This window comes from Bos taurus, chromosome 1, assembly GCF_002263795.3.
Source record: "Bos taurus isolate L1 Dominette 01449 registration number 42190680 breed Hereford chromosome 1, ARS-UCD2.0, whole genome shotgun sequence".
NCBI lineage: Eukaryota > Metazoa > Chordata > Mammalia > Artiodactyla > Bovidae > Bos > Bos taurus.
The window spans coordinates 8,356,113-8,500,291 of NC_037328.1; the positions used below are offsets into that span (position 1 = coordinate 8,356,113).

Sequence of the window (144,179 nt, forward strand, 5' to 3'; positions counted from 1 at the left end):
GAAATGATTGAAGGCAGGAGGAGAAGGGGAGGGCAGAGGATGAGATGGTTGGATGGCATCACCGACTCAATGGACATGAGGCTGTGTAAACCCCGGGAATAGGTGATGGACAGGAAAGCCTGGCATACTGCAGTCCATGGGGTTGCAAAGAGTCAGACATGACTGAGCAACTCAACTGAATTGACTGAATTCAGAGGATAGAAGTACCAGTAAAAGAGATACTCTCAAGTAATTGCTGAAAAATGTTAATACTCATACATACTGAAAAGAATAAGTAGGCTTTTTAATGGAATAGGATTCTTAATATTCTACATAGTTTTGTATTTTCATTAGGTCTTTTACTTTAATACTTTTTGGATTAATTTTCTTTCTCCCAGGTCTCTGCTCTAGTAAGTGTAATGAGAAAAAATGCAAGCCTGTGGCAAAAATGGACTCTGGGAAATTATAGAAATGCTGGTATGCCTTCATTTCTTACGAAGGATAGTGTCCTCAAATGATCAAGTAAGCCACGTAGAAGCAGAAAAAAAAATGTTTATTGGAATGTGAAATATAAAATGCTTTACAGAAACAGCAAATGTAATCCCAGTTTAGTTCCAGTGTACTATATCTCAGTTCCAAAAGGTTTTCTCTTATGAATAAAGAAATAGTACTTTAGATATGTTGTAGAAATAAAATCTCCAATAACTAGTGACTTTGCAATGGCCAGGGTAGTAAACAGTAGAGTCTATTTTTCTCTATGTATTTTTCCATACTGAAATAGTTTATTTTTTCTTTATTTAGTGAAGGAAGTAAAAGAAGCAATATAATGCAAATTCAGGAAAACAGAGCTTGCTGAAGAGATTAGATTTGCATAAAATTAAAATAAAGTGTTGACTGATATTTGTGCAATGGTTTAATATAAATTGTCATTCTTGTGACTATATGAAGATGAGTAATTTTTTAAAATAAAAAGATAATTTTATATCAGAGCATTAGATTCTTGTCTGCTTGTGGGTTCTATAATTTTACTTCAATTTTAATTTGACTGAGAGAATAAAATATAACCCTTTATAGCAGGTTGTATGCGTGTGCATGCATGCTCAGTCATGTCTGAATCTTTGTGACACCATGGACTGTAGTTCACCAGGCTCCTCTGTCCATGGAATTTTCCAGGCATTAATACTGGAGCAGATTGCCCTTTCCTTCTCTAGGGGATCTTCCTGACCCAGGAATCAAACCCTTGTTTCTTGCATCTCCTGCATCGGCAGGGGTTCTTTACCAGCTGAGGCACCAGGATTAAGACTAATTAAATCAAATGTGGAATCAAAAGTTGTTTTTATTTTGGGGTATTAAGAAGGAAATGAAAATTATGCTAAATAGCTGAAAATTGTCCTAACTGATTAGCCCAAAGTTTTCATTCAGCTCTTACTTTGCTATGTGTACATTCACTCTCCTGAATAACTGGATGCTTCTGAAACACGAAGCCAAAGATGGCTAGTACGTTAGGCTAGAGAGTGTGCATCTAACACCAAGACAGTTTCCCTTGAGGACTGTTGTTTCCCTGTTTATTCTTAAATATTGTGTTTATATGTATAAGAAAGCAGAATCTCTCAAGAGCCACCCGCCATCACATCTAGTTCTTGTCCAGTGTTACTCAGCAGCTTTGGAGAGACTTTGAGACATTGTCTTTTTCAAACTATCACCTCAGTTCAGTTCAGTTGCTCAGTTGTGTCTGACTGCGACTCCTGGACTGTCACACGCCAGGCCTCCTTGTCCATCACCAACTCCCGGAGTTTACTCAAACTCATGTCCATTGAGTCAGAGCTGCCTAGGTGTCACCTATAACTGGTAAAATAATAAATATCATTATTTTTACTGCCTAATGATTTACTCCATTTCTCTTCTTTCTTTCCTTCTTTCTTTTTCTCTTCCTTCCTTCCTTTTTCCTTTCTTCTTTTTTCTTCTTTGCAAGGCTGTCTGAAAAGCAAAATATAGACAAGCAAACAAATATTTTGTGATATCATTGAGTCTGCTTTGGAGTCATGAAAAAATTAATACCATTATAAATCATTATACATAGCAAATCAAACATGTGGCTATACAGTTGTGTTACAGCAAAATCAATAAAGCATTTTGAATTTTTATGGGCTTTTCAAATCTTTGGAACTAAAACTGAAACAGGAGACAATATTATTAAATGACATATATTTACACCATTATTTTATAGCATCACAAAATTTAACTTCCTCAAATAAAGGTTGATAGTAAATGTAGTCTGCATTTTAGTTCATAACATTAGCAGTGAATTAAATTATTTCTACACATGATAAAATGGTTGAATAATTTATAATGAAAAAATTAAAACACCTGATTTCTACCCTTTATAACACTACATGGCACCTCCATAAAATAATTTAAATAGTAAGTTTTAGGAAGCTAATCTGGTAGGAATTTTTCTCTTTCTTCCTTTTATAAGAATACTTGAGTCTAGTTTCTTTACTGTCTTATTTTGCTTTTACTTTTCTCTCTAAAATCACAAATAGCCTCTATATTGTGTAGTTTATGCAAAAAAAAAAAAAAAAAAAAGAGTGAAGCATACACTTCCCTTGAAGTGGGAAAATGAACTTTTCTTCCTCTTAGAGAATACTGTAATATCCAAATTTAATAGTTTCTCCAAGAAACCTTTTGTTTCTCAATGTACAAGAAAGAATGTGTCTATGTCAAGATGTCTTTAATAATCAGGACCTGCTTCTTGCTCACTTTATGTGTACTAGAGTCAAGGGTTCATGAGGTTTGATCATAGCACGCCTCATGTTTTCCTGGGGGACCAAAGTCATGAAAAGGAAAATCTATGTTTAAAGTAAGTTTGAAAATATCTTGTCTTTTTTCTATCAATCAGAGCTAATATGGAAACTCATACAGACTTTACTTGACTTACACACACTCCAAGGAAGAATATCATATTTCACTTTATTTTCCTTTTGAAAACTCATGTGTACATTCCTAAATATACCTATTATGCAAAGCAACCACTGAAAAATTTAGCAAAGGGATTAAAATAGGGGAAAAAAATCACTGCAAGAATTACAGTAATAAAAATTAAACAGTATTGAAGTTATTTGCTAATTAAACATTAAACTTATCTCAGATTTCCCCATGTAGTATATGAATTAACTTCAATGAAATCTTTAAGATGTATAAGAGTTGCCCATGTTCCTAAAACTTATCTGATGGCCTTAGCCTCATAGGAAAGTGCAAGACACAATAGCAGTGTCAATCACACCTAGATCAAGGGAGAGTCAACTAACAGTTGATGTATTGCCTAAGATGCTACTCCATGAAGACAGCAACATTTCTACTTAACATATCTGACTAGAGAAAATTTTTAAACTTTTTGCTTGGAAATTCCAAATATCTAGCTCTATTTGTGCATGTTCTTTAGGCTTCAAAATCTGGAGATGGAGTATCCTCTTTGAAATCATGTGGTATTAAACCACATAATAGGGACTCTACCTTTGTAGGTATAACCCCAATAGGGACTCTACATTTTTTCTGCTGAAACACTTTGTTTAAGGCCCTGGTTATCCCCACTCACCTCCCGACCATTTAGGAGTGGAGTTAACAGCAGCACAGTGCAAGTATAGACACGGTTGTTCTGAGCTTGTTAAATGGGCTATCCAGACGGACCTTCTTCCTGTTTACTCCAGTTTTAGGCTTTGTTCCTAAATAAAACCACAATTAGGGGGAAAAATCCTCTCCTTGTCTTTAAAGAGGTTGAGGGTGTCAAAAGCTTTTGGGTATAAAAGCCAGTGGATTTCAGTGCCTTATTTAGTACCCATACATTCCTGCCACTCACTCACACTCCTTCATCATATGGGGTTCCCTTAACTTACCAATACCTGGATGCTTTCTGCTCATGTAGCCCTCATCAGATTTCAGTTTATTGTGAAAATTTATAGACAGAACACTGTGTTGTGCTACTTGTGGCAATCCCTCAAGCTAAATTCTTAAAGTTTTTTGTAAATCTTATTTTTCTATTATTTCAGATGCTCTGTTGTGAAGTGATAACTTTATAAAAATGCTACTTATAATATATAACATACTATATATGATATACACTGTATTTTAAGATATACTATATCATATGTAATAAAATAATAATTGCTACCATTGATTGGATATATACATATACATCGGAGAAGGCAATGGCACCCCATTCCAGTACTTTCGCCTGGAAAATCCCATGGACGGAGGAGCCTGGTAGGCTGCAGTCCATGAGGTCACTAAGAGTCAGACACGACTGAGCGACTTCACTTTCACTTTTCACTTTCATGCATTGGAGAAGGAAATGGCAACCCACTCCAGTGTTCTTGCCTGGAGAATCCCAGGGATGGCGGAGCCTGGTGGGCTGCCATCTATGGGGTCGCACAGAGTCGGACATGACTGAAGCGACTTAGCAGCAGCAGCATACATATACATTTAGATACATATATACACATATGTATGCATATATATATGTATGTGAAGATACCCTGAATATTCATTGGAAGGACTCATGCTGAAGCAGAAGCTCTAATACTTTGGCCACCTGACACAAAGAGCCAACTTATTGGAAAAAATTTGTGTCAATGGACATGAATCTTAGCAAATTCTGGGAGATAGTGATGGACAGGGGAGCCTGGAGTGCTGCAGTTCATGGACTGCAAAGAGTTGGATGTGACAGCATCTGAATATCAACAAAAATATATTCATATATGCCATGTACTTTTAAAGATATGTAGGTACTCTTTAATTAATCTTTAGAGCAACTGTATGAAGAAATTGTTGTCTGCAGGCAGTGCTCCATGCATCATGGATGACTAGTGAATGTTTATAGCCGTTGTAGATGCTATGATATGCTTTCCAGTTCTTTTTCTGAAGGACTTACTCCCCCAGCTGAGAATGTTGCCCAGTGGAAAAGCCTCAAGTGTCAGCTTTCTCAAGAAATTGTCCTTGAGTAATGAATACTCTCTTGTCAAGACCACTCAAATCTTGGGGCCAGACCTGGTGCAATGAGTGGGTTGATGTAGTAGCATAAGGACCCAAACATAACAACTCCAAAGGGTCATTCCCATGTCGGAGCTCCCCATGGGATTGGTTGGAGTTCTTGTTCCTCCCTTTGCCCTATCTCACTTTCTTTCCTCCCACCTTTGGTAGAGGTCCAGAGAGCATATCTCAGTAAATGTCCAGCAAGCTCATCTCTGACTTAAAATCAGCTTGGTCACTGCAACAGTGATCATGCAATTTATTGTCCAATCTAAGTCTGTTTTGTGAATGAAAGTGAAAATGTTAGCTGCTCAGTCGTGTCCAACTTTTTGTGACCCCAGGGACTGTAGCCCACCAGGCTCCTCTGACTATAGAATTTCCCAGGCAAGAATATTAGAGTGGGTTGTCATTTTTCTTCTCCAGGGCATCTTCCTGACCTAGGGATGGGACTTGGATCTCCTGCATTGCAGGTGGATTCTTTAGTGAAAGAGTATGCTAATCAGATGGAATGCAGGTACATCAAGCATAGACTAAAATCGTCCAAGTGAACTGAGACTTAAAGTCACTCTAGGTTTGGGGTAAAATAACCATGTGCTCAATACCATCTGAGTAATTGTAGACTGTTGGGCTGATTATTAACATCTCTAAATCTCACTCTCCTCATGAAACAAATGATACCTTTTACAGTGGTGAATGCAAGATTTGATTAAGATAAAGTAAGTGAAACACTGGTGTAATGCATGGGGCATAATACACAGTACCTCTTGTGATCATTATATCCAATCTACAGATGAAAATGTGAAAATCAGAGAGACTAAATAAATCTAAATGTTACCCATCTTGTTAAGTGGGATAGTCAGAATTCAAATTCAGTTTCCTGACTCCAAAACACATCCTAATAACCAAGTTACTCACTTATCTTTTTTAATGTACTTTTTTGATCATTATAAGAGTTCATTCTTTGAAACCTCATAAACTACTTCCCAGTGATCTGATGCATCGAGTACTCTTTTGACTGCAAGTGAAAAAGCAAAACAACAAAAACAAACCTTAAATAACCAAAAGAGGAATGTGTTTACTCTAGTAGAAGAAAAGTTCAGGGAGAGTTCTGTGTTCAATTCTCATTTCTTCCATGTACATGACAATTGCACGTTTCTCCTTTCATATCTGGGATGCTTTTTTTCAGTTCTGGTTTTATTTGCACTCACACTTTCCCACATGTTTGGAAAGACAGCTACTAACAGCTTCAGGCCAGTGTAGCATGTAATTCCTGAGTTAAGAAAAGGAAAATCCTTTCCTAATCCCTTACAAGACTGTTTTGGTCCCCTTTGGCATCTATGCCCATCAGAATTTTATATTTTCCATTCTCTCTTTAAAGCTCCACTATTTCTTCCCCTTCTTCAGCTGATGGCCTAATTATTTATTTCACTGAGAAAACTAAAGCAAAAGAGAAAATGTCCTGATGGTTCCACCATCAAACTTGTCAGCGTATCTACAACTGAAATCGTGTATCTTGCTTTCCTTTCTTTGAGAGTGGTTGGTCTGTTCATGCTCCTACCAAAGACCAAACCACATCCCATCCTCTTACTAGAGAACTTTTCTTGAAGATTATCCTTTCTGGCTTCTCCTGCTACTGAATCATCCCCGTCAGCATTTGTATTATAGGAAGTACTATGATTCAAACATCTCTTTTAATTCAATAAGTGAAAGAAAATTGATGCTTACTGTTAGCCTTAAAGATTGACTCAGAATGTGAAAATAGCTTTTATACTGAGTTTGAGTCTACTGAAATACTGTTTCAAAGATATAACTGTCCAAAGATGCATTTCATTGCTCCTCATTTTTTTTTCTCTTCCTTCCTCTAAATGAAAATACCTGCTACTGCCCTATTTTCTATTCCCCAGATCTTCATTTTTCACTGATTGAGAGTGAACAGCAATGATAATTAAACAATTGGGTGAAAACCAACTCCTCTGATTGTGCTAGCTATTTATCAGGTAACACCTCCTACTCAAGTTACTGAGAAGCAACCTACTTTAAAACTGTTGTTTAGTTGCTAAGTCTTGTCTGTATCTTTGCAATACCATGGACAGTAGCTTACCAGGCTCCTCTGCCATGGGATTTTCTAGTCAAGAATACTGGAATGGGGTGCCAGGGTATCTTCCTGACCCAGTGATTGAACCCATGTCTCTTGCATTGGGAGGTGGAGTCTTTAACACTGAACTCCCTGGGAAGCCCACTTTAAAACCACTGACTCCAAAAGAAGTTTAAGTAATAATTATGAAGGAGATGATTTTAGCTAATACCTGTGAGTCTATGAAATAATGTGTCCAAGCAAGGTTCTAGACCCTTATGTTTTACCAGATTTGAGACATGGTCAGTGTAGAGAAGCTGGGGGTAGTTAGAGATATCTGCTGTGGAAAGTGAATTGAATATAGAAGCTTTTTCTTGAGTACACATAATCATGACATAAAATGATGATGGTGCAGGATGAATAGCTCATATGATGAAGTTTAACCTACAATTTATATTTTATTAAGATGGAGAAGGTATCAGTGAAGAAATGATTGGTTTTCAAAGAGAAGATAATGCTCTATGCTAATATTAATAACAAATGATATTATACTTTAGAGTATGCAAAGTTCACTCATGTTGGTTACCTACTCAAAATTGACACAACCTTGTGAGGAGAAATTTGATATAAAGGTGTAGAAATTAGGAACAAGTGAAGTAAAGCAACTTTATTAAAGTCATCCAATATATGAAACAAACCTATGTTATGAGTGAAAAAAATGTACGAGACTTTAGATGTAGGGTCCCATCATGATAGCATGCTGTGATTAATCTAGATGTGACTATTAATGAAACTGGATATAAAGCCTGGCTCTCTTCAGAGTTTCAGGTAAGAAAATTTAGTATTTTAATTTTTTTTTTTTTGTAAATAGCAAAATTTTACTGATACATATAGTATTACTGGGAAGCCTGGTATGCTGCAGTCCATGGGATTGCAAAGAGTTGGACACAGCTGAGCAATTGAACAAAAACAACAGTATTATTATGGGTAAAAATACAGGAATGGGAGAATGTAGTCCTATACACAAAAGCAAATTATGTTTGAATTACTGAGTAGAATTTGAGTGTGACTCATTCACCATATGTCATTTTGCATCTATTATGCATGAAGATTGTTCTCAGGTGTGGGGATCTGGGGCTGAGTAAAATTTGCAACTACTGTCTACATGGGGCTTATCATTAATGTTTATCAAATGAATGATGTCTATTTAAGTAGCTTTTACTGGCATAAATGGAATCAATATTTTCACTCTGATTATTAATAGTCATCATGATAATGCTTGTGGTAGCAAGAATTTCATATATTGTGGGTTTAGTGGCAAAGAATTTCTATTTGGGTAAAATCATAGCATAAAGAGTCATTTGCTGATTCCTGTGATTAAAGTTGAAAATTCTATTATATTATTTGATTAAGGAGAAAGGGAGAAATAGCTAGCTTGCTCTTACAAGATAACAAGTACCTAAGTTGACCCTTATTGCCAACATCTGTTGAATCATCAAAAATCAAGAGTTCCAGAAAAACATCTACTTCTGCTTTATTGACTATGCCAAAGCCTTTGACTGTGTGGATGACAACAAACTGTGGAAAATTCTTCAAGAGATGGGAATACCAGACCACCTGATCTGCCTCTCAATAAATCTGTATGCAGGTCAGGAAGCAATAGTTAGAACTGGACATGGAACAACAGACTGGTTCCAAATAGGAAAAGTAGTATGTCAAGGCTGTATATTGTCACCCTGTTTATTTAACTTCTATGCAGAGTATATCATGAGAAACGCTGGGCTGGAGGAAGCACAAGCTGGAATCAAGATTGCTGGGACAAATATCAATAGCCTTAGATATGCAGATGATACCACCCTTATGGCAAAAAATGAAGAAGAATTAAATAGCCTCTTGATGAAAGTGAAAGAGAAGAGTGAAAAAGTTGGCTTAAGGCTCAACATTCAGAAAACGAAGATCATGTTATCCGATCCCATCACTTCATGGAAAATAGATGGGGAAACAGTAGCTGACTTTATTTTTTTGAGCTCCAAAATCACTGCAGATTGTAACTGTAGCCATGAAATTAAAAGATGCTTGCTCCTTGGCAGAAAAGTTATGACCAACCTAGCCAGACTGTTAAAAAGCAGAGATATTACTTTGCCAACAAAGGTCCATCTAGTCAAGGCTATGGTTTTTCCAGTAGTCATATATGGTTGTGAGAGTTGGACTATAAAGAAAGCTAAACGCTGAAGAATTGATGCTTTTGAACTGTGGTGTTGAAGAAGACTCTTGAGAGTCCCTTGGACTGCAAGGAGATCCAACCAGTCCATCCTAAAAGAAATTAGTCCTGAATATTCATTGAAAGGACCGATGCTAAAGCTGAAACTCCCATCTTTGGCCACCTGATGTGAAGAAATTACTCATTTGAAAAGACCCTGATGCTGGGCAAGATTGAAGGCAGGAGGAGAAGGGGACGCCAGAGGATGAGATGGTTGGATGGCATCAGTGACTCAATGGACATGAGTTTGAGTAAACTCTGGGAGTTGGTGATGGACAGGGAGCCCTGGTGTGTTGCAGTCCACGGGATCGTAAAGAATTGGACATGATTGAGTGACTGAACTGAACTAAACTGAAGTTGACCCTAGATTAAGAGTGGTGAAATATCAAATATGATGGTACTTAGGGGAAAAAAAATGAAACAGACACTCATCTGCACTGATTACTTTCTTCTTATTGTTGTTGCTGTTGTTAGTTGCTAAGTTGTGTCTTACTCTGTGGTGATCCCATGGACTGTAGCCTGCCAGGCTCTTTTGTCCATGGGATTTCTCAGGCAAGAATACTGGAGTGGGTTGCCATTTCCTTAGGGAATTAAATATGAATTGGTTTTCCATGAAAATAATTTGCTTTACTTTCTTGACAATATGTGAAAGGAAATAAAGATATTAGTAAAATGAGTTTATCAAGTTAAAACATATATAAACACAGAATCCACCTTATGAGAATATGAGTACTGCCTTTTCAGCATGAGAGGCTGAAATTTCAGAAATTATACCATTAAAAAGCAACTTGAAGGAAATATGGTGTGGTGTAGCCAAACCAAACAACAACCCTTAAATAAAAACCAAAAACCTATAGTTTGAGAGAAAGGAAAGAATCTTTTTTCAGCTCCACAGAATAATGTGTGGCCACAGTATATCATATGTAGGAAGTTTACATCTAATTACTCATATGCTTGTAACTCAGTCCATGAGTGTTAAATCTCTGAAAGGAGAGAATCATGAGAGTCAGATAATTCTAAAGTATCAGAGAATTTACAGGAAAGATGTGTTGAAGGAAAATCATAAGGAAATAAACTGTATGCAATTGTTTACAGCTAAATTGGGTTATGAATATTGAAGAGTATTTCCTAAGATGCCAAGTTTAAGACTGAGTCTTGATTATAAATTAGACTTAAATCATATATATGTATATGTGCTTGGTTGTACCCAACTCTTTGTGACCCATAAACTGTAGCTCTCCAGGAATTCTCCTGAATTTTCCAGACAAAAATACTGGAGTGAGTTGCCATTTGCTACTCCAGGTGTTCTTCCGGACCCAGGGATTGAATTCTCCTCTCTTGCATTTCCTGCATTGGCAGGTGGACTGTTTACCGCTATGCCACCTGGGAAACCTATATATATATAATTTTATCTTATACATAATACTTATTTGCAAGTCAATGAAAATATTTTCATTTCATAATAAATTTCTTATAAAATGAAAGGGAAGTGATATTAGTGAAAATGGTAAAGAGAGGGCATCTGAAAATGATTTCCTTGGTAAAAACAATGAAAAAACTGGCAAAAATAATCAGAACTGACTTTTATAGAACTGTGAAAATGAATCAAATGCTTTCAGGAGTCTAGACAGGGTTTATTATTATTATTTTTTAGTTTATAAAGGTTTAATTTGGGGGAGAAACAGTGAGATTTTTTTATGTTTTTAACGTGCCTTATTCCTATTCTTCTGTCTATCGTGCCCTGGTAGCCCTAAAAACAAATATCTCTCAATCACTGGACACTAACGGTCAGGCAGCCACCAGTCTTATTCCCAGAGAATTATCACTTTTTGACATGGTGACTACTCACTGGCAGACCTGACTTACTCCTTTCTTTCTGTGACATAACTTGGGCCTTGTCCCACATGTGAAGCCTTTTCCCCCGGACATTTGTTGAAAATATTAAGAGGCAATTTTAAAATTTCATGGTAGCCAGAGGTGGCAGATAACAGCAATAATAACAAAATAATAATAGACAGTCATGAAGTTTAAAAGAAAAAGTTATTGAATGAGAAGTCCTTTGGGATTTTGAAAAGTCCTAACATGTTACTGGGAATCAAATAAAGTAAGCTCACTCACAGGTGTGTGGTGGTGCCCATTCCAAGCTCAGTGCCTGTGTTTAAGAAAGGTGTGAGAAGACTAGCTCTCACCGCTGGCTGACCTGGAGGCTCTGGGACAGCTGGAAGTGAAGGACAAGACATTTTCAGCTGCCAGGCTGGGTGTTGGAAGTGTGACTCAAAATGGGCACAGAGCGTCTCAGCAAAAACTGGCAGAATGATTGGATCCAAGCACTTAATGAAATCTCCATCCAGTTATTCACTGACCACTAATCTAATAGAGCAGAGACATCAGTGTCCAAACATGGCAAAGAATAAAGCTTTTGGAGAATTGATTCAAGAAAGATACTACACAAACATCCTACAATAACAACAAACTGCAAACCCATCAGACTCTAGGTCTTGGGAAAGATATAATTTTCAGGGCTCGGAAATTTTATTATTTAAAATGTTTTAACATTTTTTATTTAAATGCAACAAGCACATATAAGACATACAAAGAAAAAAAAGTATGGCCCATAAATAAGGGAAATAAAGCGATCAATAAAACTGTCCATGAGATACCTTAGATTTTGCTTATTAGACAAAGATTTAAAATTAGCTATAAAGAACTAAAATAAACCATGTCTAAAAGAACTAAAAAAATGAGATTAATATCTCACCAAGCAACTACCTATACACAGATAGAACTTATTAAAAAGGAACAGTGCAAGAGGGTTCCCTTTCCTCAAATCCTCTCCATAGTTTATACATTATAGATTTATAAATAGTTTATAGATTATAGATTTATAAATAGTTTATAGATTATAGATTTATAAATAGTTTATAGATTACAGATTATAGTTTATAGATTATATAATGATGACCATTCTGACCATACCTCATTGTAGTTTTGATTTGCATTTCTCTAATATTGAGCCATGTTGAGTGTCTTTTCATGTGCTTTTTGACCATCTGTATGTCTTCTTTGAAGAAATGTCTGTTTAGATCTTCCTCCCATTTTTTGATTAACTTGGTTGCTTTTCTGGTATTGAGCTGTATGAACTCCTTGCATATTTTGGAGATTTTTTTTTGTCAGTTGTTTCATTTACAATTATTTTCTCCCATTCTGAGTGTTGTCTTTTAATGTTATTATTTTCTTTGCTATCAGCTCAGTTCAGTTCAGTCACTCAGTCGTGTCCTACTCTTGGCAACCCCATGAATCACAGCACACCAGGCCTCCCTGTCCATCACCGACTCCCGCAGTTCACCCAGACTCACGTCCGTTGGTCAGTGATGCCATCCAGCCATCTCATCCTCTGTCGTCCCCTTCTCCTCCTGCCCCCAATCCCTCCCAGCATCAGAGTCTGTTCCAATGAGTCAACTCTTCGCATGAGGTGGCCAAAGTACTGGAGTTTCAGCTTTAGCATCATTCCTTACAAAGAAATCCCAGGGTTGATATCCTTCAGAATGGACTGGTTGGATCTTCTTGCAGTCCAAGGGACTCTCAAGAGTCTTCTCCAACACCACAGTTCAAAAGCATCAATTCTTCGGTGCTCAGCCTTCTTCACAGTCCAACTCTCACATCCATACATGACCACTGGAAAAACCATAGCCTTGACTAGATGGACCTTTGTTGGCAAAGTAATGTCTCTGCTTTTGAATATGCTCTCTAGGTTGGTCATAACTTTCCTTCCAAGGAGTAAGCGTCTTTTAATTTCATGGCTGCAGTCACCATCTGCAGTGATTTTGAAGCCCAGAAAAATAAAGTCTGACACTGATTCCACTGTTCCCCCATCTATTTCCCATGAAGTGATGGGACCAGATTCCATGATCTTCGTTTTCTGAATGTTGAGCTTTAAGCCAACTTTTTCACTCTCTACTTTCACTTTCATTAAGAGGCTTTTTAGTTCCTCTTCACTTTTTGCGTTAAGGGTGGTGTCATCTGCGTATCTGAGGTTATTGATATTTCTCCTGGCAATCTTGATTCCAGCTTGTGCTTCTTCCAGTCCAGCATTCCTCATGATGTACTCTGCATAGAAGTTAAATAAGCAGGGTGACAATATACAGCTTTGATGTACTCCTTTTCCTATTTGGAACCAGTCTGTTGTTCCATATCCAGTTCTAACTGTTGCTTCCTGACCTGCATACAGATTTCTCAAGAGGCGGATCAGGTGGTCTGGTATTCCCATCTCTTTCAGAATTTTCCACACTTTATTGTGATCCACACAGTCAAAGGCTTTAGCATAGTCAATAAAGCAGAAATAGATGTTTTTCTGGAACTCTCTTGCTTTTTCCATGATCCAGCGGATGTTGGCAATTTGATCTCTGGTTCCTCTGTCTTTTCTAAAACCAGCTTGAACATCTGGAACTTCACGGTTCACGTATTGCTGAAGCCTAGCTTGGAGAATTTTGAGCATTACTTTACTAGCATGTGAGATGCGTGCAATTGTGTGGTAGTTTGAGCATTCTTTGGCATTGCCTTTCTCTGGGATTGGAATGAAAACTGACCTTTTCCAGTCCTGTGGCCACTGCTGAGCTTTCCAAATTTGCTGGCATATTGAGTGCAGCACTTTCACAGCATCATCTTTCAGGATTTGAAATAGCTCAACTGGAATTCCGTCACCTCCACTGGCTTTGTTCATAGTGATGCTTTCTAAGGTCCACTTGACTTCACATTCCAGGATGTCTGGCTCTGGGTGAGTGATCACACCATGGTGATTATCTGGGTTCTGAAGATCTTTTTTGTACAGTTCTTCTGTGTATTCTTGCCACCTCCTCTTAATGTCTTCTGCTTCTGTTAGGTCCCTACCATTTCTGTCCTTTACTGTGCCCATCTTTGCATGAAATGTTCCCTTGGTATCTCTAAGTTTCTTGAAGAGATCTCTAGTCTTTCCCATTCTGTTGTTTTCCTCTATTTCTTTGCCTTGATTGCTGAGGAGACTTTCTTATCTCTTCTTGCTATTCTTTGGAACTCTGCATTCAGATGCTTATATCTTTCCTTTTCTTCTTTGCTTTTCACTTCTCTTCTTTTCACAGCTATTTGTAAGGTCTCCAGAGAATTAAGCCTCATTTGCATACTTTTGTTTTTATTTCCATTACTCTAGGAAGTGGGTAAAAGAGGACCTTGCTGTGATGTATGTCAAAGAGGGAGGGAGACTGGAGGGGGTTCAGCAGGGGGAGGACACATGCTTACCTGTCACTGATTCATGTTGATGTATGGCAGAAACCAACACAATACTGTAAAGCAATTATTCTCTAATAAACATAAAAAAATAAAATGAAATTAAAAAACTATAATAACAATAAAAATTTTTTGAGAAAAGCTTGACAGTAGATTTGGACAGACAGAAAAAAATGAATCATCTAACTTGCAGAAAGGTCAATGAGATTTTCCATTCTAAGGAATAGAAAGAAAAAAAAAAAGAATGAAAAAAAAAATAGAGTCTCAGAGACTGTGAGACACCATCAAGAATATAAAGATATATGCAAAGTGGGAGTCCTGAAAAGAGAGGAGAGAGAGAGAGAGAGAGAGAGAGAGAGATGGGCATAAAATATATTTGAAGAAATGATGGTTGAAAGCCTATAACTGGATGAAAGACATTACCTAAACACCCAAGAAGCTCAATGAATTCCAAGTCAGAAAGACTCAAAGAGACTCACAGTTAAATCATAATTAAACTGGTGGAAGTCAAAAACAAAGATAAACTCTTGAAAAAAACACAAGAGAAATGATTCATGATGTACAAGAGAGTGCATGAGATTTTTCACTGATTTTCCAACAGAGATTATGAAAACTAGATGAGTCTCAGATGACACAGTATTCAAAGTTCTGAAAGAAAATGACAACCACCAACAAAATAAAAAGACAACCTATTACATGGAAGAAAATATTTGCAAATCATTTATCTGATGAGGTTAATATTCAAAACATATAAAGAACTCATGCAACTCAGTAGCATAAAAACAAATAATCTGATTAAAAAATGAACAGGGGATCTGAACTGACATTTTTTCAGAGAAGTTATGCAGATGGTCAACAGATACATGAAAAGGCGCTCAATATCACTAATCAACAGAAAAATCAAAGCTACAATGAGATGTCTCCTCACACCTGTTAGATGGCTATTATCAAAAAGATAAGAATTAAATGTAGCTAGCCATGTGATGACAGAGGATGAGATGGCTGGATGGCATCACTCACTCAATGGACATGAGTCTGAGTGAACTCCGGGAGTTGGTGATGGACAGGGAGGCCTGGCGTGCTGCGATTCATGGGATCACAAAGAGTAGGACACGACTGAGCAACTGAACTGAACTGAACTGAGCCATGTGAAGGAAAGGAAATCCTTATGCACTGTTGATAGAAATCTAGGTTGATGCAGCCACTAAGGAGAGTAGTGTGGAATTTCCTCAGAAAATTAAAACAGATCTACCATACAGATCCAGCAGTTCCACCTCTAGATATTTACCTAAAGGAAATATAAACACTAATGTGAAAGGATATATTCACCCCCATATTGACTGCAGCACTATTTATAACAGCCAAGATATGGAAGCAACCTGAGTGCTTGCCAACAGGTAAATGGAAAAGACGTGACACACACATATATGCACAATGGAATGTTGTCCAGCCATAGGAATCTTGCCATGCATTGTGACAACATGGAAAAATCTTGGAGGGTGTTATACTAAACAAAGTCAGAGATAGAAAAACACCATAACAAAGCTCTTATATGTGAAATTTAAAGAACAAAAACAAAACCAAAAAAAAAAAAAAATGAACTCATAGATACAGAAAATAGATTGGTGGACCTCAGAGATAGGGGGTGAAGGTGGACAAAATGAGTAGAGGTATTAGATACAGTTGACTCAATGTGTAATAAGATCTTTCTTAAGCAGGAATAAATTAATAAAATGAAGGCTCTTTCTACAAGTCTAGAAATTTTTATCAATTGATTTGCAGACAGGATAAAAAGAGAATACTTACTTTGGATAAGTGATAAGTATTTAATAAAGAAACTAATTACACAGTTGTGGCAGGATTTAGTGAAGTTGATGAGGGATGACCCAGTAATCTTGGGCAAGAAAGACAAGGGGATCCTTACTGCTCCTCGGCCTGACAAAGTTAGAGGAAGGAACCAGAACCATGTGAGAAAGTAACTGTACCAATAGGGCTGTATAACATGAACTGTGGCCTTTAATAAAGTGACTAATCAGTTCAGTTCAGTTGCTCAGTCGCATCTGACCACTTGCGACCCCATGGACCACAGCACACCAGGCTTCCCCGTCCATCACCAACTCCCAGAGTTTACTCAAACTCATGTCCATCACATTGGTGATGCCATACAACTGTCTCATCCTCTATTGTCCCCTTCTCCTCCTGCCTTCAATCTTTCCCAGAATCAGGGTCTTTTAAAATGAGTCAGTTCTTCACATCAGGTGGCCAAAGTATTGGAGTTTCAGCTTAAGCTAATAGTTGACAGGTATTTAGTTTTATGGTAGAAATTCTCTTAATGGCTGGAAAAATAAATCACCCTTTACCTAAGGAAGATGGTAATATCTGCTCTAGGTTGTATGTAAAGGCCACACAGCCTGAAAAAGGACTATTGGGTCTTGCTTCAGCATCTGCTCTCCTACCTCCATGCCAGATCACACAGCTGTCTTGATACCATGCCCATTGCTACAGATATTACATTAATGATTGAGTTAATTGTTGGGCTTATCCTTCTCTCATGCATGAAACTACCTGGGTGGATATTCTGTGTACTTTGTGTATTAAAGCACTTTGACTTTACAATTAATTTCCAAGGTGACAGCAGTTATGTTGCTAGAGGAAAATAAAAGAACGACAACAAAAGTCAGCAGTGTGGATTAATACAAGAAGAGCTATGATGCCAGGAATGGAGATGCAGATTGATGGACTATATAGCATCAATCAAAGGTGGGTTGCCATAGAAATTATGCAAAAATGGAACTTTGGGCATTCAGCACAATTAAGGGTTATTACCAGCCATAACCAGCTAAAGAACATGTTTTTTAAAACAGAAAAAGAGGAAAAGGAATTAAGAAAATAAACTGGGAGGACTAATATGACAAAACATGTTTCTGATAATAACAATAGTGAGGGAACATCTTGTGTTCTCTGAGACAAGCATTTAGAATGTTTAAATGGCAGTGATGGGCTTGGTTTAAATGACTAGATTAGCAGTAAAACCCATTAGCATTCATTCTTAGTCTTCTGATGATATTTTTTGGCACTGTGTCTACATCTTAAAGTCAGAAAAAAAACTTACTTGGAATTCTCATGACTAAGCTAATTTCACTGACTGGGACACAAGTGTGCTTTCCAATATTACTGTACAGCACAATCTTTGATAAAGAATGGCTCCGAAGGCTTAATATTTTATCCTAATTCAAATCATACAGTCCATAATTTCCTGTTATCCAAACAAACCCAGTGGGCAGGCATGAACACAATTTGGCCACAAACACTAGTAATCACTATTTTTTCCCCAAGCTTTAATAAGACGCCTGTGGCTACAATGCCATTTGCCAATGGACAAAAGCTCTCATATTGACCGCAGGCATGAGTTAGATTTATTTTAAAAAGGAGCCATCTGGGTAAAATCCACTGCCTGTGGTATGAACCTTGACCAACCCAGCAAAGCCACCATCTCACACCAAAATCCCTGAGTAAAGAAAAAAAATTGGACTGAATAATAAAGAAAATGTGGGTAAAAAGAAATAAAGTAACTGTGTTTGAATATTTGTGTCAGAGTCAATGCTTCTAGACAATAACAATTCTTTTGTCTTGAGAAGTAGAAAATTAGTCCTTCCACTTTGCTTTGTTCAGAAGTCCATCAGCTCAGTCGTACCAACATGCTACACATCTTAAACTTGCATCTGAGGAATAGAGGTGATCATTTCAGAGCGTCTACCAGATGCTAGACTATTATATGAATTTCAGCATAACTTACCTCATTGAATCAAATAAAAATAATATAGTTTTAAGCAATACATAACTGCTGTCACCTTGGAAGTTGATTGCAAGGTCAAAGTGCTTTAATACACAAAATATTTCTCCTATTTCCCATGAAGAATTATTACTGTCAGAGTTAACCTTCCTTTGTGAACATGTAGAAATCCAGAAAAAGTCTATCCACAGGGTTGTAACACAGTAAGCAAATACATTAGATGTTTTCATCCATTAAACAACAGACAACACAAGACTGTGATCTATAAGAAGGGAAGGAAATTTTGCCCTGGATTGCACCAGTTTCTCACTGAAATCAGCTGCCAGCCTGCTACACAAGGAGGGGAAATCCAAAAGACAACAGCATGATTTGCAACATGTGTCAGACATCAAGGTCTAGGGAGGCCAAGGCAGCCCAAATCAGCAGAACAGACCAACAGAGGGAAGTGGCTTCCAAAAGAAACAATCGTGTATGTCTTCAGAGAGATACCCTGGAGTCCTTGGATAAGTAGAGATGTGTGCTTGCATGATATAAAACTATGTGAGAAGGGGAAAAAAAAGTACCACTACAAGTTATAGGTCAAAAGAGTTCCTGGAGCTCATATGGACCTGTGAAGAGCTTACATTTGCTCCAGTCAGGGGAAAAGACATACAATACACAGAGTATCAGGTGGAGTTGCCAGAAGAATCACCTGGTAGTAGTGGGCTAATTTACCTCTGGAGTCAAGGCTGCTCTGAACTCACCATAACCAAGCTTACATGTGAGACACACAATCATGCAACTCATCCCATGTACATTGGTTGCATACCAGAACAAAACCTATCTCTCTTTGAAGAAATAGGAGGAACTCTTTCACTCAATAGCATTAAAATTCAAAACATCCAGTGTACATTAAATGTAAAGAAGCTGGACAGCTTGACCCATAACAAGAAGAAAAATCAGTTGATAAAAACCAGACTAAGAGAACACAGACACGACTGAGTTAGCAAAAAAATAGAAATAAATATCTTGTCAGATAGTATGTGCACTATAAAGTACTCAAGTTATAAAGGAAAGCATAAATACGATGAAGAGGGAACTAAGAGATAGAAAACTGATTCAACTGACACACTTTGAGACAAAATGTATAATACCTGAAAATTAAAGACAATAACAATGAAGCAGATGAGATACTGTAGAAAAAAATTTAATGAACAGATAACACTAATAGCCACCAAAATATAGCACAGAGAAAGACAGAAAAACTTAGAAAATCAGTGACCTTATAATATCAAGCAGTTTAACAATGTTTGTAATTGGAATCCCAGAAAATGGGGGGGGAAGGCTAACAGTGTTTGTTCAACTACTGATTATGAGATAATTGTCAAATATGATAAAACTGTAAACAAGAAATAAAAGAAGCACAGTTCCCTCAAAGCAGAATAAATATAATAAGCAAATTGAAGAAACATAGTTATAGATAGAAAACAAAAATAGACAACAACAGACACATATATTTTGGCAAAGGATCTAATATAATAAATATTTCTCAGTGTAAACATTCTTGTCATTAGACAATGGAGAAATATTTTAGTATTCAAAGTAAAACAAGCAAACAAAAGTTAATCTACAAAGTTATTCAAAAACAAAATTTTAAAAATCAAAAAGAAAAATTAAATAAAGCCATTTCAAAAATGCAAAGCCAATAGATTTTACCATGAGCAGACATGTACTACAAAAAATGATAAACAAAGAGAAAGTGACATGAGATGAAAGTGTAGATCTTTATAAAGCAATAATGAATGTTGGAAATGAAAAATACAATGCACATTTTCATTTTTACACAATGCTAAAACATACTCAACTATTACAACATAAATAATAATATATACATAATATATATTATATATATATTTATAATATACAAAAGGGAACAATATATGACAAGATATGACAAGAACTGTAATGAGGGTTGTAGAGGAAAAAAATGGAAGAATTTTAAAACTATATTTAAATACTGTACAAATTATTGGAAGGTTGACTGTAGTGAATAAAAATATGTATCAGAGATCAGATCAGTCGCTCAGTTGTGTCCGACTTTTTGTGACCCCATGAATTGCAGCACGCCAGGCCTCCCTGTCCATTACCAACTCCCGGAGTTCACTCAGACTCACGTCCATTGAGTCAGCGATGCCATCCAGCCATCTCATCCTCTGTCATCCTTTCTCCCCTTGCCCCCAATCTCTCCCAGCATCAGAGTCTTTTCCAATGAGTCAACTCTTCGCATAAGGTGGCCAAAGTATTGGAGTTTCAGCTTTAGCATCATTCCTTCCAAAGAAATCCCAGGGCTGATCTCCTTCAGAATAGACTGGTTGGATCTTCTTGCAGTCCAAGGGACTCTCAAGAGTCTTCTCTAACACCACAGTTCAAAAGCATCAATTCTTTGGTGCTCAGCCTTCTTCACAGTCTAACTCTCCCATCCATACATGACCACAGGAAAAACCATAGCCTTGACTAGACGGACCTTTGTTGGTAAAGTAATGTCCCCGCTTTTGAATATGCTATCTATGTTGGTCATAACTTTCCTTCCAAGGAGTAAGCGTCTTTTAATTTCATGGCTGCAGTCACCATCTGTAGTGATTTTGGAGCCCAGAAAAATAAAGTCTGACACTGTTTCCACTGTTTCCTCATCTATTTCCCATGAAGTGATGGGACCGGATGCCATGATCTTCATTTTCTGAATGTTGAGCTTTAAGCCAACTTTTTCACTCTCCACTTTCACTTTCATCAAGAGGCTTTTTAGTTTCTCTTCACTTTCTGCCATAAGGATAGTGTCATCTGCATATCTGAGGTTATTAATATTTCTCCCGGCAATCTTGATTCCACCTTGTGTTTCTTCCAGTCCAGTGTTTCTCGTGATGTACTCTGCATATAAGTTAAATAAGCAGGGTGACAATATACAGCCTTGACGTACTCCTTTTCCCATTTGGAAGCAGTCTGTTGTTCCATGTCCAGTTCTAACTGTTGCTTCCTGACCTGCATACAAATTTCTCAAGAGGCAGATCAGGTGGTCTGGTATTCCCATCGCTTTCAGAATTTTCGACAGTTTATTGTGATCCACACAGTCAAAGGCTTTGGCATAGTCAACAAAGCAGAAATAGATGTTTTTCTAGAACTCTCTTGCTTTTCCATGATCTAGCGGATGTTGTCAACTTGATCTCTGGTTCCTCTGTCTTTTCTAAAACCAGCCTGAACATCAGGAAGTTCACGGTTCACGTATTTCTGAAGCCTAGCTTGGAGAATTTTGAGCATTACTTTACTAGCGTGTGAGATGAGTGCAATTGTGCAGTAGTTTGAGCATTCTTTGGCATTGCCTTTCTCTGGGATTGGAATGAAAACTGACCTTTTCCAGTCCTGTGGCCACTGCTGAGTTTTCCAAATTTGCTGGCATATTGAGTGCAGCACTTTCACAGCATCATCTTTCAGGATTTGGAATAGCTCAACTGGAATTCCATCACCTCCACTAGCTTTGTTCGTAGTGATGCTTTCTAAGGCCCACTTGACTTCACATTCCAGGATGTCTGGCTCTAGGTGAGTGATCACACCATGGTGATTATCTGAGTTGTGAAGATCTTTTTTGTACAGTTCTTCTGTGTATTCTTGCCATCTCTTCTTAATGTCTTCTGCTTCTGTTAGGTCCCTACCATTTCTGTCCTTTACTGTGCCCATCTTTGCATGAAATATTCCTTTGGTATCTCTGATTTTCTTGAAGAGATCTCTAGTCTTTCCCATTCTGTTATTTTCCTCTATTTCTTTGCATTGATCGCTGAAGAAGGCTTTCTTATCTCTTCTTGCTGTTCTTTGGAACTCTGCATTCAGATGTTTATATCTTTCCTTTTCTCCTTTGCTTTTTGCTTCTCTACTTTTCACAGCTATTGTTAAGGCCTCCCCAGACAGCCATTTTGCTCTTTTGCATTTCTTTTCCATGGGGATGGTCTTGATACAGATACATAAGACACAAAAGACATAATTCATAACAGAAAAATTTGACAACTAGACTTCATTAAAATAAAAAACTTCTGCTCTATGAAGGACAGGATCAAGAGAATTAGGGCTTCTTTATCTCCAGATGATAAAGAATCTACCCATACTGCAGGAGACCTGGGTTCAATCCCTGGGTTGGGAAGATCCCCTGGAGGAAGTCCTGGCACCCCACTCCAGTATTCTAAGAGAATTCCATGGACAGAAGAATTTCTGGAGAATTCCATGGACAGAAGCAGGGCTACAGTCCATGGGGTGGCAAAGAGTTGGATATGACTGAGCACAATACAACATATGACTTTATGGAAAAGGAAAAAGAAGACAGTAAACAGAATAGTGGTTGCTAGTTGGAGGGATAAATATTTGGCCAACAGAGTATTTTTAGGACATAAAAATGCTATGTGATACTAGAGTGATGGATGTGTGTCATTTCATGATTTTCCAAACCCACAGGCTGTACAACACCAAGAAAGACCCTAAGGTAAGCTATGGACTTTGGATGATAGTGAAGGGTCAATGTAGGATCATTAGTTTGAACAAAGGTACCACCATGGCATGGAATGTTGATAATGAGGAAGTTACGCATGCTTGGGGACAGGGGTATGTGGGAAATCTCTGTACCTCCCTCTCAATTTTGTTTTAAATCTGCATTTGGCATATAGGCAATAGCAACAGAAACATATTGATCAAAATATGTAAAGGGTCCACCTTCCTTCAGGGTAATTAAAAGTATAAATTATATAATGCAAATAGAGACCCCACTGAAAGAGTGGGTTTCCTTGGCCTTCATGACTGCACCAAGATTGGTACCCGTCTTATGAAAAAAGAGTCCCTCCTCACCCTCGTTGCAAAATTTCCATTGCTGTTGTGGGATAAAGTCTTTTGGACAGGTAATTTATTCACAAATTAATCTCAGAAAGCATTAGTTAGGGTGGAAAAAGTGAGACAGGATATGGAAAAAAGCCAGTATGAATGAGTGGTTATTACTATGTGATCAGTCTTACTAGGGACATCTAGAACATGCTTCCAAATTATTTCATAAGGAGACAGGAAGACTGGAGCATTTTCAAACCTACTCTAACCTTACATTGGTTGAGGGATTCCTAGGAGGCATTAACACTCCATTCCTAACTCCCTCTTTGATTCTGTTCAGTTGCTCAGTCATGTCTGATTCTGTGTGACCCCGTGACTGTAGCCTAACAGGCTCCTTTGTCCATGGAGTTTCTCCAGGGAAGAGTATTGGAGCAGATTGCTATTTCCTACTCCAGGGGATCTTCTGGATCCAAGGATCAAAACTGCAACTCTTGCATCTCCTGAATTGGCAGGAAGATTCTTTACCACAGTGCCACCCAGGAAGCCCTACTTGAAGCTGAGCAGCACTGATTAGCTGGAAGGAACTCACAAGCCTGTAATAAAAAAAATAATAATAAAAAAATAAAAAACGGGCATGAAATGGGAAGCTGTGAGTAAGCTGGAAATAGGTGAAATTCAGGTAAAAGCAGTGGGCTTAGGAGATAGCATGCAAGGGTCAACAGTGTCTATTGGACTCAATTGTTTTTTTTTTTTTTTTTTTGCTTGTTTGTTTTTAATTTTTTCAAACATTTACACTCTGTTTGAAAGTGTTAGTCACTCATTCACGTCCGACTTTTTGCAACCCCATAGACTGTAGCTCACCAGGCTCCTCTGTCCATGGCATTCTCCAGGCAAGAATACTGGAGTGGGTTGCCATTCTCTTCTCCAGGGGGTCTTCTTGACCCATGAATCAAACCTGGGTCTCCCACAATGAAGGTAGATTCTTTACCATGGGAGCCACCAAGGAAGCCCAAGAATACTGGAGTGGGTACCCTATCCCTTCTGCAGGGGAACTTCCCAACTCAGGAATTAAACCAGGATCTCCTGCAATGCAGGCAGATTCTTACCAGCTGAGCTACCAGGGAGGCCCATATAGAAACATATATTCACTGTAAAACACATTGTTAGAATAAACTACCTTTTGTGGCCTATAGTTTCAAGTATTCAAAGACTTTTATCCAGTAGAATATTCCTAGGCTCACAGGTTATCCCCCAAGTGTTGATGAAGAGATAGTCCTGAAGATCTTTAGAAGGTGCTGTGTGTGGGCAACCTAGGTATACTGCATTGAAACTTTAGTGCATGCCTTCCAGGACACTCATGACCTTTTCATACCATTGATAACTTGCTAACCAAGGTTAAGTTAACTAGTAACAACAGTGAACTCCAAATTTGAGTCAAAGACTAGTCTTCCTTATCTATCTTTCCTTTGCACCTTTAAAAAAAATACTTTGTTTGATGTAGACCATTTTTAGTTTTTATTGGATTTGTTACAATATTGCTTCTGTTTTATGTTTGGGTTTTTGGCCACAAGTCACGTGGTATATCAGCTCCTAGACCAGGGATACAACCCACACTCCAGGCTTTGTAAGATGAAATATTAACCACTGGACCAGAGAAGTACCTCATTTGTAACTTGCAAGTTACATGTGGTCTGTGAACCAGCAGTAGTGGCTTTGAAGAGGAGCTTGTTAGAAAAGCACAATCTCAGGCCACCTTACAGAACTTACCAAAGCAGAATCTGCTTTTGAACAAGATCCAGGTTAATATACCTAAGTCGAGATTTGAGAAGCAAAGTCCTAGCAGGCCTATTTGCTAAGCTACTGTGAGTTACATTGCAGTAGCTTTTTGATAATGTTATCTTAAGCAAATTGTTTATCTCTCTGATCACATTATCTCATCTAAAATGTATGTATATTTTACACACACTCAGACTCACAGGTACACACACACACACATATATTACATATATGTGTAGTATATGTGTATATGAATCTTGCAGAGACATGTCAAAGATCAATTTTAACATATATATAAAGTGTCTAGAACAATGACTGATTCTTTTGTGGTAGATATGACAATCACAATCATGATAGTACCCATGAATATAGACAGTTGGAGGAGGATATAGGAATACATACAGAAATTACTGCTGTGAAAGAGGTACATAGAGAAAAAGACAAAAGTGTAAAAAAAAATCAAAGCGTAGAGTTTTAAGAAGGAAGAGTAGTTGTGTCATGAACCAGTTCAGTTCAAAATAGAAAAAAAAGTGCCAATGGGTTTTTATAAGACACTGGAGCTAGTTTTAAAGACTTAGTTCAATATACACCTTTCAATATAGTAGAGCCTTCTCTAAAAAAATTTGCCCCTCTTTTTTAAAATATTTTTTTTGGCTTCAATCGAAATAAACACGTGTACCCCAGTGTTCATCGCAGCACTGTTTACAATAGCTAGGGCATAGAAGCAACCTAGATGTTCTTAGGCAGACGAATGGATAAGAAAGCTGTGATACATATACACAATGGAATATTACTCAGCCATTAAAAAGAATGTATTTGAATCAGTTCTAATGAGGTAGATGAAATTGGAGCCTATTATACAGAAGGCAATGGCACCCCACTCCAGTACTCTTGCCTGGAAAATCCCATGGACGGAGGAGCCTGGTAGGCTGCAGTCCATGGAGTCGCTAAGAGTCGGACGCGACTGAGTGACTTCACTTTCACTTTTCACTTTCATACATTGGAGAAGGAAATGGCAACCCACTCCAGTGTTGTTGCCTGGAGAATCCCAGGGACAGGGGAGCCTGGTGGGCTGCTGTCTATGGGGTGGCACAGAGTCGGACACGACTGAAGCGACTGAGCAGCAGCAGCAGCATACAGAGTGAAGTAAGTCAGAAAGAAAAACACCAATGCAGTATATTAACACATATATATGGAATTTAGAAAGATGGTAATGATGACCCTATATGCGAGACAGCAAAAGAGACACAGATATAAAGAATAGACTTTTGGACTCTGTGGGAGAAGGCGAGGGTGGGATGATTTGAGAAGATAGCATTGAAACATGTATATTACCATATGTGAAATGGATCCCAGTCCAGGCCCGATGCATGAGACAGGGTGCTCAGGGCCAGTGTACTGGGACAACCCAGAGGGATGGGATGGGTAGGGAGGGGGAAAGGGGTTCAGGATGGGGGACACATGTACATTCATGGCTGATTCATGTCAATGTATGGCAAAAACCACTACAATATTGTAATTAGCCTCCAATTAAAATAAATAAATAAATTTTAAAAAAGAAACTATAAAAAAATGAGAAAACAACAAAAAAGAAAAGATTATGTAATAGAAAAAGATGAAAACATTAATAGATTTCCTATTTCATTGATCCTAGGATGCACATTTTCTATATTTTAACACCTCTAAAGTCAGAGTATCTACTTTTCAGATTTTAGCAGTGGGACATGGGATCTTTGTTACATTATGTAGGACCTTTTGTTGCAGCACACAGACTCTCTAGCTGCGGCAAGCAGGCTTATGCCAATCAGGGGTCAAACAGATGTTCCCTGCATTACAAGGCAGAATCTTAACCACTGGACCACCAGGGAAGTTCCCCAAATGAGGTCCTTTTCATCCCCAAATGTGTCATGTCATAAACCACCTGGAATCTGCATCACTTTTCTATTTCTGATGAAGCAGAGCTGTGGATTTTTGACATAATATTTTTTGTTTTATTTTAGCATTCTTCCTTTAGACATGTATAAGTGAATATTAGTTACCAAGTAGAATTGCAAGAGTCTTTCCTCATCTCTTTGACTTCAAAGTCTACTTTTTATATAAAAATAATAAATTTTTATTGACAATGTGCTTGAAATACATGTAAAATAATATACTTTTACACATAGAACTAAAGTGCTTTCACCAATATGTTAACAAAGAACTGATTAATAGAGCAAATCCTTTTGAATGCCCATGTTTAACACATTTTAACTTCTGAGAACTGTCCTTTTCATTTTTACATAGTTTATAAACAATGTCTATATGTTTTGCCAAAGTATAGTTTTAAAAAGTTAAAGCATGGTTCACATTGACATGTAGAAGGCACATGTGTCAAAATGCCTTCAACTGATCAATAACAGAGCCAACATGTTGATAATGGTGGGATAAAGAGATTTGGAGGAAAAGGTATCAATAGGCAATTTGAGAAAGGAATATTAGAAGACTGCAATGGGAGATAAGAACTGGTTAATGTCTTAAAGAGCAATAATACATAGTCTTTAGAAACATACACTCTCCTGGGCAGAAGTCTCTCAGTTCATATGCAATTTCACAATGTCTGATCTCTGACCAAAGAACAAATCATAAGGTCAAAAGCAGAAAACATTTCCTAAGAAATTAAATAATCCTGTTAAGCAATGCACTAGTATGATATCAAAAGGCCATGTTACTCAATCTTGGTCTAATTCTCAAGTTATAAATACTTTTTTGCTATATGCATTTGAATTTTCAAACTGTGGTATTGGAGAAGACTCTTGAGAGTCCCTTGGACTGCAAGGAGATCAAACCAGTCAATCCCAAAGGAAATCAACCCTGAATATTCATTGGAAGGACTGATGCTAAAGCTGAAGCTCCAATACTTTGGCTACCTGAGGTGAAGAGCCAACTTATTGGAAAATACCCTGATACTGGGAAATATTGAAGGCAGGAGGAGAAGTGGGCAGCAGAGGATGAGATGGTGGGATGGCATCACTGACTCAATGGACATGAGTTTGAGCAAACTCAGGGAGATGGTGAAGGACAGGGAAGCCTGGCATGCTTCAGTCCATAAAGTCACAAATAGTCAGACAGGACTGAGTGACTGAATAACAAGAACAAATGGACTCAAGGATTTAAATTTCATCTGTATTATTTTATCCTCCCCCACTTTTTTTTTTTTTTTTTTACTATAGAAGTAAATTTTAAAACTGCTTACTAATCATTAATTCACAGAAGTGTGTATTGATCACGCAGTCGTGTCCAATTCTTTGGGGTCGCATGAACTGTAGCCCTTTGTCCATGGCATTTCCCAGGCAAGAACACTGGACTGGGTTGCCATTTCCTTCTCTGGGGATCCTCCTGATCCAAGGATTAAACTCATGCCTACTGTGTCTCTTACATTGGCAGGTGAATTCTTTACCATCTGAAACACTAGGGAAACGTCAAAGAAGTATAGACCCTTAACTAGCATCTTCCAAGTGTCATATTTCTTAATGAATTTAAGAGAAATTATCAGAAACTTTGAAGATAGAACTCAACATCAGGAAACATTAAAAGCTTCTTAGGTTATTTCGGTTCACAGCTAAGACTGCAATCCACTATCTGTTCATCATACTCCTTCACATTCTTTGCTGAGAAGGAGTAAATAATTGGCTTTGGGCAGCTCCACCCTTCCCCAACAGCACAGACCTCTGAACCCTTAAAAGTCTACACATTTGGGATGCCTGATATCCTTTCTGTAAAGGCCCAGTATCAGTGGTTCATACTCACTTAGTGAGGCAGAAATTATTATCTGATAATTCAAACATGATTTAAATGATGTTTAACTCTAGTATATGTTTCTCAATTTACGTCTTACTGATCTGTGCATAAAATAAATTGATATAAAGATAAATTAAACACTAGCAAGTTCTATATAGTAATGGAATTTTCTTTGAAGGAGAAAATAAAATGAGGTTAAGCATATATAGAGAAAGTAGAAAGTAAAAATGAAATGCTGAAAGTTCAGGCATTTAGCATTAACTTTTCTCATTGCTACCATGACTAAGGAAAAATCTCAGAATACACACTACATAAAATAATCATTTAATAATGCATACTGCTGGAAGAAGAACTTATTATCCTCTGAATTTGCAAGCAGAGAATTACCAAAAAACTAGGCTATTTAAGTACAATGCTTTAAATTTTAGTCATTTTACCTAGTTATTTCTCTTGCTCCTTTTCTTTTCTTGTGATTTTAAAGACAAAACAACCTCTCAAGTATATAAAAAAAGTTAAAATTTTTTTTTTATTTTAGAAAAATTTGAATTAAAAATCTGAGGTTTAGTTAACATGAAAGACTATGTTAAATTATTAATAAAGAAAAAACAGTGCGTCTGCTTATTATAACACATATCCTGAAGTGGGCAGAGCCAGATCATATAAAAGCCAAGATTCTGCCTGTATTGGCTTAGAAGTTTATTGTAAAACATTTCTGAGCCAAGGACATTTAGAGGAGCAATGCCAAGTTAATATGAAGGTGCCAATGTAGAATAATCTTTGAAAGATGGAGGCTCCAACACTGGAGTAGCTGAAAGTACTATTCATGTCACGTCAATTTAACTGGAGACAGCTGTTAGCAAGATACAGAGCATATCTGTCTATTAATTTCTAAGCTGAACTGTTCAGGTTGTGCTCACTCACTTAATTTTAATAAAGGCTCTATAAAAACTTCTTTTCAAATGCTGTTTTTTATGAAGCCAAGTTTCAGTCTCTGATAGTCTTGGTCATTATGTCAGTTTAAAGTATAGGTAGAAAGAAGATTAAACTAAGTTACTAACAATCAAGCATCTTTTCCTTGGTAGTCCTGACCAGATGCATGTCTTCCATTTCCTTTTAAGACCCACAATTTGTTGTTGCTGTTTAGTCACTAAGTTGTATCCAACTCTTTGTGACCCCATGGACAGGCTCCTTTGTCCATGGGATTTCTCAAGCAAGAATACTGGAGTGGGTTACCATTTCCTTCTCCAGGGGATCTTCCTCACCCAGGGATTGAAACTGCATCTCCTGCATTGGCAGATGGATTCTTTATCACTTATCCACCAGGGAAGCCCCAGAAAAAGATAAGGGGGTTCAAAAAGAAAACCCTCACCCCCACTGGAAACTTGTTTTTTCTCAAAAGATGCTGTTTTATTCAATATTTTACCACAGTGAGACCTTGTATCCTCCTTGTTACCAGATGCCTATGCATTCCTCGCTTGTCTATTTTGTTCATTTTGGATATCCTTTGAACTGGTTCAAAATATGAGTTTTCAATAAGTGTTTGCTCAGTGAGTATCAGTGAAAACCCCGGGCTTTTTATAAGAGTAGAAATAATGGGTAGGTTAATGATAGACTTCCTGAAAAATCAAAGTCTTGCTAAATAAGATAATGAATTTGTTGATGAAGAGACACATTAACAGTAACAAATGCAGTGTTTGGACAGATAATTATTGGAGACCCATCAGTGGGTAGAATCTCACATCTTAAGCTATAAATAGCTCATTCAATTTTTTTCTTCAACAATTGATTCATCATAATTCAACTAAGCTCCCCAACTGTTACAAATCACACTTAAAATAATCTATCTTCTCACCATACAATGTGCTCTGATGTGTTCTGAAACTTCCAGAACAAGCAACAAATCTAATATCCGTCATGAAACACATCAGCCCATCCCCCAAAACACAAAGGCAGCGATCAGTCAGGAGGTCCCTAGCATCTCATATCGTTCAGAGCTAGTAAGTATTTTCAGTCACTGCTTCAGGCAAGTTCTTTTGTGAAGGGACTGGCATTGGCATTGAATAGGCAGCTCATAATGTATGATTCTGTTCTGGTGTCCAATATCAGTAAAAATCTTCACAAATTGTGCATATATAGGTTACATCCATGCAGGATTGATTTTAAAATAAGTCAACCTGACTTAGAAGAGTTCTATTGGCCCTCTATAAGGTCTAATGTTGAACAGAGAATTACCTATTTAATTTATTGCAGGTGTTTCCATGGTGGCTCAGGAGTAAAGAATCCACCTGCAATTCAGGAGATGCAGGTTCAATCCCTGGATCTGGAAGATCCCCTGGAGAAGGAAACATAAACCCACTCCAGTATTCTTGCCTGGAAAATCCCACGGACAGAGGAGCTTGGTGGGCTACAGTCCACAGGGTCTCAAAGGGTTGAACATGATTTAGTGACCAAACAACAACAAAAATAAACCATAAAATAATGCAGGCTTTTCTCTGGCTCTACAGCAGGCTTTTTAAACCTAGTATTTCAATTGCATAGCATTATTTTAAAGTATCAATTAAAGCATTAAATTATCATCACTTGCTCATTAGGTCTGTGTGGATTTTATATATTTTTGTCTGTTAATATGAAGTTTTTCAGTTAAATATGGAACATAGTATTAAGTGACTGTCAAAATCCAGGTTCTCTCAAACAAGGATATTACTGGATATTGATTAAAATATCTTAAGTAGAAACCTGTTTTTATTCTTTCTGGCTTTAAGCAGTGATGTTAAGGCCAATTGTTTGGTAAGTTAATATTTAGTGTTAGATGACTGAAAACTCTGCTGTATATTTAGGTAGTAACAGTTAAATACAGGTTTGTACATTAAATTTAGTTAGTTGGACTGAAAAGTGACCTCAGATTTAGGGGAAAATAAAGTGTACACTTCCAACTACTTATGCAAACCCCTGCATGAGGACAAGGCTAACTCAACAGAACAGACATGATTTTTGTATTTCACTAGAATTTGCCTGTTTCTAGGCCAAGGGTAAGCTTATATAGTAAAGTAAAAACTATATTTTCATTGTAATTTTAAAATTTTATTCTTAACTAGAAAACAAATTTGAAATAAGTTTAACTGTTCTTTAATATCAAGTTTTCATCTAATCCCCCTATGTAGTCTTTGAAATTATATTTTAAAAGCTGAGACTACATATTCACCAAATCAAAGTAGTCATCAATCTCCATTTTTCAGCAGGAGCCTCTTAAGTTCACTGGGGAGATACATAAATTAAATAATAAAATACTTTTAGTGTGCTTTAAAAGAAAACACTTTAGAGAATTATGTGGAAAACAATCCTTTGGAAAATACCAATATCAAGATCAAGCTGTGAAAATAATTTTAACTTCAGGCCCATTTTATTATTAATAGGTGAATTATTTTATTGTAACTGTATTTAAAAGTGTAAATGAGCTGTGTTTTTAACTTGCGACCATTTCTCTCTCTTAGGCTGTAATTGCCAAAACCACCGATGTCAGGAACAACAGCCTAACTGTTCTCCAGGTGCCCTCTTTGACTTGGGACACAGAAATGAATCATTACTTACTACTCAGTATGCAGATTTTGAATCAGAAGTTGCCTTAAAGTCACCCCACCACTAAGGTGACAGGAAGTGCTCCAAGTTAACCCTAAGTTCTGGTTTAACCTCCAGCATAAACACACAGGTGTTGACATTAAAAATAACCTATTAGAAAAAACATGAAAAACTACTTCTGTTAAATCACATATTTAGGGGTAAAGAGGACAAGGGAAAGTAAAAGACAGCATAAAACCTTATATCATTATGAAGTTAAAAGAAAAGATCACCTTAGAACCATGATTTTGGTTCCAGCCCCTACCTCCTGCTCAGTTTTATATACCATTGAAGAAAATGAATAATGAAATCCTAACTCTATAATAATTTTCAAGGATATAAACCTTTTGTATCAAATCACACAAGAAGTGAAGGTCATATATAAATCAATGAATTAATGTTAGAAATAAATCTATTTTTTAGCTAGTAAAGAAGAGAAGTTAGCAGTTATATATAGTGAGAGGTGGAGAGGTAAATAAAATACTGCCCTCCTTTGGGGGATCTTCCCAGCCCAGAGATGGAACATGTGTCTCTTATGTCTCCTGCCCTGGCTGGTGGGTTCTTTACTACTATCACCACCTGGGAAGCTTTGTAATGTTACGAGATGGTTAATTTTCAAAAGTAAGAGCTTTTAAAAAAGTGTTTCATTAAGCAATGGATGCTTTGTGTAACAAGTGAAATGTCTCTTGATGGTCACATAAATGCAACCATTAAGCTGGGCGATAGTGGCAGATTTCTGCCGGTACCCAGGGCCACATTCCCTCGGTCCACCAGCTTCAGTGTAGCGGTGTTGTTTATTTGCAGGCAGTTTTCCAAGGTTCTACCCTCAGTGAGTATTGTGAAGACTTTCTAGGTTTCTCTGCCTCAGGCCTCTTTTTTGAAATACAAAAGTCTCCTCAGCCTGTACATAGACACAGCCAAGAAGTTCTAGGAAGTTAGAGCCTCTGACAGTGGCTTCCTTGGTGGCTCAGATGGTAAAGAATCTGCCTGGCATTCAGGAGGTCCAGGTTCCATCCCTGGATTTGGAAGATCCCCTGGAAAAAAGAATGACAACCTACTCTGGTGTTCTTGCCTAGAGAATTCCATGGATAGAGGAGCTGGCTGGCCTCAGTCCATGGGTTGCAAAGATTTGGACTCAAACAAGTGACTAACACTTTGACTTCAGAGCCTCTGAGAGGAAATTTCAACTAATGTGAGGCCCCATATCAAGAAATAGAAAGTCACCCTTTCCGTTCTCCAGGGGAATAATTGTAAGATATGTTCTAGAGAGTTCTTAAGAGGGTCAGTTGCAGGATGGATCCCATTTGCCCACATTGGTAATCAACTCAGTAATTCCTCCTTTGTTGACTTTTCTCTATGTGTTGTCTTACTTCACCTACTATTTTATTTATACTTCAAAGAATACATAGATAAAATACCCATGCTCTGATCCTTTTGCAGCTTCTAAGGAACCCAAGTTATGACAATTATGTAGCCTTATACCATCCCACAACATTTTACTTAGAGAAACTGAACCACTAATAACACTCTGCTTGGTAAATGGAAGCTCACTATTACTGAACCATTAATTTTGTGGCTTTGATAAGACATCTGCTATGAAACTGTCATCACTAAGGTGATGTTACAGTCACGAATTCACCCACATAAAAGTCCCCTCACATGTCGAATACATGTCTTCACCATACAGATCATGTCTTATTAAAGACTGTATTCTTACTAGTTAACATCAGCCTTGGTGTATAATAGCCATCATGGAATGATTTATAAATGAGATGATTAATTTGGTTACATTTTATTTTGTGTTTATAAGATTAGTTGTCACTAGGTGGATAATGGCAGTGATTAAGAATCAATTCAGTAAACCCAGATATGGACAAATATTAAAAATGGTTACCTATTTATCTATCTAGAGCCAGCTTAAAACTAAATAGTAATAAAAAACAAAACTAAGATCATGGCCACTGACCCCATTGAAAGTGAAAGTGAAAGTCACTCAGTCGTGTCCAACTCTTTGCCACCCCGTGGACTGACTATGCAGTCCATGGAATTCTCCAGGCCGGAATACTGGAGTGGGTAGCCTTTCCCTTCTCCAGGGGATCTTCCCAACCCAGGGATCAAACCCAGGTCTCTTGCATTGCAGGCAGATTATTTACCAGGTGAGCCACCAGGGAAGCCCAAGAATAATGGAGTGGGTAGCCTGTCCCTTCTCCAGTGGATCTTCTTGACTGAGGAATTGAACCAGGGTCTCCATTACTTCATGGCAAGTAGAAGGGGAAAAGGTGGAAATAGTGACAGATTTCCTCTTCTTGGACTCCAAAATCACTGCAGGTGGTGACTGTAGCCACAAAATCAGAAGATGATTGCTTCTTTTTTTTTAAAAATTTTATTTAACTTTACAATATTGTATTGGTTTTGCCATATATCAAAATGAATCTGCCACAGGTATACATGTGTTCCCCATCCTGAACCCTCCTCCCTCCTCCCTCCCCATACCATACCTCTGGGTCGTCCCAGTGCACCAGCCCCAAGCATCCAGTATCGTGCATCGAACCTGGACTGGCGACTCGTTTCATATATGATATTATACATATTTCAATGCCATTCTCCCAAATCATCCCACCCTGTCCCTCTCTCACAGAGTCCAAAAGACTGTTCTATACATCAGTGTCTCTTTTGCTGTCTCGTATACAGGGTTATTGTTACCATCTTTCTAAATTCTATATATATGCGTTAGTATACTGTATTGGTGTTTTTCTTTCTGGCTTACTTCACTCTGTATAATAGGCTCCAGTTTCATCCACCTCATTAGAACTGATTCAAACGTATTTTTTTTTAATGGCTGAGTCATACTCCGTTGTGTATATGTACCACAGCTTTCTTATCCATTCATCTGCTGATGGACATCTAGGTTGCTTCCATGTCCTGGCTATTACAAACAGTGCTGCGGTGAACATTGGGGTACATGTGTCTCTTTCAATTCTGATTGCTTCTTGAGAGGAAAGCTGTGACAAATCTAGACAGTGTAGTGAAAAGTAGAGACATTACTCTGCTGACAAAGGTTGTATAGTCAAGACTATGGTCTTCCCAGTGGTCACATATGATTGTAAGAGTTGGACCATAAAAAAGGCAAAGTGCCCCCAAATTGATACTTTTAAATTGTGGTGCTGGAGAAGACTCCTGAATGTCCCTTGGACAGCAGGGACACCAAACCAGTAAATCTTAAAGGAAATCTACCCTGAATACTCATTGGAAGGACTGATGCTAAAGCTGAAGTTCCAGTATTTTGATCATCTGATAGAAACAGATGACTCATTGGAAAAATCCCTGACGCTTGAAAGATTGAGGGTAGGAGGAGAAGAGGACATCAGAAGAAGAGATGGCTGGATGGCATCACCGATGCACTGGACATGAACTTGGCAAATTTCGGCAGGAGATGGTGAGGGACAGGGAGCCCTGGTGTGCTGCAGTCCATGGGGTTGCAAAGAGCTGGACACAAAGGGCGGCCAAACAACAACAGCAATTGTCTGAAATATAGCATATAATCAGACCACTTATGCTTTTTTTGTAAAAAAACCTTCATTACTAAATAAAGTACATAAGCCCAGTCTGATTTCAAATACCTAAAGCATAGTGTTATTCCTGGTTTGTGCTCAGTTGCTAAGTTGTGTTCAACTCTTTATGACTCCAAGGACTGGAGCCCACCAGGATCCTCTGTCCAGGGTATTTCCCAGGCAAGAATACTGGAATGTGTTGCCATTTCCTTCTCCAGTGAATTTTCCCTACCCACGGATCAAAACTGTATCTCCTGCACTGCAAGTGGATCCTTTGGAATATTTACTGCTTGAGCCCTTGGGGAAATCCCATGTAGATAGTGGTAAGATGCAAAATGATGAAGCTGCCTGTGAAAATACTGGTCTTGCAGATTCTCACTTAATTTCTATGACCCAAGTGTACAATATACTCCACAAAATATAGTAAGTGCTTAATAAATATTTGGTACTTTATCTTTGATTCATATATAGGATATTGTAATTTTTTTTTTTTTTTTTTGCTGATTGCTAATCATTCTTCAGAACATTTTTTTAGTTTTTTATTTTCAGTTTTTTTCCTCTCTAGATTTTGGAAGATATACTACATATCTTATTAATTTAATTTTAGAGAAAATTTTTTAATTAAAAAAAATGAAGAAAATGACATTTGTTAACATTCTAATATTGTTTACAGGAGTAGATTATGTAGGTCATTTAAGTTGAGCTGACATTTTAGTATTAGCTCCCAGTTGTCATACTTCATGGCCAGACAGTGCAGCTGTTCATTTTATTGGAACTCCTTTCAATTTCAGTTAATGTACTTAAGAATGGTCCAAGAATTATCTGCCAAGGTTTTTTATTTTTTTCTTTTTCAGTTTGTTGTCAGGTTCTTTTCTTTTGTGTAAAATGCTACAACATACCTATTAAAGTCTATTGAGATTTAATTATTAAAAGTTATACATTGATTGTAGATACAACTGACAGTGGAGTAGTCAGTAGTTTAGTGAAAATCATCTGAGAATTTATAGAAAATGACAAAGCAATGATGCTCATGTGTGCACATAAAACCAGGAAATACAATCAGTGAGGAAGATGAGCTCTTCATCTCCTGCATAGTTTTACATTTCCCTAGATGATTAAACAAGTTATAATCAAATAGGGTGTAGGCCTAAGAAATATTTATTAAAAGAAGTGGTTGGTCATTTTACTAAGTTCTTATAATTCTTGTGATTTAGGCAAATAAGACATGAAAGATCTAAAATTTCATATGAGATAAAGATTTAACTGTGTGTGTGTGTGTGTGTATTTGTGTGTGTGCATGCTCAGTTGTATCTGTCTCTTTGCAACACTTTGGACTATAGCCTGCCAGGCTTCTCTGTCAATGAGATTTTCCCTGACATGAATGGCAAAAATACTGGAGTGGTTGTCATTACCTCCTCCAGAGGATCTTCCTGACCCAGGGTCTGAACCTGAGTCTCCTGTGTCTCCAGGAGTTCAGGCAGATTCTTTAACTGCTGAGCCATCATGGGTATGAGTATAGTATATATGTGTCAGTTATATCCAAAAAATAAGAAAATATTTGATCTGTTTTTATTCACATTTTATTGACCTTAAGTTTGACATATGAAGGAGTCCATTGTAAGAGAATCAGTATAGAAGACAGACTTTTTCACATTTAATACACCTAACTCTGAATAAAGCTAATTCTTAAGAAAAGTGCTCCATTCCAAATCCTAAATATATTTTGAAAGATATTGGAAGAATTTATAAACTTTTCTTATCCTCTCAGTGGATTTTATTACTTCTTTCTTTTCTCTTACAGTGTGTATTTCCTTAATTTGCACTAGTCTTGAAGATTCCAAAATTCATTTCATGGGAAGTAAGCAGATAACGTCTCATGACACCAAAATGCAAATTTTTTTATCTCTTCTTTCTGCCCCAAAGTGACACAGATGGCTCAAACCATGTAGGTTTTTTTTTTTTTTTTCCCCCTCATAACAAAATCAGTCACTTAGATCTTAGGATCTTAGAAGGAGCTTTACAATTTTACTATCAATTAGGACATGTCTTCAAATCCTTTGTACCTTTTAAAAAACTGTTATTTTATCTCAGTTCTACAGTAAAAAGGTACTTGTTAGACTAGTCAAGCCAATCTTATATCATCTTCATTTTTTAAAATATTTTGATCATTTCAGATTTCCACAATCTAACTTCTTCTGGAAAAGTTACATTCTTCCTAGTCAATAACATCTTCTTTTCCTTAATGGTATAGCAAGTTGCCCAAACATTTCCTTCGGGGTATTTGGATTGTTTCTATTGATATTTTTCCTTTCATTCAATAGCTGAGAATTAATTTGCATATTCAGTTAGTTCTTGCTTTCTCTGCCATAAACCAGCTTTTCATCTCTCACCTAGTACTCTTAGTCATTTTCTAATTAGTGTTTTCCTCATCTAGGTTCTCCACATTCAATACTTTCTTCACTCTGTCTGGGACCGTCTTTCTAAATTATAGAACAGTCTATAGATTTAAGTTATGCTTTCATAGCATGGAATATAAGTCATTCACAATCCCACCTCAAAACAGGGCTGAATCCTCATTTCCCATTGCTCCTCATTTGTTCCTTTCTCATTTTCTGAAAATACAACTAGATTACAGAGACCTGGGGTTATTAATAATAATTCTGGGACTCTATGTGCCTATACCTCCATACTTTTGCATAGGTTCATCCCTATGTTGAAACTGAATGTTCTTTCTGAATCTTTCACATGTGGCCCATTTCTAAGTAATGCTTGAAAGTTCAATGCAAAATCCATTGTTCCACAGACTCTTTTCTTAATATCTAAACATAATTGGCTCTTTTCTCTGCATTTTGAAGTTTGAAGTATACCTGTAGTACACACATTTTTAAAATAAATACTAGAATATCTTAAATATGTGGACTACATTATTATAAGCTTCTGTTCCATTAAATGATGGTGCTTAAGCAGTATCATTTTATTCTTTTCTAAATGTATTAAACAAGCAGCCAAGATTTTCTACTAAAAAAGAATAACATCATTTTCATATGCATTCATATGTATTTATATGTTAAGAATATTTTATCAATAAAATTAAGAACATTGGAGGAAAAATGTATACATATAATTCTTTAATGCATTTGAATAAAATATAACAAAATGTTTGGCTTCAATATCATTTTCAATGTCATTCTGTAAGAATTTCAATCATTAATTGGATTCTAGCCCTTCAACTTCTAGGAAATCTAATTCCATGTGAGCGAAGAGAAGAAAATCTGATACTCAAAAAACTTAAAAGCTTGTTTATTCCAAAAATGAGTCAGATAATATTAACTGTTAAAATGTCAATTTTTGCCCATTCAACAGCTTCACTTTACCTCACTTCCGTACATAAATGACTATAAATATATAATAAAACTCCAATAAATGGGATAGTTTTGTGAGAGTTGTTAGTATTATTCTAAAAATGTGAATATATCTGGAACTTCATTTTCTGTTAGCGTGATATATGTTAATGTGTTTAACTAAATACTGTGCTTTCTTTAAATCTGTGCTAGAAATCAATGTGTTCACCTACTTTTTTGTATAGGCAAGAATAAGAAAGCAAAGAGGTGGATGTGTTTGAGGTAAAAATCAAGTAGAGGACTAACACTGCTTAGGAACTGAACAATCTACAGATAGATAGAGTTATAGAGCATTCTCCCCGCCCTCACACTGTAAGGTCTACAGATAGAGTTACAGAACCTTCTCATTGCATTCACACTGCAAGGTCTACAGATAGATAGAGTTATAGAGCTTTCTCACTGCATTCACACTGTAAGGTCTACAGACAGAGTTATAAAATGTTCTCACCGCCCTCACACCGTTTATAGCTTTATCTACAATGTAATCTTCATAAAAGGAACTGACTGTAGTTATTTGGGGCTAAATAAAATGTTAGTTTCATATAATTTAGCTTTTATTTCAATAATGATGAGGGAACTTTTAATTAAAGTATGCTATGGCTATTGGTTAGTCAATTTTTGTTTACTTTTTTCTTTCTATATATAAACTATTAAGTGCTTTTATTTGCTTCATATGAAATGTTTTAGCTTATTGCACAGGAGAAATATTATACTATGACCTTATAAATTTCACAATTATTACAAAAAATTCAAGTAAAAGATCAGGCTGGGTAGATTGGCTGTAGAAACTGTAAAATGACCCTCAATGGACCACACCTTAATTAGTAAAAGATCAGGCTAGGTAGATTGGCTGTAGAAATCGTAAAATGACCCTCAATGGCCCACACCTTTCTGTATGAATGAGGACAGAACCTCTAATTCTTTTGTAACTATTAAAATGGTTATAATAGCATCTATATAATAATAACCTCTGACTATTTTAACATTAAATTGCAAAGGTGAAGAGATTGTGCAGATGTAATTAAGGTTCCTAATCAGTTGACTGTAAGGTGATCAAAAGGGCAGTTACTGTAAGTGTGCTGATAATAATTGGTTGAATTTGTTAAGCAGTTGAATTTGTTACAAAGGTTGTGGGGCATGGATATTAGAAACAAAAGAATTCGGAGATTTTCTCTCTTCTGTGTCTTTACAGAGGCAAATGGTTATTAAGGATAGAGCTATATGTAAGGAATGGCAGGAGGTCTCTAGGAGCTAAAGGCTTTCAGTTCCATAACCACAAGAAATAAGTTCTTCCAATGACCATATAAGTTAAAGAGTACTCAGAGCCTCAAATAAGATCCAACTATAGCTGATATATTGATTACAACCTGTGAGATCCTAAGCAGAGGACCCAGCCAAGCCATCCCGAATCATGGGAACTGTAAGGTATTAAGTAGGAATTGTTTTAAGCTGCTATGTTTATAATAATTTTTATGCAATATAAAAAAGTAACATCTACAGGAGGTTCTAATCTAGGAATTAACAACCTTTATAGATACATTATATGAGAATTTAAAATACAAAGTAAAATTAGGTATGCATGACGGAACAGATAAAAACACTTTGATGGGAATTTAGAAAAAGGAGTGAGAAGTTCTTCCTGAAAGAATTAAGACACTTCATTAACAGGCAGTTCTATGTTCATTTAAAAATGAAGGTAAATGTAGGAAGGCCATTCAAGCTGAGGATTTACATAAATGAAGGCATCTTGGCTGTTGTGTGCAGATTTGTATTTATATACGAAGTATGTGAAGGAGAATAGTGAGGATTCAGGTTAAAAAGTAGTTTGGAGACTTCTAAATATTTTACTTCCTAGGTGTTATTACTGAAGACAGTTTTGATGGGGAGGAAACTGAGATGGTTTTCCACTTCTTAACTTTTGTGACCTGGCACAAATTACTTCCCTAGGCCTCACTCTTTTCATCTATGAAATGGGTAAAAAAAGACCTGCTGGGTAGAGTGGTTTATGCAATGACAAAGGCAGTAGTTGCTCAATGCTGAGAAGAACAGGAGGTTGTTACCTGCAGAGAAGAACACAGAGGATAAATTGGAGGGAAGAGGATGATAAAGGGAAATTAGAAGGTGCTGTTCTGGTTGTGGACCAACCTCTGTTAGCAACAGTAGGAATAACATGAGAGAGAGAGATATGAGATACTGGAAAGATACAAACAACCAAACATACTTTCTACTTCTAAAAGTAACAAGAAAGCATCACAAAATATTAAAAGCTCAAAATTAAAAAAAATGAAATTGTAAAACAGTTTTGCTTTAATTTCTGGGTCCAATATATTGTTTGCTGTCATCTAGCAGAGTTGAGTTTTGTTTTGTTTTTGCTAATGGAAGTGATTAAATATTAAGCATTTTGAAACATGTAATGATGTGATCACATGTGTTCTTAGAGAATATGAACATCATGACACATGAAGGGTAGATAGGAGCCAAGTGTGGCATCAGTGGGTAGAGCATTAAGTGCTCCTGTCTAATCTGGTAAAGAGACCATGAGGAGAGCTATGATGGTGAGAATAGAAAGGGGATAGTAAGTTCTAGACATAATCCAAAGGTAGAATTTCAGAAGGTTGCTGAATGAGTGAATATGGCATACAAATATGGAAGAAAAAGAGGTGATAACCCTGGGGAGTAACTTTATTGACTCCGAAGAGCAGAATTTTCATATCTGTCCCCAGTTTCCTACCCAGAGATATCAAATTGTTACATCAATGAGCCCCAGCATTACACACATCACAGATTTGGACTATTTTATAGGAAACTGGCTGTGAAACAAACAATTCTGAGTTTTCAAGTGAAAACTGAGCAGCTAGGAAGATGATAGTTCTATGAATTTAGAAAGGTTAAATCAAGAGAAGAAAAATTTGAGTTGAAAAGGGTAAGTTGAAGTAAAAGAAACATGGCTTTCTGGTGGAGGAAGGGGAAATAGGTCAGTTTATTTGAGGATGTCTTGGATTGAGATTCTAGAGGTTAGCACTGCACTTGATACTTGGTTCTATACTCTCTTACTGTGTACTGAAAGCTGGAGAAGTGGAATCTGGAATTAGAACTGCATACACATCTACACAGATGTGAACACAGAGCCTGCCTGCTAATGCAGGAGACCTTAAAAGACATGGATGGATGCAGGTTCCATCCCTGGGTTGGAAAGATGCCCTGGAGAAGGGCATGGAAACCCACTCCAGTATTGTTGCCTAGAGAATCCCATAGACAGAGGAGCCTGGCGGGCTATAATCCATAGAGTCACAAAGAGTTGGACATGACTGAAGCAACTTCGCACACACACACACACTCAGACACACAATATAGAATCATCTATATGAGTGTTACTTGAAGTAATAGCAAGAAAGGATTTCATGAAAAAAAGTGTGGAATTTAAATAAGAAGATAAAAGGCAGAAGTCTGAGCAATTTATGACCAAAGGCATATGAGAAGAAGGAGGTGAAAGGGTATTGCCACAAATGTAGTGAGGGAGGCAGGAGCTGGGATGAAATATAGATCAGACAAGGGGTGAAATCTGAGAATCTGCCAGAGGGCCAGACAAATCGTGGTCTGTGGGATGCAAAGTTTTTCAGACAGTGGGAGCAGAATCGACAAAGTTTCTCAAGATGTAGTCATTTATAAGAATTACCTGGAGGGTTTGTTAATGCAGATTTTGAGGCTCCATCCATAGAGATTTTGATCCAGGAGTGGGTTCAGGCAGGAAGTCTGCAGTCTATTGTTTCAGAAACATTGTAAAGGGGATTGAGAAATAATAGGAAATAAAATAATGGAACTGCAAGTTTAGGAGCACAACTTTCTCTTTTTTCATCTTGGCAGTCACTAGAAAAGAGGGAGTTTGGAATTTTGATTGGAAGTGGATTCATGAGGTATATTTTCAGGTTCGGAGTGAACTGAATGTGTTGATTAAAAGTGTGCAGATTAGGGAAGAGAAAAAGACCAATGTTGGGCAAAAAAGAGGAGAAATAAGTGGAGAGAAGCTATAGAGGGGGGAAGAAGTGGTTACATACTTTTTGAGATGGCAAGGGAGAGGAAAAATGATGACATTAAGTAAAGAAACTTTTGTTAAAGGAAACACTTAAGTGTGGAGCACACTGTACCTTATTCAGTTAATAAAAGTAACATTTGTCATTGAATATGTCTATCTTAATACCAAATAAAAATATATTTGACAGGAAAATGAGGTTTTCCTTTTGAAACTTAAATTGATTAGTTTTCCACGAAGGTTTAAGATTCCATTCATACCTGAAGGCTTTATAATACTTTTACTTTCCCCCAAAGGATTACAGCTATAAGCAAAGATCTACTCTTTCCCTAAAAATGGCTGCATAATTAGGAAAACACCATTTCATTTATACCACTCTGAAGATTTCAAAGAGAAAGATATTTTGAGTAGAGAATTGTTTAGAAAGGTGTTAGAAAGTCTGGAGGAGGAAGGAGCAGAAGGAGTTTTACCCAGAGTTTAGGAAGGATGGAGGCCATCTGCCTGCCCTGGGCACTGAGCTAATGGAAGCTGCTGATGGCACTGTGATTGGCACCAAACTGGAGCCACCCTGCTGCCCCTCTCCCAGGAACTGCTGATGGTCCTGGTACCCACAGATCCATCTACTGCATCTGCTCACACTAGAAGCATGATAATGTCTCCTTTCTTCTTGCTTCTAATCCACAGGTCAAATCCAGCTAACTTCCACTTTTGCAAGGGAGTCTTGGTAATACAGTTTGCACGTTTCTGAACACTTTGATACTGAGAAAAGCACAGGAAGGTAGGATGAGACTCAATGCCCAACAAAAGACAATATATGGCATACTCACATATACCTTCCCAAAAGGAAAAAATAGGGTGCTTGAAAATATAAAAAGACAGTTTGTATAATACAAGAAATGCTATAAATACACAATGTTAGAAGAGACTGGCTGTGTCATAAGAGAAGTCTCTTTCTGCCTTTTTTCATTACATTTTTATCGGTGCCTTAATTCAGAGCTTTTTTGTGACCATTGACATGCACATACACGTACACACACACACGCACACATACATAAACATTTGTATATATGTCTGCTATCTATTTATTTCTTCATATTTGTGAGGCAATATATTTTTAAAATTTATTTTATTGAAGTATAGTTGGTTTAAAATGCTGTGTTAATTTCTGCTGTACAGCAAAGTGATTCAATTATGCTTATATATACATTCATTTTCATATTCTTTTTCATTCTGATTTATCACAGGACATTGAATGTAGTTCCCTGTACTATACTGTAAAACCTTGTTATTTATCCTTTCTATATGTAATAGTTTGCATCTGCTAATCTGAGGCAAAGAGTTTTTTGAGGAACTTTTTAAGAAGCAGTTTATTTACACAAGAGTCACAACATAGATTTGATAGCTCACTGAGTTATTTAGGAACCATTTATGGATAGTTTTCTAGGTCCGATGGGAAATAAAGTTATTGATAATGCCAGCTAACACAGAGAACTGATTTGTGCTTAGAACTTTTTTAGGCAGATGATATGTAGTATCCCAAGACTTTCATGCAGCTACTCTATGAGGTAAGTACTCTGATTGTTCCCATGCCCCAGATAACAGCAAAGAAAAAAATATACAGCAGCCAAAGGGGAAGAATAGAGAGACGTTGCAGCTTGCTTAGCATCACATTTCACAAGTGGTACAGTAGTCAGGGCAATAAGGATTTTACAGTATTTTAAGGAAAATATATTACACATAAAAACATTTTAAGAGAAAGTATTAATAAATGTTTCGATGTACCATAATAATTAAACAGAATGGGTTGAGATAGTACTTATTTAGAAACAACTTTTTTCCATGTCGGTATGAATTCCAGCTGTGTAGTCAATATCCAAAAACCCTAGTTTATATTGTATGCCTTTTATGAAATATTATTAAAGCCACCTAAAAGATCGGTGACTGTGTGCGTGTGTGTGTGCGTGTGTATGGCGAAATATAAATAAGTTTTCAGGACATCTTTTCTGAAGTATTTACTTCAGAAGTGGTTGAAAAAGTTGCAATATACTTTTAGGAAGACAGTGATATGAAATTTAATGTTGACACTACTATAGAATTTCTGAATTTAGTAAAAAATAAATGTTTTTGTATACTTTAGGGTATGTTGAATTTTTGCAATGTGGCGGGGAGACCAGCCCCAGGAGAGAACAGGGTACCACTCCACTCGCATAAGATCATACTATTCTCTTTAAGTTCCTTCGTGTTGACCTTAGAATGCTAACCAGATCCCAAATCACACCCTGAGAAAGAAGGAAGCTGTTTGGTTTAATTATTTCTGACAGTTTGTACAAACATCTGGTCTGGATGTCTCAGACAAACTAACCAGAAATATAATAGTTTTAATTCAATTTCAGTGTTTAGACAATCAGACCCATTCCCACCAATAGAGTACATTTTTCTACAGTTTTAAAATTGTGATTATCTACATAACTCATACACCAATTCATGGAGGTATTTTTTAATGTGTTTTTTTCTTCTTTCTTGTGATGTGAACAAGCAAAATGAAAACATAAGCAATTATTTAATAGATTGGCCCCATAGCGTCAGATAACTTTTGGTTAAGAATTAGATTTGATAGTGGAACGTAGAGAAATTATGGAAGAGAAAAATATATTAAAATGGAGGAGAGAATGATAGCTCTAGATTTTTGAGAGAAGTGGAGACTGATGTCTGTCCCTCTAAGTGTGGGGCTAAGAGTATGTGCCATGCAACATTCAAGTGTGTATATTTGTTTAAAGCTTAAAAAAAAAAATGAGTAGGCTTGAAAATGAGAGAGGAAGGGAAAGTGAGAAATTTCCTCTGAAATTTTGATCAAAAGTAACTGGTGTTTTGTTTTTTCCATTATCTCAAACCTTGGGTTACATCTTATGTATAATACCTAAGAATGAATCATTAACTTGGAGGGTTTCTAATCTTCAAAGAAAGGAGCTCTTCCTTTTAAGGTAACAAGATGGGGGCTGAAAAATTTTTGATCCATGTGAGGGCCAAGCAGAATCAGTGTTCGTGTCTGTTCTATTTTATATATTTCTCTGGGGAAACTTCACATCTGTTTTTCTATTTTATCCTCACCATAACTCTGTGAAGTGGGAAAGACAAATATTACACTCCTCATTTTATAGATGGGAATCTGGGGTGCATTAAGGTCAAATGACTTGGCCAAAGTTGAACAATCAAGATTAGAACCCAGGCCTCCTAAGCTTCAGCTAAGACTCTTTCTAGCACACCCCAATACCTTCTATTTAGGCTTCTTGAAAGCAGCTTTGTGACATAAGTGTAAAACAAGTTTTCTTCTTTCCTACAAGTTCTTTTCATTTGCTTTATTTTCCTGAATTAGGAATTTTGAGAGAGCTAACACCTTAGTGTATGTACAATGGATTTTTCCTATTAGGTAACTCTGCCCTTTGCTTCACCCACCACACAGCTGGGCTAAGTAATTCTAAAGGAATGTTGTCATGCCAGAGACTCAAGGAAAAGTAGGTTGAGTTAAAATCAATTTATTAAAACAAATCCAGGCTTTTTCATTGGTTATACTTTTTAAGAGTCCCTTGGTTAAACATTAAGGTGTTCTTACCACAGAAATAAATAATAATTTTATGTGTTTGGATATATAGCAAAAAAAGTAAAAAAGATTACACTTTCTGAAAATGTGACTGTTTACAAAGCCCTAGAATGTGTACTTTCAAAAAGCTTAGAAACCAAACTCACGAAGACACAAACAACTGTGCTTTGACACATAAGAGTATTAGACTGTAGAGGCGTTATTTAGACTATTAAATTACAATGCCATCATTTTTTTCTCTCAATGATTGACTTAGTTGATTTGCTTGGGAAGTGTCTACCCATCTCAGAGATGGATTTGTTCCAAGTGCTCATGAAAAAAAAACAAAAGCTGCTCATCAAGCAAAGATTAAGTCTGGTTTTGTTTTCCTCTGGCCTAGAACTTGGCTTGTTTTGCTGCACATGAGGTGAAACTCGTGATTTTTTTTTTCTCCTTGCAATCTAATCTGTTCCTGTACAGAGGATTCATACAAGTTGGTTCAAAAGATCTGCTCCTCTCAAAAGTGTGTTCCCTTTAAATAGAAGGCACTTGAAATGACATTAGGGTTTATATTTCACTCATGGCAGATAAACATTGCCAGTTTTGAATTAGAGTACTTGATTTTCTTCAAGGGGTTTCAGTGACTTACATCGTTGAGTCAACTGAAACTTGAAAGAGAATGATATTGCTGCTCTAGTAAGCACTGAGGAATAACGTGGGTCCCTTTAATGATCCAGGGACAGATGATAATATATAACAGTTTCTACACATTAAATGTGACTCTAGCAGCAAACTGTCTACTGGTGATTTAGTCGCTAAGTCGTGTCCAACTCTTTGCGCCCCCATGAACTGTAGCCCACCAGGCTCCTCTGTCCATGGGAATTCTCCAGGCAACAACACTGGAGTGGGTTGCCAGTTCCTTCTCCAGGGGATCTTCCCAACCCAGGCACTGATCCTGGGTCTCCTGCATTGCAGGCAGATTCTTTATCAACTGAACTATGAGGGAAATCTTTAGTATACTAGATAGTACACAAAGCTTTAGTACATGGACAACTAAGTAAGCAGACAGCTTTCACCAGGATGCTCAAAGAAGGGGCTGATAGACTGTCAGAACAGAATGTAGACAAAACAAAACCTCAGCAAACTGGGAAAAACTGCCTTGGTCTGTGTGTTTGTTTTGATTTGCTTGATAAATATGGTTATATTCTTGAGTAAAAGGAAAATAGTGAATTGGGGCACTAGTGAAGAGTAATCTGATCTACTTGTTTGCATGAAAGTGAGAGTCGCTCAGTCCTGTCCAGCTCTTTGAGACCACATGGACTGTAGACCACCAGGCTCTTTTGTCCATGGAATTCTCCAGACAAGAATACTGGAGTAGATTGCCATGCCCTTTTCCAAGGGATCTTCCCAACCCAGGGATTGAATCTGGGTCTCTTGCATTGGGGGGCTTCCTCAATGGCTCAAGCCTTAAAGAATCTGCCTGCAATGCAGGAGACACAGGAAGTGAGGTGCAAATTCTATCTCTGGGTTGGGAAAATCCCCTGGAGGAGAAAATGGCAACCCACTCCAGTATTCTTGCCTGGAAAATCCCATAGACAGAGGACCCTGATGAGCTAAAGTGTGTGCAGTCACAAGGAGGTGGAAAGGACTATGCATTATCTTCTGCAATGTGGGTGGAGTCATTATCATCTGAGCCATGAGGGAAGCCTGGTTTGTTTGAATGGGTAATTTCCCAATTTGCTGAGTTACTGACTACACCAAAGCCTTTGACTATGTGGGTCACAACAAACTATGGAAAATTCTTAAAGAGATAGGAATACCAGACCACCTTCCCTGCCTCCTAAGAAATCTGTATGCAGGTCAAGAAGCAATTGGACCTGGACATGAAACAAAGGACTGGTTCCAAACTGGGAAAGGAGTACATCAAGGCTGTATACCATCACCTGCTTATTTAACTTCTATGCAGAGTACATCATGTGAAATACTGGGCTGGATGAAGCACAAGCTGGAATCAACATTGCCAGGAGAAATATCAATAACCTCAGATATGCAAATGATATCACCCTTTTGGCAGAAAGCGAAGAGGAACTAAAGAGACTTTTGATAAAAGTGAAAGAGGAGAGTGAAAACATTGGCTTAAAACTCAACATTCAAAAAACTAAGATCATGGCATTCAGTCCCATCACTTCATGGCAAATAGATGAGAAACAATGGAAACATTTTCTTGGGCTCCAAAACCACTGCAGATGGCTACTGAAGTCATGAAATTAAAAGTTACTTGTTCTTTGGAAGAAAAGCTATGACCAACCTAGACAGCATATTAAAAAGCAGAGACATTACTTTGCCAGCAAAGGTCTGTCTAGTCAAAGCTATGGTTTTTCCAGTAGTCATGTATGCATATGAGAGCTGGACCATAAAGAAAGCTGAGCACCAAAGAATTGATGCTTTTGAACTGTGGTGTTAGAGAAGACCTTTTAAAATCTCTTGAACTGCAAGGAGATCAAACCAGTCAATCATAAAAGAAATCAGTCCTGAATATTCAATGGAAGGACTGATGCTGAAGCTGAAACTCAAGTGTTTGGCCACCTGATGCATCGAACTGACCCATTGGTAAAGACCCTAATGCTGGGGAAGATTGAAGGCAGGCAGAGAAGGGGATGACAGAGGATGAGATGGTTGGATGTCATTATCGACTTGATGGACATGAGTTTGAGCAAGCTTCAGGTGTTGGACAGGGAAGCCTGGAGTGTGGAAGTCTGTGATCTCACAAAGAGTCGGACATGACTGAACGACTGCACTGAACTGAATAGCTAAATGGAGAATTTTAAAGTTTTATATTACAAAGTAGGTTTGGAAGTCCAATAAACATCCCTTGAGGGTAACACACTACTAGAAAACACTACAGCCCACTCAATAAATACAAAAGACATTTCTATTAAAAAAATACTAGGAAAAAAATCCCCAGCTCTCTTCATTCTCAGGAGTCATAACTGGGCATGGATTTCCAAGAAATCTCCATGTTCACCTGATAAAGAATCTTAGTTAGAGGTTTTCAAATCACCCTGCTCCTTGAGTCAACCTAGAAACTCTGAGATGAAAGTAATGTATTTCTCTGGTGGAATAAAGGCAGTTTCTCCATTGCTGGCTCATCTTCAGATTCCTGGTAGTCATTTCTACTCCTTTATATGTATCTTTTAAGTTAATTAATTAATTTACTTACCTGGCTGCCTTGGGTCTTAGTCGTGGCACAGGTCTTAGTTGCATTATGCACAATCTTTCATTATGGCGCATGGATTCTCCATGTGTGGTACACTGACTTAGTGAAGGCTCTAGTTTTTCCAGTGGTCATGTATGGATGTGAGTTGGACTATAAAGAGAGCTGAGCACTGAAGAATTGGTGCTTTTGAACTGTGGTGTTGGAGAAGACTCTTGAGAGTCCCTTGGACTACAAGAAAATCCAACCAGCGCATCCTAAAGGAGGTTAGTCCTGGATGTTCATTGGAAGGACTGATGTTGAAGCTGAAACTCCAATCCTTTGGCCACCTCATGTGAAGAGTTGACTCATTGGAAAAGACCCTGATGCTGGGAGGGATTGCGGGCAGGAAGAAAAGGGGGCGACAGAGGATGAGATGGCTGGATGGCATCACTGACTCGATGGACATGAGTTTGGGTAGACTCCGGGAGTTGGTGATGGACAGGGAGGCCTGACATGCTGCAATTCATGGGGTCGCAAAGAGTCGGACACGACTGAGCGACTGAACTGAACTGAATTGAACTGACTCTGTAGTTGTTGCACACAGGCTTAGTTGCTCTGAGACAGGTGGACCAGGAATCGAATCCATGTTCCCCTACATTGAAAGGTAGATTCTTAACCACTGGAGCACCAGGGAAGCCCCTATTTCTACTCTTGAAAGAATATCTGCATAATATACAGGGAGATTATGGGGGCTTGAGTAACAGGCACTTCTGTTGAATCATTGCATAGAGATCAGGAAAATAATAATATCTGAAGTCATTCAGTCATGTCTGACTCTTTGCGACCCCATGGAATGTAGCCTGTCAGGCTCCTCTGTTCCTGAGATTTTCCAGGCAAGAATACTGGAGTGGGTTGCCATGCCTTCCTCCAGGGGATCTTCCTAACGAAGGGATCAAACCCACATCTCTTGCACCTCTTGCATTGGCAGACAGGTTCTTTACTATTTTAGTGCCACCTGGAAAACTCAAAAATGATCTTAGCTTATACATAATTTACATACAATAACTCACCCTCAGTATGACCCCATATTATAGAGACGGCAACTGAGACACAGAGAAGGTGGGGAGTTCCCTCAAGGTCTGACAATTATTAAATGGCAGAGCTGGGACTTCTCTCCAGTCTGGTGCCCTCGGTTGTGTTTATCCCCAGGATTCTGAAGCCTTGTGGGAAGTGTGGAGGAGAGCTCCAGTGTGTTTTATTGTGCCTTCCTACCTCTGTGATGCAGTTGCAACACTTCCTCAAACACCTCCAACCTGGAGATTCTATACTAAATCTGCTGTTTTGTCTATGCAACTTACAAATATTGTCTCATTTAAAGGTTTCCATTCCTCAAGTGTTCATTCTCCAGAAATACAAAACATAGGAAAACTTTATTCCTTCAGTAAAATGGAACCCAGTTGTAGGGAGTAAAAGCCTTTTGACTAAATGAATTCTTCCTGAAAGATACTGGCAAGCTTGTATTTGAATTATCAAAAGGAGAAGAGCTATTCAGTTAATCTCGAATAGATGGAATTTCAGGGAAGCTCTGCAAGGTTTAAAATGTATAGGTATATTAGGTTAAATGGGTGGCTTAATGGTAAAAAAATCCAACTGCAAAGCAGGAGACCCAGGTTTGATCTCTGGGTGGGGAAGATTCCCTGGAGAAGAGAATGGCTGCCCACTTCAGTATTCTTACCTGGAGAATTCCACGGACATAGGAGTCTGGTGGGCTACAGTCCATGGGATCATGAAAGAGTCAGACATGACTTAGGAATTGAGCAAAGCACATATACATATGTATGCCCCCCTACACACAGACACAATATTGTCTTTGAAATGGTCCCCAAACCAAGAGGTAAACATCCAAGTGTCCAGATGTTCCATATCCAAACCAGATTGTTCTGTATGTACAATGTATGGACAATGATAATCCAACTTCATAAGGCTACAAAGGTACTTTTAAAACCCTGTTGAATCAGTGAAGAAAAGCTAAATTGAATTCCATAAGATTTAAGTGTTAATTCTGTTTTGAGCAACAGTATTCAGGGCTTTGAGAGGATTACATTTTCAGCTACTTTTCATACCTCAAGAAAGTTTTGACTTTGAATCATTCTTGATCAAAGAGCTTTTTGTTCTTTCTCCACAGGTAAACAGGCTGCTGCTGAATATAGAAAGTATGGTCCCTCAAAGTGCTGTTTTGATCTCAAGAAGACTGACCATGTTTTATCTTATGGGATATGTTTGATTTTGTCTATAGACCCCAGTAAGGAACACATCAAATACTAGGAATAGCAGCATAACCTTAGAATAAACTAATATCCAACTAGCTGAACTTGTAGGCACAACTCACAGGCACAGAGTCAAGTAAATAATTGTAAGAGTTGTATTTTTTTGTATATATATTTTTTCTGGTCAGTCACTCTCTCTTTATTTTGGTTCCTGTTAGCATTTACTAGATGGTGCAGTGGTAAAAAAAAAAAAAAAAAAAATTGCCTGCCAATGCAGGTGACACAGGAGACATGGATTCAATTCTTGGATCAGGACAATCCCCTGGAGGAGGAAATGGCAACCCACTCCAGTATTCTTGCCTGGAAGATTCTATGGACAGAGGAGCCTGGTGGGCTACAGTCCCCGAGGTTGCAGAGTCAGACACAATTGGGCATGCACAGAAAACACAGGTGATTTCTCATGAAAAATCGCTCCAGTGCTATTCAGCTGTCATTATCTACTGAGGTATCTTTGGGGATCATGCAATTAAAAAAGAATAAATCAAGAAAGAAATCATTTCAATCATGTAATATCTCTAGGCTCATTCAAAGTGGGGGAAGCGTTCACTTTAGAAGAAAGTAAGAAAAAAATCTATGACCCTGACTTTTTTTTTCCCTCCCTGACCTGCTTTCTCTACCAAAAGAAGCATGTGGTAAAGTGCTTGTGCCACAAACACTGGCCTTTTCTTTTTGTGGAAAAAGGCACTGCTGTTTTACAGTGGCCTGGAGGCCAGGAGGAACTTGCTGCCAGGGGCTGCTGCCCTAATGGCTTCACCAAGCAGGCAACACCAGCTGGGGAGCCCAGGGAGCTGGGTCTGCTCACCGTTTGTTTGCCCAGTAACCTGGAGCTCAGGCTCTCTGTTCTCCAGAACCTTCCCCTCTCTTTCCAGTTGCCTTCTTTCTTTTCCTGCAGTGCCACTTAATCAGAAACTTCACAAAAAGTTTATCAGAGGTTTCCCACTGCAGTTGGAGAAGGCAGCTTTCTTGCATTTTTATTTGACTTGATATGCCTAGGATGTAATATAGATGCATCAGGTTATTATATTCAAACCCTTAGGTTTTAGCTACATACAGACCTTTGATTTCTCTGCTATTGCTGCAATTTTATTTTTAATATTAGCCACAAGATTTAGTGAGAAAAGTGTGTGCAGGAGTGTCAGGCTCTGAAATATATCTTGGTTCAGGGCCTTGTCAACTTTCCTGGGCCACTATTACTACATCTGCAAAATGCAGGCCTGAGATAAATATGAAAAGATTATGGACGGAAGAGCCCAGTTTAAATATGGCACTCATGCCTCTTTGTTTTTTATGTTATTAGAAAATGAATTGTATGGCATGCTGAAGAAAACTGGAGCTATCTTGTGGCTCTTATAAAATATTAACAAAATACATAAAATATTTACCCCATTTAAACTCACTTCATTTTATTATGTTAAAGTACTAAATGAGAATATATTTTTTCAATACTGGAAAAATAAAGGTTATTTTAAATCAGATTAAATTTAGAGATACATTTTCAAATAAATCTAAAGTGGGTTTTTTCAGCCCTAACTCCAAGTAATTTATATCTATAATTTGCAAACAGATTTTCAAATTTGGAAATGTATTTTAAAAATCTCTGAAACTTATAAGGAGAGGGTGGAATGAATTGAGACAGTGACATTGTAGCATTGATACCTGGAGAAGGGAAAGGCTATCCACTCCAGTGTTCTGGCCTGGAGAATTCCATGGACTGTTACAGTGCATGGCGTCTTAAAGAGCTGGACACGACTGAGCAACTTTCACATATATATCACCATGTGTAAAACAGATGGCTAGTGGGATGTTAGTCTATAAACCAGGGAGCTCAGTCTGGGGTTCTATGATGACCTGGAGGAGTGGATTGAGGGTGATGGAGGGAGGCTCAAGAAGGAGGGGACATATATATATACTTATGGCTGATTCAAGGTATTGTATGGCAGAAACCAACCTAACATTGTAAAGCAATTATCCTCCAATTAAAAATTTAAAAAAGAATGGATTTTATATATGTGTTTTATATTACTTGATCCTTGCTCTTCAGGATGTGACTCCCAAACTAGCAACATTGGCATTACCTGGGAGCTTGTTAGAAATACAGTATTTCAGGCCCAGATCAAGACCCAGGTGGCAGACTCTGCCTTTCAGCAAGGTGATCACCCCTAGTGCTTCTTATGCCCACTATTTAGCCTTATGTATAAGAGTACGTCTGTAGACAGGACACTCATTCAGCATTGTCTGACATACCAAGTGCAGAGAAAGACATTGTGTCCTGAGGCAGCTCATAGCACTAGCAGATAATCTAGTTATTAGAAATTTCTTTCATGTTTGTCAAAATGACTACTTTTCTGTAACTTCCAGTAATTTAGTTGTCTTCTTATTGCTAAACAAAGCAGTCACAATTCAGAAAAGTGGCACTAAAACATTTTAAGAGGAAAAAAAGATCACATTTTCAACTAGTCTTTTTGCTTTAGATTAGGGATGGACAAACTACTGCCCAGGGCCAAATCTGGCTGGCTGCCTACTTTTGTAAATAAAGTTTTATAGAAACACAGCAATATTCCTTTGTTTATACATTGACTCTGGCTGCTTTCATGCTACCAGTGTTACCAAAAAAAAGTCAAGTTGCAGCAGAGACACTATGGCCTGCTGCTGCATCACTTCAGTCGTGTCCGACTCTGTGCAACCCCATAGACGGCAGCCCACCAGGCTCCCCCGTCCCTGGGATTCTCCAGGCAAGAACACTGGAGTGGGTTGCCATTTCCTTCTCCAATGCATGAAAGTGAAAAGTGAAAGTGAAGCCGCTCAGTCGTGTCTGACTCTTAGCGACCCCATGGACTGCAGCCTACCAGGCTCCTCCGTCCATGGGATTTTCCAGGCAAGAGTATGGCCTAGAATGTCTAAAATATTTACCATATGTCTTTTTACAGAAAAAAGAAAAGGGTTTCTGGATTCTGGTCTACATGAAGCATTCCTATTTCTCCAAAAACAGCTTTTTTTTTTTTTTTTTTAAATCAAACCTCATGTTTATCAGGCACTGTGCTAGAGGTTGAAGTTTCAAAAATAGAATGAAACCTTGCCTTCAAACATACCATCCTCAGCATAGTCTTCCTTTTGTACTATTACTTGTAAATATCCTCTTAAATATGATGCCTAGATCTAAACTCCAAATGAGATTTAATGAGTATATAATAGCAATATCTTTACTGAAACAGGGTATGTACAGGAACAAATATTCATTCTGATATAAATTTGCAACTTCTTTTGCTGACACATCTAGTATCACTTTGTATATTTAGCTTGTATCCAAATTTTTGAAGAACAGACATTTCCAATTAGTAGGTATGCGAGAATATGTGTGCACATATATGCTTGCGAAGTTCTTTTTAAGCCAGTTCTCTTTCATCTTGTCTCTGTGGAATCATGTACACCTGTGGCAGATTCATGTCAATGTATGGCAAAACCAATACAATATTGTAAAGTAATTAGCCTCCAATTAAAATAAATAAATTTATATTAAAAAAATAAATGCAACATAATGAAATAGAAGCAACCTGTGGAGTTAGGCAGACCTAAACCTTTGATGAGGGTTAACTGTGCCTTTTAGTATTTTTGTTTTGGGGGACAATACTTTTTAAGAACTCTGTTTCCTAATTTACATAAAAGGAATAAAATTAATAACTTTCTCACAGGATTTTGGGAAATAGTAATAGAGATGGTGTTCAGTTGTACAGAATTATTGTCTGGCCCTAGGAAGGCCTCAATAAATAGAAGCTCTCTTAACACATTCAGGCACTTTTTCTATTCTGTGTACTCATAGTAAATCTTGAGTGCTAATTCTGTTAGCTATGCATGCAAAACTGGATGAGTTTGCTGTCTAAATGGTCAATCAATTTATCTATAAATGTTCACGGAAAGAAAGCCCAACAGCAGAACCTTGAAGTATATCAACTATTTCTTTCTTCTAGGCAGTGATTTTTCTCAACCTTTCATTTTGACATAATTGTGGATTCTCATCTTACTGTAAAAAATAATAGAGGTCTCTAAATTGGTTCTCCAGCTTTATGCAATGGTAACTAAGTATAGCTCAATATTACAACAAGGAAATTGTCATCCATTGACTTATTCACATCACCAGTTTTACATGCATTTATTTCAGTGTGTGTTTGCACCTATGTTTAGTCCTTTTGTTCTTTTATCATATGTGTAGATTCCTGTGATTACCCTCATGTCACGATACAGGATATTTCCATCCTGTGCCCCTTTTTTGAAGTCACATTTACTTCTCTACCACCCTACTTCCTTTTTAACTCTTGAAAACCACTAATTAATTCTTCATTTCAATAAGGTTGTCATTTCAAGAAAGTTGCATAAATGAAGTCATACAGTATGTAACTTCTTGGGGCTGCCTTTGAAATCTATTTAAGATGTTATATGTATCAATGATATATTTTTAGTGGCTGAGTTGAAGAAATGTTTCTCTTATTTAGAAACTCCAATTATCAGTGGTGCTTCTCTGGGTGCTGCTGGATAAAGGGTTCTGAGCCCAGTTTCATCATCTACCTGGCCCCTACCCAGGAGTCTAGCACTTCTGGACAAAATGAGATAAAATCAACTCCTCTAAGTTAATTAGGATGTATTTCAGTTTGAAATTAAGAAATACAGTGCCTCTGGTATTCCCTGTTTTATAAATTTAATAACTCTCTTAAAAAAGTAGAAAAGGTTAGTTTGTCCTGACTTTTTCTTAGTTAACTCACCCTGGATCTAGTGACCTTCTCTTCTTTCTTTCTGAGGAAGGAGGGTGCAAGGGATCATGAGAGAAGAGATACTTTTAACAACATTCAGCAACTTGTCCAGCATGCGGCTTATGATTCTGACTCCACCACCAAGCAAATCTCTGATACCAACTGGAAGTCCTACAGTTCAACCCAGTTCTGACATTATCTGCCTGGAGACAGCATCGTATTCTACAAAGTGAATGCTCAGTCCCGTAAACTGACCTCCCCTTCAGATGCAAGTTGAGATGTTACTGTGCTTTTCTTCAATTGTTATAAGTCAAAATTTTTCATGACCTTCTCCTTGGGTTCAATTAATTTGATAGAGCAGCTTGCAGAAGACAGGAAACAAGCTTACTCATTATATTATCAGTTTATTACAAACGTGATCAAAGGATACAGAATCAAGAGTGTAGGATGAAGAGATACCATGGGCTGAAGTCTGGAACAATGGAGCATCCATTCTCGTGAAATCTGGGACCTGCCATGTGGCTTGCAGAAGTGTTCAAGTTCACCAACCTGGAAACTCTCCAAACCCATCCTTCGTTTTTTTTTTTTTTTTCTGAATTCTCTGTTAGATAACCCTGATATAACCTTGCTGAACTGATATAATACGATTATTACCAAAGGCAGAGCAAGGTAATCAGACACAGAGAGTGATGAAACACTAAGGGTGGGATTTCTGTCTATGCTAACTTAGCATGCTGCTGCTGCTGCTAAGTCGCTTCAGTCGTGTCCAACTCTGTGTGACCCCATAGATGGCAGCCCACCAGACTCCTCCAACCATGAGATTTTCCAGGCAAGAGTACCGAAGTGAGGTGCCATTGCCTTCTCAACTTAGCATGATTCTTGCTAAAAACTGGGCTATGCTAGCCAGACAAGGATGCAGATCAAGGTGGAAACTTAGTGAAAAAGTTGGCCAAATATATATTCATTTATTATCTCATGAATTTTTATAGGAACCAAATTAGATGGATTCCACCTCCATTTTTCAACTGATAATAATGAACAAATCTGTTACTCAAATCTACGTGCACAAACTCTGAGGATGGTGATCTTATTCTGTATCCCTGTCATAAGTAAGCTGTATCCCTGTCATAGATTGGGCAATTGCACCAGCATCTCCTTCCATCCCCTATGCTCATAAAGTAGCCTTATTGTGGCAGAACATGTTTGTTCTTTTTTTTTCTCATGACTTTGAACATAATCATATGACTGGCTTTGACCAATGGCATGAGGATATTAAGTACAGTATTAAGACATTTTAAAAGACCTTGTGTGATTGTGCTTGCTTTATTTTATCTTTATCAGCCTGGCTATTCTTTTGATCCAAGAAGGCTGAGAAACCCAGCTAACCCATAGACCTACAGAGGAAAGCATAGGCACTTACTGCCTCAGGCTGAAGCAGAGACAAGCCTAGACAAGAGCATTCAAACTCAACCTGGATGGATGGGTGAGAAATAAAAACTCACTATCATATGCCACTGAGATTTTGTGGATGTCTGTTGTAAAGTATTGAGAAGAACAACTAAGTAATACATAGGCATTTGTATTAGTGTTAGTTTTATTACTATGATATATATAGTATTTTATATATATATATAATGGCACCCTACTCCAGTACTCTTGCCTGGAAAATCCCATGGATGGAGGAGCCTGGTGGGCTGCAGTCCATGGGGTCGCTAAGAGTTGGACACGACTGAGCGACTTTACTTTCACTTTGCACTTTAATGCATTGAAGAAGGAAATGGCAACCCACTCCAGTGTTCTTGCCTGGAGAATCCCAGGGATGGCGGAGCCTGATGGGCTGCTGTCTATGGGGTTGCACAGAGTTGGACACGACTGAAGTGACTTAGCATAGCATAGCATTAGCATAGCATATAATAAAAAGCCAATGTTCCCCAGAGAAACAGAACAAATTGTGGTATATGCATATATGTATACATATATGTATGTCTGCATGTATGCATGCTAACTTTCCTCAGTCATGTCTGGCTCTTTGCTGCCTTATGGACTGTGGCCTCTGTCCATAGAATTTCCCAGGCAAGAATACTGGAGTGGGTTGCCATTTTCTCCTCCAGGGGATCTTCCCCACCCAAGGATCAAAACTATGTCTCTTATGTTTCCTGCATTGACAGGCAGGTTGTTTACCATTAGCGTCACGTAGGAAGCCCCATATACATATTATATATATACCCTAATTGATTCTGTTTCTCTGGAGAACACTGACTTTTTATTATAAAAGACTTTTCTTCACACCATATGATATGTACTTGCTCCTAATTTTGAACAAGGAAGTTCTAATAAATATTAGTTCAATAAAAGTGTATTTATTATACTCACTAAAATCCATGAAAACCCCCCAAAATAGACAAACTAAGGATAAAAATACCAAATCAATAAATCTTGGAAAATTTCAAATGCCCTAACATTTGAGTGTAATTAACTTCAATAGAGAAAAATTTGGACCAAATTTAGGGAGGTTGCCTAGAGCTGATCCAGGCTCAACTGTAAAACACTAGAAGCATTATGAATTGAACATAATTTATATGTCATTTTAGCATTTGGAACCTTCTGACACGGGTGTGTTCCTCACTTTATGTATCACAGTGGATGCTAAAGATTGACTTTCACTGTAGAAGCCAAATCCAAAACAAAATCAAACAAGAAAACAAAAGAGACACTCATTTCTGCATATACACACACCTACTTCTTGCAGTCAAACATGGCCAGTTAAACAAAACTTGCTCAGATTTAGATTACAGACCTGGGAATACGCAGAACTCCTGCCCTGGCAATGATGACAGGGTAGCAACAACTCCCAGAGCATCAGGACCACCATGACCATGATGCCAATGATGGAATTTAGTGGTCAGTAATCAGGGCCAGGGTCAAAGGATGGACAATACTGTCTCCAGTATCTGGGTTTTGTCAATGGTATCATAGTGTCCCCACCGAATTTTCTTCCTGGCACCATTTTGCCTAACCTCTTTGGTTTCTGCCTGTTTTCTCAGTTTGATTACCATTGTGCTAAGTTGCTGCAGTTGTGTCCAACTCTTTGCAACCCTCCTGACTGTAGCCTGACAGGCTCCTCTGTTCATGGGATTCTCCAGGCAAACATACTGCAGTGGTTTGCTATGCCTTCCTTATTCAGTCATTGAACCTGTGTCTCTTCTGTCTCCTGCACTGGCAGAAGTGCTTTAGTACTTTAGCACTAGTGCTACCTGGGAAGACCACTAGACCCAGCAATACTGCGAGCCCGTCAATATCCTTTCAATAAGCCCCTTGTCTGTCAAAATTAGTTTTACTACTTACAGCTAATAATGTATTCTCATTAACGGTGGCAAAAAGATAAAAAGATTCTCTCTGTAACAGCTAATATTTGATGTAATTATTGAAGTATGGTCAATACGCTAAAACAAAACAAAACAATCCAAGTATTACCAAAAGTTTGAAAGGCAGGTGGTTGCTGGTCTATAGATGATGGGTAATGGGAATTTGTTTTTTTAACAGGTATAGAGTTTTGTTTTGCAAGAAGAAAAGACCTGGAAACTGGCTGTACAGCAATGTGAATCCACTTGACACTACTAAACTGTACACTTAAAAGTGGTTGATGGTAAATTTTATATTATGTGAATTTTGCCAACATTTAAAAATGCAAATTAGAAAAAAATTTGAAAGGTCAAAATATTGTTATTTATAAAATATATACTTTTCTTCTGAAACTAATCAGTCAACCAAAAATATGAACAACACATTATATAGGACAATAGGTAAATGATCTAATACTTTAAAATAGCTACTTTATACAAATAGTGTTTTAATAGATACTATAATAAAAAAACTTATTTTCATTAATACTCAAAAGTTTAAATATCTATTAAATATGGTGAATTTATAAAGTAAAACTTGAGTGAAGCAGAAAAGAGACCTTATTCTTGTTTACTTAGATTCATTCTTGGTAGATGATTCACTACAGTAGGGATAGAAGTTCGTAAATTATACTGTAATTCAGTGCAATTGCAGGTAAATAACCAACACATTTCCCTTTTAGAATTTGAAAAAATACTAACATTTATTAAGAAAAATAAACATGCAAGATAAATAAGAAATTTTTTTTTTTTTAAAGAAGAAAATGACCTGTGAATAGGCAATATGTTTACTACAAAGCTGTAAGAATTAAAATGTGTTAACACTTGTGATCCACTGGAGGAGAGAATGGTAAACCACCCCAGTATATGTGCCATGAGAACCTCATGAACTGTATAAAAGACCAAAAATATATGACACAAAAACATGAGTCCCCCAGGTCTGAAGTTGTCCGATATGCTACTGGGGAAGAGAAGAGGAGAATCACCAATAGCCCCAGAATGAATGAAGTGACTGATCCAAACCAGATACGCCCCTCAGTTGTTGATGTGTCTGGTGAAGACAGTAAAATTTGATGCTGCATAGAATAGTATTGTACAGGAACCTGGAATGTTAGGTCCATGGATCAAGGAAAATTGGATGTGGTCAAGCAGGAGATGGTAAGAATAAACATTGGCATTTTAGGAATCAGCAAACTAAAATAGACAGGAATGGGTGAATTTAATTCAGATGACCATTAAAACTACTACTGTGGGCCAGAATCTCGTAGCAAAAATGAAGTAGCCCTCATCATCAACAAGAGTCTGACATTCAGTGTCAGACTTTTGAGGTGCAACCTCAAAAATGACATAATGATCTTGGTTTGTTTCCAAGGCAAGCCATTCAACATCACGGTAAGTGATGTGCCAAGTCTATGCCCCTACCACCAATGCCAAAGAAACTGATCAGTTCTATGAAGATCTGGAAGACCTAGAACTAACACCTAAAAAGGATGTTCTATTCATCATTGGGGATTGGAATGCAAAAGTAGGAAATCAAGATATACCTGGAGTAACAGGCAAGTTTGGCCCTGGAGAACTAAATGAAGCAGGGCAAATGTTAACTGAATTCTGCCAAGAGAATGAACTAGTCATAGCAAATACTCTTTTTCAACAGCAAAAGAAATGACTTTACATATGGACATCACCAAATGGTCAATCTCAAAATCAAACTGATTACATTGTTTGTAACAGAAGAGGGTTTCCCTGATAGTTCAGTTGGTAAAGAATCTGCCTGCAATGGAGGAGACCCCCAGTTTGATTCCTGTGTTGGGAAGATCCGCTGGAGAAGGGATAGGGTACCCACTCCAGTATTCTTGGACTTCCATTGTGGCTCAGCAGGTAAATAACTTGCTTGCAATGAGGGAGACATGGGTTTGATCCCTGGGTTGGGAAGATCCCCTGGAGAAAAGAAAAGCTACCCACTCCAGTATGAAAAGGCAAAAAGATAGGACACTGAAAGATGAACTTCCCAGGTCAGTAGGTGCCCAATATGCTACTGGAGATCAGTGTAGAAATAACTCCAGAAAGAATGAAGGGGTGGAGCCAAAGCAAAACAACACCCAGTTGTGGGTGTTACTGGTGATAGAAGCAAGGTCTGACGCTATAAAGAGCAATATTGTGCAGGAACCTGGAATGTTAGGTCCATGAATCAAGGAAAATTGGAAGTGGTCAAACAAGAAATAACAAGAGTGAACGTCGACATTCTAGGAATCAACGAACTAAGATGGACTGGAATGGGTGAATTTAGCTCAGATGACCATTATATCTACTACTGTGGGCAGGAATACCTTAGAAGAAATGGAGTAGCCATCATAGTCAACAAAAGACTCTGAAATGCAGTACTTGGAGGCAATCTCAAAAATGACAGAAAGATCTCTATTCATTTCCAAGGCAAACCATTCAATATCACAGTAATCCAAGTCTATGCCCCAACCAGTAACTCTGGAGACGCTGAAGTTGAACAGTTCTATGAAGACCTACAAGACCTTTTAGAACTAATACCCCAAAAAGATGTATTTTTCATTATAGGGGACTGGAATGCAAAAGTAGGAAGTCAAGAAACATCTGGAGTAACAGGCAAATTTGGCCTTAGAGTACAGAATGAAGCAGGGCAAAGGCTAATAGACTCTTGCCAAGAGAACGCACTGGTCATAGAAAACACCTTCTTCCAACAATGCAAGAGAAAGACTCTGCACATGGACATCACCAGATGGCCAATACCGAAGTCAGATTGATTATATTCTTTGCAGCCAATGATGGAGAAACTATACAGTCAGCAAAAACAAGACCGGTAGCTGACTGTGGCTGAGATCATGAACTCCTTATTGCCAAATTCAGACTTAAATTGAAGAAAGTGGGGAAAACCACTAGACCATTCAGGTATGACCTAAATCAAATCCCTTATGATTATACAGTGGAAGTGAGAAATAGATTTAAGGGACTAGATCTGATAGACAGAGCACATGATGAACTACGGACAGAGGCTCATGAAATTGTACAGGAGACAGGGATCAAGACCATCCCCAAGAAAAAGAAATGCAAAAAAGCAAAATGGCTGTCTGAGAAGGCCTTACAAATAGCTTTGCGAAGAAGAGAAGCGAAAAGCAAAGCAGAAAAGGAAAGATACACCCATTTGAATGCAGAGTTCCAAGAATAGCAAGAAGAGATAAGAAAGCTTTCCTTAGTGATCAATGCAAAGAAATAGAGGAAAACAACAAAATGGGAAAGACTAGAGATCTCTTCAAGAAAACTAGAGATACCACAGGAACGTTTCATGCAAAGATGGGCTTGATAAAGAAATGGTATGGACCTAACAGAAGCAGAAGATATTAAGAAGAAGTGGCAAGAATACACAGAACTGTACAAAAAAGATCTTCATGATCCAGATAATCATGATGGTGTGGTCACTCACCTAGAGCCAGACATCCTGGAATGTGAAGTCAAGTGGGCCTTAGGAGGCATCACTACAAACAAAGCTAGTGAAGGTAATGGAATTCCAGTTGAGCTATTTCAAATCCTAAAAGATGATGTTGTGAAAGTGCTGCACTCAATATGCCAGCAAATTTGGAAAGCTCAGCAGTGGCCACAGAACTGGAAATGTCAGTTTTCATTCTAATCCAAAAGAAAGGCAATGCCAAAGAAAGCTCAAATGACTGCACAATTGCACTCATCTCACACGCTAGTAAAGTAATGCTCAAAATTCTCCAAGCCAGGCTTCAGCAGTATGTGAACCATGAACTTCCAGATGTTCAAGCTGGTTTTAGAAAAGGCAGAGGAACCAGAGATCAACTTGACAACATCCGCTGGATCATTGAAAAAGCAAGAGAGTTCCAGAAAAAACATCTATTTCTGCTTTATTGACTATGCCAAAGCCTTTGACTGTGTGGATCACAATAAACTGTGGAAAATTCTGAAAGAGATGGGAATACCAGACCACCTGACATGCCTCTTGAGAAACCTGTATGCAGGTCAGGAAGGAACAGTTAGAACTGGACATGGAACAACAGACTGGTTCCAAATAGGAAAAGGAGTATGTCAAGGCTGTATATTGTCACCCTGTTTATTTAACTTACATGCAGAGTATGTCATGTGAAATGCCAGGCTGGATGAAGCACAAGCTGGAATCAAGGTTGTCGGGAGAAATATGAATAATCTCCGATATGCAGATGACACCACCCTTATGGCAGAAAGTGGAGAAGAAGTAAAGAGCCTCTTGATGAAAGTGAAAGAGGAGAGTGAAAAAGTTGACTTAAAGCTCAACATTCAGAAAACTAAGATCATGGCATCTGGTCTCATCACTTCATGACATATTGATGGGGAAACAGTGGAAACAATGTCAGACTATTTTTTGGGCTCCCCAAAATCACTGCATATGGTGACTGCAGCCATGAAATTAAATGATACTTACTCCTTGGAAGGAAAGTTATGACCAACCTAGATAGCATATTGAAAAACAGAGACATTATTTTCTCAACAAAGGTCTGTCTAGTCAAGGTTATGGTTTTTCTAGTAGTCATGTATGGATGTAAGAGTTGGACTATAAAGAAAGCTGAGCACAGAAGAGTTGATGCTTTTGATTTGTAGTGTTGGAGAAGACTCTTGAGAGTCCCTTGGACTGCAAGGAGATCCAACCAGTCCATTCTAAAGGAGATCAGTCCTGGGTGTTAATTGGAAGAACTGATGTTGAAGCTGAAACTCCAATACTTTGGCCACGTCATGTGAAGAACTGACTCATTTGAAAAGACCCTGATTCTGGGACCAACTGAGGTTGGGAGGAGAAGGGCATGACAGAGGATGAGATGGTTGGATGGCATCACCGACTCGATGGACATGAGTTTCGGTAAACTCTGGGAGTTGGTGATGGACAGGGAGGCCTGGCGTTCTGTGGTTCATGCAGTTGCAAAGAGTGGGACATGACTGAGCAACTGAACTGAACTGAACTGAACCCACTCCAGTATTCTGGCCTGGAGAATTCCCTAGACTCTGTAGTCCAAAGAGACAGACACAACTGAGAGATTTTCACTTTTACTTTCCAAGTGAAGATGGAGAAGCTGTATTCAGACAGCAAAAACAAGACCTGGAACTGACTGTGGCTCAGATAATCAGCTTCTCAAAGTAAAATTAAGGCTTAAAGTAAAGAAAACCAGGAAAATACCAGGGCAGCAAGTTATGACTTAAGTCAAATCCCATATGAATTCACAGTAGAGGTAATGAGTATATTCATGGGACTAGGTCTAGATAACAGTGTGTCTGAAGAACTATGGACAGAGGTCTGTAATAATGTACAGGAGGCGGTGAACAAAATTATCCCAAAGAGAAAGCAAGCCAAGAAGGCAAAGTGGTTATCTGAGGAAGCTAAAGAATACAGAAGAACAAAGAGAAGTGAAAAGCAAAGGAGAGAAGGAAAGTTACATCCATTAGTTGCAGAGTTTCAAAGAATAGCTAGAAGAGAAAAGAAGGACTTCTGCATGAACAGAGTTTAACAATAGAAGTAAATAACAAAAGGGGAAAGACTAGAGATCTCTTCAGGAAAATTGGAAACATCAAGGGAGCATTCTGCTCAAAGATGGGCAAAATAACAGATAAAAATGGTAGATAGCTAGTAGTTGCTGAAGTGCTCAAGAAGAGACGGAAATAATACATGGAAGAACTTCATAAAGAAAGATCTTAATGAACTGGATTACTACAATGGTGTGGTTAGTCACCCAGACCCAGACATTCTGGAGTGCAAAGTCAAGTGGGCCTTAAGAGGCACTACTGTTAATAAAGCTAGTGGATGTGATGAAATTCCAGCAGAGCTATTCACATCCCTAAAGGAGGATGTCATCAAGGTTTTGCATTCATTATGTCAGCAAATCTGCAAGACTCAGCAGTGGCCACAAGACTGGAAAAGGTCAATCCTTATTCTAATTTCCAAGAAGGGTAGTACCAAAGAATGTGCTAACCATCAGACCATTGTGCTCATCTCTCATGCTAGTAAGGACATGCATAAAACCTTGTATGCTAGGCTTTAGCACTAGGCAAACCAAGAACTTCCAGATGTCCAAGCTGAGTTTCGAAAAGGAAGAGGAACTAGAGATCAAATTGCCAACATTCGCTGGATTATGGAGAGAGCAAGGGAATTTCAGGAAAACATCTACTTTTGTTTCATGAAATTACAAGATGTCATGAAATTAAAAGATGCTTACTCCTTTGAAGGAAAGCTATGACAAATCTAGACAGCATATTAAGAAGCAGAGACATCACTTGGCCAGCAAGGATCGTCAAAGCTATGTTTCTTCCAGGAGTCATGTATGGATGTAGGAATTGGACTATAAAGAAGGCAACATGTTGAAGAATTGATACTTTTGAATTGTGGTGGTAGAGAAGACTCTTGAGAATCCCTTGTACAGCAAGGCGATAAAACCAATCAATTCTAAAGGAAATAAAGCACAAATATTCATTGGAAGGACTGATTCTGAAGCTGAAGCTTCAATACTTTGACCACCTGATAAAAAGAGCTGACTTATTGGAAAAGACCCTGATATTGGGAAAGATTGAAGGCAAATGGAGAAGAGGGTGGCAGAGGATGAGTTGATTGGATGGCATCACCGACTCATTAGACATGAATTTGAGCAAACTCCAGAGATAGAGGAGGACAGAGCAGCCTGGTGTGCTACAGTCCACGGGGTTGCAAAGAGTCAGACACAACTGAGTGACTGAACAACAACAATACCTTCTTTATCCATTCATCTGTCAATGGACACATAGATTGCTTCCGTGACCTAACTATTGTAAATAGTGCACTGTAATAAACATAGATTTATTTAAATACATAGAAGTGGGATTGCTAAGTTATATGGCAGTTCTATTTAATATTTTGAGGGAAACTCCCTAATATTTTCTGTAGTGGCTGAACCATTTACATTTCCACCAATAGCATACAAGTATTCCACATACTTTTCTCCACATCCTTATCAAAACATGGTTAATAGCCATCCCACAGATGTGAGATGAAATCTCACTGTGGTTTTGATTTGCATTTCCCTGAATATTAGTGATGTTGAACATCTTTTCATGTAACTCTTGGCCATCTCTATATCTTCTTTTGAAAAATGCCTATTTATGTGTTTTATCCATTTTTTAAAATTGGATTATTGAACTCTTTGCTTTTGAGTTGTATGAATTCCTTGTATATTTGGATATTTACCTCTTATCATATATATTTTTTGTAAATATTTTTTCCCATTTTAGGATGCTGCTTATTTTCCTGATAGTTCACCTTGCCCTCCAGAACCTTTTTAGTTAAATGAAATCTCATTTGTCTATTTCTGCTTTTATTTCCTGTGCATTTGGCATAATACAAAAAAAGGACAAAAACAAACAGAATCAAAAAGTAAAATACTGCTGAAAGCAATGTTAAAGAGATTTTCCCTGTTTTCCTTCAGGAGCTGTACAGTTTTAGGACTCAGATTTATGTCTTTAGTCCATTTTGAGTTCAATTATATAGTCTTAGATAAGGGTCAAATCTCATCCTTTTTTATGTATTAGATACCCAGTTTTTCCAGCATCATTCCTTGAAAAGAGTATCCTTTCTCTATTGTGTATTCTTGGCAACATTGTTAATGATCAGTTGACAGTGTACAGACAGCGCTGTTTCTGAGCTCTCTAGTCAGTTCCATTGGTCTATATGTATGTTTCTATGTCAGTATATGTAGTTTAGATTACTGGAAATTTACAATGTAATTTTAAAACCAGGAATTGTGGTGATTCTAGCTTTCTTCTTGCTCAATACTGCTTCAGATATTCAAGGCCTTTTGGGGTTACAATGTTATTTTTATTCCTCTTAAAATTCCATTGGGATTTTGAAATATGCAACATCTTGATATCTTCATTTTAAATTATTATTATTATTTTTTTAAATTTAAATTTATTTATTTTAATTGGAAGCTAATTACTTTACAATATTTTATTGGTTTTGCCATACATCATCATGAATCCACCACAGGTGTACATGTGTTCCCCATCCTGAACTCCTCTCCTACCTCTCTCCCCATATCATCCCTCTGGGTCATCCCAGTACACCAGCCCCAAGCATCCTGTATCCTGCATCAAACCTGGACTGGCGATTCATTTCTTATATGATATTATACATGTTTCAATGCCATTCTCCCAAATCACCCACCCTTTCCTTCTCCCACAGAGTCCAAAAGACTGTTCTATACATCTGTGTCTCTTTTGCTGTCTCGCATACAGGGTTATCATTACCATCTTTCTAAATTGCATATATATGCATTCAGTTCAGTTCAGTTCAGTTCAGTCTCTCAGTCATGTCCGACTCTTTGCGACCCCATGAAACTCAGCACGCCAGGGCTCCCTGTCCATCACCAACTCCCGGAGTTCACTCAAATTCATGTCCATTGAGTTGGTGATGCCAACCAGCCATCTCATCCTCTGTCGTCCCCTTCTCCTCCTGCCCCCAATCCCTCCCAGCATCAGAGTCTTTTCCAATGAGTCAACACCTCTCATGATGTGGCCAAAGTATTGGAGTTTCAGCTTTAGCATCATTCCTTCCAAAGAAATCCCAGGGCTGATCTCCTTCAGAATGGACTGGTTGGATCTCCTTGCAGTCCAAGGGACTCTCAAGAGTCTTCTCCAACACCACAGTTCAAAAGCATCAATTCTTTGACGCTCAGCCTTCTTCACAGTCCAACTCTCACATCCATATATGACCACTGGAAAAACCATAGCCTTGACAAAACGGACCTTTGTTGACAAAGTAATGTCTCTGTTTTTCAATATGCTATGTAAGTTGGTCATAACTTTTCTTCCAAGGAGTAACTATCTTTTAATTTCATGGCTGAAGTCACCATATGCAGTGATTTTGGAGCCCAAAAAATAAAGTCTCACAGTTTCCACTGTTTCCCCATCTATTTCCCATGAGGTGATGGGACTGGATGCCATGATCTTAGTTTTCTGAATGTTGAGCTTTAAGTCAACTTTTTCACTCTCCTCTTTCACTTTCATCAAGAGGCTCTTTACTTCTTCTCCACTTTCTGCCATAAGGGTGGTGTCATCTGCATATCTGAGGTTATTCATATTTCTCCTGGAAATCTTGATTCCAGCTTGTGATTCATCCAGCCTGGCATTTCGCATGATGTACTCTGCATGTAAGTTAAATAAACAGGGTGACAATATACAGCCTTGACATACTCCTTTTCCTATTTGGAACCAGTCTGTTGTTCCATGTCCAGTTCTAACTGTTCCTTCCTGACCTGCATACAGGTTTCTCAAGAGGCACATCAGGTGGTCTGGTATTCCCATCTCTTTCAGAATTTTCCACAGTTTTTTGTGATCTACACAGTCAAAGGCTTTGGCATTGTCAATAAAGCAGAAATAGATGTTTTTTCTGGAACTCTCTTGCTTTTTTGATGATCCAGTGGATGTTGGCAATTTGATCTCTGGCTCCTCTGCCTTTTCTAAAACTGGCTTGAACATCTGGAAGTTCACGGTTCACATCCTGCTGAAGCCTGGCTTGGAGAATTTTGAGCATTACTTTACTAGCGTGTGAGATGAGTGCAATTATGTGGTAGTTTGAGCATTCTTTGGCATTTCCTTTCTTTGGGATTGGAATGAAAAGTGACCTTTTCCAGTCCTGTGGCCACTGCTGAGTTTTCCAAATTTGCTGGCATACTGAGTGCAGCACTTTCACAGCATCATCTTTCAGGGTTTGAAATAACTGGGATTCTGTCACCTCTACTAGCTTTGTTTGTAGTGATTTTTTCTAAGACCCACTTGACTTCACGTTCCAGGATGTCTGGCTCTAGGTGAGTGATCATACCATCGTGATTATCTTGGTAAGGAGATCTTTTTTTGTACAGTTTTGTGTATTCTTGCCACCTCTTCTTAATATCTTCTGCTTCTGTTAGGTCCATACCATTTCTGTCCTTTATTGAGCCCATCTTTGCATGAAATGTTCCCTTGGTATCTCTAATTTTCTTAAAGAGATCTCTAGTCTTTCCCATTGTGTTGTTTTCCTCTATATCTTTGCATTGACCACTGAGGAAGGCTTTCTTATCTCTTCTTGCTATTCTTTGGAACTCTGCATTCAGATGCTTATATCTTTCCTTTTCTCCTTTGCTTTTTGCTTCTCTTCTTTTCATACTGTATTGGTGTTTTTCTTTCTGGCTTACTTCACTCTGCATAATAGGCTCCAGTTTCATCCACCTTATTAGAACTGATTCAAATGTATTCTTTTTAATGGCTGAGTAATACTCCATTGTGTATATGTACCGCAGCTTTCTTATCCATTCATCTGCTGATAGACATTTAGGTTGCTTCCATGTCCTGGCTATTATAAACAGTCATGCAATGAACATTGGGGTACACCATGACCAACTGGGCTTTATCCCAGGGATGCAAGGATTCTTCAATATCCGTAAGTCAGTCAATGTAATACACCACATTAACAAATTGAAAAATTAAAACCATATGATTATCTCAATAGATGCAGAAAAATCCTTTGACAAAATTCCACATCCAGTTATGATAAAACCTCTCCAGAAAGCAGGAATAGAAGGAACATACCTCAACATAATAAAAGCTATATATGACAAACCCACAGCAAACATTATCCTCAATGGTGAAAAATTGAAAGCATTTCCCCTTAAGTCAGGAACAAGACAAGGGTGCCCACTCTCACCACTACTATTCAACATAATTCTGGCAGTTTTGGCCACAGCAATAAGAGCAGAAAAAGAAATAAAAGGAATTCAAATTGGAAAAAAAGAAGTAAAACTCTCACTGTTTGCAGATGACATGATCCTCTACATAGAAAACCCTAAAGACTCCACCAGAAAATTGCTAGAGTTAATCAATGAATATAGTAAAGTTGCAGGATATAAAATCAACACACAGAAATCCCTTACATTCTTATACACTAATAATAAGAAAATAGAAAGAGAAATTAAGGAAACAATTCCATTCATCATTGCAATGAAAAGAATAAAATACTTAGGAATACATCTACCTAAAGAAACTAAAGAGCTATATATAGAAAACTATAAAACACTGGTGAAAGAAATCAAAGAGGACACTAATAGATGGAGAAATATACCGTGTTCATGGATCAGAAGAATCAATATAGTGAAAATGAGTATACTACCCAAAGTAATCTATAGATTCAATGCAATCCCTATCAAGCTACCAACGGTATTTTTCACAGAGCTAGAACAAATAATTTCACAATTTGTATGGAAATACAAAAAACCTCGAATAGCCAAAGCAATCTTGAGAAAGAAGAATGGAACTGGAGGAATCAACCTACCTGACTTCAGGCTCTACTACAAAGCCACAGTCATCAAGACAGTATGGTACTGGCATAAAGACAGAAATATAGGTCAATGGAACAAAATAGAAAGCCCAGAGATAAATCCACGCACCTATGGACACCTTATCATTTTAAATTATTTACTTCTGAGTGTAGGAGTTGAGGAGAAAGCATTGATGTAATATTGGTATATTCTGGACTTTATCATCAATTGTCTAAACTACCTGTTGGTACAGTTTGCTTATGTCTCTTCAGGCTTTGGTTGTGTCTGATCCTGACAGGATCACTTTCATCCTATGATGGATGGTGGCTGGACCATTCAATCTTTGGACATAGTCTGATAGAACATATCTCCTTTTGGGCAGTTTTGAATGCATGGTCACTCGCTGTCCATGGTCAATTTGTCCTTATGTGCCCCAACAGCAGAAGAAAAGTTACTTTTCAAATGAAATTTAAGTTTCTACTGGTAGCTCATATGGTAAAGAATCTGCTCAGATGATAAGGAATCTGCCTGCAGTGTGGGAGACCTGGGTTTGATTCGTGGGTTGGGAAGATTCCCCTGGAGAAAAGCATGGCAACCCAGTCCAGTATTCCTGCCTGGAGAATCCCATGGGCAAAGGAGCCTGATGGGCTATAGTCCACGGGGTCACAAAGAATCAGACACAAGTGACTAACACTTCCACTTCACTTCCTTATGTTTCTACTGAATATGGCCTTATTATAGATAGGGTTCTATATTTTTATTAGAACCTTATTTTCTTATTCTGGTTCACTCAGAGCTGTAAGCCTTCCAATGCTATCCAAAAAAGATATCATAGAAGCAATGCTTTCAATAGTAGCACATGGTGCTTTTGAATGCTAAGGTATGTAGTCAGTTCTGGTCTTCTTTCCTAGTGCTGGGATGTGCAAGATGCAATACTCAGTTTGGAAGGTATGTTTTGGAATACGCAAGATCACTGAACCTAAAAAGTTTACTAATATGACAAGCAGTAGGAATGTGTACCTCTTTCCTAAAAGTAGGATCTGGGTGACATACTAGAGCATCCACTAGAGTCTTACTACTTCCAATGTTGTATTATAGACTCTTGTATGCATCTTGTGTCCTCTGTTAGATTAAAGAAAGATTTGGTGATTTACTAGGGTATTTACCAAAGTATCTAATGATAATATACTTTCTTACACATGGTAGGTGTTCAATGAAAATTGCTGAATTAGTATTAAACATCTGTCCAGCCATACTTAACTTTGTAGCCTTGAGTTGTTCTGTAATGAGTATACATGGAATGAGAGATTGTGTCATAAATATATTTCCACAATGAGATGACTTCTTAAATGGGTCCATAATAATGCTCCACGGGCTTCCCTTGTGGCTCATCTAGTAAAGAATCCACCTGCAATGCAGGAGATCTGGGTTCGATTCCTGGGTTGAAAAGATCCTTTGGAGAAGGCAAAGACTATCCACTCCAGTATTCTAGCCTAGAGAATTCCATGGACTGGATAGTCCAAGGGGTCGCATGAGTCGGACATGACTGAACGACTTTCACTTCACTAATAATGTATTGCTCAGTGGTAAAGAATCTTTCTGCAATGCAGGAGACAGAAGATGTGGGTTCAATCACCGGGTTAGGAAAATCCCCTGGAGGAGGACATGGCCGTCCACTCCAGCATTCTTGCCTGAAAAATTCCATAGACAGAAGAGCCTGGAAGGCTCCAGTTCGTGGGGTCACTCAGAAGAGTTGGGTGTGACTAAGCAACTAAACAACAACTTAAAAATGCTATAGAAATTGTTGTGCAGCTAACTTAACTTTGTTTTCAGTGAATATATTAGCTTAACTATTATTGCAGACTAACATTATTTTAGAGTTGACTTAGATTTACAGAAAAATTGTGAAATAGTACAGAGAATTCCAATTCATCCCACACCCAGATTACCCTTTATTAATATCTCACATTAGTATGATGCATTTATCATGATTAATGAGTGAATAATGATACATTATTATTAACTATAATTCACATTGATTCAGATTGATTTCTGTAATTTTTACCTAAGTCATTTTTTTTTTTTCTGTTCCAGGAGCCCATCTAAAATAGGACATTTTATTTAGTCATGTCTCTGTAGTCTCTTCTTGACTGTGACAACAGATTTTTCCGTGTATTTGATGATCCTAACAGTTTTGGAGAGTGCCAGTCAGATATTTCCTAGAACATCATGTGAATGAGCTTTTGATGTACTGAAGTATAAAAATGGTGACCCAAGTGCCAGTTTCCCATTTGAAGCCTTGTCGTCAATCTTCATGTCCTCTGAGTGGGGTTTTCCTGTTTTATTTTGGCTCTGCTAGCATTTCTGGAAGTGGTCACAGTGAATAATGAAATAAAAGCAAACCAGCTGTTACATGAACTTTGCAGTCAATAAGAGTGTCTAAATTGTAAAGGGAAGAGAAACTTTGAATGTTGTGTTCTCTGTCAGAATTGATGATCAATACATGTCTGCCGATTTCGTTAATAAACATCCCTTTCCTGACTTCTCAATTTTAGAGCCAAAAGCCATTCAGTGTTTCTTTAAAAGTGCCTCCCCTCTTTTTGATGACAGTTATAAAGTGAAAATGTTTTGTGATTCATGCACAACTCTGCCTGCTTGTAAATCCTCTTCCATATAAAATAATTACTTAATATAGTCATATCTTACAAGAACTGTTTCAGTCTTTCTCCTATTTACCCAAATACCTTCTTACAATATTTTTATCAGAATGTTTCTCCTAGACTTTGCTAATATGGTACCTTCAGGGTAGTTAGCTGGGGTTTCCCAGGTGGCACTAATGCTAAAGAACCCACATACCAAGGTAAGTGAGGCACAAAAGATGTGGGTTCAATCCCTGGGTTGGGAAAATCCCCTGCTGTAGGAAATGGCCACCCACTCCAGTATTCTTGCCTAGAAAATCTCATGGACAGAGGAGCCTGGTGTACTACAATCCATGGTGTTGCAACTAGCGGGACATGACTGAGCACACACAGACACACAGGGTATAGTTAGCTACCTTATAAAAATATACCTTGTGTGCTTTTAAATGTTCTAGTTTTTGCTAAATACAGTATGATATGTTTTTAGAGTGCTGGGTATTTATTATCATATGAAATTTCAGGTGAGTTTGGCAGTGGAGGGCTTCCTGGTGACTCAGACATTAAAGAATCTGCCTGTAATGTGGGACACCTGGGTTCATTCCTCCCTGGATTGGGAAGATCCCCTGGAGGGGGAAATGACAACACACTCAAGTATTCTTGCCTGGGAAATCCCATAGTCAGAGGAGCTTGGTGGGCTACAGTCCTTGGGATCACAGAGAGTCAGACACATCTGAACAACTAACACTTTGGTAGTAGAAACCTTCTACTCATATGTCTTTCTCTCCTGGATATAGGACGATGGGGTTTACTGGTAAACTATACTAGTAAACCCATGTCAAATGGGCCTTGTGGTGTAGGATTTATTCACAGTATCCTTAACCTCTATTATGTTGGTCTCTCCAGCAACAAATAGATAGGGATATGACGGAGCTTCATACCTTTCACCCAGAGTTGAGCCTAGGGATTTGCCCATCCAATTATGGTGAGAAGCTGGAGAGGGTGGTCCTGCAAACACACTCTGCTTATTCTGCCTGCTATGGTAAGAAATTAGCAGCCACTTCGACTGGACTTTACTTGTGAGCTTCTTGTGTATGAGTAATAACCTTCATTACCTTCCCACACATTGTAGGTAATTCCACCCCCCTACCCAGGGTGCATAGTGCTCAGCCTTCAAGGATATATGTCAAATCTTAAACTACATGGTAATTGCTTAAGAGTACCCAGGAAGCCAACTAGGAAGTCAACGAGTCTATGTCGAGATGTATTCTACCATAGTTGAAAACGTAATAGGTTTATTAATACCAATAAACTTGTGCCAGTAGCTAGAAATTTTAGGTGAAATAGGCAGATTCTCAGACAAACATGATTTATTAAAGGTGACACAAAGACAAATATAAAGCTGAGTAGTCCTAGATCTATTTTAAAAATTGAGTTCTACATTTAAAGCCTTTGTACTGAAAGAATCCCAAACTCAGATGGCTATATCAATACATTATTTCAAACACTTAAAGAAAAACATAGAATCAATCCATACATACTAAAATCTTCTAAATATTAATAAAATAAAATATATCCCTATTTGTTTTATGAGGCCTATATGTCCCCAAACCAGACAAGGTCATTATAGAAAAGGGAAAATATAGGGCAATTTATTTTTAAAACTTGTATGCAAATATCCTAAACAGATATAAGCAAACCAAATGTAGCAATATAAAATCAGAAAGGACTTTCAATACTATCTAGTGTTTATTCAAAGATTAGTTTAACAGCTGACAGTGCAATTCACTGCATTAACTGAATGAGGGAATAATCATGATTGTTTTAATGTGGCAGAAAAAAAATTGATAAAGTTTTAATCCCATTTATTTTAAACTTATGTAATAAAATTGGAATAAAAGAGAACATCCTTAATCTGACATAGGTATTTAAAAATAGACTGGCACAAATATCAGACTTACTATTGAAATGTTAAATATTAAGCAAATTGGAAATGAATCAAGGATGTCATCTATCACTATATATTTTCAATGTTAAAAGCTTTGTTCAGGCCTGAGAAGAAACACAAATAAGTGAAAGTCATAAAAATGGGAAAGATTAATTTTATTTTTATTTTTTAAAAGGCTTTAGCTTAGAAAATCCAAAATAACTTAGTGGTTAATTACTAGAAGGAGTTTAGCCATCTTCTAGGTACAATTTTAATTAACAGGCATCAATTGCATGAACATAATAAAGGGCTACTATAATTCCATAAAGCAAGTAAACAATTGCTCTATACAGCAAGGATAAATTTCATCAACATAATGAAATCAAAAAATGTCAGAGAGGAAATAGCTGAATATTATATGATTCAATTTGTAAAACATTTAAAAATATGCAAAACTAATATGTGTTGTTAAAGTCAGGAGACCCTGCTTATTTAACTTATATGCAGAGTACATCATGAGAAACGCTGGGCTGTAAGAAGCACAAGCTGGAATCAAGATTGCCGGGAGAAATATCAATAACCTCAGATATGCAGATGACACCACCCTTATGGCAGAAAGTGAAGAGGAACTAAAAAGCCTCTTGATGAAAGTGAAAGAGGAGAGTGAAAATGTTGGCTTAAAGCTCAACATTCAGAAAACAAAGATCATGGCATCCGGTCCCATCACTTCATGGGAAATAGATGGGGAAACAGTGGAAAAAGTGTCAGACTTTACTTTTTTGGGCTCCAAAATCACTGTAGATGGTGACTGCAGCCATGAAATTAAAAGACCCTTACTCCTTGGAAGAAAAGTTATGACTAACCTAGATAGCATATTGAAAAGCAAAGACATTACTTTGCCAACAAAGGTCCGTCCTGTCAAGGCTATGGTTTTTCCAGTGGTCATGTATGGATGTGAGAGTTGGACTGTGAAGAAAACTGAGTGCCGAAGAATTAATGGTTTTGAACTGTGGTGTTGGAGAAGAGTCTTGAGAGTCCCTTGGACTGCAAGGAGATCCAACCAGTCCATTCTAAAGGAGATCAGACCTTGGTGTTCTTTGGAAGGATTGATGCTAAAGCTGAAACTCCAGTACTTTGGCCACTTCATGCAAAGTGTTGACTCATTGGAAAAGACTCTGATGCTGGAAGGGATTGAGGGCAGGAGGAGAAGGGGATGACAGAGGATGAGATGGCTGGATGGCATCACAGACTCGACAGACGTGAATTTGAGTGAACTCCGGGAGTTGGTGATAGACAGGGAGGCCTGGCATGCTGTGATTCATGGGGTCACAAAGAGTCAGACAGGACTGAGCGACTGATCTGATCTGATCTGAAAGTCAGGAGGGTGGTTATACCTGGGTGAAGTATAATCTGGTGGTTATACATGAAACCAAAGGGGTATTTATCAAGGGAATAGAGAAGGCTTTGGAGTTGCTGGTAATACTTATTGGTTCTGGGTGGTTGATATATACACCCATGGGTGAGATTTGGAAATCTGTCCTCACCCCCTCACCCCTAGTTAAGCATTTATGATTTGGGCAGTTTCTTGTGTTTGTGTGAAACTTCAGAAAATTTTTTTCTTTTTAAAACTTGGTATATTCCCATTCTCTCTTTCTCTCCCTCTGCCCTTTTATGGAAAGTGCAAGTCGTTCAGTCGTGTCCAACTCTTTATGACCCCATGGACTGTAGCCTACCAGGCTCCTCCGTCCATGGAATTCTCCAGGCAAGAATACTCTAGTGGGTAGCTCTTTCCTTCTCCAGGGATCTTCCCAACCCAGGGATCAAACCCAGTTCTCCGGCATTATAGGCAGAGTCTTTACTGTCTGAAATGAGACAGCCTTAACTTGGTAGTCCTAAAAGCCCATAACCCTCATTTAACCATGAGAAAAACAGCAGACCAAACCAAACTGGGGGACAGCCTACAAAATCCCTGGCCAATACTCTTCAAAAATGTGAAGAAAAAATAAAAAAATTCCAAGAAGCTGTCACAAGCCTGAGAAAGCTAAGGAGATGTATAAGCTTAGTCGTTCAGTCCTTTCCCACTCTTTGCAACCCCATGGGCTGTAACCCACCAGGCTCCTCTGTCCATGGGGATTCTCCAGGCAAGAATTACTCGAGTGGTTTGCCATGCCCTCCTCCAGGAGATCTTCTCAACCCAGGTATCAAACCCAGGTCTCCCGCCTTGCAGGCGGATTCTTTACCACCTGAATGTATTCCTACCCTTAATTCTTAACTCTTCTTTCTACCTAGGCCCATGGCTACTACTTTCCTATCTCAATATATTGTGCAAACCAGTTCTGCTTCTGCTGCTGCTGCTAAGTCACTGTAGTCGTTTCTGACTCGGTGTGACAAATCAGACCATCTTCTCCATAGTTCAGACAACCTAGTGATTTATTATATCACATAAAATCCAAATTTCTTATTACGAGACAAAAGACCCTCCATAATCTACCTCCATGCTTTCTCTCCTCATCTTTCTGGACTTTGGCCTTATAACTGCTCCTCAAACCCATTTACCATCCCTCTACCTGAGGTCCCTTTCCCCAGATATTATGGCATCCATTCTTCCCCTCTTCTAGTTCTTTAGTTAAATTTTACCCTTTCAATGAGGTCCCACTAAAGTTCAAGACTTTATTGCCCCAAATTTCCTAACCTCTTCACTTCTATTTTACTTTAGCACTTATTGTCTGGTATCCAAAACTTACAGTGTTTATTTTCAGTTTATCCCATAGGGATGCAAATTCTGTGAAGACAGGGATTTCTTTTTTTCCTGTTGTGATTTTGTTATATCCACAATGTATCAGATATAAAATATGCTTAAAAAGCATTAGTGGAATGAATGAAGGAAGAAGCAGAACAAGAGATTAGACACAGGCTAATGTTAAGAGTGATGATAATGTTAAGATGATCACTTCCAGGTATTTGGACAAAATACCTTACATGCTGCCTCAGGTTAGAAGCATTCTGGTTACATACTGCCTTAGCTGAATCATCTATATACTTTTCACTGCTAAAGAAAAAAACAAGTGAAATACTTTGTCCACAGCTTGTAACTTTATGAGCACAAGGGAGCCTCCTGAAATTCAAGGGCTTAATTTCAACTTTTAATTTAAAAAAATGGGGATAATATACAAATTTTTGTTAATCTGGGATTCTAATCTGCTGAACTTATTTTGAACTTTAAATGAAAATACTCACTAAAAAGAAAAAAAAAAAATACTAGCAAAATTGCCCTACCTTAGAAGTCTGCCTATTCTTGGAGTTAAGTATTCTTTTCACACATATGACAAAATCCCAAAGTAATTGAATTACTAGAGGGATTTTTAGTATTAAAATGATATTTTTCCAGGCTCCAAAGTGCCATTTTGAAAAGAACTGATAATATAGCTTGAAAAGTTCTTTGCTAAGCAGAATCTTTCGAGAGCGGTAATTTGGATAGGACTGAAGCAGAATTAAGTCACAACAGGAGTTAGGGAAAAAAAGCCAAAAGCCAAATAATATGAGCTTTACTGGAATTTGGTTAGGGAGTAGCTGAAAAGCTTGTCTGATTCATTTCCAGTTATAAAAAGGATTTTTGCATTGCCCTTTCAGGGAGATTTAACTTCAAAGAGTTTATTACCAACTGTCCCTGGGAAGGTGTGGGAGAAACCCCTTGTTCACACTGTAGTTTTCAAGAGTGTGAACCCCTCACCATTTCATAACAATTAATTAGATGGTTAGAACAGGATCTTGGCCTCTGTATGAATATTTTAAATGTAAAACATTCTTTAGAGCAGTTTTCAATCCAAGATGCCAACATGCACACTGGAGAAGTTTAAAAAAAATATAGCTGATGGCCAGCTTTCTACCTCTTTATTCTGATTTTATATTTTCCAGGAGTAGAGCCCAGGTATTAGAATTGTTCTCACATATTTTCACACTTCAAAGCTACAGTGTTGTTTTTATTCAATTAGTTATCTATGTTCAGGCTTCTCAGTTCTTCAAAGTTTAAAGAAGCACCAGGAATTGAAATCCACTGCCTTGATGGGAGTTATGACTTTATTTCTGAATAAAATATTTGAAATTATTTGATAGTTAAAGCCAATTGTGGTTAATGCACCTGTATGTCTAGAGGATACAACTGAATAATAACTATTACATTTCAGTATAAAATTACAAATAATCTATTGTTTTCCCATATATGTTAGTTTTATCTATATAGATAGATAGTTTCTATCAGCATTTTTCATGTAAATAAAATGAAATTACTCATGGTAGAACTCTTTTAAGGAGAACATAAAGATTTGCTTTTGTAACAGTTTAAACATTTCCTTTTCTTGTCCATCATCAGGCATTCTTACTTAGCAATGGGATCATTTTATTTACAAGAAATGTCACTTTAGTCTTTCCCTAGAATTATTACAATTGTTTAGGGCTAGAATTTAATAAAAAACAAATTGAATCCATGGCACAGAAAAACTACCATCAGTGACCAGCTAGCAACCTCGTTTTCATCAGAAATGCAGGATGTAACTGAAGACATATGTGAGGAAATGCGGTCATTCTTAGTGGTGTCAATTACAACTACTCGAATACCCAAGGCTCTGCACTCTTGAATCATTCCTGGTAAAACGGTTTCATCCTTGTTATTAAATTTCTCATCATGAGCACATTACTCCAGGCAAATCTTTCTCTGTAGCCAATGGAAAAATCCTTTGAGTAAGAGTCTTAGCACCTTTCCATGACATAGGTCTCTTTTGGACACTCCTTGTTTCAGATCCCTTTCATGTCTTAACTCCTCAATGCCAGCTCCTAGGCTACACAGTTAATTAAGGTTCTGAACATGATTTACTCCTTTATTCATTGGCACATACACTTATTCTTCACCTTGTGGAATGCTTTTGGGTTGTGAACCTATTAATAGTTTCTATCTCTGCCTTGTCTTTGGACATGTAATTGCTCTCTAAAATCTCATGACAGTATAGATTGAATTAGTAATTTTTCTCCTCTGTGAAGGGAAGTTTGCTATGTGGAGCAGAATGTCATTGTTTAACTTGGCATTTGGCCAGACCACTGGGACTTGTGACCTGGCTTGAATGAAGTGTTGAGGGATTTTTTTTTTTCTTTTTTCCTAATCACAAATAGTCAAAGATGCCTTATGTAACTCATGGAGTGTTCTTATAGCATGTTAGGGATCTAGCTTAGTGCTGACTTGAGCGGGAACTTTTCAAAGACAAGGCTGTACATATACCATTCCCGACAGAAGTGAACTTTGCTGTCTGAGTTAAGTGTGATAGTTTCTGTAGCTTATGGAATAATTACTCTAGATCATATATCCTAGGGGTGCTGTGCTTAGCTGTTCAGTTGTGTCTGACTCTTTGTCACTCTGTGGACTGTAGTCCACCAGGCTCCTCTGTCTATGGGATTCTCCAGGCAAGAATACTGGAGTGGGTTGCCATGCCCACCTCCAGGGGATCTTCTAAACCCAGAGATTGAACCCAGGTCCCCTGACTTGCAGGCAGATTCTGTCTGAGCCACCAGGGAAGCCCATATATCTTAGGTGCCTGGAGACAAGTTGAGGATTCTAGGAGAAGAAGTCATTTTTAAATGTATATTTACTGGTATCTACAGCAGTAGTCCCCAACCTTTTTGGCACTGGGGACTGATCTCATGGAGGACAATTTTTCCATGGATTGAGATCAGGATGGTTTTGGAATGAGTCAGGTGCTTTACATGTATTGTGCACATTATTTCTAATCTAATGCTGCCTCTGGTCTGTCAGGAGGTACTAATACATGGCCTGGAGGTGGGGGACCACTGATCTACAGAATTAAAAGAATTCAGTTATGACTGAGACTTATAATCATAAAAATAATACGATTGACAAGACACTATTTTTTTTAGTATACTTCAAGCAACATATTTGTGTTATTTTAAGCATTTACACAATCTAAATCTTTCCAACTTTAACTATCTGAAAATCAGAGCTAAACAATAAATAATCACAATAATATTGAACACTAATCTTGCTGGGCACTATGATAACTGTTCTGATCTCCCAGACCCAGGAATTGAGCAGAGGTCTCCTGCATTACAGGAGGATCCTTTGTTAACTGGGCTGTCAGGGAAGCTCCTGTATACTTTGCCTCATTTATTTTGTGAAACAATCCTATAATAGGTCTTTAACTGCACTTAAACATGAAGAAAATTCTACAAAAACATGAATCAACTTGCCTGATGTTACAGTTATTATTGGATTATCTGGGTTAATGAGTATATGACTTTTTGACTCCGAAGTTCAGGCATATTTCATAATGAGGCTCTCCCACTATGTCTTGGGTCCTTTATCTCTTACTGACAAGGGGGACTAAACATTGAGTATAGAGATTCGTCTAGTACTAGCAGAATAGCAGTATTTAGTTAAATCCTTTTAAATCCTGTTTATAGAACATATAACCCATAGTGAAAGCAAAGTCGCTCAGTTGTGTCTGACTTTTTTTGACCCCATGGACTGTAGCCTACCATGCTCCTCCATCCATGGGATTTCTAGGCAAGAGTATGGAGTGAGGTGCCATTGCCTTCTCCAGAGGATCTTCTGGAGATAGTGGAGTGGAATGTCCATTTACTGACATATGGTGTATCTCTAATAATTGACTTAGACAAACAACTGATAAGTGGTGAAAAAGAGTCAGGCAATTTATTTGATTATGTGCAACTTGATATAACAAAATCAGGACTGGGATGCCAAGAAATGACCTGCAGTCCAGGACAGTGCTAATTTAGTTTGTTTACTTGTTTAAGTGTACTTTGTAGCATGACACTTTTACACCAGGCACAAGGGCTGGTGTAGAAAAGATAGATGTGTGGTTTCCTGTCATGTGAACATCCAAATAGATTTTCTAGGGCCCCCCCCCTTTTTTTTTAGTGACTAGGCCATACTTCTCTTTGGAAAAGTCAAAGGTGATGAATGCATCATCTTCTGATTCAACAACAGAGACAGCGGAATGATGAAGGAAAGGGAATGTGAAGGTCACGTGCCCGCTCCTTTAAGATTCAGACCCAGAAACTGAACAACAAAATCATTTACAGTCCAAAGGCCAGGACTCCATCACATGGCAAATCCAAATTCAAGGAAGACTGGAAAATTCAAGACATTGAAACAACGGACAATCAAACAAAGAGAATGAATGATACAACAGATGTGAAGGCAAATGATTGTCTCTACTGAAAAGGCACAGAATATATTAGATGTTTAGTTGGATATATTTATTTTCTGATATTTTTACATTTAGTAAGTACCACAGGTATGTGTCATATAAAAAGAAAGAAAAAAAGTCATGATCTTTAGTGTTTTTGCCCCTTCATTAATAATCTTCATTGACAAGCTGATTACTGAGTGGATAAGGTGTGAAAAGCAGTACTTAGAGTAAACTGATAAAATTTAAATTAAGTATCTTAGAATGATGTTACTCTCATCTTATTAAACAAATTTTAAATTGCATTTTTTTCATGACATTTGAATTCCTAATTACTCAAGGAACTAACTTTAGTTACTAGTGAAAGTAGATAGCGCATTATTACCAACAGAATTTTAAAAGAGCTGTAATAAATGATTAATTTAATGACTTTAGAATTTAATATGCTTCTAAAAAAGCTATCTATCATTTGATAGATATTGCCCTCTGGACTCATATTTTTTTTCAAACCAATTATTTGTTTAAAGTGCAAGAACATTAATTTTAAAATACAAAGTACTGCCTGCAGGTAATTGAACTATACAATAAGATTAATGACAAAGTAACCTACTATGGAAAAATATAATTGATCATTTTTTCCTGAAATGCAGCCTTTTTCTTCTGTTCTAACAAAAAACTTATGAGCTTTTCATCCATAAAAATATGCAAGATATACATTGTAGTTAAGTATTTTAGCCTTTTAATGTACAGAGAATATTCCTGGTATAATTCAGTTTCTTTTTTTCCTCTTAAACCTGAAAAAATGTGGCAGGATGATTTGATTAGATGTTTGATATTCATATTAAAATTGTATATTATACATGTATGCTATAATGTAATATTTGCTGCAGGTCAAGAAACTTATCAGTTCAGTTCATTTGCTCACTCTGTCTGACTCTTTATAACCCCATGGACTGCAGCACACCAGGCCTCCCCGTTCATCACCAACTCCCGGAGTTTCGTCAAATTCACGTTCATGATTCAGTGATGCCATCCAACCATCTCATCCTCTGTCATCCCCTTTCCTCCTGCCCTCAATCTTTCCCAGCTTCAGGGTCTTTCCCATGGGTCAGTTATTCGCATCAAGTGGCCAAAGTGTTGGAGTTTCAGCTTCAGCATCAGTCCTTCCAATGAATATTCAGGACTGAATTCCTTTAGGATGCAGTGGCTGGATCTCCTTGCAGTTGAAGGGACTCCCAAGAGTCTTCTTCAACACTACAGTTCAAATGCATCAATTCTTCGGTGCTCAGTTTTCTTTGTAGTCCAACTCTCATACATGCCTCTCATCCATACATGACTACTGGAAAAACCATAGTTTTGACTAGATGAACATTTTTGTTGGCAAAGTAATGACTCTGCCTTTTAATATGCTGTCTAGGTTGATCATAACTTTTCTTCCAAGCAGCATCTTTTAATTACATGGCCACAGTTACCATCTGCAGTGATTTTAGAGCCCCCCCAAATAAAGTCTGTCACTGTTTCCATTGTTTCCCCATCTATCTGCCATGAAGTGATGAGACCAAATGCCATGATCTTAGTTTTCTGAATGTTGAGCTTTAAGCCAACTTTTTCACTCTCCTCTTTCACTTTCATCAAGAGGCACTTCTTCTTTGCTTCCTGCCATAAGAGTGGTATCATCTGCATATCTCAGGTTATTGATATTTCTCCCAGCAATCTTGATTCCAGCTTGTGCTTCATCCAGTCCAGCATTTTTCATGATGTACTCTGCATGTAAGTTAAATAAGCAGGGTGGCAATATACAGCCTTGACGTACTCCTTTTCCTATTTGGAATCAGTCTATTATTCCATGTCCAGTTCTAACTGTTGCTTCCTGACCTGCAAACACATTTCTCAGGAGGCAGGTAAGGTGATCTGGTACTCCCATCTCTTTTAGAACTTCTAGGTTTGCTGTGATCCACACAGTCAAAGGCTTTGATATAGTCAATAAAGCAGAAATAGATGTTTTTTGCTGGAGGTCTCTTGCTTTTTAAATGATCCAATGAATGTTGGCAGTTTGATCTCTGGTTCTTCTGCCTTTTCTAAATCCAACTTGAACATCTGGAAGTTCATGGTTCATGTACTGTTGAAGCCTGGCTTGGCGAATTTTAAGCATTATTTTTCTAGCGTGTGAGATGTGTGCAATTGTGTGGTAGTTTGAGCATTCTTTGGCTTTGCCTTTCTTAGGGACTGTAATGAAAACTGACCTTTTCCAGTCCTGTGGCCACTGCTGAGTTTTCCAAATTTGCTGGCACAGTGAGTGCAGTACTTTCACAGCATCATGTTTTAGGATTTGAAGTAGCTCAACTGGAATTCCATCATGTTTACTAGCTTTGTTTGTAGTGATGCTTCCTAAGGCCCACTTGACTTTGCATTCCAGGATGTCTGGCTCCAGGTGAGTGATCACAGCATTGTGATTATCTGGGTGATGAAGATCTTTTTAGCATGTTTCTTCTGTGTATTCTTGCTACCTCTTCTTAATATCTTCTCCTTCTGTTAGGTCCATACCACTTCTGTCCTTTATTGTGCCCATCTTTGCATGAAATGTTCCCTTGGTATCTCTAATTTTCTTTTCTTTCTTTTTTTTTTTTTTTTTAATATTTTTTCGCCGCCTCCAGCTCGCTCACAAAGGTCGCCATTGCTCCCCACTTATCAGACCGACCTCAGACCTCTCGGCCACAGCGACCAGCAACCGAAAAAACAACCCCACGAAGGCTTGTCTGCTCCCGCCTGCCCTGCCCCCAGGAGCTCGGAAGACGGGTCTCTCTAATTTTCTTGAAGAGATCTCTAGTCTTTCCCATTCTATAGCTTTCCTCTATTTCTTTTCATTGATCACTGAGGAAGACGTTATCTCTCCAAGATATACATAGTATATATTTAAATAATATATAATAAGTGTATATATACTTTTAAAGTCTGTTAGTTTGGCCACCTGATGCAAAGAGCTGACTCATTTGAAAAGACCCTGATGCTGGGAAAGATTGACGGCAGGAGGAGAAGGGGACAACAGAGGATGAGGTGGTTGGATGGTATCACAGACTCGATGGACATGGGTTTGGGTGGACTCTGGGAGTTGGTGATAGACAGGGAAGCCTGGCATGCTGCGGTTCATGGGGTCGCAAAGAGTCGGACACAACTGAGCGACTGAACTGAACTGAACTGAATATGCCATCCATTAGTAATTTTACCACTGTGTGCTCAGTTGCTAAGTTGTGTCCAACTCTTTTGTGACCCCATGCCCTGTAGCCCACTAGACTCCTCTGTACATTGGACTTCCTATGCAAGAATACAGGAGTGGGTTTCTGTTTTCTTCTCTGGAGGATCTTCCCCACCGAGGGATCAAACACAAGTATGATCCTGTGGCTCCTCCATTGGCAGGCAAGTTCTTTACAATTGAGCCTCCAGGGAAGTCTACTTTTACCATTATCCCACTTTTATTTATTTACTTTAGAATCAATCTTGGTTTGCATTATAATTAAATGAAAAATGTTACTTAATTTTACAATAGTGAATCAAATTCACAATTGAATTTGAACTCTGCCACATGATCTACTGTTTTCAAAGCATATGACTGATCTCAACCAATGCATAGAATTAAATAAAGACATTCGAATGGCACATTCAACTTTTGTCAGCAAAATAAAGCTTGGGGCTGTCTGTTTTAAAAGGCTAGAAAGGGGCAATAATACCCTTCACTGATTTGACTGCTGTAATTTTTGTCCTTTTGTTAACATAACAACACAGTCTTATCACTCTGGCCTTGTTTCTCCACAGTTACCTTTAAGTTGTATGCACATGTTCTACTTTGTTATACTACAAGCCAACATTTTTTTAAGCCACCAAAGAATGTAGCGAAAGTTGACTGATTCAGAATTCTATCAGAAAGAATAATGCATCATTTTTTAAAAAAGAAGTATTTACAGGTACATTTTAGAAGAAATAGAAGAGTGAAAATTATTTTAAAAGATGAAGTGATTTGAGTATTCGATGTCTAACATGACTTGGTGGAGGAAGTCACATGAATTAGTAATCAAGTTCCCTGGAAATCCCAAGGGCAGACAAGGAATTACATGCAGTTTATGAACTGGTTAGATTACTCTAAAGGATATATCAATGAATAATGGTGGAAGAATAACTGTTTCACTGTATAAAGTGAAGGGCATAATGGACCCCACTCCTATATGACAGAAGAATGGACACAGAGCTTTCCTAGAAGAAGGGAAAAAAAAGTCTAATATTTATTGTTTACTAGATTGTTTACTATTGTTGCCTCTTTGACCAGCACACACTCACCTCTGTGCTGCAAGTGAATTTTTCATTTTTCATCTGTAAGAAGTTTTCTTCTATTAAAACAACAATAAAGAGGCAAGTGCTTTTTAAACGCAGAATTACAGTGCCTTAATAGATACAGTGCCTGATGAACTATGGAATTAGGTCATGACATAGTACAGGAGACAGGGATCAAGACCATCCCCATGGAAAAGAAATGCAAAAAAGCAAAATGGCTGTATGAGGAGGCCTTACAAACAGCTGTGAAAAGAAGAGAAATGAAAAGCAGAGGACAAAAAGAAAGATATAAGCATCTGAATGCAGAGTTCCAAAGAATAGCAAGAAGAGATAAGAAAGCCTTCTTCAGTGATCACTGCAAAGAAATAGAGGAAAATAACAGAAAGGGAAAGACTAGAGATCTCTTCAAGAAAATTAGAGATACCAAGGGGACATTTCATGCAAAGATGGCCTCGATAAAGGACAGAAATGGTAGGGACCTAACAGAAGCAGAAGATATTAAGAAGAGATGGCAAGAATACACAGAAGAACTGTACAAAAAAGATCTTCACGACCCAGATAATCATGATGGTGTGATCACTGACCTAGAGCCAGACATCCTGGAATGTGAAGTCAACTGGGCCTTAGAAAGCATCACTATGAACAAAGCTAGTAGAGGTGATGGAATTCCAGTTGAGTTATTCAAATCCTGAAAGATGATGCTGTGAAAGTGCTACACTCAATATGCCAGCAAATTTGGAAAACTCAGCAGTGGCCACAGGACTGGAAAAGGTCCGTTTTCCTTTCAATCCCAAAGAAAGGGAATGCCAAAGAATGCTCAAACTACCACACAATTGCACTCATCTCACACGCTAGTAAAGTAATGCTCAAAATTCTCCAAGCCAGGCTTCAGCAATATGTGAACCGTGAACCACACAATTGTACTCATCTCACACGCTAGTAAAGTAATGCTCAAAATTCTCCAAGCTAGGCTTCAGCAATATGTGAACCGTGAACTTCTTGAACTTCTGGTTTTAGAAAAGACAGAGGAACCAGAGATCAAATTGCCAACATCCACTGGATCATGGAAAAAGCAAGAGAGTTCCAGAAAAACATCTATTTCTGCTTTATTGACTATGCCAAAGCCTTTGACTGTGTGGATCACAATAAACTGTGGAAAATTCTGAAAGAGATGGGAATACCAGAGTACCTGATCTGCCTCTTGAGAAATTTGTATGCAGGTCAGGAAGCAACAGTTAGAACTGGACATGGAACAACAGACTGGTTCCAAATAGGAAAAGGAGTACATCAAGGCTGTATATTGTCACCCTGCTTTTTTAACTTATATGCAGAGTACATCATGAGAAATGCTGGACTGGAAGGAACTAAAAAGCCTGTTGATGAAAGGGAAAGTGGAGAGTGAAAAAGTTGGCTTAAAGCTCAACATTCAGAAAACGAAGATAATGGCAATCGGTCCCATCACTTCATAGGAAATAGATGGAGAAACAGTGGAAACAGTGTCAGACTTTATTTTTCTGGGCTCCAAAATCACTGCAGATGGTGACTGCAGCCATGAAATTAAAAGATGCTTACTCCTTGGAAAGAAACTTATGACCAACCTAGATAGCATATTCAAAAGCAGAGACATTACTTTGCCAACAAAGGTTCATCTAGTCAAGGCTATGGTTTTTCCTGTGGTCATGTATGGATGTGAGAGTTGGACTGTGAAGAAGGCTGAGCGCTGAAGAATTGATGCTTTTGAACTGTGGTGTTGGAGAAGACTCTTGAGAGTCCCTTGGACTTCAAGGAGATCCAACCAGTCCATTCTGAAGGAGATCAGCCCTGGGATTTCTTTGGAAGGAATGATGCTAAAGCTGAAACTCCAGTAATTTGGCCACCTCATGCGAAGAGTTGACTCATTGGAAAAGACTCTGATGCTGGGAGGGATTGGGGGCAGGAAGAGAAGAGGACGACAGAGGATGAGATGGCTGGATGGCATCACTGACTTGATGGACGTGAGTCTGAGTGAACTCTGGGAGTTGGTTATGGATAGGGAGGCCTGGCATGCTGTGATTCATGGGGTCACAAAGAGTTGGACTCGACTGAGTGACTAAACTGAATTGAACTGAACCTTCTTTGATTCTGCTCCTATTTTCTTTCTTGTAAACTATCTCCTATTAGTGGTTTATTTCTACTAGGTTATTTTGGCAAAATGTGTTCCTGAAATCTTTAAAATCTTCCTCCCATAACATTTTGTGGAAATGAACAAAATCTAGCAGTTCTCTCAAGCAGTGGTTCTTGAATCCACTGATCCTATACCTACTTTAAGCTCAACAGACACAATCAAGGAATGCCTCTGTGAATGTCTCTGGCTCTATGAAATCACACCAGGCTTATTTGATTACTACTCTTTGTCCAGTTTGTATTTGATTCATCGATGAGGTCATAATTTTGTTACATCCAGAAGTCTGGTTAGTTATTCACACACTGATTTACTTTCTCCCATTAAAGAAATATATGGAAACTCACTGCATCTGTTTTCAAGTATTGCTGCTGCTGCTAAGTCAGTTAGTGTCTGACTCTGTGTGACCCCATAGACGGCAGCCCACCAGGCTCCCCCATCCCTGGGATTCTCCAGGCAAGAACACTGGAGTGGATTGCCAGTGCCTTCTCCAGTGCGTGAAAGTGAAAAATGAAGGTGAAGTCATTCAGTCTTGTTTAAGTCTTCGTGACCCCATGGACCACAGCCTACCAGGCTCCTCCATCCATGGGATTTTACAGGCAAGAATACTGGAGTGGGTTGCCAGTGCCTTCTCCATGTCCAGTATTAAGTCTTTTATTTTTTATTTTGACTGTAGTGGGTCCTAGCTGTGGCCCATGTGTGTTTCTAGTTGCAATGCATGTGGGCATCTCTTGTTGCAACCCATGGGCTCTCTGGTTCTGTTACACAGGCTTAGTTGCCCCGTGGCATGCGGAATCCTAGTTTCTCAACCAGGGATTGAAGTCCGAGTCCCCTAGGTTGAAAGATGGATTCTTTAATACTAGACCCTCAGGGAAATCCTGTTTTCAAGAATTTAAATGCACACCTCTCTCTTCAAACTCACTGAAGCGATTGTTTCATTTTCCCCCTACCTATGAGGTATTCCACTTAAATATTAATAAATATCTATTTATAAACATGCTAATAAATACATCTCTTTATTACCTTGAGCTCATTGAATTGAATATGTTACATTTATCTTCCAGACTATTTACCATTCCAAATTTTACTTTTTATGATGATGCCACGATTTTTTAAAATAGTACTATAATGTGCTCCGTTGCTCAGTTACATCCAGCTCTTTGTGATGCCCACCAGGCTCTACTGTCCATGGAATATTCTAGGCAAGAATACCAGCGTGAGTTGCCATTTCCTTCTCCAGGAGATCTTCCCACCACAGGGACTGAACCTGCATCTAGTGTGTCTCTTGCATTAGCAGGCAGATTCCTTATCTCTGAGCCACCTGGGAAGACCCTTTTTTTTTTTTTTTTAATATCTATGTTTAAAAACATTGGTATCATGGTGGCTTCCATATCTTTCTTCTCCATCCTCCAAAAATATCATCTGTTCTCCGGTGAAGGCCAATCTCAATGGAGAGAGTCTGTTTTATATATATGTACTTAATATTTAGTTGTTTTATTTTTATTTCTGTTATACTGCTTAATAATGACCTTCTTTCCTTAAAGCAGCCAAGACTACAGACTTTAGCTGCAATTTTGAGGCTCTTTGCTGGTCCAATCAGTGTTGGGATTGATCCAAAATTCTTGGATCATTTTAGTCTTTCATTGAAGATAAAATCATGGAATTTGGGGGGTGTGTGTGGTAAATAGGAAGGAGTTGTTTCCGAGCACATATGCCTAAGCAATTTCTAAATGACACAGATTAACTTTTAGATTCTGGACATGGAAGATACCAAGTCACCCTAGGAGTCATTTCAAGTTCAATACCTGACCCAGCTAAGTCATAACAGTGTTACTATTTTTAATATAATAATGCAAGGGTGAGCAGCTTTTAACTGCTCCTTACAATTTTTCAAGATGGCAACAATGAGAACAGAGCAGTCAATTTCTAGATTCCAGGACAATTTAGCCAGCAATATTCAATAAAAGATTTCTTTGCTCCACCACTACAATCATACCTCTGCTTTTACCTAAATATCTAATTAGGTCTTTTCTGATTATTAATGGAAAGATTTCCAGAGAGATATGTTTGCTCTGGACTGTTGGAATGGATATTCTTTTTTTCCTCTCAAGCTGTTTAGATGTAATTTTTATCAATTTCAGTCTGTGTCTATTTGTTGTTGTTGTTCTTCAGTTGCTAAGTTGTGTCCCGCTTTTTGTGACCGCATGAACTGCAGCACACCAGGCTTCCTGTCCTTCACTGTCTCCCGGGGTTTGATCAAATTCATGTCCATAGATTGAATAATGCTATCTAACATTTCACCCTCTGCCGCCCTCTTCTCCTTTTGCCTTCAATCTTCCCAGCATCAGGATCTTTTCCAATGAGTTGGCTCTTTGCATCAGGTGGTCAAAATATTGGCGCTTCAGCTTCAGCATCAGTCCTTCCAAAGAATATTCAGGATTGATGTGTATTTAGTAATAGCAATTCTGACTTCACAATTTACATTTGCCATATTCTTTCAAATCTTTCTAAGATCTTCTGTCATTTAAGGATGGCAAGTTTTTCCACAGAGGAAAATAGGGGTTTCCCTGATGGGTAAGATGGTAAAAAATCTGCCTGCAAGATCTGACTCCCAAGTTTGATTCCTGAGTCAAGAAGATTGCCTGGAGGAAATGGCTCCAGTATTCTTGTCTGGATATTTCCAAGGACAGAGGAGCCTGCCAGGCTACAGTCCATGGAGTCTCAAAGAGCTGCAGAGTTTTTCCACAGGGAAAAATAAAGTAAGTCAAATTTGGTTTAATATCCCCCATGGGAAATGGTGTGACAACAGCAGTTTAACAGATAACAGAAAGCAAATGGTGTCAGAGGTAACTTGACCTAACTACTGATTTAATTTTAGCTGAATTAAACTATAAATAAAATCCACGTTTTTGTCTAAATTAAGAAAGGAAATGAATCAGGCAACTAAGATAAAGTTGGGTTTGAGAAAATTCAGGAAGCGAGAAACAAATCTATTTCCATCCTTATTGTTATTTGAAACAATAAGCTCCTTCCTACTTTGGATTTGTATCATTCTCAAAAAGAAAAATAAATAAATAAAAGCACAGGACCCTTTTATATCAAAGAGTTTAAGACAAAAGCATAGCTCACTTAAGACTTTTATGATTATGTATTTATTTCCGGCCTGAAATCATCTTTTGAATGAGGAGTTTTGCTGGTAGAAAAACGGGCCCTTTGGCACTGGAAGAGGTAAGAACTCTTAATTCCAACTTTGTCAGGGACAGTCTGTGGTCCCATTGGCGGAGCCCATTCAGGATCTGCTTACCTACCTCAGACAGGATTCACTTGTATGTGAAGACTGCTCGAGGGTGTAAAACCCTAATTAACAGTGCTATTATTTTATAATTAACAGATTTTCTTTTCTTTTCAATTCTCTTTTTCTCAATAAAGCAATAAAGCTTACAAACTGTGGAACCTAATTATTTCTTTAGAAAATGTTTTATCATTAACCTATGGAGAAGAATGTCTTCAAAGCCACTTGAACATATGATAAAATCTCTTCAGAATCATCTTCTTTAATTTAATTTGACCTGATTCTTCTCTACAGTAATAATGTGTCTCTTAAAATAACAATGGCGCCAGAGAGATCCTTTCATAGGAGTAACCCCCAAAATAATTTCTGTATCTTTCCTAGCTAGGCCTTCCTTTTGAACCTTGTGATGTCCTAAATGGTTCCTGTAGGAGATTATAAAAATAACGTAGATCCTAATGAGAAAACAGTCTCCCAAGCATTATTCAGAGATTGTCATCCCCTGGGTTGTGTTTGTATGTGACAGGGTTCTATTGTTTTAGGTCATTATTCATGATCTCAAACTGTCTGTTCTAATTTCCAAGAAATGGTAAGCAAAAAAGGAGGGTTTCAAATTCAGGAAGAAGCTTTTCCCCTTTCACTGAAAGTGGAATTGTAGCTGGCAACATGGTTGATGAGATAAATGACACTTGTTTACTTGTGGATTTCTATAAATGCTACTGAGCGTTCTTTGTTTCAAGGATGAAAAGGTACAATTTGGGCAAAGGTTAGTCATAAGAAATTTTCCTAAAACAAATGAAAAACAGATGCAAAACGTTTCCTTGCTGGTTTTACAGTAAATCTTGTTTTTAATGTACGTTTAAAAAGTCATGCACTTTTATATATATGTACAATTGAGTCTCTGAATAAAGTAAAATAAAGTTGCATTGTAGTATGAGAAATGAAACTGTATTTTTATTTTCTGATACAGTAATTAAAGAGCATTTAGATTCTCTTAAGCATGGTACTCTTTTAAATACCAATTATTGCAGGAAAGTATATTTATATAATTTTGGCAGATATTATCAGACTGTGAAAAACACCAGGACAGTGCTAGTTAGCATTTTGTTTTTTGAAAAAATTTTAATGAGTAAAACATACTTCAGTTAGCACAGCTATTCAATTTTACAACATTTAAACATTTGTTCTATTGGTATTTTTGGTTATTGTGGACTGGCTTGTTATGTCCAAATCTAATTTAGTTCCATGCATAGCTTGGGGAAAAAGATAATGAAACCACTGTATTGGGAACCATTGGTATGCAAAACAATTTGGTGGCTAGTCGTGTTTTAACCTGTCCTCAGGTCTAATTTATCAAATCATTACATAACCTCCAACATTCAGTGCACTGGAAGTAAAGGCAGTGTAGGTAAGCACATCACCATCCATAGACAGGTGTACGCCCATCCTGAAATGTACATTACCCAAACTTGGAGAAATCAAGATTTATTTTAAACAGTATTCAAAAGACTGTTCTATACATCTGTGTCTCTTTTGCTGTCTCGCATACAGGGTTGTCGTTACCATCTTTCTGAATTCCATATATATGCGTTAGTATACTGTATTGGTGTTTTTCTTTCTGGCTTCACTCTGTATAATCAGCTCCAGTTTCTTCCACCTCATTAGAACTGATTCAAATGCATTCTTTTTAATGGCTGAGTAATACTCCATTGTGTATATGTACCACCGCTTTCTTATCCATTCATCTGCTGATGGACATCTAGGTTGCTTCCATGTCCTGGCTATTATAAACAGTGCTGCGATGAACATTGGGGTACACGTGTCTCTTTCCCTTCTGGTTTCCTCAGTGTGTATGCCCAGCAGTGGGATTGCTGGATCATAAGGCAGTTCTATTTCCAGTTTTTAAAGGCATCTCCACACTGTTCTCCATAGTGGCTGTACTAGTTTGCATTCCCACCAACAGTGTAAGAGGCTTCCCTTTTCTCCACATCCCCTCTAGCATTTATTGATTGTAGACTTTTGGATTGCAGCCATTCTGACTGGCGTGAAATGGTACCTCATTGTGGTTTTGATTTGCATTTCTCTGATAATGAGTGATGTTGAGCATCTTCTCATGTGTTCGTTAGCCATCTGTATGTCTTCTTTGGAGAAATGTCTATTTAGTCTTTGGCCCATTTTTTGATTGGGTCATTTATTTTTCTGGAATTGAGCTACAGGAGTTGCTTGTATATTTTTGAGATTAGTTGTTTGTCAGTTGCTTCATTTGCTATTATTCTCTCCCATTCTGAAGGCTGTCTTTTCACCTTGCTTATAGTTTCTTTTGTTGTGCAGAAGCTTTTAATTTTAATTAGACCCCATTTGTTTATTTTTGCTTTTATTTCCAATATTCTAGGAGGTGGGTCATAGAGGATCCTGCTGTGATGTCTTTTGGACTCTGTGGGAGAGGGAGGGGGGGATGATTTGGGAGAATGGCATTAAAACATGTGTAATATCATATAAGAAATGAATCACCAGTCCAGGCTCGATGCAGGATACAGGAAGCTTGGGGATGGTGCACTGGGATGACCCAGAGGGATGGTATGGGGAGGGAGGTGGGAGTGGGGTTCAGGATGGGGAACACGTGTACACCTGGGATGGGTGCATGTTGATGTATGGCAAAACCAATACAATATTGTAAAGTAAAAAATAAAATAAAATAAACAGTATTCAAATATTTGAACAATTTAGGATCTGGCATTGGCAGCCAGTCATTTCAGTAAAACTTGCACTCAGTATTAAACGTATCTCAAATATTTCTTGTCATAAGAGTCAAAGAAAAGAAAAAAGTCACTATTTGTTTAGTGTTTATTTGTAATTTTATCTGAATACAGTGTAAAAATATCAACAAAAATTCATCTCTACCATTTTGCTTGATTTCACATATATATGTTAATATACAATATTTGTTTTTCCCTTTCTGACTTACTTCACTCTGTATGACGGGGTGTAGGACAGTCCGTATCTCTACAAATGACCCAATTTTGTACCTTTTTGTGGCTAAATTCCATTGTATATACTTGTGCCACATCTTATTTGTCCATTTGTAAGGCAGAAATAGAGACACAGACATAAGGAATAAACAGGGAATGGACGTGTAGAATGAGCAGGCGGAGTTTGTGGAGAGAATTGGGAGACTGGAATTGACGTATATACATTTAGTTCAGTTCAGTGGCTCAGTCATGTCCAACTCTTTTCAACCCCATGGACTCAGCACGCCAGGCCTCCTTGTCCATCACCAACTCTCGGAGTCCACCCAAACTCATGTCCACTGAGTTAATGATGCCATGCAACCATCTCATCCTCTGTCATCCCCTTCGCCTCCTGCCCTCAATCTTTCCCAGCATCAGGGTCTTTTCCAATGAGTCAGCTCTTCACATCAGGTGGCCAAAGTACTGGAGTTTCAGCTTCAACATCAGTCCTTCCAATGAACACCCAGGACTGATCTCTTTTAGGATGGACTGGCTGGATCTCCTTGCAGTCCAAGGGACTCTCAAGAGTCTTCTCCAATATATCACAAATGGGAACCTGCTGTACAAGTGTCCCTTTCTTTCTGCAGATGTTTCTGGCTTCCTCAAGTAGTAAGTACTGCTTGCCAACATTTTACTTAACTTCTGTCTATTTTGTCCACTAAACTGTGGGCTTTTCAAGAACTATGACTGTGACTTATTTTTTCTTTGCATTTAAAAGTATCAAAACACCTAGGGCACAAAATATCAGTCATAAATATTTGTGGATTAATATATGAATCAAAGAATTATAAATGTAATTCTCTCACCCCCGAAAAAGCATGTGACTTCTACCAGGGGGTGATGTTTACATTTTCTCTTCTGTATTACAGCCATAATATATAAAAGAAGATCCTTAGTAATGATATTAACAACAATGTTTTAGTCATAATGTAGACTGCAATCCATTAAAGCAACTGAAGATCTTTGAAAATACTGGAAAATACTGTGTAAACAAAACACAGCCCTACCCATGAACAGCTTCAATAGGTGGCTGCCATCCACTGCTCAGAGAAGTGTTTTTTTGAACAACTTTTGAAATTGGGAATTTTTGAAACTGTGGTAACTATGAAGATTACTTTCTTTGTTAATCTTAATGGCACTGAAGTGTTTCTATACTGATATGTCATTTATGAAACAATAGTTCTTTAAGCTTACTTGTAACACTGTCTTCCTACTTCCATTTCTACTTAGGACTTGGTGACTAATGATTCCTCAGTTTATATTAAGTCCAGGGATGGCAATCAAATTGTGTGAAGCTAATGCTAGGCTGTTATATGAGACACGGCTGACAGCCTATGTCTCTTTTGTGTTTATTTATAATAATGGAATTGCCCATCTAGTGATCACCCTCGTGACAATTCAGCTGCTGCTTCTACTAGTTTTAGAGACTGTTCCTGTCTTGCTCCTTGACCTTTGCTGCAGCTTTTTGGTCTCCTGTGTGGGCTCCTTGCAGTGCCTGGTGAGTCGGTGTTATATTCTCTGACTCAGTGACAGTTGTCCTCTGAATCTTCCTTATTATTACTTTGTTCACCAACTTAGGATTCTTAAAGTAGCTCACCACAAAGGAGCCATCCTTTCCCAACTTCTCATGCTAAAATGGCATTCCTCTTATATTTATCTGTCCATTTTGATCATCTCATATGGACAATAGCATAAGGTCATTCCTAAAAGTTCTCTGTAATCAGAAGTTAACAGCAAACTTAAAGTGAGCTTGAGTTTCTCTTTCATCTCCCAGACTTAGTTGTTGTTCAGTTGCTAAGTTATATTCAATTCTTTGCAACCCCGTGAACTGTAGCATGGCAGGCTCCCCTGTCCTTCACCATCTCATGGAGTTTGCTCACACTCATGACTATTGAGTTGGTGATGCCATCCAACCATTTCATCCTCTGTCATCCCCTTCTCTTCCTGCCTTCAGTCTTTCCCAGTATCAGGGTCTTTTCCAATGAGTTGGCTCTTTGCATAAGATGGTCAAATTATTGGAGTTTCAGCTTCAGCATCAGTCTTTCCAATGAATATTCAACACTGACTTCCCTTTAGGACTGACTGATTTGTTCAAATTACTTTCCTCTTTAGTTTCATGATCAACCCTAAATGAGTTTGACATTACCTAGGATAGAAATAAATATCTATCAAACGTTTATATGTATGCCTGTGTGTTCTGCATACCAGAAGTACATCTACAAAGAAATGTTTAGATCTGTTTAATCTTGTGATAGAAGGTTGTAATGATAAGGATTATCAGAATATTTACATTTATAAACATAGCCAAAAACCTTTCAGCAGTGAAAGTACTTAATATAAATATATGATGGAAAATATCATGCCAGTATTGTCTTAGAGTTTAATGAAACAATACTTATTTTATTTTAAATAAATCCTGTACATTGGGTCAATGTCTACCCTCTTGTCTTTCACATCACACATTCATCTATCTCTAGCCATCAAGATATTTAGACTTTCACTCCTGAGTGTAAAGACGGTCCAGAAGCCACTAGTGGATAAATCTGGCAGATGCAGATACTTAAAACATGGTGTACTGGGAGACACAGTTTATATCTTGACTCTGCTTTCCACCTGGCTGGATGATCTGAGACAAGTTGTCCACCTCTTATTATCTATATTCTATCATCCTTAAAAGGTGGAATTTGGATTAAAAATCTTTAAGGCCACTTTGTTGTTTAGACAGTAAGTTGTATCCCACCCTTTTGTGACCCATGTACCATAGCCCGCCAGGCTCCTTTGTCCAAGGGATTTCCCGGGCAAGAATACTGGAGTGGGTTGCCATTTCATAAGGCCTCTTGCAAATTCTATATTTGTAAGATTTTTAATTTATTTTTGTTGGACTAAGATAAAGCTTATGCTCTTAACCATTTTAAAGTATACAGTTCAGTAGTATTAAATATACCCACATTGTAGTGAAACAAATTCCTACAGATTTTTTATATCACAAATCTGAACTGTTATACCCATTAAAGAATGACTTCCTTTCCCTCCTTGGTAACCACCTTTATATTAATAGGTTTTGTCTCTATGAACATGTCTACTTTATATACCTTATACAAGTAGGATTTAGTATTTGTCTATGTGTGCTTGTCTTATTTCACTTATCATGAAGTTTCCAAGGTTTAACCTTGTTGTAGTATCTGTCAAGATTTCCTTCCCTTTTATGGGTCATTAATAGTTCATTGAATAAATATACCACATTTTCCTTATTCATTCGTCAATGAATGCATGTTGCTTCCATCACTTTGCTATTGTGAACAGTGCTGTTACGAGTATAGATGTGCAGATATTCTTCAAGACTTTGCTTTCAATATTTGGATATACACCCAGAAGTGGGATTTCTGGATCATATAAAAGTTTTATTTTTAATTTTTTGAGGAAACTCCATACTGTTTTTCAAAGTTGTGACACTATTTTACAATCTCATATACAAACAGTATATAATCCTCATCAGCACTAATTTTTAAAATTTTTTTAGATTAAAATTTAAATGTATTACTAGTTGTCATGCTAATAGATGTGAGTGAGGTGATATTCTAATGTGATTTGCATTTTTCTTTTAGTGATTTTGAGCATTTTTTCATGTGCTTTTTGGACATTTATATATTATAGTTGGATAAATGTTTTTTTCAAATCTTTTGCCCATTCTTAAATTGGGTTATTTGAATTTTGTGAAGTCATAAGTTTCTTTTTACATTTGTAATATTAATTCCTTATCAGATATATAATTTGCAAATATTTTCTCTCATTTCAGAAACTGCTTTTGTTAACTGTCATTTAATGCACAAAAGTTTTTTGCCTTTGATGTATGTAGTCCCTTTTGTATATATTTTCTTTTGTTGCCTGTACTTTTGATGTCATTACCCAAGAAATCTCTGTCAGGTCCAATTACACGAAACAGGTCCCCTGTGTTTTCTTTCAGGAATTTTAAATTTGTAATGCTTAAAACTTTGTCTATTTTTTTAATCAGAGAAGAATTTTCTCATTTATGATTGATCATGAAACTAAAGAGGAATATAATTTGAAGAAACCAATCAGTCCTAAAGGAAAATCAACTGATTATTCATTGGAAGGACTGTTGCTAAAGCTGAAGCTCCAATACTTTAGCCACCTGATGCAAACAGCCAACTCATTGGAAAAGACCCTGAAGCTGGGAAAGACTGAAGGTAATAGCAGAATGGGGCAAAGGATGAGATGGTTAGATATCATCACCGTTAATAGACATGAATTTGAGCAAACTCTGGGAGATAGTGGAGGACAGAGGAGCCTGGTGGCTGACAGTGCATGGGGTCGCAAAGAGTGGGACATGACTTAGCAACTAAACAACAACAACAATATGACAAAGATTCAGTTCAGTTCAGTTCAGTTGCTCAGTCGTGTCCAACTCTTTGTGACCCAGTGGACTGCACCTTACCAGGCTTCCCTCTCCATCACCAACTCCCAGAGCCTACTCAAACTCATGTCCATTGAGTCAGTGATGCCATCCAACCATCTCATCCTCTGTCGTCCCCTTCTCCTCTGCCTTCAATCTTTCCCAGCTTCAGGGTTTTTTCAAATGAGTCAGTTCTTTATATCAGGTGGCCAAAGTATTGGAGTTTCGGCTTCAGCATCAGTCCTTCCAATGAATATTCAGGACTGATTTCCTTTAGGATGGACTGGATGGATCTATTTGCAGTCCAAGGGACTCTCAAGAGTCTTCTCCAATACCACAGTTCAAAAGCATCAATTCTTTGGCACTCAGCTTTCTTTATAGTCCAACTCTCATATCCATACGTGACCACCGGAGAAACCATAGCTTTGACTAGACGGACCTTTGTTGGCAAAGTACTGTCTCTGCTTTTTAATATTCTGTCTAGGTTAGTCAGCTTCTTCCAAGGAGCAAGCATCTTTTAATTTTATGGCTTCAGTCACCATCTGCAGTGATTTTGGAGCCCCCAAAATAAAGTCTGTCACTGTTTCCTTTGTTTCCTCATCTATTTGCCATGAAGTGATGGGACCAGATGCCATGATCTTAGTTTTCTAAATGTTGAGTTTTAAGTCAACTTTTCCACTCTCCTCTTTCACTTTCATCAAGATACTCTTTAGTTCTTCTTTGATTTTTGCCATAAGAGCAGTATCATCTGCATATCTAATATTTGAGCTTATTTATATTTTTCCCAGCAATCTTGATTCCAGCTTGTGCTTCATCCAGCCTGGCATTTTGCATGGTGTACTCTGCATTGAAGTTAAAATAGCAGAGTGACAAAATATGACAACAATTATAGAACTGTTTTATATTTTTATCTTACATTTCATGGCTGTAACAAACTAATCAACCCATTTTGCTGCACATGTAGTAAGCTATTACTGGAAATGTCGATAATTTATTTCAGAAATGTAAAATTGTTTCAGTTGAATTTTATATGTCATTGGCCTAAGTTGCTTCAGTTGTGCCCAACACTGTGACCCTATGGACTGTAGCCCACCAGGCTCCTCTGTCCATGGGATTCTCCATGGGATCTCCAGAATGCTGGAGTGGGTTGCCCTTCAGGGCATTCTCCAGGGGGTCTTCCCAACCCAGGGATTGAACCCACATCTCTTACATCTCCTGCACTTACAGGTGGGTTCTTTACCACTAGAGCCACCCTACCTGGGAAGCCCTTATGTGTTATTAGTGGCTCACATAAAATTATTGAATATTTTTATAAGAATTCTCTTGCATTTTTTCCTCTGTACTTCTTTTAAATACTCCCACACCTCTATAAGTCAAGCCTTCCTACAAGGTCCAGATATATCCCTGCTCTTGAAACCTTCTATTTCTTCATTCCATGTGGATCTCTTTTCTAAGTTGCTTTATATGTATTTCTTTTTTATGTCTTAATTCTATGTATGCTAACTGCTCTAGATGCAGTTTTATTTATAAATGAAGGAAGTTGAATAAAGTAGAAATTGACTTCTGTGTGCTTGAAGGGAATCCGCACTACTGTCCCCTGAAATTTCTTTCTATTAAACACAAGAATCAGACACCAAACTGTTTCTAGCAGCCTGAGATTCCGTCATGCCTGTGGTAGCAGCACTATGGATAGATTAAGGAAACAGCTTCAGGGAAAGGCAACAACAGCTTGCCCATCAGCTGTGGTTAAACTCTGGGTCCCATTCTAACTGAGGCCTTAGTTGAATCAGAGCATCTCTTGTGGTAAGAGCAGTGACAGGTGCAAATCCAAGACCAGTGTAATTATATATAGAGGAAATTACACAAATTGTTAGCATGAGTTATCTCTGAATTATGAGTTTACACATGACTTCTTTTTTCAGGCATTCTATAATAAGCCTATAATGGTTTAATGGTCAGGAAAAAAGTTAATTAAATACATATAGAACTAAAGGAATTATAATACCTGACAGAGTTTATAATAGAGAATTCGAATCACATTTCTTTTTCTACACTGTAGAAATTTTTATTGAAGAGTGGTATGGAGGGGCATGTGTGTTTGTGTATACATGTGTGGGTGTGTTGAAAGTGAAAAATGGAGTGTTTACACTGGAGATGGCTAAGATTTTAGTGATTGTTATGTGTTAACAAGATCTCAGTCACTTGAATTTCCTTTTATGTCCTTCTTAAACTGGTGAGTTGGGAATAACAAATTTAAATCTCTTGAATACCTTCATCTAGATTGTAAATTCTATAAATTAAGATATTGTTAATTATATTTATCTTTAAAATTTATTTTATGTTGGAATATAGTTTATTTGCAATATTGTATTAATTTCCGATGTCTAGTAAAGTGATTTAGTTTATATTATTTTCCAGGATCTTTTCCCATATAGGTTATTACAGGGTATTGAGTAGAGTCCCCTGTGCTATACAGTATACCCTTGTGATTGTTTATTTTATATGTAGTAGTGTGGATATGTCAATCCAAATCTTCTAGATTCGTATGGGGAGGGAGGAGGGAGGAGGGTTCAGGATGGGGAGCACGGGTATACCTGTGGCGGATTCATTTCGATGTTGGGCAAAACTAATACAATATTGTAAAGTTAAAAAAAAAAATCAAAAATCAAAAAAAAAAGAAAGAAAGAATAATAGATTACTAATAATAAAAAAAATTAAGATTAATTCTTAATAATTTTAAACTCAATGAGTCAGACACGATTTTGTGACTAAAACAGCAACCATTTAGTGTCTAAAGGAATGGACTTATTTATTTTACAAGTAATTATTAAACAGCACTATATCACCTTAGGTTCAAACAAGGGAGAGAAATTCACACAGTTATTTGAACAGAGAGAGTTTAATACAAAGAATTATTAGCTATTACAGAGGATGAATGTAATAAGAAAGTATTAATAGTAATAACTGAAATAATTCTATAAAATATAGAATTAGCAGATATAAGGGGTAGGGTGTGCATTTTATGCCTTTTTAAAGTGAGAACATTTAACATGTTCATGAACATGACTACCAAACAAGACCATTATATTGCATAGAAAGATAAAAAACAAAAATATATAAACTTAAAAGTATGCTTACAAACTGATGTATCAGTATTCAGTCTGCTTGCACTTATCCAGGTGCCCAGCAGCTTAATGCTTAAACAGAATCCAGCACAGGTTTTCACACTGATGCCAGTTCAACAATGCTCAGGCTGCCATGGGGATCTGAATCAGGATTTCTTGGACTGTTTTAAGTCTGGAAGCAAGTGGGCTTTATGGGAGTAGATTGCTGACCTGAGATCCATTGCAACAAGCGGACTGAATAAACTCATAAGGAGGATTCACTTGTTGTTATTTGTTGTTTATTTGGCATTGCTTTAAATAGCCTATCATTTACAAATATTTGAGACAGCCCTTTTTCTTCTTCACCCATGTCTAACCTTCTGTTTAGCAACTTATATGTTTAGAAAGTGAAATGAGCTATTTATAATGATACCTGAGCCCAACTAACCTACTTAGAGTTCAGAAACAGATACTTTCCTTGAGTCTCCCTTGTTTTCATGGTAATACAGTTCCTCACACATGTTCAAAAAGGTCTGTCCTTCTTAAGTATTAATCACTCAGTCATGTCTGACTCTTTTGAGATCCCATGAACTGTAGCCCACCAGGCTCCTCTGCCCATTCTCCAGGCAAGAATACTGGAGAGGGTTGCCGTTTTAATAGTGTTGCTATTGTTCAGTCGCCAAGTGTATCTGACTCTTCATGACCCCATGGACTGTAGCACACCAGGCTTCCTTGTCCATCACCATCTCCTGGAGTTTACCCAAGTCAAATATGCAATCAAGGCATATGGGAAGCATTGTATCTGAGAAGGATTGTTATTTCATAACACATGACAGAGTCATTATTAAGAATAAGAAGCGATTTGTATTTAGAATCAATTCTTAGGAATTCTAACTCAAAACTTGCTTCATTCCTGACTTATCAGTTCAGTTCAGTTCGGCCACTCAGTCATGTCCAACTCTTTGTGACCCCATGGACTTTAGCCCATCAGGCTTCTCTGTCCATGGGGATTCTCCAGGCAAGAATACTGGAGTGGGTGGCCATGCCCTCCTCCAGTGGATCTTCCCAACTCAGGGATCAACCCCAGGTCTCCCGCATTGCAGGTGGATTCTTAACCAGCAGAGCCACCAAGGAAGCCCATAATTTTGAATATGGACCTTCTATAGTTATGTTGGACTGTCCAAGTAGGAAATTCTGGTAGAGAGTTAGACTTACAGGATTGACTCTTAGGCAAAAATATTAATTTTGTAGATATGCTGCTTTTTTTTTCTAATTTTTCTTAAATTATTTTTTCAATTGTGAAGTTCTCTGTAATAAAATTACAAGCCAATGATCAGGCATCCCATTAATTCTTATTTAAGACAGAGATTACATAAAGCAGTGCTGGGCACAAATGGAGTCAAATTACAAGGGGCTCCTCTGGATCCAATCACACAGTATTTGAGTTTGCCAACTGGCACAAATAGCAACCTGGTTTAAGCTGCTGAAGCTTCAGTTTATTACTGAAATAGGAAACAAGCATTGCATAAGGTATATGAGTGAAGAATAAGTAAAAATAAAGAATTTAAGGGACAATGCCACTAAAATGAGGTAGAAACCACCTCAGCACTTAAGAAAAATCCCAGCTGCTTCACAGTTATGTACTTGAGGCTCCCAAGTTGTGCTGTGACATTAACTACGGTCTTCAAAGGACCCTACAGAAATAAAGTTTCTAATATTTGTACTATGATATGCCAAAGCATATTTATGAATAAATAGATTTGAGGTTCTGGTTAAGAACATATCTCTGGAGTCAGACTGAATGAATTTGAAACTTGGCCCTGTCATTTGCCTGCCTCATGACTGTGGGCAAGTTACTAATCTTCTCTGGGGCTTAATTCCTCATATGTGTAATGAGATAATAATAGTACTTTTCTCAAAATTGCTGGAAGGATAAAACCAGTTGACATTTGTAGAGATTTAAACAGTGCTTGGGATAAACGAAGTCTTCAAGAAATACTCACTATTACTGCAACGTATTACTCAGAAGAGTAGGCTACACCCATTTCACACTACTGATAAAGATGTTATACAGACCCCAAGAAAATGTAGTTGTAAAGTCCAAAGGCAGAGCTAAGAAAACTCAGAGATTCTGAGCCAGATGATTTGGCCTCCATCTGCCTATCCTCTGTTTATCAAAATTTACGCATAAATTTGAATCATGCATGAATTGAATCATGCAAAAATCACGCATGAATCAAAATTACGCATTTCACTTGAAACTTATTTATCTCTAGATAAAGCAAAGGTCAAAGGATAAATGAAAATCAAGAATAATTTCATTATGAAGTGAATTGATTGCACAATCATAAAATGTTCAAATTTGTAGTTTGGGACAAAACACTTTACTCCAAGTTAATATAATCAGTATGAGTTCATTAGGCATGTACATAATGCAATGTTGTTATGTTTTCAGTCTTAACATCCCAATGACAAATCTAAGTCAGTGTAGAAGATGACATATGCCTCTGATTGGTATAGGATAGAGCAGAAAAGGAGTTAAGAGGAGTGGGCAATTATTTTAATTTAGAAGAATCAAGGATAAAATTTGAATTTAGGTTCTGAAGACTGAATAAACACAATAGAAACATGAAGAAAAAACAGCATGAAAATACATTGGAAGCAGAAAGGGAGAATACAGAAATATAATGAAGAATTATAGAGGAAGAGAACAAAAGGGATAAGCAGAAAAAGAAGGTAAAAGAGTAGTGTATGGAATTTGAAGAAATAAGAAGAGAACCCAAAGAAAGGAGGGTTTTCTCTCTCTTAGAGAATTAAAGGAATACAAAGTAACTCTCAGATGATACATTAGCACTATTTTGGATTGTGTAGACATATATTATCACTGCCTGTTAAAGAGATGATTAGCTAATGGAAACCTTTTCTAGATTCTACACATTCCACTATATCTTAAGTTTTATCTGTTCTTGCTTGGATAGCCATTGTTGTTTTCTCAAGGAAATATTTTTTATTAGCTAAAAGGATATCAGCCAGGGTAAAGATGAGTATTTGTGATTTTCACATTCCTATCTTCCACAAACAATATATAATGGACTGAATTAAGATTTATACAGCTCTTACCAAGCCCCCCTTTGGATATTGTTATCTTTATGTAAAGTATCAGTGCTCCAATGTAAACAGAGGCTGGACATATAATCACTGAGCTTTCTGGAAGCTGCATGCCTCAAGTACATCTGGAATACCTAAATATTGAATATATGTATGTATATATATTATTTTACTTAGCTGGAGGAAAAATAACTAGCAAAAAAACAATGAAGAGTGGGAAACTGAAAACAGGAATTCATAAATGTATTTATTTGACTTTGTATTAGACAGACTCCTTTAGGCGCAAGTTACAGAAAATTCCAACCAAACTGGACTAACATTACTTCATGGGAAGTTATTATCTCACATACCATGACCCCCAGACACAAGGAGACTCCAGCCATGGTAGTTGAAAATTCCAGCTTCTTTTCTCTGTAGTCCTCTTGGCATTTTCTCTTCTACATGTGGTCTTTACCTTTAGCATGATATCACTGTGGCTGCCACTGTTTCAAGCCTCAAGGACAGACATTCAATACCCAGAAGAAGAAATAAGAATGTCCTTTCTTATGTGTGAGGAAACCTACCTAAATGATTCACCTTAACATATACTCATATATTATTGGTCAGAACAAGCAAAGAAAATCTGGCTACTTCACTGGCTTAGCCAAATCAGGAATCCATCTGTTCCTCGCCTTCATGCTTGAAAGAAGCCTAATACATATAAACACATGGAATAGAACCTAGGAAAACTATAACCATGCTGAAGCTGAAACTCCAATACTTTGGCCACCTGATGTGAAGAACTGACCCATTGGAAAAGACCCTGATGCTGGGAAAGATTGAAGGCAGGAGGAGAAGGGGACGACAAAGGATGAGGTGGTTGTATGGCATCATCGACTCGATGGACATGAGATTGAGCAAGCTCCTGGAGTTGGTGATGGACAGGGAAGCCTGGTGTGCTGCAGTCCATGGCGTCTCAAAGAGTCAGACATGACTGAGTGACTGAATTGAGCAGGTAACCATGGCTATCATGGCCGCCTGGCTAAAGATTTCTCCAACCTCTCCAACAAGCTAAGTCTGATGACTGTGATTAAATTCTTGTCAATTTGTGACAAAAGAAGTGGCATGAGTGACTTCTGGGAAGTTTTCCTAAAGGGTATGTGATTGGCTCTTCTTCTGTTCTCTTCCTTCTTTCTGTTGGAGAATGGTGACATGACGGCTGAAGTTGGAGTACCATATTTGACCATGGGGTGAAAGTTGTGTGTTTAAGACTGTTAAGCAAAAAATAGATGTTTCCTACTCCCCTATTAAAGTACACTATGCATACAAGCTGTGGACAGACTCCACTTATGTGAGAAAAGTAAAATTCTGCATAATTTGGATCACATTATTTAGGACTTGCTGTTTTTTTTTGTTTCCAAACCTAATATTAATTAATATATGTAAATGTATTATGGAGAAGCTAAGGTCATAAATGACCCACTTCTACATAGAGATAACAATCCTTAGTACCTCCTTGCAGCTCACAGCTGAAGATTTTATTCACTACATATACACCATTTTGGGTCACTTTATCTTACGAGAATACAGCATTATCTTAAATGATACTTATTTCAGAAATTAGTGTAGCAATGTAAAACATTTCAAATAATCACTTTATAAATTCATATTAAAAAAAAGATCATGTTTTAAAGTTGGGGAAAATACCTGCTCTTTCTTAAAAAAGAGGATTTTTAAAATCTCAGTGGAGTTATGTAGCAACCAATCTTTTACTTGATAATTGTAATCTTAATGTGCTTTATCCCTGAATAGACTCAGTGTTGATTTGGTCATGGTTGCAAAATTTGCTTACTACTTAGAGAAAACTATATAAGTATTTGTCTTTACGTTAAATGGTAAGCTATTAAATGTTTTGATAATAGTTTAACAGCTATTGATGTTTATTCTATAAGCAGTGACAGAAACGTATGCCTTAAAAATGTTTAAATTGGTTTAAAAACCAATTTAAATTATTTCTATACTTTTCTTAGAAATAAAACTCTGATTATGTGATAATGTATTTCAAATATTGTGGTGATGGGCAATCACCACAATCATCCAGCACCTAGTATTATATATATGGATTTTATAACATGGGAATTATTTCTTCTCTGTAAAATATGGCACAAAATTTAAATTAATATGCTGTGTCACTGTAAGAGTTTTCCAGAAATGGGAAAAGTATATCATGGTTTTCAAATGGAAGTCTAATTGTATAAATACTATTAAATAATCACAAATCACTTGGGAGTCATAGGGGTAAGTAGGAACACAACTAGGTTAGCCAGAGTCATCACATATTTTTTCTTTTTTTGTATTTTATCAGGCAGTTCCAAGTGCAGAACTTTTAATTAATTTAATCTGATTAGTCAGTGTGACCTTCATATTTCTAGATTAAAATTCTTTAGTTCAAGGGGAAAGGAAGTGAATTATCATTTATTAAATATTATATGGCAGGCACTGATGTGTGTAAAATTTTTAGAACATAATGCTTCCTTCCTGATCTTAACACTGTGAAAACTGGCATCCTCAGTTTGTAAATGTAAGAAAGTCTACTTGGACATTTATGTTGATTATCCCAAGACCCCACAGAGAAAGGAGTGAACTTGACATCTACACTCAAGTTTGTTGGACTTCAGATTCTTTTCATTTTTGAACAGGGATTAACCATTGCCCTTTGAGTTCTACTTGTGCTCTTTTGACACCCTTCTGTGAGTCTCAGGAAACTGGTGTTTGTGAAAGTAAATTGTTTGGTCCCTTTTTCTTTGGTGTCTCATTGTGTTCGGCTAATGAGAGTTATCAGCAGGTGATTAGGGAAGTGACTTCAGGTCTTAATAGGAGCAGACTGTGGAGGAAAGGAAATAATTAGGATATATTCATCCTAGTTTGTAATTTAATGAGTTATGTATTGTTGTATCCAGAGTTTTCAGGGAAATTCTGTCATTTAACACATTGGTAAATGTATACTCATATTACTGAAGGATATATATCTGAAAAAAAAAAAAAAACAACAGCACTAATTCAAAAGGATACATGCATCCCGATGTTCACAGCATCACTATTTATAATTGCTAGCATGGAAGTAACTTACATATTCATCAACAAATGGATGAATAAAAAAGATTTGGTATATGTATGTAATGGAAAATTACTTGATCATAAAAATAAAATTTTGCCTTTTGCAGCAACATGAATGTACTTGCAGGGCATTATTCTAACTGAAATAAGTCATAAAGAGAAAAACAAATACTGTATTATATCACTGATATATGGAATATAAAAAATATAACAGACTAGTGAATAAATCAAAAAAGAAGCAGACTCCCAGATATTGAGGACAAACTGAAGGTTACCAGTTGGGAGAGGGAAGTGGGATATAGGATATAGGGGAAAAGAGACACAGGGATATAGGGAGAAGGGTTATTATGTGAAATCACATGTGTGAAACTTTTTAAAATTGTCAAGCACCATAGAATTTAAAGAATCATTAACTCATTACAGAAAAACAAGCAAAAAGCAAATGAACCAGCTCTCATGGGGCCTTTGGTTATGTGGAAGCAGTAAAATAAAATTTTGTAAACACTGTTGACTGATGACTTCCCTGGTGGCTCAGATGGTAAGGTGTCTGCCTACAATGCGGGAGACCCGGGTTCAATCCCTTGTTCAGAAAGATCCCCTGGAGAAGGAAATGGCAGCCCACTCCAGTATTCTTGCCTGGAAAATCCCATGGACGGAGGAGCCTGGTAGGCTACAGTCCATGGGGTCGCAAAGAGTTGGACACTACTGAGCAACTTCACTTTCACTTTCAGACACTATTAAAGATGATTGCAAATTATGATAATGCTTTGAAGAAAAACTACAGATAAAACAAGCAATTAAAAAATAAAGATTTGACTTACAAAATATTGTCCAGGAATCACTCCTTAGAAACTACCACTCATTCTGCGGTCACCATGATCAGTAGCATCAGTTGAAAAAGGCAAAGGAAGAACGTATCCTAGAGAGAGTCAGGAAAAAACAGAGATGAAGGGAAACACTATAGCAGGTGCTGGGGTTAAAGACATAAATAAAGAAGAAATTGTGTAGATCTATTTTGCTGGGTGAGTTTGGGGATAATAGGAGTTTACTTTTATACAACAAAAGTTGGACACACAGAGCCAGAGTTTTAAAAGAGAGAGAGTCTGGAGAGCCAAATTACAAAGAGTAATTATATTGAGAACAGATCAAAAACAAGCATGTATATTCTAAATTTTAGTACCAAATCTTTGGCAAACAGTTTTAAAGTTTTCAAGAAGCCTAATGTTTATTCCTCCAGCATTCCCAGAGTAAAGCCATAAAGGGAAACATACTGAACCTGAAAAGTCTGGTCAGCAATACAATCAATATTGTTAAATCTCTATTCCCTCATTTAAGATGAGCTATAATACATCTGATAAATCAGATAACTTGGTTTCTTTGATCCTATCATGCTTTCCAAAGCCAAACCCGCATGATGCCATGTAACTGTTTAGTCTAGGTTCAGAAGTGTTTGGCACTTCTCTACACAGTAGCAAACTAAATACGTTTGAGGCAATAAACAATAGCCTGGGTGGCCCCATCTGCATGTTCAAACTGGAATTAATATCCCTAGAGTTCTCTGAAGCCCTGACTTTAAAAACATAAACAAACAAGGGAAGATATCAGTGGTTGTAACCAATAAAACATAAAATTTACCAAAGAAAGTTAAGCTGCTTCAGTGAATATGCAATGAAAACAAACACATGAAAGTAAGTGAGGAAAAGCAGCCAAATTAATGTCTTCTTATAATGGTTTATCACCAGATACAGTAAACATACACTCATAGACATACAGATATGCACATGCACGCATATATACCTGCAAATAGTGTTTTTAGTTGAAACTTGGAAGTGTCCTTGATGTGGCCCCATCAAGGAGAGGAGAATCAAGTAGAGTGGAAGATGGGACTTTAGAATTAGATTGGTGTGTGGATTGGGCTAGGACCTGAGGAAACAGATCCTGATGGATGTTATTAAAGTTTAGTAAGATCTCCTGGAGTAAGGTCTCCTGAACTGGCAACCCACTCCAGTATTCTTGTCTGGAAAATTTCATGGACAGATGAGCCTGGTGGGTAAAAGTCCATGGGGTCGCAGAGTCAGACATGACTGAGCACAAATGTAGGCACATTACTAGTGATCTTGGGGCAGAAAGAAGGTCCAGTTAAAGGGAAGTCTTTTCAAACAGACAGTGACATCTAAAAGTTGGATTTCCACATAGGCAGACCATACCAGGAATGATTCTTATATCAGGTAGCGAATGTTAACCCCCATATGGAAATTTACAATTAGAACTTTAGTACTAGGAGGGAAGCAGAAAGAACAAGATGCTTTGATTTAGGCTTAAAAGTAGACAACAGAAGACCAGAGACTAGAAATGAGATGTAAGATATAGCTCTCATCTCTGGAGAAGGCATTAGTGTAAGTATTAGGATACAGTAAAAAGTTAAGGTAACAGGATTGCCAACAATAGAGGGTAAATTCAAGATTTTCATTTTCCCCCTGAATGCCGTAGCATTCATCTTCAGGAGGACAGAGAACCAAGGCTATCAATGAGAGTTTCAGTGTTCAGCCGTGGAGAAAGAGTTCTGCAGAGAGTGGGTATCAAAAATGGTTCTGACTGGTAGCTTATATTACAGTGACCAGAAATTAAATGAAAGAAGAAGGTCACTTTATCAATTAATCAACCTTCATAGACAGATAAACAAGGACTACAGATACATATGTAGATATATATATATATATATATATATATGTGTGTGTGTGTGTGTGTGTGTGTGTTCTTTTATATGTTAAGCTTTCATTAAATGCAAATCATTTATCATAGTCTCTCAGATATTAACTGATATCTTTATGTAACTAATATTCAAGTGTCTTAAACACGAATTTTCCATAGTCATGAGTCATGTTCTTTTTGACTCCACCACTGATGACAGGATGCTTTTGAAACTGACATAAGTGAGACTCTCAGTCAATATCACTAGGTTGTGAGAGAGTCTTTACATCGAGTAGGCCTATGAACATTACACAGGTAAAAGAAAAAAGAATTCATCATGGCTCTGACCTAGACTTACATTCTGAATAGTTTGAATTTATGTTTCCTCATCTTCACTTTTCACTTCACCTTATTTAGGAATTGCTCAGATGGTAAAGAGTCTGCCTGTAAAGTGGGAGGCCTGAGTTCGATCCCTGGGCCTGGAAGATCCCCTGGAGAAGGAAATGGCAACCCACTCCAGTATTCTTGCCTGGAAAATTCCATGGGCAGAGGAGCCCGGCGGGCTACAGCCTCTGGGGCCTCAAAGAGTTGGACACGATTGAGCGACTGAGCACACCCAGACACACACAATTTAGTGGCTGAGTCATGAAAGAAAGGCTGGAAACAAACGGTGATGCTCCGAGTCCATAAGCTTTCCCCCTTGTCCAGCATTTGTATTTCTGTCTTCCAGCTGAATGGAAGAAGTGCAAGGATATAAAGGATGAGAGGAAACTTAATCCCTAAATGATCACTTGGAGAGAAGACTTCCAGGAGAGTTGTTGAACCTCAAAGATTAAGTCTGTGTTGGATGACTCTGTGAAGAAGAAATAGTCTTCTATCTTGTAAAATCAATGAATTTTGGGGGTTTCTCAGCCTACCCTTACCTCTAACAGTCAAATTTTATTATCATCTAAACCTAAGTAGACAAAGATTTTAAAAGTTGTTTTAAAAACTCTAATAACACCAGAAGATGTAAAAGCTACCAAGTCTTACAGTCCTTTTGTGGTCTGTATTTAAATGTCTAACAACTGAACTTTTTTAGAAAACACTAGCAAAATATTGCTGGCAAATCCCATGGACGGAGGAGCCTGATAGGCTGCAGTCCATGGGGTCGCTAAGAGTTGAACACGACTGAGCGACTTCACTTTCACTTTTCACCTTCATGCATTGGAGAAGGAAATGGCAACCCACTCCAGTGTTCTTGCCTGGAGAATCCCAGGGACTGGGGAGCCTGGTGGGCTGCTGTCTATGGGGTTGCACAGAGTCGGACATGACTGAAGCGACTTAGCAGCAGCAGCAGCAGCAAAATACTACAAGTGATTGAAACTAAACTCTTTATTAAATCTTAAATTATCAGTGAGTATACTGTCTGTACATTTTGTTAATTAGAACAAATCCATCCCTTTGTATTTGAATGCTTTTAAATAAAAGTTACATGTTGTAATACAGGGAGTCACTGGTTCCAGCAAATAAAGTACCTATAAATTCTAAGTGACCAAGTAAACAATATTTTTAAAGTTACAAATTGAAAAAAATACACATGCACAGACTTGCTAATTAATACAATGTCAAAAGAAAAGTGATAGTGAAAGGAAAAGTTGGCTACACATGAAAGACAAATAATTCATATCATCAATAAAGAATTTCTATAAATCATTGAGGCATAAGTCATGAATAGATAATTAAGCAAAGGATGTTTATTACAGTCAATGAAAAGCAAAAGACCCCAAACAAGTGAAAACATAAAATTTTAAAGGTAGTCAAAGAATTAAGTGTTAAGACTATCTTCAATGTGTCATGTACCTTTAAAAAAATTCTAGTATTTTTCCCTCAGCATTCTTGATGCCAGAGTGCCATCCTTTTAAACACAATGGTACTAGTATGCAATAATTTATGATGATAAATCCTTATTGGCAGAAATAGAAACATCCCTGATGTACAACAGTGGGGCAGAGATTGAGTAAATCATGATGTATCTCTGTTCCTTCCCTGCAAATAGGTTCATCAATACCATTTTTCTAGATTCCATATTTATGTATTAATGTAATGTATATGTGCATTAATATGCTATATTTGTTTTTCTGACTTACTTTACTCTTTATGGAGACAAGCTGCAGAGAATGGACTTGTGGACATAGTGTGGGTGGGAGAGAGTGGGATGAATGGAGAAGACAGCGTCAGCACATGTACACTATTCGGTATGAGATGGATGCTTGGTGAGACGTTGCTGTGCAGCACAGGGAAATCAGTCTGGGGAGCTGTGCTGACCTGGAGGGAGGGGATATATGGATAATTATGGCTCATTCTGTGTGTTGTTGCATGGCAGAAATCAATACAACATTGTTAAAATTAAAAATACAAACAAAAATTGTGATGTCTCTTCCTGATGTGATATTGTATAACTTAAATAATAAGAATGCACTCTCAATACATATCACGGAGGCGTGTTGATCATTTACATGAACAAGTAAACAAAAATGAACTCACAAAGGCAAGTGTGAGATGGAATAGTCTTTTTGTAAAACATAACACTAGGAAAAACTTACAGGTATATGCAAATAGGTACACATTCACCCTAGAGTCATTCAGGGCCTTGTGTTCTAGGCAATATTAGAGTACATTAGTGAAACAAAGAGTAAAACAAAAGCCCTGAGTGTGGAAAACTTACATTTTAATAGGAAGAGACAATAACAATAAAAATAATGAAGGTAAAATGTAAGGTCCGTTAAAACCTTTATGTGCTATGAAAGGACAGAGCAGCATGAGGGGGCAGGAGGTAATGCTGCAGGCAGGAGCTTTGCTGTTTTGAATGCAGTGATGAGTGTTTTAGGTAACAGTTTCTTACTGGGATGGGTCCTGGCAAATTTTAAGACAGGAGAATTAGGCAATGAAAAGTCAGATCAATAAAAATACAAAAGCCTGCTATAACACAGCTTACTTAAGATTAACATTGTGGATCCTTCCTTAGTAATGAAGAAATGAATGCCTCTTTCAAGAAATTGCTTGCTTGAAACCCCATAAAGCCGTTGCAGGCTGTCAGAAACAGTAAACTAAAAAAAAAAGCAAAAATAACTAGAATCTGTAAATTTTCTTTTTAGAAATGTGGAAAAAGGGATTAAAGAGTAAAATTTTAAAAATAATATTCCAAATAATTCCTCTTACTTCTATAAGTCAGTAAGAGGAAAGAGAAAAGATGCAATTTTATCTCAAATACTTTGATAGAAAATACAGTATGATTTTAGACAATGACTGTCATCTATTCCTATTTAAATAAAAGGATGCACTAAAATTGCTAAATGTAAACAGACAAATTAAATTTCAGTAAAACAAAATGAAGCAGACACTTTGGAAAGCCAGTGAAGCATATATAAAAAATAAATAGGTTAAAGAATTCAAGTTTTAAGTAAGGAAAAATCCAGTTCAAAGTAACATAGCCCTTAAGAAAATATATTGTCTCACTCAACATCAAAGTTCAGTTAACGCAAAGGTTCAGGCAGAGCTTAGTCAGAGCTCTTGAGTGCTTCCCCAGTCCTTTCTCAGTGTTTCTCATCTTGTCAGGTTGAATTTGGTTTCAGCTTCACCTCTCTCAAGATAGTACAAAAGCTGAAGCTGTTGTATAGCTTACAGATACAAGCTCTAAACACTATCCAGAAGAAGAAAGAGTTCCATTTTCACAACTTGGCTTCAGTCTGATTGGAGCAAATGAGATGAAGTGTCCAACCTTAAATCAGTTATGCCAGGAAGATAGCATTTTATGGGTTGCATTGTACCACTCAAGTTCCATCCCTGGAGCTAAGAGAAGAGTCAATCAATCAAACATGCAAATCTCAGGACTCCTACATGGTGAGGGTTGGTGGAACGGATGGCAGGAAGTCAACCAACTGTGCCCAGTAAAATCACCATCAGAAGCAGTAAATAGCAAAGGCAATGTTGTGGCAAACACAAATTAGAGAGCAGAAAGACCAGAGAAACTTCCAGAGAACAGAAGAAATTAATTGGAAACAAGACTCCTTGGTACATAGTAGAAGAGGTTATGAAGAAGTAATCTGTCAATAAATAAAACAGAATACCAAAAAACAAGAACGATAATCAATAGCATAATGGAAAAAAAAAAAAAAAACTTTCCAGAACGGAAAGAGAACTTAGATTGGAATGCAGAAAATATCATAAAAGATAGTGTGATAAAACTGGTAAATCTTTATGAGAATGAAACAAGTGTCTCAAGTAGAAATTGTTCTCAACTGAGTTGATGAGTTAGGCACTTTATGATATGTATTTTCCATACACAACCTTACCTAGTTTCAATATCCAGTATTACAAAGCAGTGAGCGAAGCTCTTATCTCCCCCTTGGGGCTTGAGGAAATTGAAGCTGCAAAGGATTTAAACAACATAACTGCTAGTTACCCAGCTTCCATTTGAACCAAGGCCCGCTTAACGTCAGCATGTCTTCAATTGTCCCATTTAAGAAAGCAAAATGAAAGGCTGGCTTGGCAGAAGTGTGAATAAGGAGAAGTCTGTTACAGCTCTCTTGCTGTTGCTGTGAACTTGCAATGACCATGGAAACCAAATACTCATTATACAGATAAGGGAACAGCAACACTGTCCTCTCCTCTCCCACTGAGTGACTTTCCATTAACCTGAGCCAAAACTGAGTTTGCACTAACCCATGCTCAGCAAATGAACAGTATCCCACAGTGAAGAATCTCTCCTCTGTGTTCCCAGTAATAGATGCACCTAACCGACAGGTAAATATTCATAAGCTTCTCTACAACTAATAAAAGGATATATTCAGTCCTATTAAAACAAGTTAAAACATGGCAGTGGAAAGATATTTTAGCAAAACTATTTCTAACTATTTCCAACTGCCAAACCACTAGCTTCCTTTAATTTGGGCTTGCCCTTATTAATGTACAACATTCTTAGTGGTTGGAAAATCTTCAAACAAAAACCAAGAAAGAAAAAATATAAGTCAAACAAAAAACTTTTTTTTCTTTTTTAATGCCAAAGAACATGAAAGATATAGAATAAGTTAAGCAAACAAATATGCTTTGGCATAAAAGGAGATAAGATACTTCATTTTTACTTGTTCCCAAACCCACCAGATACAACAACATATTGGTTTGGGAAAAATAGTCTTAAGATAGGAAGCCAAACAGAGTTTGCTTGTTGTGGTGGGTTACCTAGTGCTACTGTTGATGTTGAATGAGGTTTTTTCCCCTGAGTTACCAAATTGTGATTAAGTAAATGTTTATTCCTTGTACAGAGACCACTCTTTCAAACACAAACAAAAGACAAGCAACAACTTTATTCAACACCAATTATATGTGTTGTGGTATGAATTGTATCTCCCCTAGCCACACCAATCCATATATTGAAGTCCTAGTCCTTAATCCCTCACAAGGTGATTTTATTTGGAAATAGTCTTTGCAGGTGTAATTAAATGAGTAAAGATTAAGTCATATTGGAGTACAGAGGGTCCTTACTCCAATGTGACTGGTATTTTCTAAAAAGGGGAAACTTGAAGACTATTCAGCATTTGGACACAGGAGGAGAACATCATGTAAGGAGGAAGGTAGAGATCAGAGTGATGCAGCAGAAAACCAAGGAATGCTGAAGAGTGCCAGCAAACCTCCAGAAGCTAGGAGAGAATCATGAAACAGATTCTTCCTCATAGCCTTCAGAAAGGAATGACTCTGGATACTTTGAACTTTTAGCCCCTAGAACTGTGAGACCACATATTTCTATTGTCTCAGTCACACACTTTGGGCTGTTTTGGCAGCCCAAGCAAACAAATACAGCATGTAATGTACTATTCCTTGAAAGGATGCTTAGAAAAAGATGACTAATGTGTGTTAGCAACAGACCACAATACAGGTGTAAATGATATTTACTCCCTGGGTGGGAAAAAGAGACAAAATCCAGAGGAAGACATAGAAGCCAGTAACTGCATTCTGGACACAGAGTATATGTACATGTGTGTGCTCCATCACTCAGTCATGTCCAACTCTTTGTGACCTCATGGATTGGAGCCCACCCACTAGGCTCCTCTGTCCATGGAATTTTCCAGACAGGAATACTGGAGTGGGTTGCCATTTTTTCCCTCCAGGGATTCTTCCCAACCCAGGGATCAAACCTGGGTCTCTTGCATCTCCTGTATTGGCAGATGGATTCTTTACCACTGTGCTACCTGGGCAGCCCAGGCACAGAGTATACTCAGGCACAAAGAGTATACTCAGGAATATAGACATTTCCAATCATATAAGGCTGTTTTGGTTGTAGGCACAATAACCTCAGCGGACAGGGTGAAAGAGCTTCACAGGGGTTTATGGGAATACTTGAAATGGTAAGAAAAAAACAAAAAACAAATCCATCTTTAATCTATATACACACTATCACAAGAGAGAAATCTTAAAATGCTAATGAAATTTCCACACATGCAGCATGTAAACTTGATGAGTAAGAAGGGAATATTCAAAAGAAGTTTATAATACTTTAAAAGTTTGTGAAGGTTAGATTATTCTTGACTTGGCATGAACTTTCAAGACTATATGATAATGTTCAAGAAATAAAAACCAAGCATGAAGTAAATAGAACACATTCATAGTTCACATAGCAATTTCAAAAGAAAAAAAAATATAAAATTCTGTATTTTCAAACATACACTGATCTTTGTTTTGATATGAGAATATGTTTTGATATGTGTATATACGATATTACAAAGGACCTCCAAGTGTTATAATGCCCACTGTATTGTGACTCTTGAAATGTAGCGTATAGGGGATCCGATGGAACATTCAGTAGTGAACTTGTGATCATTCGTCTTATCAGTCTGTGAAAAACTAATTTAAAACACTGAAAAATGCTAGCATTGAAAAGGAAATAAGTTATTAGCAAACTGAAAATGATTCGCTAGTGAAGTGCTAGTTGCTCACTTGTGTCTGACTCTTTGCTACCCTATGGACTACAGCCCACCAGGCTCCTCTGTCCATGCGATTCTAAGGCAATGATAACAAAGTGGGTTGCCATGCCCTTCTCCAGGGGATCTCTCTGATCCAGGAATCAAACCTGTGTCTCCCTCTGGCTCCAGAACTGCAAGCGGAAAAGGCTACCCACTTCAGTAACCTGGCCTGGAGAATTCCATGGATGGGTCGCAAAGAGTCGGACAGGACTGAGCGACTTTCACTTTCACTTTCTGTACCACTTAGCCAACCCATAAGAAAAGAATTTTATATTTTCAGTTGAAAAAAGGACTGAACGCATAAGACATTTGCATCAACTTTAAGTGAAAAAGATGAAAATTTTCATAGAATTTTTCTTAATATTAAAAAAAGAAGCTCCTCAATAGCCCTATAGATTTTGAATCAATGCAACATACAACTAAAATAGGAAAGATTTAGAATATTTCCAAAATTTGTTTCCTAGAGTGATTTTCGGTGGCAAAAAAAAAAAAAAAAGTAGACTTTCCAAAATTAACAGAAAATCCAGGAGATATCCCAAACTATTTCAGGTGAGTGAACTTCATGTTCCTTAAGTATTTTTTGTTGCTAATATTTTCATCAAATCAAATATTTGACTTGAAAGTTGCTTTTGTCTTCTTTTGTAAACTGTTTTCACCAATTAAAATAGTGCTGATGATGAGTATTTTGACTTAAAAGAATTATCATTGATGTTTGAATTGGTTCTCAATTCCCATTTTATCTTCCTTCTAGTTGAAGTGGCTGGAAAGATTAAATCACATTTCCAAGACTTTGTTGAAGTTTGGGTATTGAAACTGAATTAGGGTCATCTAAGCAGAGGCACTCAAGCACCATGGGAAGAAAGATATGAGTCACAGACAATGTCCCGTCAATTCTTAACATTGGTGATGCTTGGAAAAGTTCAGGAGATAACAGGATACATTCTTCAGAAACCCTGGGTATTAAGAGAAATACACTCTTGGTGTGGCTTCCTTACTTTCACAGTGAGGCTTTGGAAATCCAGCTCTTCAGGTTCCTAATTTTGAAACCAGTGTGACTTCAGTTGTGGCCATAAGCAAATAAGTCTCTTTTTGGATCCATTTCAGAGTGTATTCCTTCCACATTTTCAATTGCTATACATCTACGTTACACTGACAACCTACATTATGTCTCTTTCTCCTTAAATAGTTAACATGGTTTATATTTGCTAAACTGAACTCTTACTAATTCTCGGGTGCCTTAGTGGTAGAAGAATCTGCCTGCAATGCAGGATGCCTAGGTTGAAACACTGGGTTGAGAAGATTCCTTGGAGAAGGAAATGGCAACCCACTCCAGTACTCTTGCCTGGAAAATCCCGTGGATGGAGGAGACTGGTGGGCTGCAGTCCATGGGGTCTCAAGAGTTGGACATGACATAGAGACTAAACCACAACCACCACCCTTACTAATACATACATTTAAATTAAACTACATCAATAAGTATTTTAAAAGTTTGAGAAATATAGTCTCCATACTTTTGAGTGAATTTAAAACGTGTCATGAGCTGAAAATGTTTAATTATGGACCACTGCATCTGTGATGTGGAAATAATGAATAAAACTTTAAAAGTAATGATGAGTCAAAAACAATGATGTCAAGTGAGAGATTAAAAAATATATATATTTTTAGAGGTTTTTTTTAAAAGACTTTTAAAAAATCTTCTTTTGTAGCAATTCATTTTCAAGAAAATTATCTATTCATTCTATTCATTATTGCTTAGAATGAAATTTGAGTCTTTATGTGGGAGAGAGTAAAGCAGAAGGGGGAAAAAAGGAAGAATAGTACACTGCTACCACACTTTTTTTCTTTTATGGCAAAAATAAAAAAATAAATGAATAAGGACTCTTGTGACCTCAATTCCAATTTAGCTTTAGGTCTCATTATATATACACAACCCTCTCTTCACATATCCAACTCAGTATAATATAAATGCTCAAAAGTAATGATTCTTAGATGTCAGCAACATGCAATAAACCAGATAATGTTTATGCTGGTAGCTGAACATGGTGATCACAAGTGCCTTATTTAGGAACAGAGCATGGGTACTAAGTTATTCTTGATCAAAGTCAGAGATCTATTTATAGTTCAAGAGTAGACCAGCATCTTGATATAGCTCTATTCATTCTACTAGTCACATTATCTCTTCTGGTCAGTGGGCTCTGTTTAATTAATTAGAAAGATCCTTTCATGAATGAGGCTAGGTGAGTAGATACCAAGCATACTGTTCGAAGGTATAGTCATCTTTCCAGCATTTGGAGAACAGTGAGCAAATATGAGTTTAGGGAAAGAGAATATCACACAGATAATTTGGGAAAGAAAAAGAAAAACTATGACTACCCTTGTTCTGCATAAGCACTTCTGTGACTATGTTTGATTCACCTCAGTTACAGAAATGGTTTTAGTGTTTCCCAGTGAATATATTCTTGAGTCACTCTTACCTGGAGTTCAGCACCTAAACTTCCCCATGAGCTCAAGAAAATCATTTTACTGCTGCCTTTCTTTCTTACCAAGTCTAAAGAACACTTGTCTAGTGTTTGTTTTCTGCCCCACATCTGGCTGTTTTCCAAGATGACTGTGCTTAAGAAAATTGCAACTCATTTCATGGAAAACAGCACTCTCCACTTACAGAAGGTGTCCTTCTCTTAAGACAGTGAATATAATCAGTCAGAACACATGAATTCTACATATCACTGCATTTCTCCATATCTGAGCTATTCCATATAAAGATAACTCTATAAATGTGTCCTTAATTGTAGATTCTACAGTTGACATCAGTGATCATAGTCCAGCTGTCTTCATGTCTCAGCTAGTGTGGGATCCACATATATTGCAATACCCTTGCTTTCAATATCTTGAGCAAATACTAGAATGAGACTAGGCACACCATACACTTGCCAAGAAACAATAAATATAATTAAGAGAAGTACACACTAAATTCATATTTATAACAGAAACATTTTGAAGTGGGATCCTAATCTTCAGACATAACAAATGAAGAGGTCTTTATATTATTTGGTAGACAAATTAGCTTCTTGGAGCCAGGATGTCTGGAGAGTCAACATACCAGAATGGGGACTCCTCTTAAATACTGCATCATTAAGAACCCATTAAAGTGATTATCTATAAACAGTAAACTTCCCTGCTCTGAATGTAAATTCAAGCCTCAAACTCAAAATTCATAAACCAAGTTTATAGCTTCTAAGTGACAAGTTTTTCTGTTTGCTAATCATCAAAGTTAAAAAAAAAAAAAAGTCAAAACACTTGGTATCCAGGATCAGCTGTTGGGTACTGAAACTCTACACTTTTGACAATGGCAAGGTATTGCAAAAGAGCAACCAGGCCAAAGGGAAAGGATTAATCTCAAGACTGAGACAGCAAAATAAAATGCATTGACCCCGTAAGAGTTAAGCCTTCCCAAGTGTTTAGTCATTGCTGTTTTCGTACAGATGCTGTAGGTTCTTACCTTCTTATTTAGTGTATCTTCTATGTCTTATATCAGTCTGATAGAACTGCCATAGGAAAGTATCATGGACTGAGTGGCTTAAACCACAGACATTTATTTTCTCACAGTTCTGAAGGTTAGAAGGATGAGATCAAGGTGTGAGAAGAGTTGATTCTGAGCATTCTCATTGGCTTACAGATGCCGTCTTCTCTCTGTCTTCATGGTGTCTGTCGCTTGTGCCTATGTATCTACATCCTCTTTATAGAGACACTAGTCATATTGATTAGAATCACAGTAATTAAATTAATTCATTAAATGTTGTTGCTGTTCAGTCACTCAGTTGCATCTGTCTCTTTGCAACACCATGAACTGCAACATGCCAGGCTTCTCTGTCCTTTGCCATTTCCCTGAGTTTGCTCAAAATCATGTCCGTTGAGTCAGTGATGCCATCCAACCATCTCATCCTCTGTCACCCTCCTTCTCCTCTTGCCCTCAATCTTTCCCAGCATCAGAGTCTTTTCCAAGGAGTCGGCTCTTTGGAGTTTCAGCTTCAGCATCAGTCCTTCCAATGAATATTCAGGTTTATCTTAAACAGTCACTGTCGAGGTACTGGGAGTTACTATGGGGGAAGCGTGTTCAACCCACAGCATGATCCCTATTCTAGTTTGCCCTTTATCCTTCTGATTTCCCTCGAAATGTCTGCCACCCTCTAAATCAATGCAGATATTGAAATTAATATTATGGTATATCCTCTCCCAGTTTATGCACTATAAACATTTAAAGCCTATATAAAGTTCTATAATCCTTTCTGTGTCTTGTGGTCTTTTCTTTCAAAAATGAGTTATGACAATACCAAACGTCAGGAAATTTTGCTCAGGAAATTGGAGTATAATGGAACTACATTATCTGCTCTATGAAATTAGGAGTATTGAACATTTTTATTACCCCTTATTTTGACTACCTAGGATGTGCATAATATTTTTTGGTATTACAAATAATGAAACAATAAATACATTTATACAGAAATATTCGTGGGTACACTTATTATCCTATAAGATAAATTCCTAGACAGGCAAATCATATTCCTAATTGTGTGAACATGTCTAAGGCTTTTAAGATACTCTTTCAAACACCTTTTTAGAAAGAAGTTACTATCACAAATCGCATCACAGTAATCACCAGTAAAAAATACATGACATCAAATTTTTATAATGATATTCAAAAGTAATTTTTACTGTTTAAATTGCATTTCTTCATTAAATTGATGATACTTTGGCCTTTTAGTTAGGTTTTGATTTATACATATCCTTTACCATTTTCTCTATTGATGTATTTGGTGTTTATCAAATTGCTCTATACCCAGTAATCATATAGGTCAATTCGATTATAGTGACTTCTATACACTTCCACTTCACTAATGGAAGTTTGCCTACTTGAGTTACACATATTTTATCTTACAGGACATTGCAGCCTAGAGTGTTTGAAACATTTTCTGTAATTGAGAAGAATTGCCTAAATTTTGAGTCCATTTATCTATTTCCTGCATTTGTGTGTATTAGAAAAACATAAAATTCAGAACAGTTTGGTTAAGTCTTTGGCCTTCTGATTTGTTTTATTTTAGTAGAAGATAAACTCAACTGATAAATGTCTCTTCCTTGCTTTAGAAGAAGAAACTTTACATTAATTTTAAGAATGATGTAGGAATGGAGCTGCTTGATTTTCATCCTCTTCAATGATGGTAGGTCCTCTCTAACCTCTGGTCTGGGAAAGCTCCTTCAGAATAATCATGGCTGTATAGATCTAGGAAAGGAAAAACTCCAAATAAAGATTAGTGAAAGGAACTAACAATGTGTATCTTGAAGAGGGAGGAAAACAGCTGAGTTTTGTGTGTTAGAGGTTGCAAAACTTATATAAAACTTTGTGTTGGTGGAGCTGCTAGTTACAGAAGGACGTGATTGCATTTAATACTGAAACTGTTGTTATTTAGAGAATAGGCAAACCTATGCTAAAGGACTGCATAATTGCTAAATGCAGTATTATAACTCTCAGTAAAAAGTTAAAGAAAGGTAGGAATTGGTTCTATATAATATGGTCCTTCTAAAATTAGAGCTTTTAAAATAATGGAGTATAAATCTTCAATGTAATGCAGCACCTGTCACTAGAAAGTTAAAATTGTAGTTTTATTATAGTCTGTCATGAAATATTTCAGGAATTATACTTATAAGCCAAACTTGGCTAAAATCAAGATAAATAGCTAGTAAGATTTCCTGCAGTTTATTCGTTTCCATTATCCTCAGATAATTTGGCTATATTTTATTACAGTTCCTTCAAGATAATAGGAATTTATTTATTTTATTATTTATTGTTACATTTAAATATAGAAAAATCTAAAAATACTTTTAAAATGTAGAAATATTTGAATATATAAAAATGCAAATATAAAGTTTACATTTTTATAGCAAAATGTAAATACAGTCACATTTAAATATAGAAATTGTGTCAAAATAAAATTTATAATATGATTAGATGTACATCCCTTTTTGTAATGCCTGAAATCTTGGTAACATGTTTTCATTAAATCTGAGGATATTGATTTAATTGAAAGTAAGTTAATTCTTATAAGTTCAAAGGAATCACATAAAACTGGCTTTCATAAAACCGTTTGAAGAGTGCCTTTAATGCTGATTACTTTATTACGAATTTTATATATATATATATGGAGAAGGCAATGGCATCCCACTCCAGTACTCTTGCCTGGAAAATTCCATGGACGGAGGAGCCTGGTAGGCTGCAGTCCATGCTAAAGGTCGGACGTGACTGGGCGACTTCGCTTTCACTTTTCACTTTCATGCATTGGAGAAGGAAATGGCAACCTACACCAGTGTTCTTGCCTGGAGAATCCCAGGGACTGGGGAGCCTGGTGGGCTGCCATCTCTGGGGTCGCACAGAGTGGGACACGACTGAAGCGACTTAGCAGCATATATATATATGCATAAGGTGGAAAAGAGGGAATACTATTGAATCTTTGTGTGGCTTCAGCAAAAAGTAATTGTTAAAAATAATGTGCTATAAATATCAAATTATTTCATTTGTCCTCTCTTCAAGCTGCATATCCCCTTAAGCCTTCTACCTGCAAAGCAAAGCCATGAGTCTTAAATAGTTCATGATAGCAGGGGTCAACTAATGAATGCCTTTGACAAACAACTGAAAAACAATCATGCTTGAAAATTCAGATATGATAAATGGATGTTGAATTTTGTCAAAGGCTTTCTCTGCATCTATTGAGATAATCATATGGGTTTTATTTTTCAATTTGTTAATGTGGTGTATTACATTGATTGATTTGCAGATATTGACGAATCCTTGCATCCCTGGGATAAAGCCCACTTGATCATGGTGTATGATCTTTTTAATGTGTTGTTGGATTCTGATTGCTAGAATTTTGTTAAGGATTTTTGCATCTATGTTCATCAGTGATATTGGCCTGTAGTTTTCTTTTTTTGTGGCATCTTTGTCAGGTTTTGGTATTAGGGTGATGGTGGCCTCATAGAATGAGTTTGGAAGTTTACCTTCCTCTGCAATTTTCTGGAAGAGTTTGAGCAGGATAGGTGTTAGCTCTTCTCTAAATTTTTGGTAGAATTCAGCTGTGAAGCCGTCTGGACCGGGGCTTTTGTTTGCTGGAAGATTTTTGATTACAGTTTCAATTTCCGTGCTTGTGATGGGTCTGTTAAGATTATCTATTTCTTCCTGGTCCAGTTTTGGAAAGTTGTACTTTTCTAAGAATTTGTCCATTTCTTCCATGTTGTCCATTTTATTGGCATATAATTGTTGATAGTAGTTTCTTATGATCCTTTGTATTTCTGTGTTGTCTATTGTGATCTCTTCATTTTCGTTTCTAATTTTGTTGATTTGATTTTTCTCCCTTTGTTTCTTGATGAGTCTGGCTAATGGTTTGTCAATTTTATTTATCCTTTCAAAGAACCAGCTTTTGGCTTTGTTGATTTTTGCTATGGTCTCTTTTGTTTCTTTTGCATTTATTTCTGCTCTAATTTTTAAGATTTCTTTCCTGTTGGTGGGAATGCAAACTAGTACAGCCACTATGGAGAACAGTGTGGAGATTCCTTAAAAAACTGGAAATAGAACTGCCTTATGATCCAGCAATCCCACTGCTGGGCATACACACTGAGGAAACCAGAAGGGAAAGAGACACGTGTACCCCAGTGTTCATTGCAGCACTGTTTATAATAGCCAGGACATGGAAGCAACCTAGATGTCCATCAGCAGATGAATGGATAAGAAAGCAGTGGTACATATACACAATGGAGTATTACTCAGCCATTAAAAAGAATACATTTGAATCAGTTCTAATGAGGTGGATGAAACTGGAGCCTATTATACAGAGTGAAGTAAGCCGGAAGGAAAAACATAAATACAGTATACTAACGCATATATATGGAATTTAGAAAGATGGTAACAATAACCCGGTGTACGAGACAGCAAAAGAGACACTGATGTATAGAACAGTCTTATGGACTCTGTGGGAGAGGGAGAGGGTGGGAAGATTTGGGAGAATGGCATTGAAACATGTAAAATATCATGTAAGAAACGAGTTGCCAGTCCAGGTTCGATGCACGATACTGGATGCTTGGGGCTAGTGCACTGGGACGACCCAGAGGGACGGTATGGGGAGGGAGGAGGGTTCAGGATGGGGAACATGTGTATACCTGTGGCGGAGTCATTTTGATATTTGGCAAAACTAATACAATTATGTAAAATTTAAAAATAAAATAAAATTAAAAGTAAAAAAAAAAAACAAAAGAAAATTCAGATATGGTAGATAGAAGGCTTTTTCAAAATACTGAAAATCAAACTTAGAATGTACAGGTCATGTGTTTAGAGCTGTATTGATTAATGTGAAGATGCTGCTGCTTCTGTAATGGTATTAAAAATAATTTTGTGTAATGAACTTTATATTGGTTGATTCATATTGGCTCATATTGATGATATTCTAACAAACATCTAAAAAAGCATTTCAATTTGCAGATTCATATGAGATTCCTTTAACATTGCTATTATGATCTAGTGAAGATCCATCCATTTCAGAAAATGTTCAAAACAATCAGTGGCTCAGCTGATGAAGACTCTGCCAGCAATGCAGGAGACCTGGGTTCCACCCCTGGGTTGGGAAGATCTCCTGAAGAAGGAAAAGGCTACCCGCTCCAGTATTCTGGCCTGGAGAATTCCATGGACAGTATAGTCCATGGGGTCACAAAGAGTCGGACACGACTGAGTTCCACTTTCACTTACTTCAAAACAATCACTTAAAATAAATGTGTTTATTATAGTACTATTATATACTATATTTAAAGTTCTAGTTTTTAAAAGTAGATGCTTCTTTCTTGTTGTGGCACAAGGAGGTGATAATTTGGTAAAAATGTAAGACCTGAATCTTCACTCAAGCATAGGAGAGTATAGTACTCAATCTTTTCCTTAATATCAGTTACAAAGCTTTTCTAAGCCAACCATCTCCAAAATTTATCCAAATATCCTCTTTACTCAAAATTTCATGGCAACACTATAATCATAGGAATGTAAAGCTAAAATAACTTAGGTATAATCTAAGCCATCTAGATAGAGTAGGATTCTTGGAAAAGAAAAAAAAAAAAAATATATATATATATATATATGGACAGGAGAAAGAAAGTAAAATCTGTACTATCCCAAGATGTGAGCTTCATTAGAACTATCAGGATAGAACACAAAGAGCAAGATTCTAAGCAAAAAAATGTTTACAGCTGAATAAAATAATAGAAATGGAACTATAATTTAGTGTGGTAGAAATGTAAGTAGAATTTTCTTTTCTTCAGTCTCTTGTTCCTCCTCCTCTTTTTATGATGAGAACTACCAGACAAGGCAACATTTCCACAGTGCATTCTTCAGAGTAAATCTGTGCATGCAGCCCACCTTTAAGGAGGGTAGAGATGCACTTCCTCCTTTAGGGTGCCGTTACCGAATAGAATGTGTGTGCCGTCCCACTTCTTGGGGTTCCCGCTCAAAAGTCAGTAAACAGGCCATGCTGGTGGAAAGGAAAGTGTGTTTTATTTCAGATGCTGGCAACCGGGGATGGGAGAGAGGGTGGCAGACATCTGTCCAAAGACCGACGTCCCCCACCATGACAAGCAGGGAGTGAAAGCTTTTATAGATAGAGAGAGGTGGGGGAGCTACATGAAGAAATAGCACAGTCATCTCTAACGGTCATCTTCAAATTGATCATCAGTGATTTGACTAGCATCATCTTGGTTGTTTTAGGAACAGTTTGGGGTGCACTAGTTTCCATTTCTTTTTGGTCAATTTTTGGAATTGTGGCAGCTCAGTTCCTGGGTCCTTTTGTAGTTAACTTCTCCACTTGGGGTTTCAGTATCTATAAGACAGCTCACAGGAAATGGCTCAGAATATTATCAACAGCCCTTGAGAAAGAACTAGAGGTCCTTGACTATGCTTAATGATTACATTATTACTATTTACTCCACTTAGACTGTTTTCCTTTGTTTCAACATTTCTCACTTCTCTGATTAAAATTACTCTCCTATTGAAGCTTTCCACAGGCAAAAGGAAGGCAGAGGACATGGTGAGGGGGCAAGGACCATATGGTCCTGCTCTGTTCCAGTGAGGTACCCACATCAATTACGGAATTCTTCTGCATGAAGATTTGTCACATTTTCCCCATATATTAACATATTGAATCATTTGTTTGGGATTCCCAGGTGGCGCTAGTGGTAAAGAACCTGCCTGCCCATGCAGGAGACATAAGAGATGTGGGTTTGGTTCCTGAGTCAGAAAGTTACCCTGGGAGAGGTCATGGCAACTCACTCTAGTATTCTTGCCTGTAGAATCCCTTGGACAGAGGAGACTGGGAGGTTACAGTCCATTGGTTGCGAAGAGTTACTCAGCATGCACACAATAATTTGTTTATATCAGTATGGATTTATGGAAATGTATATCATACTTTAGATGATAAGATAATCTACTTTATTTTCTTGCCCAAATCATTCCCACTTTAGACTTTAGAAACTCTTTCAGTTGATTACCCAAAATGTTTATTTTTTCAAACATTTTTTCAAATATTTGAAATAATTTTGAAATATTTGAAATATTTTGAAAAAGTTTCAAATATTTCAATATTTTTTCAAATTTTTTTCAAACACATGCAGTGTATATTGTCCTTTCTGTTCCTTACATCTCTCCCTTGAGAGTTCTTTTTTATTAAGTAATTATGAGCAATGCTTCCATTATGCCTTGACATACTTGACATAAATTTACTTTGAATTATCTATCTTCTAATTCTAACATCTATGAAGTTTCAAGGTTTTTTTTTATATTGACTGATTTGCATCTGGACTAAGTGTCACCTTTCTCATTCTTTGCATATCCAGAAGAATTTTTTTTTTTTTTTTTGTATAAGATACTACCAAGGACATTTTGTGAAGATTCCAGATTCTGTTATCTACTTTTGAAAAATGTTAAGTTTAGCTGTAGTTTGTCATTTAAATTGCTAACTAGTCAGTAAGAGATTAATCACTCTTCCTTTGGCCTTCCTTGGTGGCTCAGACAGTAAAGAATCTGCCTGCAATGTGGAAGACTTGTTTTCAATCCCTGGGTTGGGAAGATCTGGAGGAGGGCATGGCAGCCCACTCCAGTGTTCTTACCTGGAAAATCCCCAAGTACAGAGGATTCTGGCGGGTTACAGTCCATAGGGTCACAAAGAGTCAGACATGACTGAGCGACTAAGCACAGGACAGCACAACAACCTTCCTTTGGAGGTTTGATTTTATGTTTTATTAGGGTATACCTGCTTCAGGTTTACCCCAAATCTGTTAATTTTGGCACATGGTGTTTTCCTACCATGCGAGGGTGACATTTTACCAAGATCTTCTAATTTAACAGGACTCAAACTTAAAATTTAATTTCTCTTCAATGGACAAAAAAAAAAAAATACTGGATTTTCATTTTCTAGCTTTGATTATTGCTAACTCAGTTCAGTTCAGCTCAGTTCAGTTCAGCTCAGTTCAGTTCAGCTCAGTTCAGTTGCTCAGTCGTGTCTGACTCTTTTCAACCCCATGGACTGCAGCACGCCAGGCCTCCCTGTCCATCACCAACTTCCAGAGTTTACTCAAACTCATGTCCATTGAGTCAGTGATGCCATCCAACCATCTCATCCTCTGTCATCCCCTTCTCCTCCCGCCTTCAATCTTTCCCAGCATCAGGGTCTTTTCCAATGAGTCAGTTCTTCGCATCAGGTGGCCAAAGTATTAGAGTTTCAGCTTCAGCATCAATCCTTCCAATGAACATTCAGGACTGATTTCCCTTAGGATGGACTGGTTGAATCTCCTTGCAGTTCAAGAGCCTCTCAAGAGCCTCTTCCAACACGACAATTCAAAAACATCAATTCTTACTGGATTCCCTTGTGCGTATTCAATTATTACTGGATTCCTTTGTGCATATTCAGTCCAAGGTCCTCAAGTAGTTGAGAAGAGTTTATATACAAGCTCCCCTTTTCTGTGGCAAACCTCCTTTCTGGGATTTCTTTCCTCAATGTAAAGTCATTCTAGACCCAAATCTGTCCCCTGAAACTTCAATACAAAAATACCAATGACTGATGCTTAATAGACTTTAGGATGTCCTCAAGGATGAAGGATATATAAATGAGGATCTCACCATTGCATCAGTTGGCTTTCTTTTTCAAGGGTCAAAGTCCATACACTCTGCCCATTTTTGTTAGTTTCCAGGGCCTTCGGATATCTCTTTGTGTTATATTTGTCCAAAAGTTTTTAAATTATCTGCTTAAGGAGTAGTGATACAAGTTACTCTGTAATTTCTGGTGTCTGAACTCCCACTTGATTGCTTTTGCAATGATATTTAGAAATACCTTTTGAAAATCTGTGAAAGTGTGGACAATTAACTTTTATCATAGGTTTTCTTTTTTTTAATAACAAGTGCAATATGTTTTTGCAGGAGAATAAATGTCTTGAATCAAAATTTCTAATGTGTGTTTCATGAGAGGGCTGGAGAGAGGTTGCTAACTCAGACACCAACTTTGGTAGTAGTTTCACCATCTGCAGCAAAGCGTAAAGTGTTTTCCTATTTTTATTAACAGCTACTGATTTTACTATCTTTAGCTGATGTAAGGACTCCTGTATGTAAAGTGCTTTTGGTTCAGGAAAGGACCAATATCCTTAAATCAATATCCTTGAACCAAAATCCAGAAAAGGAAGAAACGGATTCCTCCAGGGACCCTGATTTTGGCTCAGATACGTAGTTTGAATCAGAAATCTGTTCACTGTTAGCTCTACAGGCCTAGGAAACTTTTAAAGTCTCTTTGAACCTTACATTTTTCATCTATAAACAGGAAACATATATCCATGGCAGTTTTAAATAGAAGGTTCAATCCTAGACGATAATTGGCACCCTATAATTACAAATGTTCTTATGGCCAAAAATATGCCATAACATCCTTTCTAAGCCTACCTTAAGACATGCAAAGGCATTTTCAATTTATATGATTAATTCCAAAGAGGTTTGACAAGCAATGTACTGCCTGTGTTGCTAGTCATGCTGATAGATGTCTCAGAAACTGGGTGGGCTTACTCCTGTATCTGGGTCCCAGCCAGCTGCTGAAGTAACAGGGAAAAAGTCCAACTTCCAAGACTGGAGGATATCAAGTGAAGGTTTGATGTCTACTACTTGATGGAGATGAAGGATTTGGGCAAAGAAAAGCCTGAGTGGATAGTGGCTACTGAAAATTATTCAAAATGTAAAAATGTAGCATGGTGGCATTTTTCACTGGAAATCCTAATTTAGGATTCTTTTAAACAGTGGGATTTTTAAGTAAAGAGGAAAATTAGTGAAAATGTTTTCAAAATTAGATTTCACATAGCATTATTTACATACCAAAATTAGAATATGTTCTAAAGTAACCCAATTATCTCTCTTTGGTAAAGAAAAGAAAAATCTAGTAAATAAGCAAAAAAAAATATTCTGGATATGAAAATCATCTTAGAGATCATGCATCTATGGAAGACAAAGCTGAACCATTAGAAAACTTTAGGATAAAACAGCAATTCAAAATTATATAGAATTATTTGGTAATAAATTAGATAACAGTGCTAAAATATTAATATCCTACACAAATAGATTGGTTGTATGTTATATATTCATTAGTTCAAATACAGTAGAACAATGATGCTTGCATATCTTGTACTATTTTGTTTTTGTTGATGATGATGTTTTAATTACCTTGAGTAGACCCTTGAGTATACCAAAGATAAGGATTCTGTGTTATCTTAATAGGAATTTGCTTTTAGTTTGAAATACCCAGCAGTTAGGAAAAACCTGCCATTCTCAATTAAACACATCTTCCATTCATTTATTGAAGATATCTAATTGACAGCAAGAGAAAAACAATTAAAATTAATAGCCCAATAAATTATAAGTAGATAAGGATTAGGCATATTCCTATCTAAATCTTTATGGAATATTTTGTCTTTACCAGAGTGCTAGAAATATGGAATTATCAAGGAATACTTGCCAAATGAAAAAATAAATTAATAAATAAGCATATATGGTTTTTGTATGGCAGGATCATAAGAGCTATGTTTATGAAAAATTAATTTCTACCTATTTCCCTGTATTCTATTTCTATTCTTTCACTATGTTGGCAACAAAGAAATTATGGCTCTTGTCCTAAAATCAGAGCTGCATGTGGGGTAAATCACTTTAAATCATGTCCAACTGCTTGCAAGCCTGTGGACTGTAGACAGTCATGCTCCTCTGTCTGTGGAATTCTGCAGGCAAGAATACTGGAGTGGGTTGCCATGCCCTCCTTCAGGGGATCTTCCCAACCCAGGAATCAAACTCACAGTTCTTACATCTCCTGCATTTGCAGGTAGGCTCTTTGCCACTAGTACCATCTGGGAAGCCCTGAAATATAGCTGCCAGATATTAGAGTCTAAAAGGAAAATAAAACAATCTGATGATGAGCTATCCCGATCTGCATGGTGGTATGAATAGACATGCTCTGTATTCTCTCTTTTCCAGAGGAGATGAGTAACATTGGGTAGATCAGAGAATTAACAATGAAAAGAAATAAGAACTACTTTTTAGGTTGCTTCCATGTCCTTTCTATTGTAAACAGTGCTGCAATGAACATTGGGGTATATGTCTCTCCTTCAATTCTGGTTTCCTCAGTGTGTACACCCAGCAGTGGGATTGCTGGGTCATATGACAGTTCTACTTCCAGTTTTTTAAGGAATCTCCACACTGTTCTCTATTGTGACTACAGTATTTTGCATTCCCATCAACAGGGTAAGAGGGTTCCCTTTTCTCCACACCCTCTCCAGCATTTATTGTTTGTAGACTTTTTGATCGCAGCCATTCTGACCAGCGTGAGATGGTATTTTATTGCAGTTTTGACTTGTATTTCTCTGATAATGAGTGATGTTGAGCATCTTTTCATGTGTTCGTTAGCCATCTGTATGTCTTCTTTGGATAAATATCTATTTAGTTCTTTGGCCCATTTTCCCCATCAGCAGATGAATGGATAAGAAAGCTGTGGTACATATACACAATGGAAGATTACTCAGCTATTAAAAAGAGTACATTTGAATCAGTTCTAATGAGGTGGATGAAACTGGAGCCTATTATACAGAGTGAAGTAAGTCAGAAAGAAAAACACTAGTATAGTATATTAACTCATATATATGGAATTTAGAAAGATGGTAACAATGACCCTATATGAGAGACAGCAGAAGAGACACAGATGTAAAGAACAAACTTTTGGACTCTGTGGGAGAAGGCAAGGGTGGATGATTTGAGAGAATAGCATTGAAAAATGTATATTACCATATGTGAAGTCCAGGTTCGATGCATAAGACAGGGTGCTCAGGGCTGGTGCACTGGGATGACCCTGAGGGATGGGATGGGGAGGGAGGTGGAAGGGGTTTCAGGATGGGGGACACATGTACACTCATGGCTGATTCATGTCAATATATGGCACAAACCACTACAATACTGTAACGCCTTCAATTAAAATAAATAAAATTTAAAAAAAGAACCACTTTTTATTCTCCAACTCAGGAATAAACTCCACAGCAGCAAAGAGAGGCAAATTTTATATATATATATATATATATATATATATATATATATATATACACACACACACACACACACACACACACACATTTATCTTGTTGTCTGAAGGATATTGGATATCATTATGGCTCACACCCATTTTGGGACTGTTTGGATCAACCACCTAATAAAAATGTCTAACCCAAGAAAGGAACAATTATTCCTTTCCTCCCCACCTGGCTCACTTGTGGTGGAGAATCTTCTTCATCTAATTTTTGATGGTGAATCAAGAGAAGAGAGAGCTACACAAGGAGGACACAAAGTTAGTGGAGGAAATAGAGGATCTCCGAGGCAACCTGGAAAAACTTGCATCCAAAGAAGCAGGAAGGGAACCACTATGGGATTGAGAAGAGAGCTGTGTTAGAACAGAATATGTATCCCCCATCCTTAATTCTAAAGTGGAGAAAACTTCTATGGTCTCCAGAGAACAAAAGTATAAGACAAGTAAATATATGTTTTTCTTAACCACTCACTCTTCTTTCCCAAGGAGAAATGGTACCCAAACTGTCTGGTAGTGAGACCAGAAATCAGAAACTGTAAGCATGAATCACCCTATTCTGTGTTCCCCATGTTTTTAGCAATACTTGTCTAGTATCTTCTTTCTCATTACAAAAAGATTGCAATTGCTGGCTCTGAATTTCTGGGTAGGGTCATATTATTCGTGGAGTTAGGTGTTTTGCTTGGAATAGCCATGAATAAGTCTGATATGTAAGAAAAGAAGATATTTTAATCTATCATCTTTGACACTTGTTTTTTAATTTCCAAACTGTATTGTTTTACCTTTTCATTTAATATTGGAGAATAGCCAATTAACAACATTGTAGTAGTTTCAGATGGATGGCAAAGGGACTCAGCCCTTTAACATATATCTGTTCACTTCAGTTGCTCAGTCCTGTCTGACTCTGTAACCTCATGGACCGCAACAGGCCAGGCTTCCCTGTCCATCACCAACTCCCAGAGCTTGCTCAAACTCATGTCCCTCGAGTTAGTGATGCCATCAAACTATCTCATCCTCTGTCGTCCCCTTCTCCTCCTGCCTTCAATCTTCCCCAGCATCAGTGTCTTTTCCAAGGAGTTGATTCTTCACATCAGGTGGCCAAAGTATTGGAGCTTCAGCTTCAGCATCAGGTCTTCCAATGAATATTCAGGACTGATTTCCTTTAGGATTGACTGGTTTGATCTCCTCACAGTCCAAGGGATTCTCAAGAGCCTTCTCCAACACCACAGTTCAAAACCATCAATTCTTCCACATTCAGTTTTCTTTGTTGTCAACTCTCACATCCATACATGACTACTGCTAAAACCATAGCTTTAACTAGACAGAAATTTGCTGGAAAAGTAATGTCTCTGCTTTTTAATATGATGTCTAGATTGGTCATAACTTTTCTTCCAAGGAGCAAACATCATTTAATTTCATGGCTACAGTCACTATCTGCAGTGATTTGGAGCCCAAGAAAATAAAGCCTCTCACTGTTTCCCATCTATTTGCCATGAAGTGATGGGACTGGATGCCTTCGTCTTAGTTTTTTGAATGTTCAGTTTTAAGCCAGCTTTTTCACTCTCCTCTTTCACTCTTTAGCTCTTCACTTTCTGCCATAAGGGTGATGTCATCTGCATATCTGAGGTTATTGATATTTCTCCCAGCAATCTTGATTCCATCTTGTGCTTCATCCAGCCAGGCATTTCACATGAGGCATATAAGTTAAATAAGGAGGGTGACAATATACAGCCTTGACATATTCCTTTCCCAATTTGGAACCAGTCCATTGTTACATGTCCAGTTCTAAGTTGTTCTTGACCTGCATTCAGATTTCTCAGGAGGCAGGTCAGATGGTCTGGTATTCCTATCTCTTGAAGAATTTTCCATAGTTTGTTGTATCAACACAAAGACTTCAGTGTAGTCAATAAAACAGAAGTAGATATTCTTTCTGGAACTCTCTTGCTTTTTCTCTGATGCAGTGGATGTCGGCAATTTGATCTCTGGTTCCCCTGCCTTTTCTAAATGCAGCTTGAACATCAGGATGATTCTGCCCAGCTCCTCTGTACATGGAATTCTCCAGGGAAGAGTACTAGAGTGGGTTACCATTTCATTCTACAGGGGATCTTCCCGACCCAGGGATCGACCCCAGGTCTCCTTCTTTACAGGTAGAATCTTTATCAACTGAGCCACTAGGTAAGCCCCTTTTACATATATACATGTATTCATTCTCCCCCAAACTCCCCTCCCATTCTGGCTGCCATATAACATTGAACAGAGTTCCCTGTATTATACTGTAGGACCTTGTTGATTATCCATTTTAAATATAGCAGTGTGTACATGTTGATCCCAAGGTTGAAAGTAAAGTGAGCAGAGAAGAGATTGATTGAATATGACCCTTTTATTGTAGTATTTGTCTAACTTTTTACCTGCCACCTTTGTCATATTTCACTGGGGATAGAGGGTAATTCACCATCCTATTTAAGCTGTGCTTGGCCATATGATTGCATTGTTGAATGAAATATGAAAACAGTGATAATGGGCTGTTACATATTTTTCATTCTCTTCCTGGATTTCTGCTATCCACTATGAGAAGAGCAGAACCCAATTAGTTGCTGAGCCTGCTGCCCTTGGAGCAGACTTGAACTCATCATACTTCTGGGCTGGGCTGCTCCAGCTGACCCTGAACATTCAGAAGAAAATAAATGTTATGTTAAATCAATAAGAATATAAGGTTGTTTATGATGCAATTGAAACTTCTACAAAGAGCTGAGCCTCAGAGGCAATGCCAAGGAGTTGCCTGGGGATCAAGCTAGTTCCCATTGCTGTTCTTGCCAAAAAGGAAAGGAGGAGAAAAAGGAGTGAACTGTGTTCTCTTCCCATCAGCAAATGGTGAACTATCACCTAGAAAATTTGTCCTTTTTTGTGGGTGCAGACTTGAACCTTGAAGGCCAGGATAGGCCTGAGAAGAGGAGAAAAACTGACTGATGTGGAGCTGTGAGCCAGGCTGCCACTGACCAGCAATCCTGATCTGATCTACGAATTCTCAGAAAAAGACAAATGGAAGAACCATCCTGAACTAGTTCACAGGGTTCACTTTAGGCAAGCAGAGCCCTCAAGTCAGAAATCAGAATCATATCTAGAAATAAAGAAAACATTTTACTTTGACACACTCAAATCTTAAACTGTCAATAATACACTCAGCACATTTTTAAAATAGGTTATAATATCCTGAGTCCCACAGTCTTTAGATGCACTAAAGCAAGAATTTCCTAATGTTATTTTCAGCAAAGAAAACCTAAGGCCACGTAACATAGCCATGATTTATTTGGTTGTGAGTGGTAACCACTCAGATGACCTGTTTGTTTCTGTTGGCATGCTTAGCCATCTTCTTCCTGGTGAACAGATCCTTTGAAATCCCCCAACAAACCTGGGCATACTCAACTCTTCTGGGGGTCTCAGATATCATCAGGAAATGTCTAAGAAAATTGTTCCATTGATCTGGTCAGTAACTATATTTCCTCTAGAAAAATATATAGCTTTAGGAATCACACAGACATAGGGAATTTCTTGTTTTCCTTTGTGTGATGTATTGTGCATTGTTCAGCCAGGGAAACATTCACCTAGGGATATAGAAGGTAGAGTTTCTTAAATATTGGCATATTGACTACTATCCCCTGAGCGTCATGTCCCTTCTAAAATTTGTGTGTTGAAATTCCAGTGCCCAATATTACAGTATTAAGAGATGCACCTTTGGAGATTCTGCCCTTATGAATGGATTAAAGTCTTATAATACAGGGTCCAGATCTCTAGCCCCCTGGACCATAAGAGAGCCCGGTAAGAAGCACTGCTTATGGGAACCAGGGAAAGAATTCTCATAAGAATGCAACCATGCTTGCATTTTGATCTTAGACTGCCTATCCTCCAAAACTGTGATAAATAAATTTCTGTTGTTTACAAGCTACCCAGTCTGTGCGAGTTTGCTATTGTTGTTCAGTTGCTAGTGAGTGTTAGTCTCTCAGTCATATCTGACTCTTTGCTATCCCAGGGACTTCAGCCTGCCAGGCTCCTCTGTCCATGGAATTCTCCAGGCAAAAACACTGGAGTGGATTGTCATTCCCTTCTCCAGGGAGTCTTCCTGACAAAGGGATCGAACTTGGGTTTCTTGCATTGCAGGCAGATTCTTTACCATTTGAACCACCTGTGAAGCCGTTTAGTTGCTAAATCGTGTCCGGTCCTTTGCAACCCCAAGGACTGTAGCACACCATTCCTCCCTGTCCATCACTATCTCCTGGAGTTTGCCCAAGGTCATGCCCATTGAGTCAGTGAGGCCATCCAACCGTCTCATTCTCTGCTGTCCTCTTCTTCTCTTGCCTTCAGTCTTTCCCAGCATTGAGGTATTTTCCAATGAGTCAGCTCTTTGCATCAGGTGGCCAAAGTATTGGAGTTTCAGCTTCAGCATCAGTGAATATTCAGGACTGATTTCCTTTAGGATTGACTGGCTTGATCTGTTTGTTGTCCAAGGGACTCTCAAGAGTCTTCTCCAGTACCACAGCTTAACAACATCAATTCTTTGGTGCTCAGCTTTCTTTATGGTCATCCATACATGACTACTTGGAAGATCATAGCTTTGACTATATGGACCTTTGCCAGCAAAGGGGTGGTCTTTGCTTTTTAATATGCTGTCTAGGCTTGCCATGGTTGATAGTCACAGTGGTTTGTCACAGTGGTCGTTTGTTACATCAGCCCAACTAACCAGTTCATTGAAACGGTCCCATTCCTTGGAGCATATGTCTCCCTGCTCTTTCACTTAAACATTAATCCTGTTTTCAATTGGATAACTGCCACTATACCTCACTGCTTTTATTTTCTGTTAAAAAAAAAAAAAGCAAAAACAGAAAGCTCTTACAAGATGAGTCCCATTTTAGCCCTTGGGTATATCAAAGTAGTATAAATAATGGTGAGTTTACTCCCATGAGGCATAGAGGTTCATTAAGAAAATTAAGAACACACACATGAAACAACCTCAACAGTTACGTATGCTATGTTAACAAAAATTAGTCTATTTATCATCCTACCATTAGTATAATTTAAAATATTAAGCAAATCAAGCAATTTTGAGTTTTACGAGCTAAGTAGAAAACACAAATTGCTTATTAGAGCAAAATTGATGTTTTTTTTTTTTTTCCAGGAAAAATTTGAAGGTAACACCATCACGAGCTGAAATGCTTCTGTTGTAACACTCATGTTACGTGTCAGTGTCTGAACAATGTCATTGCCAACTATGTCCATCTAGGAATCCACCTAGGTGTTGGCTCTGGTAACTTCAGATGAGAGGGCTGTCAGCACTGCTGGCTGAGCCGAGGAAGACAAATAAATATTCATACTCTGCTCCCTGCATGTGACACTTGAGTTGTGAAATCAATGTCCGCATTTCAAAAACAACATCACCCAAATTTACCTCTTCTGCTCAGAAGAGGAAGCCATTTGCAAGCACTCTTCTTAGTCATTTAAGGATTCAAAAAAGGAGTAAGAATATGTGAGGATTCTGGGATTATAATTTCATTGCGAGGAGTCACACAATGGAATTCTGAGGATTAGTCATCAAGGGTAGAAATATGGCTGTGACATATTAAGAAGGCTTCAAAAGAAAATAAAAATATGTTATAAATCCCTCACTGGTCTACTTTTCATTAAGTTACTGCAAAATATTTTGCCAAATATGGAGCACTGATAGCACTCTTCATGTCAAGTTTCTGTTAAAAATATTCTGAGGAGTTAAAAATGTATATAATTTGGATTTTTTGGATATGTAGTAAGGTATCTAAAAATAGCACCAACAATGCCAATCATGTAAGTAGAGCTAACAGAAAATATATCAGCTGGTTCAAGAGGTGGCTCAAATATTGTCAGATTCCATTTTGAAAGTGGAGTGTTTGGAATATATATAGAGACATTCCATATATATATATACACACACACACATATACCAATATAAAGGCCAAAATGAATTCTGTGGTGTTTTACGATATTTTACACAAACCTCTATTTTCCTATGGTCTTTTCACTTTCCTGTGGTCTTTTGTGTAATTTCACGAAGAGTTTCAAAAACAAAGCAATCAGTGAAATAGTCAGAACTACAAAAATAGTTGCTTCCACTAACACTTCTCATTTACAGCTCTTTAGAAAGAGCAAGTTGAGTGGGTTCCCATGTGTGCCTGAGAAACTGAAAAGATGGAAAGGTGGCATCAACCTTGAGAATTCTTTTATCTTCTCCCCTGGGTAGAAATTCAAGGGGCAATTGTCCCAGGGCAAAATCCATTTAGAACTGTTACTATACTTAAGGGAGAGGGGAGCAAAATAGAGAAGGAAGAAGAAGGAAAAGGGTATAAGGGTATAAGAGTGTTTGCTCTCCCTCACACAGATCCTAATGCTTTAAATCAGGGGTCCCTGGGCCATGGGCCATGGGCCATGGGCTGGGCTGGTAACAGTCAATGGTTTGTCAGGAAGTGGGCCACACGGCAGGACATGAGTGGCAGGTAAGCCAACGAAGTTTCATCTGAATTTATAGCCACTCCCCATCACTCTCATTACTGCCTGAGCTCAGGAAAACAAGCTCAGGGCTTCTACTGATTCTGCATAATGGTGAGCTGTATAATTATTTCATTAGATATCACAATAGAATCATAATAGAAATAAAGTGCACAATAAATGCAATGCACTTGAGTCATCCCAAGACCACCTTCCACTCCCTATCCATGGAAAAATTGTCTTCCATGAAACCCACCCCTGATGCCAAAAAGTTGAGGACCACCGTTCAAATCACTGGGTTTCTCCTAAGAGATCTATAAAAACATTTTAACAACAGAAGGCAAGGATGTCTTTTGTCACCTTGTTACCTTTGGAGCAAATTTTTTCTAGTCAGCTAGCTTATGTAAGTTCAAAGTAGTATGTGTGCATGCATGCTAAGTCACTTCAGTTGTGTCCAACTCTTTGCAAACCTATGGACTATAGCTCACGAGGCGCCTCTGTCCAAGGGATTCTCTGAGCAAGAATACCGGAGTGTATTGCTGTGCTCTCCTCCAGGGCTTCCTGACCCAGGGATTGAACTCATGTTTCTTACTTTCCTGCATTGGCAGGCTGTTTCTTTACCATTAGCGCCACTGTATGTACTAAGTTGCTTCAGTGGTGTCCGACTCTTTGTGACCCTTTGGACTGTAGCCTGTCAGATTCCACTGTCCATGGGATTCTCCAGGCAAGAATACTGGAATGGGTTGCCGCACCCTTCTCCAGGGATCTTCCTGACCCAGGGATGGAACCCACTAATCTTATGTCTCCTGTATTGATAGGTGAGTTCTTTACCACTAGGGCCACCTGTGTATGTTCTAGTATATTTAGCTAGTGAGGATGTCTTTTGGATGGTGCTTATATAAGCTTTCCATGAGCTGTGTGTGTGCTTGCATGCAAAATCATGTCAGACGCTATTTCCCAGGCAAGAATGCTAGAGTGGATTGCCATTTTCTCCTCCAGGGGATCTTCCTGGCCCAGGGATTGAACCTACATCTCCTGCATTGGCAGGCAGATTCTGCAGCATTAGCATCGCTGGCAAAGCCTTTCATGAAGCTAGTAAATGACTATTTGTGTCACATAACTCCTCAGAAAGCAGAAGATGCAACTAGTTGTAGATTCATCAATAACTTTTTCATTTCAGCAAGGGGAAAAGTAATTCTATCACCTGTTATAAACCTATAAATCAAGTGTTGTCATTCAGGATATCAGACACTGAATAATGAAATCTACTCTAAATAGGGCACAATGTATAGTAACAAATACTATAAACTGCTTATTAGGCAATTGGTTACCTAAAAAGATATTCACTGGCCAAGTACCAAAAATAGTATGGAAGTTTATGGAAATATATATAATGCAAGTAAAAATAAGATATAAGAATTGGCATGGATGCTGAAGAAAGAGTGTGGATATCCATCAGTGGTCCAGGTCACTTGAATGAGCTGCATTTCCAGTCTAAAGGGAAGCCTGGGATGAAAACAATTGAAAGCAGCCTGGGAAGTGTGTACCATTATGATCTGCTTAGTATTAGTAATGAGTAAAATACAATAATTACACATTTGTAATGTCTATAAAAACTAAAAATTCCCATTGGTATCATCTATCAGAATGAATCTCTCAAGCAGAAAAATCATCAAAAATCAAAGTTTCTTTTTTTATAACATTTTGCAAAAAGCATTTATTTGCAAGAGGAAACAGAAAAAGTGGAGGAGGAAACAAGTGATGATTGACATGTATTTGTCCATAAAGCTCTTAGACATATCTATAAGACCAGGGTTTGTTGAGTTTCTACTTTCAGAAAAGCATAATTTAAACATTTCATTAATTTGGCTTTTTAAATTTTACATAAAATGTTATTTATAGTCTAATTTTTAAAGTAATTTTAGCAATTAGAGCATTTATAAGGTTATGCAATAGATTTCTAAAAATTTTTATTACTTTTGCCAATTTTGTAGAAACATATTTTTAACTAGTTTAAAAAATTTCTTTCCCATTGTGCTGTCTCTTGTGAAGAATCTAAATTAAGACAAATATATCATGTAGAGGAGAT

General features: G+C 37.6%; 1 long non-coding RNA gene across 1 annotated transcript; it reads right to left on the reverse strand.

The window, feature by feature from the left end:
- Positions 1-283: 283 nt before the first annotated feature.
- On the reverse strand, positions 284-117,582 carry LOC132346257 (uncharacterized). The gene is made up of 3 exons (XR_009496030.1): positions 117,252-117,582; positions 111,048-111,145; positions 284-1,956 (listed from the first exon to the last, which is right to left on the reverse strand). It is a non-coding gene; the product is annotated as an uncharacterized lncRNA (long non-coding RNA).
- Positions 117,583-144,179: the final 26,597 nt, after the last annotated feature.